Genomic DNA, 144,179 nt, shown 5'->3' on the forward strand with positions numbered 1-144,179 from the left:
TTAAAAGCATGTGATGAATTCATGTTTATCAGATGATCTGCCTCAAACACAGCTAGAAACAGCTAACTCAATTAGCAAATAAAATGCTCTTTGCAGTTTGGACTCGATGGTGTCATTTTAAATCATAAGCTCCACCAACCAGACTGTTTATGCCCCAGGATTTCAAGTAGCCAAGGTCAATGTGTTCTCTTCCACTTCAGACTGTCTTAAATGAATATAACTGAATTTTAAATAGCAAATGCAATTAAAATCTGCCACTTAGTTAGGTGAAACGTTCAATAAAGGAAGCATCTGACTGTATTTAATGAAAGGACACACCATGGGAAGGATGGCGATCCAATTCTTGGAACATATGGTGACTTCAAATTGCTTTAGTCTCCTGCTCAATTTCTCAAGTATCTCAACTCAAGCCAAAGTCACTATAGGGCTAAATATTTTCAGTGCTCTTGTTTTAAATATCAATTTTTAGTTTCAAGTCCTAAGCAGGGTTGTTGATGACAGGATGTTTTGGAAGACTCGCATACATAAGTCAAAGGCAACTTGACAACAATTAACAACAAAAAGATGTATTCTTTCTTGAACTAGGGATCCATTTATATGCTTTATGGCAGCTGTCCTAAAATAATTTGAACTGGAGAGAATTTGTCCACATGGATTGGCTTTCATTGCACCAAAGAGAGAATTCACTGTTCATCTGGATACAATTTGCACTAATTAAGGTTTTTTTTCTTATAAGACTTGTCTTGTGACCACTTTGTTAACTTCTCCCCTCATGAATGTTATGACATCAAATTAATGCTAGAAAGCTCTATATATTGTGGCTCTTCAGATGTTGAACAACCAGCTTTATCATGAAACGTCACAATTGTCATGCTGCTGCAGAAAACATGGGGATGAATCTGCCTATGGGGATGAGGTGGATTGGCTGCTAATCTAGATAATTCTTAAAAGGATGTAATACACATTTCTGGGGGGATTATGCTATTGATGACTACAAGTCATTATGACTTTTATATTCTTACATTCTAGAATGGTTCCTAAATTCTTATGGCAGCAGCTCAATTCACTTCTCACAAAGTTGCACGTCAGGTGAATCTCATATTCACCACATCACAGCATTGTCAAGCTTTTCTGATTAGGAAAATGAAGTAATAGCAAAAATGTATGACAACTGGAGGTTTCTAGTTTCTCAGTGAATTTTATTACATTATCACAGAGCTTGGAGATCTCACCTTTTTTACACTATTGCTGGCAAGGGGGATTCTGTAGTCCCAAAAAAATAATTTCCCAAAATTCTGTTGTACTGTATTTAATGCAAATCCATTTGCAGAAATGAGGCACATGTGACTTGAACTCAAGCACTGAAACCAGAATAACTATTTTATTTATTTATTTAATACATTTATATCCCGGCCTTCTCACCCCGAAGGGGACTCAGAGCAGCTTACAAATTAAATTTACATACATTATATTATTAGCATAGCACAATACTGGCAATAAATTACTATATTGTACTATATAAACGGAGCCCCCAGTGGCGAAGTGTGTTAAAGCACTGAGTTGGTGACTGAAAGATCCCAGGTTCAAACCCCGGGAGCGGCGTGAGCGGCTGCTGTTAGCTCCAGCTCCTGCCAACCTAGCAGTTCGAAAACATGCCAATGTGAGTAGATCAATAGGTACCACTCCGGCGGGAAAGTAACGGCGCTCCATGCAGTCATGCCGGCCACATGACCTTGGAGGTGTCTACGGACAATGCTGGCTCTTTGGCTTAGAAATGGAGATGAACACCAACCCTCAGTCAGACATGAGTGGACTTAATGTCAGGGGAAACCTTTACCTTACTACTATATAAACATATTGTAATATTATTAGTACAGTAATATTACATTTAATATATAATATATAATTAATATTATTATATTGCATTGTTAGTATTATATTGTATTACAAAATAATATTAATATTATATGCATATACAATATAATATTATATATTATTGTAAATTATATTGTATATATGTATACATGCATATATGTATGTGTGTGTGTGTGTGTGTGTGTGTATATATATATACACACACACACACACATACATAAAGATTGGGTTGGGGAAACATGTCAGGTAAGATTGTGGAAGAGATGTTCTTGCTTAACCTATGGTACTGTGCAGTCTCAGAACTCAAAATCTGTTCTTAAGCACTTAAATCAGCCTAATTGAGAGACGTTATCCACTTTCTGCATCTCTCAAGTTTGTGTGATACTGTATAGTGCATTCTGACAATTTCACCTCATCCAAATTACAAAAGTATACAATGGAGTGATTTCTACCCAATACTACATGAGTGCTGTACCATAGTTCTTTTAACCTGGCAGAAATATACAAAAGTGCAAAAAATGAAACATTCAAAGGCTACACATGTGGAAGGAAAGGTCTCCAAGCTCTTCAGGGCCAAAGTATGATGGAGTTGTACTTCCCTGTTCTTCTCTCCCTCAGAGGTCGCGGCATTAGCAGTTAGGATGAAGAGAGTGCTTTCATCAGCTGCTGGGCCTTAGGTCAATACATCCAGAGGTCTTTTTGCTCCACATGAATGATCTTGACTATGAAGAACTGTTCTCATCCGAACAATATAAAGTACAAGCAGGATGTAGGGACATACAGTCAAACAATATCTATGTATACCTAATTCATTTTGTTCAGTGTTGTAGTAGCGTGTTAAGCACTGGACGACAATGTCCAAGACCTGGGTTCAAACCACTGCTCGGCTATGCAAACCCACTGGGTGACTTGGGGCAAGTCACATTTTGTGTCAGCATCAGATGAAAGCAAAAGTAAATCCCTTCTGAACAAACCTTGCCAAGAAAACCCTATGGTAGGTTCACCTTGGAGCCACCATAAGTTGAAAACTTGGAGGGAAGAGTGTGTGTGCCAAAATGTCTGGAATAAAAGAAGACCAAAGGACTACACTAAGCTTTGAGTCTAAGCTCTCTTCTTAGCCTGTCAGCAGCACCAGAAGCCTTGCTCAGGTGTTTTCTAATGTGAGGAAAGATGTGCCAGCCGACCCAACAATATTCCCAGCAGTCAGGCATCCCTGTGCCCATTCCTCCATTTACCAATCTTTGCATCAAAAATAGTTAATCAGTCCCTGAAGACTCCAGGAGTGCCCCGTTAGCCATTTTGCCCAATGTTCTTTTGTCATCTTTAGGACTGTACAGGTCTTCCCTCTTCCCTAAAGAGAAAGTACTTGATTGCCAGATCTAAATGGGGTGTGGAGAGAACAAAATTAGGGTAAAATGGCAGAGATCACCAGTGCTAGCTTTATGGAATTTTTCCAAAATGATTTTGCCTTTAAAATTAGCTTACATTTGTTTTTAACCCTTTTTGAAAAGAAAAAAAAATATGTATTTTATGGCACACATTTGGGAGCAAAGTACTGCAGTGATAATGTAGCATTCTGCAGTTCAGATTGAAACCTGATCTACTGGCTTTGCAATTTATTAATCCAGGACATGTGGCTGTTCTGGGTGGCTGTAGCTAAGAATTTTCTTTTGACTGTGCTAGAAACATTTGCAAAGAAGCTACAAAACTCAATCAAGAATCCTGTAAAAATAAAAAAAATGTTTCTCAAGATGCAGAAAATGTTATATTTCAGCATGACTCAGACCCTAGTAAAATCAAAATTTAAGTCTTTAACAATATGCATGGGAAAGGGATCTATACTTGATTTTTAATGTATTTTGCATATGATGCCAGCAAAGTTTGTGTTGGAAGAAAGCTGCTTTTTATTATTAAGCAAGTATTTATCTAAAAATGCATGAAACTGTTTGCAAAATTTTTGCCTCTAAATATTGAGTACTGTGGGAAAACAAAACTCTGTATTATGAGTGTGTATGGATCAAACATGATGTAACATAGCGCCTCTATGGAACCTGTTTAATGTAGGTTAACATACTCTAAAGGCACCACTGCTGATCTTGGAAGCTAAACAGAATCAGATCTGGTTAGGATTAGGATGGGAGACCATCAAGGAAAACCAGGTGCTGCAGGCTATATTTTGAAAGTAAAAACTGGCAATGGTACCACCTCTATGTATTTTTTGTCTAAGAAACCTTAAGAAATTCATGGAGGCACTAGAAGTGACTTGAAGGCACATCTGCAAACCTACCAGTCATTTCCTCTTTCTGAGGAGCTCTTGTTGTGTAAGAAGGGGCATAGTTCTTTTTCAGTTCTCAGCATCCTCTCCCTGAATAGTTTGGAAAAAAATAATATCAGTAAAATAAGTGTAAATTGGAGTTGCTTCAAGATAGTGTTAGTACTTCCCACTTCCAAGTGTAACTGACAGTTCCCGTTAGATGAATCAAAGTCCAGAACAATACAGTAACAAGGTTCTTCTTAAAGTTTAGTTGCAATCTTTTTTTCCTGCAATTTGAATCCATTGCTTGTGTCTGGAGACCAGGACACCAATTAATGAATACAAATTACAGGGAAAAAAGTTTCTACCTAATTATTAGGAAGAACTTTCTGATGCCAACAGCTGTTCGGCAGTGAAATACACTACCTTGGAGGGTGGTGGAGTCTCCTTCTCAAGAGGATTTCTAAGCAGGACTGGATGGCCATCTGCCAGGGCTACTTTGATTGTGTGTTCCTGCATGGCAGGGGAATGGACTGCCATGGTCCTTGGGGCCTTTTCCAACTCTATGTTCTATGAAATACTAGCATGCAAAGGCTGAGAAGTCTGGCTGGTTAAGCTTTTTGCACTGAGCTTTTAAATGCAGTGGCAAAGTTTTATGGTTCACAGGGTGCACAGAAGTTCAAAATACCTCTTAACAGAAATATTAGGTGAACCTTTTTTCCTCTATAATTATTATAGAACACACAATTGTGTTTCTTGAAAATTTTATTTCAATTTAAATTATGGGGCCAGCCAGATTTTCTAATAAGAAATGCATTCATTTAAAAGAATGAGATGCTTCTGTGGAAGAAGAATTACAATTGCATACATCATTTTAAAAAACTCACATTAAATAACTTTTAGTTATATCTGTAAGCCTTTCACGCAGATAAGAAACCACTTCCAGTACAATAGTTTTTTAATATGAATAGCACATCAAATGGTCTTAAATACAACTTTTTTAATGCCAACAATCCAAGGATTAATGTTTTTAAAAAGTTTGAGCCACTTTCCCCATGCCAAAGAGCAGAGAAGCAAAACCAATATCCAACCCCATCTTTTAACTTCTTTATATACACACATACAGAACGTTTAGCATTTCTACTTTCCCCCCCTAAAATGGAAGCCTTACACATAATGGAGAATAACTTGCCAAGGAATATTTTCCTCCTCTTAACTACGATAAACCAAAATATAAAAAAGGACAGAGTACTGAACTACAATATCTCATGGCCAGTTTTATGGTCTATGTGAATGATTTAAGAGGTTTGCGATTACAGATTCTTCTTTCAATAGACATTTGAATCACTTTGCAAAGGACAGGTTATGTATGATTTCCAAGAAAGCATGACAATGCTGAGATATCCATTATTACCAGAATCACATTTGCTGGAGATATTTTCTTACTTCCTTCATGAAGACTTTAAAAATTAGCTAAAATGTCAATCAGAAGATTAGTTTAATTATTGGTGAAATAATTTAACAAGAAAGAAGCTAGAAAGCAATAAATAATTCTATAGCATTCTCAGTCAGGTTCAATCATGCAGAATCTGAACTTTCATACTCCTTATCTGTAAGGTTGATTGGTTGTGATTTCAGAACTACTATTTAGATTAATAGATACAATTTTGATAACATAGTTTAGATACACTTAGCATTTTTGTTATGATCACAGTAACAAAAGTGGTGCAAAATCAGTCTTTTAAAAAATAAATACTGACAGTTTGCAGCATTAAGGAATAAGATATTGACATAAAGATAGTTATGAAATTATGGGTTCTGATGTAAAGGGCAATTGTATGTTACTTACTGTCACAACTATCATACTGAATATTAGCTATATGAACAGAAGAGAGGTTCTCTATATACCCACAAGAAAAACAAACTGATATTAATTTAGCATAATCTTCATAATTTGTAATTGGCTGAATACAGCACTAATATAAATGGATAAGGCCAACACTGAAGAATATAGGTTAGTGGGTTCCAGCACTATGTATTAGTCTATCCTAAGGGATGGCACCCGATTAGACCAGAGAATGCAGGAAAAAGGGGGTTCTCTTCCTTTTGATGCTGCAGTATTTAAGAAATGTGAAATCAGCATTTTCATGTGATCCATTATAATGAGCTTTCATTTTGCAAAACTCAGTATCAGGTAAAAGTTACAGACTAATACATTAACATTCCTCTGCTGTACAAATTAAATCATGTTTAAAAGAAATGAGCAGCCTAGGAGTTATATACAAAAGAAATCAACAAGCGTTGTTGAAATGAAATGCGAAGTGTCACTGCTAAGTTCTACTGCCTGAAACGCCTTTGAAGTAAGATGAACAAAAACCCTTATAACATATTTCCAAGTCTACAACTCAGTTCTCAGAAAAATCACTCTTTCCAAAACAAAAACAAAAAACCCTATAAAGCAGTGAAAGGCATATATACATTTTCCTTATGAACTTGGAGATTTAACTCTTTGAGAAATTGCTATGTTTCTGTATCAGTTTTATTTGCAAGACAACTGTTCATCCCAGTAAGCTCACATCTTAAGATACATATCCCCTTTGATTACAAATAAAGCACTGCACATTTTTTAAAAAAATCAAGGCATACAATCTTATACTATGGTGCCAAATATGCACAGATCACATTGTGCTCGCATCTCATACAAGGTTAAGTGCAAACGTACGGATTGAATCAGATTTGCAAGCATGCACCCCATCACTTAAACTACTCTAACACCTTCTCTCCTATCCCAAACTACCATCTATAGGTTTGCTTTCATGAGCCAATCATCTCCCCCTCCCCCCGGACTTCTAAAAACAAGCAGTGTGCTTGAATTCAGACACAAATACCAAGAAAAGTCCACATTGTGCAAGAAAGCAGCAGCTAGGTTTGTCAACTTGGACTAAAAAATAAAGAGAGAAAAACAAACACTGTTCACTGAACAGCAGATTAGCAGTAATGTTCCTCATGAATTGATAAGAGTGCCTGATGCTGAATATCTAACAGCAAATGCTGAATTTGGATTTAATATTTTAGGGATTTATAGGAGATTAAGCTTCTTGCTGTGCTGGTCTTTTCAAATCCCTGATCTGTTTAACTAAATAGGTCTTCTCATCATTAAATTGTTCATCCTCGGTCCTGTCGTTCTGAAACTTGCTGAGGAACTCAATAAGTTTGGTCTGGTTCTTTAGAAGAATATCTAAGATGGGCTGCGTCTTGTTTGGGTTGGCTACAAACACCTGCAAAAAGGAGGAGAATGAACGCAAGAAATATTCAGTTAATGTACTGGGCACCATTAACAGCGGAATACAGATTTATACTTAACATAAAATTACAAGACAAGCCTATAATGTAGTAAAATGCCACAAGCAATACATGCATAATTATTGGCATGTGATTTCATAGTAGGTAAAGGTAAAGATTTCCCCTGACATTAAGTCCAGTCGTGACTGACTCTGGGGGTTGGTGCTCATCTCCATTTCTAAGCCGAAGAGCCGGCGTTGTCCATAGACACCGCCAAGGTCATGTGGCCGGCATGATTGCATGGAGCGCCGTTACCTTCCCGCCGGAGTGGTACCTATTGATCTACTCACATTTACATGTTTTCAAACTGCTAGGTTGGCAGGAGCTGGGGCTAACAGCAGGCGCTCATTCCGCTCTCGGAATTTGAACCTGGGACCTTTCGGTCTGCAAGTTCAGCAGCTCGGCGCTTTAACACAGTGCCACCAGGGGCCTGTAATTTCATAGTGCGTAGGGTCAAATCCACTTAAATTACATAATGGATTATTATTTTCAGGAATGTCATGTATTAATGGAATAAATGTCTGCCAAAAGTCTACTACAATTTATAAAATTGTGTAGATTTTTGAAAATATGTATTTGCATCCATTAAAAAATTTTAACTATTAGAAAGACACAGTGTCTTTACTGCGTAAATTGTACTATGTGTTCAAGCAGTCATTATTATAATCAAAGAACAAATGCACGCAGAAAGGTGGGCGTATTATCTGACATTACAAAACCTTAAGGAATTGTTAAGTGATCCAGGTTACTCGGACTTCAACAAAAAACATTATCCTCAAAACAAGACTAGCTGCAAAAGAGTAACCAAGCTAATAGAGAAACTATTTGTATTACAAAATTGCCTCTCCATTGCTTTTGAATTAGCAAATTAATTATTGCATTCTGAAGTGTAAGTAGGCTAGTGCTAGTAGACATCCTTAAAAGTTTGAACATCATTATGAATACAGTTTAAAAGATTTTTTTTACCTTAAAGACATGAAAGGCCTCAAACTGAATGTTGCGACTCTTGTCTCGTAAAAGGTTCATCATGAGCTTGAGATTTTCAGGTTTACTGATGTATTTTGTCATAATTGTAAAGTTGTGCCTATCCAACAACAATTCACCAAGCAGCTATAGAAATAAAAATGGTGTGAGGCTTTTTGGTTCATAAAGATTTGCATAACCCAACACACCACCAGCAACCGTTAACAAAAGCAAAAGTTACATTCAGAAACGTATTAGACTACAGTTATTTTTTGTTTTGCATGAGCTAGACACTGCCATTATGTGATGTCATTATAATAAAGTTCCCTCTCTGTGCTATCTATATGACCAGTGGAGGGCAGTTTGGTTCATTTTGATGATTTTAAGGAAGATCTGGGTATAGGTGTGCAAGTTTCTTTTAAGATTAGACAAGAAAGAGCATAGTGTGTGTGTGTGGGGGGGGGGGGGGTTGGTGGTTGTAGATAAAGGTAATGGAGACTTCTCTATTTACATCATTATAAACAATAAAGTTCTGATCATCTACAAAATTTAAGTGAGTTGTAGCATGCTACACAAATCTGTTGCAGGTTGATCTGTGATACCTGGGTTGGCTCCTCTGCATAGCGGTTTTCACACCTTGAATTTAGTGATCATAATATTTGCTCTTACAGATGAATTGGCACAAAAATTGGGTGTGCAGTTCAAAAAGATGATGGGCATGTACATGTTATTTAAAAAGTGCTTTTAAACACAAACCACGCTTTTGACAAAGCTGTTAACAACTAAAGATAAGAGTTATTAATAAACAGAACTTAATAATTTGGAAGGATCTGTATACTGAAATTCTCTTTAATAAGGAACTTTCCATGGCAGCTGTACAATATCATCACTAGTAGAAATCTGTGGAATATTTTTGGTGTAAAAACTGTACTAAAAGCTAAATGGGGTTTAACATACTGGTTTCCTAAAGCATGAATTCTTCAAATTCTTGTAAGCAGAGGCAAACAAATGGCTAGCACCACCCAATGAAAAGAATCATTCCAAGAACAGTGCTAAAGTTAGGCTAATACCAGCAGGGAGTATCTTTTTACCTTAAGAGACTGTCGTTTTGTCACATAGTTTTCTGAGTGAAGCAACTTCTCATATTCACTGAAGAACTGAACGGAGAAAGGAAATAAAAATCAGGACTTTCCCACCTATCCAATAGTCTGATCCAAATGATTTCACTGACCTGGAAACACAACTATGAAACCCAGAAATAAAAAGAAATGAAGACTTAAAAATTAAATTATTTTGCTTTTTAAAATGTTATATATATATATATGTTTTTCATTTTAATTGCATTTTTGTTTCGGGGGGACCTTTCTGTTTCATGCCATCCGAATGGACGGTACAAAATGGAAATACAAATAAATAAATGCAACAAATACCGTGCACATTTCTAGTAGACAGACACAACTGTAGCCTCCCATGATTTCACCAATCTTCAGGCTCTCTCCAGCACTCAGTGGAGTTGTTTTAATTTTATATATGGGATGCCATTTTACCACTCCATTGTATACAATGGGACTTAAGTACCCAAAGATTTTGTATCCATGAATAAATGAATGAATGAATGAATGAAAAATACATTCACTTTACTGGTATTCAAGGCAGAAAATCTATGACGTTTTAGAAAGAATGGTTCAGAGGCTAGAACAGAGGTAGGCAAAGTGCAGCCTAAAAACCCTGTTTCCCACTCTGTATCCTTTGTTATTGATGAATTCTTTAAAAAAAAAAAAGCTTGCATTTACAATTTGCCATCAACATTCAATGGAAAACTAATGTACTACAGTGAATGGAGAAAAGGAACTAATGCCACCTCAGGGGGCCAGATGCTCAAAAAAAATCACAATATTCCTTTCCCTCTAAATGTACACTGGATGAATGAAAAGATTTATGATTTTTATTTCTGTTCAACTGGCAGAAAGGGAAATGTGATATAGGTGAATGGGGCAGATCATACAATGGCAGAGATGCCAACAGTTTAATATCCAGTATTTTCCAAGGAAGCACACATTTAAGTAAAGGACAGGTTTTGGGGTCAAAATTATGGATTTTGACATGACCTATAGATAAGTTGAATGTCATTCTATGGAGAGGGGAAAAGCCCCAATGTTGCCTCAGGAGACTAGACGTCCCTGGCTACCGCCATTTCCCCACTCAGGTTCAAAAAGAGCAAAGCAGCAATGCAGTGGAGAAAGTAGAGGGTCTAGGTCCTTGTTTTAGGTTCTTCTGGAACAGTCTAAGTTCTTGGCTTTTGCTAATCTACTCAGTGGAAGGGATGGCTCCTTTTTTGATAAGTGGTAAGGTGCAGTACTCACACTGATTTTTAGACTTAGACATGATGATATAGGGTGAATGTTCCACAGACTTTACAAAACATTCATTTGTGCTTAGGGAAAGGAGAAATAGCAAAGAGCACCAAACACTAGATCATCCCTACAACTTTGAAGTCTCTTCTAAAACATGCGGATTGTGGTGGTCGCACTGAAGAAAACACATACACACATTACTGTGACTAGCTACCAGTTTCATAACTAAACAATCTGCCCTTAAGTTCTCTGCATGACTCCATGCCCCTCAATCCAACAAATACATCTTTTGAAGTGTTCTGATTCAGTCCACCTTGGAGCAGCACCATGTCATCTAAGACATCTTGGAAATCAGCTTCAATTTGGACTTCACTTCAGGATTTCATCAAATGGAAGAATATTCATAAAAGGAAATATTTTATTAGTATATCATTAATACCAACACTTCTGATACATTATGTCAGAAACAGAAATACATACCCTATCATAATGCTGTTCCAAGAACTCTGCACTCAGCAACTTGTGCCTTGTAAGTAAATCCTGCAAACAAAAGATTTTACTGTTATTTAAAAATATACTATTGTTACAGTTTTTCCCTTTCTCGTGGAAATAATGTTTTTCCATATTAGGCATATGGAAAAAATATGTTTTCCATATTTTAGGATCCAATACATGTATTTACCTTTCAAAGTATGACAAATATAATTATGATCTCACGAATATTTAGTGAGTATCTGTAGATCACATAATGCTTTTAGTTCTTATTCAGTTGATCTAAATGTTCCACTGTGGGTTACAATGTGACAACAAAATATATAATCCTGCCCCACCATTGAGAAAGGGTTAAGTTAAAGCAATGGACTGATAACTGAGGCTAAACTTTGTTTCTACTACCAAATTAGGGCTGACTTGGAAATGGGAGAGAATACTTGTAAGAAACATTTTGAGTGTTTGTCCTTTCACTGTATTAGGTGAACAAGTAAGTGGAGATGACATTTCAACCATCCAATAAGCACAGCTCTTTGTCTGCATTTGCTTCTTTTATCTCTAGTGATATTAACAGAACTAGTTAGTTAAGGGTTGGGGCTGGTGGGAGGGCGGGAAGGGTGTTAATGGACTATGCCGATGCACTTGAGCACTTATGGACATTGCGGCATAATTAATATTCTTCTGCACTTTGACTATAAGCCATTACTACCTCTGACCCCAATGAAATCCCCTTTTACTCCAAGGATGAATTAGCTCCCCGCTCTAGCACGTGTCACTTTACAACCTTTAAGGTGAGAAGGGAGGGAGTCCCAGAACACATTATAACTCCCAAAGTGGGGGAGAGGAGAGAACTATCTTTATCTTTAAAGGGGAGAGAGCAGGTAGCAATAAATTAGATCACTGCTTAGGCTAATAGCTAGTGTTACCACAATGACAGACCATGTAATGGGGGTGGTGGTCAACCAATGGCTGAGGGGCCCCCATCGAAGTAATCCAGGGGAGGGGGAGATACGGGAAAGGGAGGCATAAACCAATTCGGCCTAGGGAAAGAAGGAGAGTGCTTGTAGATTTAAAACGGCCTCCTGATATAGTAAATTTGGGTGCCCAGGTTGGCGGTCCCTCCAGTTTGAGGGTGGTGATGTTGAACGCCAGGTCTGTCAACGGAAAAACAGCGATCATCCAGGATCTTATCCTGGATGAGCGGGCAGACCTGGCGTGCATAACGGAGACCTGGTTGGACGAGGCTGGGGGGGCCAATCTCACCCAGCTTTGTCCACCAGGCTATACCGTGCAGCACCAACCAAGATCTGGAGGAAGGGGAGGAGGGGTTGCAGTGGTCTACAAGGAGTCCATCCCCCTGACCAGGTGCCCCATCCCGCAGTCAACCTTGTTTGAATGTGCTCATCTGAGGGTAGGGGGCCGGGGCAGTCTAGGGATTCTGTTAGTGTACCGACCACCCCGCTGCACTACAGTCTCCCTGCCTGAGCTAGCTGGGGTGGTCTCGGGCCTGGCGTTGGAGTCCCAATGGCTCATTGTGCTGGGGGACTTCAATGTCCATGCCGAGACCACTCTTTCCGGGGCGGCTCAGGACTTCATGGCCGCCATGGCAACCATGGGGCTGTCCCAATTAGTATCTGGCCCTACCCACAGAGCGGGGCACACACTTGACTTGGTTTTCTGCCAGGGATGGGAGGAAGGTGGCGGTGTGGAGGAGCTCACCATCGCTCCGTTGCCATGGACCGACCATCACCTGGTCAGGTTTAGACTTACTGCGCCCCCCCAACCTCCGCAGGGGTGGAGGACCTACAAAAATGGTCCGCCCCAGGAGGCTTATGGATCCGGATGGATTCCTGACGGCTCTTGGGGAGTTTCCCGCCACCTTGGCTGGTGATTCTGTCGATGCTCTGGTCGCCCTCTGGAACAAGGAGGCGACTAGGGCAATAGACACAATTGCTCCGGAACGTCCCCTCTCGAGTACCCGAGCTAAACCATCTCCTTGGTTCACTGAGGAGCTGGCAGCGATGAAGCGAAAGAAGAGGGAACTAGAGGGCGTGTGGCGCTCTGAGCCGAGCGAGTCAAACCAAACACAGCTATGTTCCTATCTTAGGACATATGCTGCGGCAACAGACGCTGCAAAGAATTCTTTCTTTGCAGCTAATATTGCGTCCGCAAAGAACCGTCCGGCGGAGCTGTTCCGAGTTGTCAGAGGTTTGTTATATCCCGTCTCCCAAGACGGGATCCCTGACAACTTGGCAGCCCGCTGTGAAGCATTTGCTCGGTTCTTTGCGGACAAAGTTGCTTTGATCCGCTCTGGCTTTGACACCATATTAACGGCAGCTTCCGAGGATGTAACACGAGCACCTGCTTGTCCCATTTTGATGGATTCTTTTCAATTGGTTGAGCTCGAGGATGTGGACAAGGTGCTTGGAGAGGTGAGGGCTACCACATGCATCCTAGACCCCTGCCCATCCTGGCTAGTGAGAGAAGCCAGAGGGGGGTTGACCGAGTGTGTGAAGGTGGTGGTGAATGCCTCCCTTCGGGAAGGCATTTTTCCAGCGAGCCTCAAATTGGCTGTGATCAAACCGCTGTTGAAGAAGCCATCACTGGACCCCACTCAATTGGAGAACTTTCGGCCTATTTCCAATCTCCCCTTTTTGGGCAAGGTCGTGGAACGTGTGGTGGCCGCACAACTCCAGGCATTCTTGGTTGACACTGATTTTCTAGATCCGGCGCAGTCTGGTTTCAGGTCGGGGCATGGTACCGAGAAAGCCTTGGTCGCCTTAGTCAATGATCTACGCCGGGAACTGGACAGGGGGAGTGTGTCCCTGCTGGTTCTGCTGGACCTCTCAGCGGCCTTCGATACCGTCGATCACGGTCTCCTTCTGGGGCGCCTTGCCGGGATGGGTCTCGGAGGTACTGTTTTGCAGTGGCTCCGGTCCTTCCTGGAGGGTCGTACCCAGATGGTGTCATTGGGGGACACCTGCTCGACCCCACAACCATTGTCTTGTGGGGTCCCGCAGGGTTCAGTAGTGTCCCCCATGTTGTTCAACATCTACATGAAGCCGCTGGGAGAGATCATCCGGAGTTTCGGGGTGAGGTGTCATCTGTACGCAGATGATGTCCAGCTCTGTCACTCCTTCCCATCTGTCACTAAGGAGGCTGTTCAGGTCCTGAACCGGTGTCTGGCCACTGTGTCGGACTGGATGAGGGCCAACAAATTGAAATTGAATCCAGACAAGACGGAGGTCCTCCTGGTCAGTCGTAAGGCTGAACAGGGAATAGGGTTACAGCCTGTGCTGGATGGGGTCGCACTCCCCCTGAAGACACAGGTTCGCAGTCTGGGGGTCCTCCTGGACTCATCGCTGAGCCTGGAGCCCCAGGTCTCGGCGGTGGCCAGGGGAGCCTTTGCACAACTAAGACTTGTGCGCCAGCTGCGCCCGTTCCTTGGGAGGTCTGACTTGGCCACGGTGGTCCATGCTCTGGTTACAGCTCGTTTGGATTACTGCAACGCTCTCTACGTGGGGTTGCCTTTGAAGACGGCCCGGAAGCTCCAACTAGTACAACGGGCGGCAGCCAGATTAATAACTGGGGCGGCATACAGGGAGCGTACCACCCCCCTGCTAAGCCAGCTCCACTGGCTGCCGATATGCTACCGAGCCCAATTCAAAGTGCTGGTCTTGACCTATAAAGCCCTAAACGGTTCTGGCCCAATTTACTTATCCGAACATATCTCCTCATATGAGCCAGCTAGATCCCTAAGATCATCTGGAGAGGCCCTGCTCTCGGTCCCACCTGCCTCGCAGGCGCGGCTGGTGGGAACGAGGGACAGGGCCTTCTCGGTGGTGGCTCCCCGGCTGTGGAACACCCTCCCCACAAATATCCGACAAGCCCCAACTCTTCTGGGTTTCAGAAAGGCTGTAAAAACATGGCTGTGTGCACAAGCTTTTAACGAGTCATACGATAACGTCGACATGGTCCGATTGAAGGCTGAAGCATGAGGTTTTTAGACAAATGGAGCTAATTTACATATTTACATATTTAATTTTTATAATGTATTTTAATGATGTATTTTTATAGTTTTAATTGATTGTGTGTACTGTTTTTGTTTCATTGTTGTGTTCTTGGCATTGAATGTTGCCAACTGTGTAAGCCGCCCTGAGTCCCCCCGGGTGAGAAGGGCGGGGTATAAATTCTGGAAATAATAATAAATAATAACTAAGTCTGGCTGGCTATGTAACATCCTTATATTATCTCATCCACTATGTACAAGTCCAAATTATCTGGCATCACCTATGGTATATGGCTACATGTGAATATTTAAAGAAATTACTAATGCCAGTTTGTTTTTGTTTGCTTAGCTCGTGTGCTACAATAACCTTTTATGTTCATTCACAACGTTGGTATCTTGTGTACATCAAGTGGTAACATTGCCAATTAAATCCATTTCAATTTTAGGTTATGACACAACATAATGTAGAAAAATCAAATGCTGGGGCTGAATACTTTTGCAAAGCATTGTGTCTTCTGGACAAGAAATCCATGTTCTGACAAGCTTTTCTGGTTAAAAAAAATCCCTCCTAATGTTATTACTATAATTTTATTAATACTAGTCTATAGCTGTTATCTTTGCTGGCATAAAATGGCTAGTGTTATGCAATTTCCATATTTTTAATCTGTTGTAGTCTTTCTGGAGGTTAGTGGACGAAGCTTAATACGTAATAAGAAGTTATTTTTAAAAAGACCACACTACCTTAAAAGTGGCAAATGCATCTGAAGCAATGTCAAATGTTGACATTTCCACGTATCTGAAGAAGTCATAAAACTGTTCTGACCACAAGATTATTTTTGCCAGTGGTTCATGTCTGATGCACTCTCTTAACATGATTCCACAATTCAAAGCAATTTCTGGAGACTCATATCTGTGAAATGATAAATCAACATAAATACATGACATGCAATCATAGCAAGATATCATATAGATTTCCTTTACCTGTTTTTAGTGACCTCAGAATTTAGTAGACTCTTATCAGTACTGACCTTCTGGGATAAGTGGAGTAAAGAGTTCGAACAGATAAGTAACATTTCATATATTTCGTGCTCATGTTGATCTTACAATTGTGCTTTGGGATACAGCAGCATCCTAGTCAGGAAATGAAGGCTTTTACTCTAAAAAAGAGTGACTTTCCCAGAATAAGAACTATTATAAAAATTAAGGGAATCACAAAATTATGTCCTATGACTTTCCTTAAAGATAAAAGAAAGGAGATGATGGATAATTATTATTATTCTGTTTATTATTATTCTGTTATTTATATCCTGCTTTTTCTCTCCTTAAGGAGACTCAAAGTAGTTAATATCAAAAGCATTACAATACAATTTAAAATATACAAATATTTATTGTAACTCTGATCACTGTGGTGACAAAAAACAGTCAAGGAAAATAATTGGTTTCCATTTCATAAAAAGCTTCCAAAGTGTTTTTAAACTGACAAATGCTTATAATTATGTGATTTCTCGCATTAATAAACTGACTTTATAGATTTTTAAAAGAGACATCAAGATTTCATATCCTTTTGGAACGAAACAAAGGCAAACATCTGTTTTCCAAACAGACCTAAAACACTGAAGCTTCACTTTTGTTTCATTGTGAAAGGATGCAAAACAAAAATGTCAAGCATAATGCTCTGATGGAACAATGCAGATGATATAAGGAGAGGAAAACAGCAATCTGGCAGGGAGTATACACAATGAATTGCCATTTATTTAGGCAAGCTTGGAGAAATGGTGTTATCATAACTATGGGGATATGAGTTGTATTAAAAAACCATGGGGTGAAATTGTGGCATAAGATTCTATTCCTAAATCCTGCTTGGTGAACAAAAGACAAATGGCCATTGTTTAAAGGCCAAGTTGTGCAGCAAACTATACAAACAACTCTGGATGTGACATTTCCAAAGACAAGCTTCTGCAACAGTAACTCCATCCACAAAGACAATTCAGGAAATTTCATACAAAGGTATATTTCAGCTATATCTTTTTTTTATTTCTGAATGGTATAGTGAACTGTCTTAAATAGAGAACACAAGCAAAAACTTCCAGACTCCTCTTTGTGGCTGTTTTGATGCATGGTTACGTATATATATGCACCAGGAGTTATGTTTAGCATTAATTTTGGATGTTACTGTGTAGTTCACTGTGTATTTTAGGTCTATTCCTCTTTTGTTTCTCCCAATCAGCTATAGGCAATGCACATCATACAGTAGGCATGTGCCTCTTGGTCAACTTTTAAGAGCCCCAGTGGCCCATCCTACCACAGATTTTTCCACCAAACACTTAGTGGTGCAAGAGTGAGAAGAGTAGCATTTTAATTGTTTCTTTTAATCAAGAGGATTTACAAGGGGATTCAGAAAGAAATGTCCCCGCCACCAGACTTGAAGCAGTTTATCCCTGCTCTGCATAAAGACAGACAACGATAATTCATCATCACGATCTGTTTGTTTGTTTTTCCTTACAAGCACAGTCACAAGCACAGTTAATGTATTAGTAAAGGCTAGATGTACAGATATAAGCAGATTGTATCAATTTTTACAATTCTAGGCGATGTAGAGGACTGCAGATTAGGTATCAAGATGCACTTGTAGAACACAGCCACTGTCTGAACTACAGTAGTCTCACTTATCCAACACTCGCTTATCCAACATTCTGGATTATCCAACGCATTTTTGTAGTCAATGTTTTCAATATATCGTGATATTTTGGTGCTAAATTCGTAAATGCAATAATTACTACATAGCATTACTGCGTATTGAACTACTTTTTCTGTCAAATTTGTTGTATAACATGATGTTTTGGTGCTTAATTTGTAAAATCATAACCTAATTTGATGTTTAATAGGCATTTCCTTAATGCCTCCTTATTATCCAACATATTGGCTTATCCAACATTCTGCCGGCCCGTTTATGTTGGATAAGTGAGATTCTACTGTAACCTTATATAGAAACCACAGCAGTTACTACCTTAGTTATACAATATATCATACATACCCTTTCAACAGCATGAACAGTATATTTTGCTGAGTGCAGATATATTCAACTGTGGGTGTTCTTGTACCAATCTGTCTTCTCAGAATGTTGTTGAATATCTGAGCCACGTCTTTTTTACCCTATCAAAATGCAAGTAATACAGCATTTTAACATTTGGACACCTATAAGGAGTAACATCAGAATCAGGTAACATCATGCCTTTAAAGCAGGAAACTGAATTAACTCAGTACAATGCCTTGCACTTGCCAGTTCCCAAGAAAACTCCAAGCATGTGCTAAAGTGATAGCCATTTTAACATTATGTAAGCTTACAATTAAATCAATGATATGCTTTCAGCCTACAGGATTTTATCTTCTAGGATAAACATTACTATAATAGTAACTGAAGCTTTCATTCTGCAGCTATGAAAAAATGTTTCTGGCTGTTACTGAGAAAATCCTCCTTTTTCAGCATGATTGAATCATGTCTAAAAGAAAACAAACTTGTTATGGTTCAAGATTTTATCCCATGACTTGCCATGGGTTGTTTTCTATTTATAATGCAAACTTTGTGTTCTATGGTTATTTATATCAAAATGCAACATTTACCATCTCCATGAGACAATTACTAACAACTATTTGATTTTCTTTTTACCTGGACACAATCCAGTCCACTGCAGGCACATCTGTATTAGCTGGACTTTATTGATTCAGGTTTGTTTAGTATTTCTCCCTGTTTCCAAACCCAAAACCATAGATGTACAAGTGATAGTAGAAACCATTTTTGTCACACCCAGAATATAAATTCATTTTTTCCCGTAATGCCCTTCAGAGAGCATGGGGCATTTTACTATGTTTTTTTGTCCCCTGGAACAATTTGAGTTCAAAGAGAGCCTTTTGATAAAACATGAAGGGACTTCCTGTGGTTTAAAAACAATTATCTTGGGCCTTTAAACGTGATGAAAATATATCCCACACTCCTGAGGGGACATATATTTTTATCATTCTTTTGTGGAGGCGTGCACTGGGGAATGTGGCCCTCAGTCTGCCACAGTCAGTGTAAACTATGGGACTAGCACCTTGCAAAATAATACTGAAACAATGGCATTGCTCCTCACAAGGCAGCAGTTAAAGTATCACCCAGCCAAAGGAGCTAAGCTTTTGACTAAGGTCAACATGCTCAGTCTTTGCTGACCAGGCTGTTTTTAAAATTTTAATTCCATTAAGCAGCACCAAAATTCTTTGTTCTACCAATGAGTCCGGCAGTGTTTCTGAAAATTCCTCACCCAAACCCCACATATCACAACAATCCTCCGTCATTCAGAAACTCGGCCAACTTTTCTCAGAGTCCCATTATTTGTCCTGGACTTGCCACTAGCAACAGCATTTCCTTGTTAGTTACATAATGAACTTTGTGACAGTTCACAATAATAAACAATTCATTATTTGTATGAACTAGTTACTACTTCTGAGTGATGTAACTATGGTCATGATGATAAACATACCGTACTAGGAGAGGTGAAGAGTAAAAGTTATATGAACTGATCTAAGCAGCAGAAGATGTTTTAACAAATAATTTCCAGAGGAACCCATGAAAGATCATAACAGTAACTGAAACAGTACACATGGTAATTTATTTTCAATAGAGATAAAAGGCTTTCCTCTCATTTATATACTGCATTCATGGAAGAAGACTGAATATACACTTCAAATTGAAGCCATTTAACACTACAAAAGGAAATTAAACTAAACCTTTCTTTCAACAGTGGGCTGCAATGAAGTAGAAACACCCAATTCAAAACAATTCAAACAAAAGCCAGAGAGTTCTAAAACTTTTGCAAGACCAAGACCAGGCAGTAAAAAACTACCCAACTATGTTTCATTATTTGCTAGGATCTCATATTGAAATTGGAGCAAGCTTGTTTCTGCTGTTCTAAAGGCTAGGACATGGAGCAATGGATTCAAACGGCAGGAAAAGAGGTTCTATCTGAATATTAGGAAAAACTGCTTCAAAGTGTGATGAAGTCTACTCTCTTGACGTTTTTAAGCAGAGGGTGGAAGGCCATCTGTCAGAGTGCTTTGACTGATGGCCAAGGGTTGTACTGGATGGCCCTTGTGGTCTTTTCCAACTCTGAGTCTATGATTCTGTGATTCTAATTAATATACATGTACCATATATGAAGGAGCCAGAGCCTGAATCTGAGACAGTAGAAAAACGAGGAGTTGGAGCTGAAGGTTTGATGAACTGATCCAAAAACCCTGCATAAGACACTAATAATTAAAACGAATGGTTCACTTCCTTATTAATCTATTCTGGAATGTACTTCCAAGAGAAAAATGAAATGTCATTCATAATGATATCAAGTATAAAAAAGACCAGAGAGACCTGACATTCTAAATTAAATCCATCATTCCAAGGTCCATTTAAAAGGGAAACACAGAGAGTTGAAGCAATACTATTTCTCAGGTCACCAGGATGTTTATGAAATTTCTCATGAGTACTTTTTGAAGCATTGTAGTAATAAAAAATACAGTACATTGTGACAGTGAATCTAAACTACAGAGTTGACACCACCTCATCAAAAGAAAAAGTCTGATGACCACCAAAAAGCACAACAAATGTGTTTGTCACATTCCCTTCAAGGCACAAACATTCCAGCATATACTTGAGCTACCTAACCTTTAAGGCTTTTCTTTTAATTTAATTTAAACAAATGATTTTGCTCACATTAAGAGGCCCCGCCCCTAGCCCCACCCTTTAGTCCTAAAAGGCCTGTCAGGAGAGATATAGAGGCTCAGCCCTGTCTCGGGCTCTTGGGGAGAGGCCCCGCCCCAGCCCCGACCTTTAGTCCTAAAAGGCCTCTCAGGAGAAATATAGAGGCTCAGCCCTGTCTCAGGCTCTTGGGGAGAGGCCCCGTCCCTAGCCCCGCCCTTTAGTCCTAAAAGGCCTCTCAGGAGAGGTATAGAGGCTCAGCCCTGTCTCGGGCTCTTGGAAGGAGGCCCCGCCCCCTTCCCTAGCTCTGCCCTCTGTGTCCCAACAAGCGCCTCTGGAGAGGTATAGATTCTCAGCCCTGTCTCGGGCTCTTGGGAAGAAGCCACGCCCACTCCTCTAGCTCCATCCCCTGTGTCCTAACAGGCGCCTGAGGTGCTCAGCCCTGTCTCCGGCACTTGGGAAGAGGCCCCGCCCCCATGTCCTAATAGGTGCCATCACCACCCCCCTGGATTGCTCCAGCGCCCACCAGGGGGTGGTAGCACCCACTTTGGGAATCACTGCTTAAGAATGATCACAAAAATCTAATCAATGGCAACTAGTGCTAGAAAAACAAATAGACAGGATTCAGGTGGCAAGACCTATTGAACAATATGTTGGGGAAAACTTAACACAAGTATACAAAACCCCAACATATGCATCAACATCTTAGTAAATTTTAATTCCAATCTTTGTGGATTTTGGATGACACATCTTTCCAGTACAAGATGTTAAATTGCAAGGGGACTTAATAAAATGTAAAACAATTCAATTTCTTGGCTGTGACAGACGCAAATTTTGAAATGATGCATATTTGGTGTTTACAATTCTTAAGATTATATATCTTCATCTGTATTTTCCCATTAACAGAGATTAGGAAACATTACCTGGAACTGCTTTAAGGACACGATAATATTTTCTTACCTCGAAATCAATCAGTTGTAGATCAGCGACAAGGGTGCTAAGAAGACCACTGTTGTATAGTTCCTGAGCTAGCTGGGCCACAGCTTCTGTCTGAGGCTCCTTTTCATTCGTGCCATATAAGATTTCTTTCATGGCAACTAGATTTTTTGAAACTTCTTCAGTAGCCTAAATAAAATGGAAAAAAAAAACAGAAATAAGTATTTCTAAATCTAGCAATCATTATGCTGATTAGCATGTACTTTCCACTGAATTTTTAGCAGCATTGTGCAATAGATATCACTCTGAGAACTGAGACAATAGCCAGAATGCTGTCTGGATAATAGATCAACATAAAAATATTTGCGCAAAGAGGTAACACTTTCTCGAAGATTATGCAAGTGGAGTCCCTAGAAGAGTCAATAACATTCACAGTCCTCTTTCACCTTTGATTTAATGGGTGGGAACCCACATGATTGATTATGGATGCAAAAGCACTAATTGTCATATGAGTACCCGTACATTCTAACAGAGGAACAAAGAATGGCAGACTTTAGTTGAAAGACAGAACAATGCAGACTGGTACAAGGTCAGAGAGAAAGAGGAGACAGAATGCTAGCAAAGCCTGGTTTATGACTAAGTAAATATTTACAGCACCAAGAGCAATTAAGTATACCACAGACCAGCACATTGGGAGCATAAAAATAAATGCTGAGGTAAACCAAGAAGATGGGAATAGATCAACATACATTTAAAAAGCAGGCTAAAATCTACCCTAACTGTTGTTGTTTTTTTTTCTTTTAAAAAAATTCTACTATTGCATCCTGTTAATGTCTGTGACAACCGACATAAAATGCCATCTCATGGGATGAAAAAAAAAAGACTGTCAGCATTGGCTGAACTGATGCAAGAACTTCAAATTCAAGTATTTTTGCCATTCTATGCAGAGCAAGTATTTAAAAATGCAAGATTAGGACCTGAGAGCAGCAATTTTTCAACTAATTCCGTAAGGCGACAGTCTTTTCTACTCAACAAAGTGTCAACTCCACACCTTATCTGCAACCAGGGTCAGATAGTAATGAGCAAATACCTCTTTCCCCTTGTCCCATCAGCTTGTATCTGCCACCCCCTCCTCAGTTATTTGTGGCAAATTCACCACTCACAAGACAAACCAATCCATCTATCTTTCTGCATAGGGAGACTTATTTGTAACAATCACATAAAAGCAATATGGATCTGACATGAAATACTAAATTCTGTTTTGTTATTTTCATTGTTTATTTGATTTATACCACACTTTTCTCCCCAATAAGATTCAAAGTGGCTTACAATATTGTAAGACCCCTGTAACTATGGAACCCATATTCGTTGTTTGCACCTGTGAAAAATAGTCCAAGAATTTGCTAGATCTTTCTATTGATTCAATGGTATACCACAGGTTGCCGCAGAGTTATATTGGAGGACCTAGCAAATGCTGTTTCATCGTATTTAGTTTCATATAACTGCAATACAGCTGGGAAAGTATTTCCTGTGAATACAGGAGTTGTACTGTACTTTACTGTACTAACATCAGATACCCCCTCACACACACATAAACATATGCACAAAACCTCACTCTTTTTAGGCATGGAAGATTGCTATCTCTCCACAAATATGAACAAGTTGACTTAGAATTCCAAAAAAATGCTTTCTGAGCACTTGACATTCTCTCTGCTCAGCAGCAGTTTATCTGGCCAATCAAGGTTTTGATAACCATAACAGAGAACAATAACAAACAGAAAGAGGAAGTACTAACTTCCTTTTAAAAGACGTAGCACTCCCTTAACCAATTTGTAACCAAAAATGTTTGCGATTATAGGACTAATAATCTGATATTCAAAATATCATTTTGTACAACATGAAGAACAGCTGTAAAAGACCACGGCCAATACTAGATTTAGTAAAGAAAACAGGCTGCTTAAAAGAACACCCCAATCAGTATACATAAACATTCTGAAACAGGGCCTCAAAATGGTCTTATCTCCTTTGGGATTCCTGCTTTCTAATCTTCAAATAACAACTAGCTCCCCCGCCACAGCAATTTCAAGTAACTGCATTTCATTTATAGCCACAGTTGTAATAATCTTTTAATTTGATTGCATATTACAAGACATTTCTTACCTAGTCTAAATCATATATATGATGCTGGAGTGCTATGCTTGTATTAAACAAAATAGGCTGTAACTTGTACAATTACACAGTATGTATTTGCACTGTATATATTTGTGGGTCTATCAAAGAACCTGTTGCTTGAGCAGAAGAGACTGAAAGACTTGAGACTCCAGTATTGCAAAAAGTTCAGTACTTGTAACATTACAGGCACTGCAGTGAGGCTATTTATTCCTGTTAATGGAAAATTGCTCTGTTGGCTTACAGAAGAGCTGTTCAGTCTTGCCAGTAGTTCAGGGATCAGCATAATTCCATGTACAGTAGTTCAGTTGCATAATTTGTCAACAGGCAGGTTTATTCACAGAAAATATGTTAAATATTAGATCCCAGGCCTTCCTCTGCCAATCTGATTCCACTGTTCTCCCAGTGAAAGTCACCCACTGAATAGCACCCAGTATTCCAGGTAGTGCTTGGGTCACTTAACAAGAATGTATTATACAGACATTTAATTCACAGTTCAATTAATGAGTATCGGTTTAGCAAGAACCTTTTAAAATGGTCACTCTTCCTTCAGGCAACGTAGGGTGCTATATCTGCATCACTTAGTACTCTGCGTTACATCCCATGCTTGAAGAAAGGTGAGATATAAATTAAACAGTATCTTTTCAAAGCAGAAGCAATATTTGTCAATTAGGAAGAAAGAAAACTCAGTAATAGTTTTAATAGAAATAGGTAGTTATTATTCTTATGGTTCCCTCCCCTTTTTCCAATTTGGGCTTCTGTTATTCAGGTAAATAAGGAAGAACTTTAGATTGTGCTTCTGTTTCCCAAGATTGGATACTAGAATGATTAACATCTTAGTAGCCAGAAATTATTATTATTATGAGATCCAAATGAAATGAGAGATAGCTTACTGAGTGCAACATAAAACTCACTACACACATCTCTTTTTAAATCTGTAATTCCATGTGTGATTTTTAGATCTGGTTGTAGGAACAGGTGATTTCAACTCCAAGGCAATTTAATTTAGCTTTCCAAGACACAACTGGGATCAACAATTAGTAGCCACTAGGATAGTAACCGCCATTCAAATGCTTCATTGAATGCATCTCTAACAAACAAGAGCCCAGAGACAGTTCCTCATTCTATAGGGGAATATTGTTCGTTTCCTCCCTCCCTCTCCCCCCACCCCCCCACACACCATGAATGCCTGTTTTGCAGTATTTGTGTACACCTGAAACATTTCCTGGTTACTGCCAAACAGTTATTGGTGAACATTTAAGATGAAATACATGGCTGGTTTTGCCTGTTTGTTTGTTTTTAGTCTTATTATTTTACTTTTCAGGTACAAGGAACTACGTAATTCCAGCTACCTAATTCCATGTACAGTATTTTTTTTCTGCAGTCACAATTCAATGCAGATTTGGGTGGAAGACCGCAATGAGGTGCAGAGAAGGCAATGTGTTACTCTTCCAAATTGTAATGACCGGTTAAGTGAAAATTTATCTTTACACATATCATAGTGTAAATATTTTCCTCTTTAATCAACTGGGACACATTTTAAACCCTTTCCAAACAAGCAAAACAAAGTGAGAGAATTGCAATTCTTTGGAATGCTGTTTTTTTTTGGTAGCTCTTGTTATTTCTTTTATTCAAAAATGATTTTTGGACTATTTTCTTTGTGTTTCCACTAATTTAAAAATGTTTCTGAGTCAAAGGACCAGAAGGAGAAACTCTGAACACAACTCAAACTTGTTTAGGATATGTCATCACTACTAAAAATGATGCAAATTAAGCAACAAACTTTGCCCTCAGTAGTGAGCCTGGCTTATGCTTTGAAGGGAAAACTAATAAGTTTAGAAAGCTATTATGATGGCAATGGCCTTCTCTGTTAAATGCTATTCTAATTTTTGTCACCTTAAATCCCACCTTTTGGAGGGGAACTGAAAACAATTTCAAAGGAAGAAACCCCTTTCACTGAATGCATCTCTCTGGGCCTCAAACTTCCTGTGGTACTCCTTTTCAAACAGCTCCTACATTCCCTTCTCTCAGTCTCACCACCATCACAAGCCAGTTGGTGAGGACACAAGAGAAGGCCTTCTCAGTGGCTCCCTCTGTACTCCCTTCCCAGAGACCAGAATGGTCCCCTCTCTGCTGTCCTTCTGGCAGCAGGCTAACATCCTAACATCCTTTCATCCAGGCAGGCTTTAAAAACAGAAAGCTTTTAAAGAACAAGCTGGGGGTGGTAATATATGCATTGTTGTAATGAAACAGCTTTTTATATACTTATTTTAATTTAACTGAATTGTTGTAACAAATTTAGTTGTATTTTAATATTAACCTTCTGTATGTTTTTAATTGTATTGCTTTTAAAGTTGTGAAACACTTTCGGTCTCAAAGTCTGAAAAAAAGGCATGATGATGATAACTGAATAGGAAACAAGGTGGGTCCTTGGTATCAAAATCTATAGATGCTGAAGTCCCATTATATATACAAGGGCGTAGTAAATGGCATACCTTATACAAAATGGCATAATTAAAAAAATTGACTTTTGTATTTTTAAAAGAACATATTAACAGGTCCTGGGTGGTTGAATTCATGGGTTTGTAGTCCTGATTGCATTAATCCTGTTGGATATTTCAAACTTCATCCCCCAAAGTGCCAAGTCCAAAGCTGTCCAGGGTTTCTAGTACTCTACTATTCCCTTTCAATGATCCCAGTGCATTTATAAAACCATACTTCAGGAAACAAACATTGGTCTCAATTTTAAAAATGTTTTGTTCGCATCTGAACCCTGTACTTAGCTGATATCATGACCTTGTCCCCAAACTGCTGTGTTTTGAAGCTGACTTTAACTCACACTTTCTCTAGTTCAGCAATCCAACATGGGCATATTTAAAATATGTGCAGCTGTTTCAAAAATATATGCAGCCTCTTTTTAAGGGCAGCAAGTGGTAGTGATGATACTGAAAATTTAATACAGGCTGAATATTTGGTGGGAAATTTTAAGGGCTCAGGCTATATGAATAGTACAATTCCTGGGAATTAGTGGCTGAGCATGACAATTCACAAACCACCTTGTAAGACTGTGTTCCAAAGTAGTTCCTTGAATCATTTTCTACACAGTTTGATGCATTTAAGCTTTAAGCAGAATACAGTGTACTATATTTAGCTTAAGAGAACTATTTTTAATAAATACAAGCCCTAGAACCCCAAGCTGAAAGAAATGCTTCTCTGAACAAATGGCTAGAGAAAACAGTGCTATCCAAAGCTGAAAAGACACTTGAACTCGCATCTCAAAATGGTGAGCAAATTCCATTCATTGACTAAGGGGAAGAATTCTGAGAAATAGGAGAATCAGGCAACAATCAACATACATAAGGCTAAGGAAAGGTTTTACAGAAGAGCAGGTTTTAATGTATTTATAAAAGTCCCAAATGGAAAACAGCACTGTAGAAATTGTGAAGATAGTGCTGATAGCAAGTAAGTGTGGGTTGGGAAGAACATCAGCATGAGATTGTAATCACTTAGTTGCCAAGGTCAACAAGCAGATATGCTGTGAGTAGACAGAAATTTTACTCTTAAAAGAGGAAAGGAGACATATGTACATATAAAACAATTAAGCAACCCTGCACTTCCCCTTCACATCAAGAGCAACACCCAAATAACAAAATTAAAAAATATATACCTTTTCTACCTTCTTATCAGAAATATCTTGTTTTTCTAGTACCGCCATACTCTCCTTCAGATTCTTCACTATGTCTGCAGGAGACTTGTGTGATTTGCCAAAGGGAAATGGCATGGTTGTAAGCTGCTTGTGTCTTTTCTTCTAGAATTCCTCCTTCACCTGCACAAATGTTTTAAAAAGTATGTTAGGAATAATAAGATACAGTTCAGAATTGTTGAGCAAATAATAGACATTTTAATTTAACTCAATTTTTCAGGGGGAAAAAAACAAACATTTCTAGTTCTAAAAGACATAGCACATACGCAGTCATACTTTGAATGTCTATTTTTTCAGCATGAAATTTTGCAATTATACCCAGAATTTGGTGAAAGAGATAAATTCTGCATTATATGGAAAAAGAATGAATGTCTTATGCTGCCTATATCAATTTATTTATTTATTTCGTGTCAAAAGCATTGCATAATAAATAAGTTTAAAAGTGATAAAATACAGGAATCACAAACAGTTTTGGACCAAAAGCGGGCAACAGCAATCGCATTGTCCGTAGCTTTAAACAACTCCTCCTCCGTGCATGAGGCAGGGCATTGTGGGCAAGCATACATATGAGGAATTGTTTGTTCAGCTCCACAGTCACACAAGGTGGAAGAGTCCTCCAGCATTGCATTGCTTTTAAACATCAATTAATTAGATGTTATCACAATGAAAACTACTAAATGTAGGTTCATTAAGTTCACATAATGTAATTACACTGATTATAAGTGGTCTTCATTCCAGAAAAAGACTTTAAGCCTTTGAAAGAAACATTTGCTTTTCCCTTGGTCCCATCACTAAAGGAAATATGGAATATTGTATTCATGTGGGATTTCAATGCATAAGAGTGCTCCACAAGGATAGGATCAGTTCATTTACATGAAATCATATTCCAACACTTTTATTATTAATATACTATGTCTTTTTAAAAAGGGGGCTACTTTTATTACTATTTTGGACAAAAAAACTAATCTGAGTCACAAAAGACACCTGTATCTCAACTGCCTGAAATTTACATCACAGGCATCTCAAACATGTAAAGTATTCAAAACCTCAAGGCAATGTGCACAGTCTGCTTATTTCAGTACATCAAGGATAATTAAAAAAATGCTTTAGCTGTCCCACTGTTAAATGTGTCTGTCCTAATTAATAAATAGCACATTCCCTTAGACTACTTAATGACTGGACCTCTAGAATTCTCGATGGGATATAAAGGAACAGAAAAGCCTGCTCTTCAAAAATGCTGATGGGCTGTTACTCCTGCAGCAAACAAAAGGATGGTTGAAGCTGACAGAGCAGAGGTCACAGTGTCATTACAAAGAATGGCTGTCCCCACCTGACACAAATGAAAATAGCCCACAGTCTGGGTCAGGAAGCAAATCGCTATTGCCCAGTTTACAAATAAACAAAGATCTTCAGTAAAACAAAGAGGACAATGAAGAAACTTGGCAGAATTATCTGCACTTTATGAATTCCCAATTTCAAGCCTCAGTATATCCATGATTTACCCACTGAATGTTTTGAAATGCTAATTTGTAAATACAATAAATGGGCACAAATGAGACAGCAGAGTCACAGGTAGAGCCATTATATTTATGGAAGTCTCAAAAATTATCTTTACCCAGCTTTTTTATATTAAAATGTCGACTGATTGAGCTTTTACTTCCACCACTTTGAATATTTGCTCCCACATTTCAACATGAGGCAAAAGAGAGGTGCATAAAATAAAGTCTTACAGTGCTTTAAAAACTAACACAATATTTCTGGAACATGGCCATACAGCCCGGAAGAGACACAACAACCCTGTGATCGCGGCCATGAAAGCCTTCGACAACACATTAACACAATACTATAACATGTTGTGGAAAATGGGGGAGGATCACTCAGCTCCCCACTACGTGTTGTTACTTGCAGCAAGGGAATGTGCACATCACACCTTGCAACGCAATGAACATCCCTAGCATTTTTGGAACGTACAGCTCTAGCTTTGGGACAATATACATGTTGCTCTTTCAGAAGTACAAAATACATGTCTGTAATTTACAGATTCCTTTAAAGTTGGATGTGAATTCAAAAGAAAACAAACCAACCACAAAGACAAATTGGGAGGGAGGGAAACCTTTTATACTTACTCTCTAATATTGGCCAAGAATCCAACAGCTCACAGGTTCATGCAAGAAGCTTACACATTAGCTTGGATATTGTAAAGACCTTCTTTGAACAACAGCCTACCAGATGATTATATCGTCAACTGTTTCTCAAAGGCACTGCAGTCTCTGAAGCAGTTTGTTTTGATATAGGATGTTGATGTTCAAGAAAAACAAGTGCAACACTCTTCAGCTCAACAAACTGATGCTGGGATTCTCTAGATATGGGCCACCGCCTACAAGTAAGACACAGATTTGGGACTATGTTTTGTTTCTCCAGCCCGGTCTACAAAAATCAAGAATATTTAATTCTCAACCGTAAAATCTCAACCTGTACGTATTACAGTAGAATCTCACTTATCCAACACTCGCTTATCCAACGTTCTCGATTATCCAACGCATTTTTGTAGTCAATGTTTTCAATATATCGTGATATTTTGGTGCTAAATTCATAAATACAGTAATTACTACATAGCATTACTGCATATTGAACTACTTTTTCTGTCAAATTTGTTGTATAACATGATGTTTTGGTGCTTAATTTGTAAAATCATAAACTAATTTGATGTTTAATAGGCTTTTCCTTAATGCCTCCTTATTATCCAACATATTCGCTTATCCAACGTTCTGCCAGCCCATTTATGTTGGATAAGTGAGACTCTACTGTATAATTTCTGTCCTAATAGCAGTGTCATGTGTCATGGGTGGCACTACCATTCTATCACCGAATGCCCACACCTATTCAAATCAAAATTCATAAATAAGCTGCAGCCACTGAACACAATTTATAATCCAAATGAAAATATATTTATCCACTCAAATTATCTTGCATATGCCTGTAGTGGATAGCTTCCTATAGCAGACAAAACCAGGAAGGGAATCATTCCATATATAACATTAAGGCTACTGCATATAACCGTACATATAAGAAGCACATGCAACAAAGACAGCTAAAGAAGAGATTATAATAAGTTTAAGGACTGGTTCTCTTGCCTCTCAGAATAGTAAGCAATTCCAAATCCTAATTAAAACAACATTTTTTTTAAAGCTGGAGAAATGCCTCTTTTCCAAAACAGCTGTCAATTGGTATTATGCATATAATACGCATATTACACAGCACTATGTGCACTATATTGGGATATGTGTATGAATGTTTTCTGAGTGACAATTAAGCGACTGAATAGACTTATGTCCCAAATGTCTGCTTATTTCTATGTATGCAGAATGGAATACTGAAAGGGAGGGAAAGTAATACATATTTAGAAGATACCTATTACTCTTTCTGGAGAAGGTGAAAAGTACCAAGTCATGATGTACAGAGTGAATTATGGCAACATTTGAGGTTGGGAAAGAATACAATCCCCAAATCAATCTGACAGGAAGAATAGGATAGCACAGCATCAGGATCAATTTGCTATTTCATGGAAAACACCAAAACAAATCACACCAAAGTGATATTTTGTCAAACTTAGCTCCCAAATCTTTAAGACTAACTAACAGGAAGAAATCAAATTTATCAAAACATCACCATGTGCAGACATGTGCTTCTCTATTTACCATAATGCAAGGATGTCACAAACCTAATGCTGAAAATATTAGAGTCTAATGTAACAAACTGTTGGTTTAAAAACCAACATATGAGTTTATACCACAGATACTCTGACAAATACACACAAAACTGTGACAATTTTTTAGAGATCAATTTCTTCTTTTCAGCTTCTAAGGATATACATCTACCACACTTAAGAGCTAGGAGGCATGTTCCTTTTGCAACAGCTCTTAAGCATGGCTTGTAATGTCTCCTTGAGCACATCCACTTAAGAAACAATACAGTAAAAACATCCTTTCCCTTCAGCAATTATCAGTTCTCCAATAAAAAAAAATCACTTCCAGTAATGAAGAGTAGTATACTTTTTTGGGACTTTAGGCAGTCTATAGTATACACAAACTTGTGTAAAAAGTGACTCAGAAATCCATGTAAATTCAAACCACAAACATTGATCCTTCTTTCTGCAATTCAATTTTGTTAACTTTAATAAATGAAATGGAAGCATAATATGATTTCAGTCCCATTGCACTACATTCATAGTACAGGATTCAAGGAATGAAAAAGCTATAAGAAAATCTGAAAGTGTGTGCTTGTGTATATTACTACTCAAGAGAAGAGAAGGTAGTAAGGGCTTGGGTTAGGAACAGCCTCTATCTTTTCCATGCCAAACATAAAACAGTTTAAGGATAACATGATTCTATTCATGAGTACCAATATGTGTGTGTTTTTTTATTACTGAGCATAGTAGCTCAGATCTGGTGAAATAAGAATTCACTATCCATAAAAACACTCACCATCACAAAGTACAATTTTTACCCTGGAGAGTAAATGATGGACTTTGGTTTGTAGAAAATAACAGTTGGTTCCCAAGCCCAGTGGCTACTGGGAAATCTCTAAAAATGGCAAGTATCCCTGATGGAAAGACACAAATGTAGGATGATCAAAATTGGTTTGACTTTAAACTTTCTTTTAGAGGGTCAGGGTACAGTATAGGAATGTTTATTCTTCCATCATTATCATTAGTGGCTGAATTAATCTCTGTACCCCGAAGAACCTTTTATCAGTTTCAGCTTATATGTTAGCTATCACCTTACTTGTATGGAGATTATGTGGGCTGTATTATTCGAGCTCTGGTAAATAAAGTCAGTAGTTTGCATGAAAATTTATGTAAGCATTTAATGTATTTAACAATTTTAATGGTTTTTACAATTTAGAGATCTATATTGTATTTACTGCTGCAATCATGAACCACCCAGAAAAAACTATTTTGTTATGGTGCAGATAAATACCAAAACAAATAAGGATAAAGCACGGTCAAGTCTGGAAGTGCACAGAGATGTTACTCTGTGGTTTTGATACGGACAGTGTCATTTGTATGACCAGGGCTCTCTACATGGGAGCCAGGCTGAGGAGAATGGTGTTCTACCATGAGGTACAAACTCAGAAAGTCTTTTTCTAGGCTGTTGTAATTGAATGAACAAAAGCTGTCGTGCAACCAGTGCCCACAACGCAACACATAAAAATTGAACTCGAGACAAATATCAGACAAATGAGCAGAAGCAATGATTGATCCAATGTACAAATAAATATTTAAATGTGCACACACTTGTGCAAAAAGTAACTCGACATAATCACAAAATGTTATTCATTTTAAAGCCATAGACATATAATGAACTAATAAGTGTATGTTTATAAAGTGAATTTAAACAGTTACAATCAATATACAGTAGAGTCTCGCTTATCCAACACTCGCTTATCCAACATTCTGGATTATCCAACGCATTTTTTTAGTCAATGTTTTCAATACATTGTGATATTTTGGTGCTAAATTCGTAAATACAGTAATTACTACGTAGCATTACTGCGCATTGAACTACTTTTTCTGTCAAATTTGTTGTATAACATGATGTTTTTGGTGCTAAATTAGTAAAATCATAACCTCATTTGGTGTTTAATAGGCTTTCCTTAATCTCTCCTTGTTATCCAACATATTCGCCTATCCAACGTTCTGCCAGCCCGTTTATGTTGGATAAGTGAGACTCTACTGTAAAACATTTAAAGACAAAAGACACTCAAGCACCAAAGAAAGGTCAAAACATACCCTGATAGCCTGACTTTTATGGCATTCATCTGATGGACTATAGAATCACAGAGCTGAAAGGGGCCACAAGGACTATCTAGTCCAATACCCAGGAGACAGACCACTTATCACTTTTCAAAGAATGTTAACTAATAAATGGATCCAATGAACGGAAAACAGACACATTCCTTGGTATTATCTCTTTACCAGGACATTTAGCATTTCATTCGGACAGAAATAACATGGAAAGAATATGGAAAGGTTCCCATACCACAAACATGAAAAGCAGTCCAACAGCACGTTTCAGCAAACTTTTAATTGGGGGGGGGGGGTGTCAGAGTCATGTAGGAGTTGGAGATCTATCACCCAATGAGAGTGATCAGTGGGCAACTCTTCCAGATTCTTCAGAAGTTATATAAACCTCAAAGAACCATGAGGCTGGTGAGAGGACAAATCCCTGGAGGGTCCTGTGTCTCACCTGTTCCTAGATGTTCCTAGACTGAGCAGACTATGCCTAGGCTCTCAAGAACTTCTCAGATCCACAGGAGCAGCTGTAGTTGTGTCACGCCAGGGAAATTATCATTCTCTCAACCTCTGGCTGGATATGATTGAGATTGTTTTGCAACTTTGTAATTTCTAAGTATTCCTGAAGTAATACCTTTCTTTGGCAATTAAAAGCTTCCCTTTCAAATTCCCAATCTCTCATATTCACCTTGCCTGTGCCTTTTTTGCTCAGTGGCATATGGGATCTTTCCTTACATAGTAATTTACCACTGGATTAGTAATCAAGAAGCTTATTGATTTTTTTTTATGTTAAATGGCATCGAATTGTTGCCGACTGTTGGCCGCATTGAGTCCCTCAATGATGGAGAGATGGCGGGGCATGTAACAAAATAAAGAAATGAATAAAAAGTTTTAAATCAATGGCTGCTGACAGCTAACATACAGGAAGTCCCCGAGTTACAAACATCTGACTTACAAAACACTCATAGTTAAGAATGGGGTTGACAGAACAGTAAGTGAGAGATATCTACCCCTAGGAAGGGAAATTAACTCTTGAAAAAGTTATCATTAGGAAAATGTGTCTCCATTGAAGCTTTATCACCAATCCTTGTTTCCACAACAAGCCAATTTTTTCAAAATCCAACTCTCACAGGAACAGAAAGTGAAGTGAAAGAGAGCAAAACTAGAACCACAGGTGTGTTAACCATTCTCTGTGCTATCCAAAGCTAATATATACATATTTTGTTCATAACTTGGAGACTGCCTATATATGGTCTCATGTGATCTCAAATTTCTATTCGAGAATAGAAATAAAAACCCATACATGGTTTTGAGCTGCAATTTCCACAATCTACTACTGGCTAATGAAAAGTATATTTCAATAGCCGTAATTGCCAACCCTAAGTATTGAGGTGGCTGCAGCCCTTCGGATGTTTTTTGACAATAACATTGAACAGCTCTAGTCAGCATAGCAAATGTTGAAGATGGATGGGTCTCATAGGCCAAGAACATCAAGAGGGGCACATATTCCCCACCCCTTCTTGTTTCTGGTTAGAAGCCAAGTAGTGAACTTTCAAAGGGCAACTGTTCTCCTTCACCAAGCACAAGTTCTATTTCACCATTAAAGGACTTGTATTTCGATGAATTTCCTTCATCTAATTCATCCTCTCTTTCTCTGTAGAATTTTCAAAGGACTCAAGTCTTTACATGTATTTATAATGACATCACAAAAATTGAGGTAGCCATTCCCCGTGTATTAAGCATAGAATGTATCATATTGTACATACATACTATATCTTACATATCTTGTAATAAAGTGCAGGAAAGAAGGAACCATTTTCCTTTCTTCTTTCTGTTAAAAAAATCTTAGGATGAAGCTTCAGAATTGCTTCAAATTATATCAAGATGAACATTCCTCAACCACATCACAGGGGAATGGAATACCGCCTGGATCAGGATTCTTGTTTGTCATCTAAATCCCTGATTTAGTAAACCAACTTGAAATGACTTCTTGTGCCTCTTTTCTTATTTAAGTATTCCCTTCACATAATCTTATTTCTGCCCAAGGGGCTGTTCACATAAACCATCGCTGTTATCCAGGAGAAGCATGTGTATTTCTGAAATAATTTAGTATGCAGGTCACGAACCCACTAAAGGAAGGGGATTAAAATGTTATTATTTGAGCATCAAATCTTTACCATGGATTATTTTTTCTGTTAAAGGTCACACTGGGAAACAATATCTCTTGAACATTATATTTTTTCTTAAATATGACTTAAGGTGAGCTGTCAGTGACTAGTCATTTTGAAAATTTACTTATCTCTTATTTTTATTACATCCTACTCCTTTTCTCTTCTCCACACCAAGCATATACTTAATACATATTTAGTAGGCTTTAAATCTGCATTTCATCGATGACAGAAGTCATGATAGCACTCATGAGTTACTAGATGGTCCAGGCCTGCTTAGTTTCACCAAGACCTCAGACACTAACGTATGCCTATTTGTATACAATATATCACTTGTATCTTCATTATTTATAAGTGGATCACTATCATTCTGGCAGTGTTTATAAGCTTAGCTGTGCAATATTAGTAAGCGTAACCACCAATACCTTCTGATACATGGAAAAACCAGTCTTCTATCAAAGACTTAAATAGAAGGGCTTAGATGTTAAGCTATGTTAGTTTAAGAAAGTTTGCCATTTCCTTCTTCTGCCAGCAACCCATTGTTCCCCTGAAAAAAAGATTCTTCAGAAGCCCAGGGGACTCTGCTATTCCAAAAGGAATTGGGTTAGGAAAAGGGATGGAAAATTTTCTGTATACAAGAACTAAAGCTTCACTGAGAGTAAATCCTGTTAAACACAGTAGTACTTCCATTTAATAAACATATACCCGTATCCAGTTAAGCATCCCTTATGAGAATTCTGAAATCCAAAATGGATGGCTGAGACAGTGAGACCTTTGCTTTCTGATGGTTCAATGTAAACAAATTTTGTTTTATGGGCAAAAGTATTAAGAATATTGTATAAAGTTACCTTCAGGCTATCTGTATAAGGTATATATGAAGCATCTATGAACTCATGTTTAGACCTGGGTCCCATCTTCAAGATATCTCATTATTTTCCTACTTTCTTAAGAAGGCTCGCACCAGCTTTGCTACCTATTCAGTGAATAAAACTGAAATGAATGGGGAATGGTGAATGGGCAAACAAAATCCTTATCTCTCCAAAATATACTACAACCTACCTAAGTTGACTCTGATACTGAGACAATGTATCTATAAAACGAATAAGCTGCTGATTGAGGTGAACAAACTTTGGATTCACGTGTCATATTTTACTTCATCCAGTAAATTCACATATCTTTGTTACTTCCTTTTGAGCATCTCAATGTATCCACAAGAGACTGGGTGGTGTTAGATAACAGATGTTCTGAATTTGTTGGGGAAGTAGGTAAAATTACAGAAAATTCAATACCAATGGGAATGGCACAAAAATAAGCAACTGAAGCAGAAACTGACGGAAAACAGAACTCTGGGTCATTATGAAGTGAAGGAAGAGCAGATCTGCAGTGCTACTCAAAGAGCAATTTCTGTACTTTTGCTATTTAGATATTACAAAACGAGTTTCCAATTCAAATATCTTTGTATCTATTTTCTCAATTGTAATTAAGTATGTTATCAGTGTACTTTGTACACCATTAAAAACTCACGATAAACTAAATGCAAACAATCATCATTATCACTATTAGTTTAGGGTGTGTACTGACATTTAAGAAGAAAAGTGGTGTATTGCTACACTGGAGTTGATTTACCTGGACACTGCAAGCCACAAAGTTACTTAATATAGATATTCCAAATTACCTCCAAGGATACAATTTCAAAATGATATTTTAGATTACGGCATGACTACCCGAGGTCAATAATATGGCACTCAAGGAAAATCAAGAAAACAAACAAATTGGGAATTAATTAAAACTATCTAAAAAACGAAAAATGCAAGATAATATGAAAATGGGTCAGAGAAGAATGAACGAACAAAGGATCGTCCCAGATTAAGTAATAAAGAGAAATAAGCAGATAAGGGAAACAAAGGTGCATTGTGCATAAAAAGAATAGTTTTTAAAGTTCCACACAATAGAAGGAAGTCAATTTTAGTGTGATTGTATTGTTTATGTATAGATGTTAAGTCCGTAGGGATAATTTAGGCCTTGATTTTTTTAGATTTCATTTTCTTTTATTCTTTATTTTTTTCTCCTCACTCTTTACCTTTTTCATGGTTTTTTTCTCTTTATTTTTTCTTTAGATACATACATATATATATATATATATATATATTCTTATGTTATTGCTCTATACTTTTCGCACAGTGGTATGTATGTGTGTTTATCACTTATGTTATATGTTTTTCAATAAAATTTTAAAAAATTAAAATTAAAAAAAAATAATATGGCACCATCTAGTTGTTTTAAACTACAACGTTCATTGGCTGTGCTGACGGGAGTTGGCATTTATACTCCAAAATATATGGAGAACACAGGCTGCCAAATCCTGTATGGCACATTGCTAGACAAGATGAGTAAATAAGCTACAAAACATATTGATGATAAAAATGCATTTTCTGGTGTATATTATTACACAATGAGTTTTAGTTGTGCTTTAAAAGACTGAAAAAACCAGTAGAGTCTTAGGACTATTTATGTGTAGTATTGTAAAAGAAAGTAAACATATACCATATATAACTGTTCTCCTCCAAAGATCTTCTTTAATTTGTGGAATATATCAGTGTAGTTTGGACATAATAAAAAAGCATACAGCTTCATCAGTATAGCTTTACTGCAAGGCATGATAAAATATCTGTAAGGGGAAAAAGCACTGACCAAACTACAACTTTTTTAAGCTTACTAAATTTTCAGTTTAGCAATCGCAACAATCCTTAGTTATTTCTTTATCCTATGTCCCAGCTCAACAAATTAACACATCCATTAAATTAAACTGACTCAGAACTATCAAATAAGAAAGATTCAGTGTGAACACATACAACAGATCACAGACACAAAGGAAAAGGCCATTAAAAAGAAAAAAAATGTGTGTAAGTGAACATCAATTTACCAAGAGAAAATCTGAGTCCTTAGGTAATGGCAGTTTTATAGAACTGGACAAGATGTCACTACTAATCACTCAAAATATTGTGGTTTCCCACAACAAACTAGCTCAACACATATAATTATAGCTTACGATTCTAAACTAAGTAATTTTGACAGAGATGAAAGCTCATCATTGACAAAATAATTCCATGCTTGCCATCTACCTTCTTGAGAGCCACTCCCAAAATTCTGTTTGTGGGAGACTTGTAACTACCGTTAAATAAACACTGCACATTTATGTTTACTACATAATAAAAGTGGTCCATCCAAGATTTTAGCACTCTTGCATACACACAATACAGATTTTAAAACAAAATAAAAAAGTTCTTTTTCAATCTTTAGTTAAATATTAAGTCAGTACTACTAAATTAAATCAGGGATACAGAAATGGTATAGCTAATAATATAGCCAGAAACTAAAAAGGAGCCCATATAGTCATCATGGCACAGAGTTTTAGAGTTATTCTAACAGCAATAAAGCTTGGTCTTTTCTACATTCATTCCCCTTCACTTGATCACCCATTTAGACAGCAACTTTTATGCTATGTCAGCAGATAGAAATGCAAAGGTAAACAAGTGCTGAGACACTGGAAATTTAAAAAGTGTTCAACCACTAACTTTAATGCTTAGCATAGATTAGTCAGACACAAGGTTTGTGCAGCTGTTTCTTTTGTGCTGGTAGAATTTAAACAATGTTATATTTTTATCCACTAGCCCATCTTCATCACCCTCAACTGTTAGGCATGGCTTTTCTGCAATGATTGCAGATGGCTAGCCACTGCTTGACATGTTAAATATAATAGCAGTTGTCTAGAACTAAACTCACTGCTACTTTTAAGAGGTTAGGTAATGCAAAATGCTTGAGAGCAGAAGTTTCTGGATAGTTGATTTTTAATTTTTCTTTTGGAATACTTGTATTCTATTTACTGGTAAAGGTAAAGATTTCCCCTTGACATTAAGTCCGACTCTGGGGTGTGGTGCTCATCTCCATTTCTAAGCCGAAGAGCCCGTGTTGTCCGTAGATGTCTCCAAGGTCATGTGGCCGACATGACTGCATGTCGCGCCACTACCTTCCCGCAGAAGCATTACCTATTGATCGACTCACATTTGCATGTTTTCGCACTGCTTGGTTCGCAGAAGCTGGGACTAACAGCAGGAGTTCACCCAGTTCCCCGGATTCAAACCGTCGACCTTTTGGTCAGCAAGTTCAGCAGCTCATATTTCCAGTGTCTGTAGAGCTCTTCTTCAAAGAACCCTGATTTTTTTGGGGGGGGGGGGGTGAGTGTCTGCTGTATGGACTCTAAAAAGCAGACATCATAGATGCTTCCCCAACTGCCTGTACACTTTCCACCCTTTTAGGAAAGTAGCCAGGAAGGGAGGGGGAACTCCTGCCCTTTTCATCTTCCCTGGGATTAATTCGAGTTTAATTTTTTATGGAGTGTTTTTGTTTTAGCACAAAATACCAACATATGTACCAAGATTTATATTTATAACAGTCCAAAAATGACTATTGTATTCATTGTTCCAAAGAGGGATGAGTCTAGAAATTTAGACCTCAACAACAGAAACTTATCAACTACAGTTTCTGCCTTTGCTCCACCACTGCTTGCTTTTGTACAAAGATGACATATAGGCGCTTATATAAGGTCAAAATAACCTTTTTGCAATACCTCAGGATTGAACTGATATAAATCTGAAATATCTTCTTTGCATTCAAAATCCTGAAAGATAATGCTATCCCAGACCCCGTCCCCCAAATTTATGACTAATTACTCAAATGAGAAAGTTCTCAGATAAGCATGGATTTTGAGTTTGTGCTGCACTTTAAAAACACTGTGTGAATACTTACTCATTTCAGTGTGATCCAAAAAAACACCTTCCTTCTCCATGTTATACAATAGGCCATGATAACAAAAGACTGGTAGTATTAGGGCCATCTAAAATCTGTGAAGCACAACTGAGCATGGAGCTTTAATTAAAAAACATTACCGAGCAAGCCTTTAAGCAGTACAGTACCAGTGCTGTCCATGCCTTTAAAAAAGTCCTCTCAAAATCTGCTCAAGGATGTTACCAACTCTCGGTGGCATTCAGTACTTTTTTCAGGGATGATCTGACCAGTAATTAAGCCTGAACTGATGTGATGAGAGCTAAGCATCTGCTTTGAACAATCACGTTTACTACAATAGATGATAACAATTCTACTAAGACAAGTAATGTATTTTTTTCTCAACTGAAAAAGCAACCGGGGGAAGGGGTGTCATGGTATTTTGTTAAAGAGAAATCATTCCTGAAACACAATTTTGATCTCAACTTTGTTGCTTACTGTATCCATGGGATAATATCTGTTCAAAATGGTCTGCTAAAAGCCTATATAATTTAAACGAGAATGTAGTGAAACGTAACAAAACCTGTTTTAGCATTATTTGCTTTCATGTTTTCAATATTTAGCAGCTTTACATCTGAATTTTGGGCTCGATTACTGGGCTAAATTTTACAAGCAATATGAATTCAACTTTTTCTTTCCAAAACTCATTATTGCATTCTCTCATTCCAAAACTCATAATAGTATTTTTTTTCAAGGCCAACAAAAAGCTAAGATACATTTGTTATAAAGTTGAAACTTGGCATAGAAGTACCAATACTGAACTAAAAATCTATATATGTTCCAAGGGAATTTCAAGTAATGTGACCATTACTCTGGAACAACAAAAATGTATTTAAGATACAGGCAGTCCCCAAGTTACGAATACAGCAGCTTCTGTAGGTTTGTTTTTAAGTTGACTTTGTTAGTAGGTAGTAATATGTACATTTCTTAAGTGTAACTCCACACACACACACACACACACACACACACACAAGCTTTGAGTAGCATAGGAAAGGGTTAACACCCCTGTGGTGTTTGTTTTGCTGTCTGGATTTCCCCTCATTTTCTGTTTCTGTGATAATTGGATTTTGAAAAATTTGGCTTGTTGTGGAAACAAGGATTGGTGATAAAGCTTCATTGGAGACACCTCTTCCCCATGATAACAATTCCAGGAGATAATTTCCTTTCCGATGAGTAGATTTGCCTCACCTCCATTTGCCTCACCTCCATTCTTAACTATGAATCATTTGTAAGTCTGATTTTTGTACCTCGGGGACTGCCTGTATAGGATAATAACGAACTAATCCCCTCAAAACAGTATTAACTAAAAAAGGAGTCCACTCTATGATGTGTGATAGAAGGCAATTACTGCAACCATGCAGCTACCCAACCAATGTCCTCAAGAGCCCCACCCCAGCCAGGAAAGCAATGACATGGCATCAGCCCATTTGAAATGGACTTGATTTTGAGCCAGAAGGTCCTTTCGGGCCATTCATAGGCAAGATGGATAACCAATGTTACCCACTTTGAGAACTGCTGCAGTGAAACAGGTAGCTTATTTTTTTGTTGAGGAGGCAGAGGCTCTCTTTCCAAAATATAGCTGGCTCTTTATATATGTGGATTCAGCCATCCACAGCTTGAAAATATTTTTTCAGTATTCCAAAAGGAAAACCTTGATTTTGCAATTTTCCTATTTTCCTACATCATTATAAATCATCGGAGCTGGGCACCCACAAATGTTAGTATACAAGGCACTAATTTAACCAAACCCCAAGGGCCCACTGTACCTTATTTTTTATGTTTTATGCAGAAAAGGGTAAAGACACAACAGGGAAATGGCTGCCATGGGCCATCACACATACATCAATTATAGGAAATATGAAAAAAGTGAAGATTTCTGTTCATGTCTAATGGCCTCAAAGAAACTGAGGAGAGAACACCAAGTTGATTAGTCTACTCCAATCACAACCAGTCACCTGCAAAATTTCAGTTCAAATCTCTTTTACCTAACTTTAAGACTTCATAGAAAGGAAACTAGAAGAAATATCAAAAATGGAAGAACGGAGAGTAAAAATAGCTGAAATAATGGAAATTGACATTTTGACAGGATATCTTCAGATAAAAGACCCTTCAATATTCAAGGAAGTCTGGGAACCTTTCAAAAATTTTCTGGAAGAAAAGAAAATTCCAACATGGGGATTTCATGCTTATAATGTTAATCTATTGCATTATATTTCACACGATGAACTAGGAAATATGGAAACAACAAAATTCTTATGAATATGAAAGAGGATATGTAAAATTTTACAATATATTTCAACTTAAAAAAGAAAAGAAAATAGACTTCATATAAAACAATAATGGATGCTAATAAAGTAGAGTCTCACTTATCCAAGCCTCACTTATCCAAGCTTCTGGATTATCCAAGCCATTTTTGTAGTCAATGTTTTCAATATATCGTGATATTTTGGTGCTAAATTCGTAAATACAGTAATTACTACATAACATTACTGCATATTGAACTACTTTTTCTGTCAAATTTGTTGTATAACATGATGTTCTAGTGCTTAATTTGTAAAATCATAACCTAATTTGATGTTTAATAGGCTTTTCCTTAATCCCTCCTTATAATCCAAGATATTTGCTTATCCAAGCTTCTGCTGGCCCGTTTAGTTTGGATAAGTGAGACTCTACTGTATTCTAATTCACTTAGTTGTCGGAATGAACCAATAGCTTAGAGATAGCAATAAGGAAACATAAACTGCAAGACAAATGTGGCATCATCACCTTATCATGCATAAGAAGCATCATAAGCTTCTGTGTTTCCAGCAGCAAAATACTTACCAAGATCACGTATGAAGTAAGAAGTAGCAAAACTGTCAAGGTATGCCACAGGAGGCTTACTTATAAAGATGTCTGACCAGTAGTATACATTCAGGGAACCAAACATGCTTGTTAATAGGCACATTTTTACATTGGCTGATTTACCCAGCTATTCTTCAGGCACAAAGAGCACAAGGAAGTTTCTCCCGGTCTTCATATTGACTTCACAATTGATCTGAAAAAGGCTGGTCTGAATCCTGGCCTGTTGCTTGGCAGGACAAGGTGAAGCCTCTCACCAACCAGCTTAGGACTGGTTTCTCCACAATTCTCGTGGACTGTGGAGGCAATGTAACCGTCTCCAAAGCTAAATATGACATCATAATCAAAGACATACTGCTCTGGCTTTGGCCAAACAAAATGTGTAGATTTCCATATATATTAGTAATAAATACCTAGATGAAGAATATGGTCTGACAGCAATGGTGTGATCTACCATATTATGACTGATCAGTGGCGCAGTGATCAGAGGTAAAATCTGGTGGCACTGATGGGAAGAAATGTATGTTACATCATAGAACAAGCAGTAATAACAGCCACTCATCCAAGCTTTAAATGTTAAGCTGGCAGATGGCAATGCTGACACAATGATAGCATTCAGTGCCTTTGAGATTGCTGGTCATGGTCATCATGTGGCCACTGTTGGCAAGGATACAGATTCACTTTCTATTGTTTTGCATGCAGATTCAAAACAAGTAACCTTCCTGTTGAGGTCTGAAATAAACAGGCCAGAATACCTCTATAACTCACAAACGATAGCAGAAAAACTATCATGTCCTTTGTGTTCATACTGTTACTGAGTGTCTTAGAACACCGACACTGTTCAACCAATGCAAGAAGGAAGCAACCGCTCCTGCACAAAGTCCTAGAGCTATGTGTTTTAGTTGTCTGTACCTAGTGATGCTCAACCTTCATACCACACAAGGATACAGAAACTGCAGAAGTTTCCTTAAATTTTTCTGCATACAAAACACAACATGATGCAGATACTAGGTGACAAGTAACACCCTACTTATATCATGCCTATCTTGACATGTGAATCCTACCATAACTTTTGCAACTATAGAAGACATATGGAGGATTTGGCTTCTATGGGCATCTGTGGAACCAATGCAGTGAAGTCAGGCTCACCAATGGCTAGTTAATACGATTACAGTAGAGTCTCACTTATCCAACATAAATGGGCCGGCAGAATGTTGGATAAGCGAATATGTTGCATAATAAGGAGGCATTAAGGAAAAGCCTATTAAACATCAAATTAGGTTATGATTTTACAAATGAAGCACCAAAACATGTTAGACAACAAATTTGGCAGAAAAAGTAGTTCAATACGCAGTAATGCTATGTAGTAATTACTGTATTTACGAATTTAGCACCAAAATATCACGATATATTGAAAACATTGACTACAAAAATGCGTTGGATAATCCAGAATGTTGGATAAGTGAGTGTTGGATAAGTGAGACTGTACTGTATTAACATTAGAACTGTTAACTCCAAGAAACATCTTAAACTATCTGTGATTGTAGAGTACATCTTCAATGCATAATTGATATTCCATCAATGGGTATGAACTATTCTGAGAGATTGTAGAGACAATTCATGGCTGCATTGGATAACTAATTATTTTTTTTCCGTGTCAGAAGCAACTTGAGAAACTGCAAGTCGCCTCTGGTGTGAGAGAATTGGCTGTCTGCAAGGACACTGCCCAGGGGACGCCCAGATGTTTTGATGTTTTTACCATCCTTGTGGGAGGCATCTCTCATGTCCCCGCATGGAGCTGGAACTGATAGAGGGAGCTCATCCGCGCTCTCCCCAGGTTGGATGCGAACCTGGCAGCCTTCCGGTCAGCAACCCAACCTTCAAGTCACAAGGCTTTAACCCACTGTGCCACCAGGGGCTCCAACTAATTAATTAACAAACAGTAAATACCATGATGACACCCAGAGTGATATAGTGGCTTGAGCGCGGGGCTATGATTCTGAAGTCTATGTTTCAAATCCCTGCTTAGCCTGGGTGGCATTGTGCAATTCACACTCTCTCAGCCTTAGAGGAAAGCAAAAACAAACTCCTTCTGAACAAATCTTGGCACAAAAACTCCATGATAAGAACTGCTCAAAAGGACATTATTTAGGGTTGCTGTAAGTCAGAAAGGACTTTAAGACACACAGTATACATAACATGGTGATACCAATATCAGTTTTCTTGAAACTCCATTAGTGTTCCCTCACTTATCGTGGGGGTTAGGTTCTAGGACCACCCGCAGTAAATGAAAATCCGCGAAGTAGGGACACTATATTTATTTTAATATTTATACATTATTTTAGTAGTTATACACTATTTTAAGTCTTTATCAACCAATCATGTGTTGATAAATCGCTTCCTTCTCCTGTTGCCGCTTGGGCTCCTTTTCTCTCCCTTTGGCTTCTCCTTCCTCCCTTCCTTAGGCTGTAAATTGTCATTTTTTATGATTTATAATAGTCTTTTAGACTTTATTGAAAAACCGCGAAACAGCAAATCCGCAAAAAGTGAACCGCGAAATAGTGAGGGAACACTGTACTAGTTTTCGGCATCAAATGATAACTTGAGCCTTACTCAATGCTATACAGTTTATGTTTATTGTAGACAGTGAAAACTAGCTCTTTCTGCAACATATACTCAAGTACCAATAATTTACTTATGGTATGTAAGTTGACATTTGTGACTCTCATGGTCTATCAATTTTTCCCTTGTATTTGAAGTTAGATCAATGTTTAGCCTACTTAAACAATGAATTTTAAATTGTGGAACAAAAGCAGATGTATGAATCAAATTAATAATGAATAGATGACATATGAGCAATGTGATGGATATAATGGCAGAAACACAATTGATATTTTAATATGAACCTAAGACCATCTGTAACAACTGGCTATGCAATTTATCCCCATGTTATGACTCAATGTATTTTCATTCTATTGAGACTTCCCTCATATTTTCCAAGCTTTCATACTAGAATTCACGAAGTATGACAATGAAATTCTATACATAATTAAGAAATATTAACAAGTCATCCATTCAAATATCTAATTTACTTAACAGCACACTGCACATCTTTAGAGTATAGAATATAACGTAACACAAAACATTATAATAACTTGACTAACAACCTTTTCAACTGAAATATGCAACAGACCAATTAAAAGGCTGATAAATCTTAGTATGACCAAGAGCAATAAAGGGCACTAGAAGATTCCACACAGGATGTAAAGCTTAATAATAAAAAGAATCCTGATAATCTTCCGGTAAAACATGTGAATGGAAAACAGTTTGAGTAGTACAGGTTTATTCTACTGTTAAGCAATTTTCCTTCTTTTATGGGTACCATTCCAACAAGCCAAAGAAACAACAGTATAGCTAAGCTCCATCATTTTTAGCTGCTGCTTCAGACAAAAATGACTTAGCAGCAAGCTGGTACACACTGCTCATTCAGAATAAGCCAAGGTTCTTGGTAAACCCTGGCTTGTTGTGCAATGCAAATGAACCTAATGAGGAACTGAAGACTATGGAGTCATCATCCTGGCTCAAAGTACGAATGACTAACTTTTAACACTTGAAACAGCATTGCCAGCTTTAGTGTCAAACATACCCGAAGCCTCAGTACTTTCTGCAGAGGGACATCTACATGTTCCCTCTCTTCTGGACATATGTGCAGCAGAGTAGGCCATTGGATTGTGTGGCCCTTATGGTTTCTTCCAACACCATGATTCTATGAGCTGACCAAGAAAGATATTGAGGAATTCCACTGTGTCCACCTCAACTGAGATTTTGAAAACTAGTAAATCAGAATTCTTCAATATTAACACTAACATATCTGAGTAAATTAGCAGATCACATATTTTACACCTATATATATATAAAGAGGAAGGTGTACAATATTTTTAAAAACCTTTAAAATATTTTAAAAACTGTTTGGTGTTTGGATCTGTATTATGTTGCATTAATATTGGAGTGGCAAATTGCAGTCCACCAATGCTTTTTTTGCCACCCACAACTACCTTATATTCAAACATGTCTATTCTCTTTCCAACACCATGGTCAAAGAGTTCTCCTAAAGAAATACATATTATTAATGGAAGCAGTTCAAATTATGTTTAAGACATGGTTATATTAAGGGATGCATCAATATTGTAGAATACAGTATGACACCGCTTCAACTGCCATGGCTCAATACAATGAGAACATGAGATTTGTAGTTTGGTGAGGCACTAACACTCTTTGGCAGCAAAGCCTAAAAACTTTGCAAAGCTACAATTCTCATGATTCCATAGCAGTGAACTGCCTGTCTAGCGCAATGAAAACACATTAGAGCTAAACATTCACTAATATTTATTCTGATCAGGTACAAATATGAGCAACATACAGATGTTTATCAATACTCTGCTAATTCTTTTAGTTATGCAATATGTACAACAAGGCTAAAAGTAATTAGGTAGGAGAACAGAGATCAATGGTAATATGAGAGAATCTGGAATATGTAGCCCAAATTGGTAAAGCTGGAGGGCAGTATGAATACCTATCTATAAACAAAACTTAGAACTATGATTACTATGCTGGCCTATTTTCTTCATGTTTCCTCTTCCCTAACCTTGCTTTTATCACATGGAATGCAGCTTTCTCTCCAAGCAGTTCTCACTTTGGAAGCCTGTACTTCTTGTCACAGAGCATGATGTGAATCTTTTGATACAATCAAGCATAGAATACTAGTAAACGTGATACACCAAACAAATTACTCCAACATATAGGTCTGTGATTTCACAGAAAATGAACCACAATCTAAAGAATTATGTATAAAATAAATATGTCGGTTTTTTGTGATCCACAGCAGCTGCTTTGCCTTTTTTTAATTCTAGGTATTAGGAAAGGATGTCTATTGAAGTTCCTTAGCTCCATGCCCTCATGCCCTCAGAAATTCAATGTGTTTTAAATTGGGGTGTCCTCCAGGTCCATTCGGAAGCTTTGACTTGTGTAAGGTGAAGGTTTATAACTCAACTCAAGCTTGTGACTAGTTATTTGCTTAAGTTGCTTGGAGCAAATAAAAATGATCCTTAGACAATTCTGGATTTTTTTGTAAATGAGTTGCTTTTCTTCACACAGCCATGTTTGAAATATAAATGAATAAAGCAGGCAGACATAGGCAGCAAGCTAGCAACATTATACGGGAGCAGGTAATAATATGTGAGTTGATAGCTTTTATGAGCTTGCCTGAAATGACGCTTTCAAGACACGTTATGGCAGCTATGTGGTCTTTCTATTTGATCCTAAAGCTGAATTAAAATGGTACATGGCATGTGCCTTTATTAAGCCTCCTTTAGTAGAAACAGCTGGATGGGCCTCACTTAGAATATTTCTTATGTAGAATATCTAGTTTGCGATGAAGGGTTTGTTCTGTGGTGTGTGGTAACATATTTACACTGAGTTCTCAAGTAGTTATATGAGCAATTTCATATATTTTGCTAAATATACTTGTTTTATGTCTACCATCCTAGACACTTACAATTTTAGTAACCACTAGCAATTAAACAACTTCATGCAAACATTTCCACATGAGCACTTGCATTTTTGATATTACATTCACGCAGTCCTAAAATAATGCTATATATTATGTTTTTTTATTTGATTCATTTCAAGAAAACAAAGTTTTAACAAAAAAATTATGAAGACTAAGTCAATATTCATCACTATTTGTTCATTTTTTTTTTCACTTGGAAACATTTATAAATATTTTGACCCATAAAATTTTAAAAAATTTCAAAAGGTGGACTTTGAGACACTTTCTTAATTTCCTTTTACAAGTTATAGAAGAAAGTTTCTAATTGTACTGAGGAATTTTGCAGGTGCCTGTTTATTTATTTGCCATATTTATATCCTGCCATTCTCACCCCGAAGGTGACTCAGAGCAGCGCACAGAGGCACAATATGATGCCATACAACACATATTGGCAAATAAAACATATACATTAAAACAACTGCTACAAACATGTCAACATTAAAATTATTAAAATCACATAATCCAATACCGTAGTCCAGGTCGTTCCAGTTATCATTGCACCATTCCACATTCATATATTGCACTAATAATTAACCAAAGGATTGGTCCCACATCCACATCTTAAGTTTTTTCCTAAAGGTCAGGAGGGATCTAATGTCACTGAGGAGGGAGTTCCACAACCAAGGAGCCACCACTGAGAAGTCCTTGTCTCTCTTCCCCACCAACCGCATCTGCAAAGGAGGTGGGACTGAGAGCAAGGCCTCTCCAGATGATCTTAATCTGTGAGATGGTTCATAAAGGGAGATACATTAGGATAGGTAAGCTGGGCTGGAACTGTTTAGGGCTTTATAGGCTAAATCCAGCATTCTGAATTGTGCTTGGTAGCAGACTGGCTGCCAGTGGAGCTGATGTAACAGGGGAGTTGTATGCTCCCTGTATGGTTGCTCTGGTGAGAAATATGGCTGCCGTCCATTGGACCACTTGAAGCTTCCAAACAGTCTTCAAAGGCAACTCCAAATAGAGTGCATTGCAGTAATTTATTTGGGATGTAGCAAGAGCATGAACTACCATGGCCAAGTCTGGCTTCCCAAGGTCTCCGCAACTGATGAACAAGGTTTAATTGTGCAAATGCTCCCCTAGCCACTGCCAAAACCTGGGGTTCGAGGCTAAGCAATGGAACTCCCAGACTGCAAACCTATATCTTCAGGGAGAGTAACCCTAAAGCCTGTTCGCCCTTCCAACTGACCAGGAATACCTCTGTCTTGTCGGGATTCAATTTAAATTCGTTCTTCCTCATCCAGATCGTCACAGCTGCCAGGCACCAGTTCAGGACCAGAACAGCCTCCTTAGAAGCAGGTGGAAAGGAGTGATAATGTTGGACATCATCTGAGTACAGATGGCATCGAGCTTCAAAACTCTGGATGATCTCTCCCAGTGGTTTCATATACAGTAGAGTCCCGGTTAATCGAGTCGTATTATCTGAGGTGCTGCTGGGGGTGCCCCTCCCTCTCCTTCTCTCAAGCGAAGGGAGCTTGAGAGAAGGAGAGGGAAAGGGAGGAGGAAGCACTCCGGAAGTGCCCCGCGATCGCTGCTGCAGCAGCGCTCGTGGGGTGCTTCCCTGGGCTGAGCCCTTGCCCTTTGGGAAGCACCCCACGAGCGCTGCTGATTGCAGTGCTTGTGGGGTGCTTCCCAAGGGGCGAGGGCTTGCCAAGGGAAGTCTCCCTGGATCTCCCTCGGCCAGGCCATTGCTGGAGGAAACTTTCCTCCAGCAAGGGCCTGGCTGAGGGAGATCCGGGGCACGCTCGGCGTTTCTCGGAGGGACAGGCCCGTGCTCCAGCAAGAAGCATGTTGCGGGTTTTCCTCGGCCAGGCCATTGCTGAAGGAAATTCGCCCGCCCCTTTATCTCGGATAACCGGGACTCTACTGTAGATGTTAAACAACATGGGGGGGGGGACAATAGTGAACCCTGCAGGACCCCACAGGACAAAGGCTGTGGGGCCGAGCAGGTGTCCCCCAACAACACCTTCTGAGAACGACCTTTTAGGAAGGACCAAAACCACTGTAAAACAATGCCCCCAAGCCCCATTCCCACAAGGTATCTCAGAAGGACATTGTGGTCTGCAGCAGGGGTCCCCAAACTTTTTAAACAGAGGGCCAGTTCACAATCCTTTGGACCATTGGAGGGCCGGACTATAGTTGGCCACCAAGAAATAATAATAATAATAATAATAATAATAAGTATTAATAATAATAAAAAAACCAGTACAGGTGGTCCCGGTGGTGATCGGCACATTGGGTGCCGTGCCAAAAGATCTCAGCCGGCATTTGGAAACAATAAACATTCACAAAATTACGATCTGCCAACTGCAAAAGGTCACCCTACTGGGATCTGCGCGCATGTGATGACCCATGGGCCTTGTAGTCCTGCTCAGGACATTGTAATCCCTGATGAAGATGAAAACTTGGGTTTTTTACCTTCCCAGTCTGAACTGGATTCCTCTCAGCCAGATCTTTCCCAGGCAGATCTGGGAACCTTGCACCTGCAAGAAAGTTGTCTCCCAGAAGTATGTCAAACAAGCCCAGAGCCTACTTCTCCCGTATTCTTGCGCCGGGAGTTTTGTAAACAACAGAGAAGTTTGGATTCAGCTTCGCGCAGGAGTGCGAGGATTGCAGCTAAGAATGTGGCCAATTAAGACTGCTTCTCGTGAGAATCTTTGGGGAGTCTCACATCTGGTCTCAGAGTTAGCTTTCGGTTCTGATTCCCAGAGAACTGCTTCGGCGGGAAAGCTAGACTCTATTTAGGTGTTTTACCCGCGTAGTAACTTCGCGGAGTCAATTCGTCAGCCTTCGGAGCGAGTTGTGTCTGGACAGCGCGCTCCGATTCAAGCCTCGCTCCTGCTCAAGCCTTGCCTTGCTATCCAGCCTTCGCCTTGCTTCCCAGCCTTGTTTATCTACGGACTTTGCCTTGTTTCCCAGGATCAATCCTTGCCTTGTTCCACGGATTTATCAAGTTATTCCACGGACCTTGTTCTTGTTCTTAGTTACCTTGTTTCACGTTCAAGCCTTGTTTCAAGTATCAAGTTATTTCCTAGCCTCGCTCAAGTTTCATGGACTAAAGGACCTTGTCATCTCCCCTCACTTTGCTTGGCAAAGTGAGTGTTTCGGTTATTGGATTACAACTTTGGACCTTAATATTTCTTATTGGACATTGCTTTTTTGGACTAATTCTGACCTTTCCTGAAAGGTCTAATTCTGAACTATTTTCTACACTTGTTTTTATTAACTTTATATATTCCTTCAATAAAGATATTAGATAGATTCTGGCCTCTGTGTATGGTTATTGGTGCTCTGTAGCCTGGGTCGTGACAGTTTGACTCCGCCACCCTAAGCACCAATTAACCTCGGCCAGAATGTCTACCGGAGTCGTACCTGGGCCGAGCGGCCAGCCGATTACCTACACCATCGACAAGGAAGAGGTGGACCGAATCCGTGATAAGCTCAATGCACAGGATGGAGAAATAAGGGGTTTGAAGGAACGCGGAGTTCGTCTTCCGGCCATGGCGTTGCCAACCAAGTTTACTGGAGAAGCTTCTAAGGTTCATGTCTTCCGTCGCCAATGTCAAGCTTATCTGGAGGCCCGTGCTGCCGAGTTCCCCCAAGAAGACATCAAAGTGGCATGGGTTTACAGTCTTCTAGACGGGCCAGCGGCCAGCTGGGCGACGGCACTGTTCGACCAAGTCTCTCCACACCTAAGATCAGCGCAACACTTCTTGGACCACCTCAAGGAGACTTGGGGAATCGAGGACAATTTGGAGGCAGCCGGTCACAAACTCCGTCGCCTTTTCCAAGGAGACAGACCTATGTCTCAGTATATAGCCGAGTTCCGAGTGCTGGCCCACAACACCGGCTGGAACGATGTAGCCCTCAGGGGACAATTCCGGGAGGGTCTCAACATTGAAATGCTGGAAGAAATCTCCAAGGTGGATCCTCCCCAGACCCTCGAGGCACTCATTGATCAATGTTTACGGGCTGAAGTCATGATTGCCAACAGGAAACAGTGGGTTCGAGGCCAGGGCAGTAGAGCCGGGGCAAAACCCCCCGCTCCCGCCAGCGTTCAGCCACGTCCGGTGTGGAGACCCCCACCGCCAACCCCATACCCCAGAGGAGGCGAGGAGGTGCCGATGCAGTTGGGCAATGTGCGTCCCAGACTAGATGCCGCCGAGAAGGCCCGTCGTCAACGCTTAAACCTCTGCTGGTACTGCGGGAACGGGGGCCACTTCGCCAGAGAGTGCCCAGCCAAAGGGAAGCCTGCCGCCCGTCTTGCGGCGGCGTCCTCCACGGAGACGAAGGCGTCTGAGCCGACTGGCACACAGCCGGCGGGGGAAGCCAACGACCGGGTGTAGAGAGGCTCGCCAACCCGGTCAAAAAATCCATCCAAGAGCCGCCAACCGGGGTCCTGTTCCTTCTCGTGGTCACATTATGGTCAGCAAAAAGGGGACCCGTCATGATCCACGCCATGATAGACTCTGGAGCTACCAACAATTTCATCGATAGAGAGTATGCCGACTCTCTGGGATTACAATATCATGATTTCAAGAATGCCCGTGTGGTGCAAGCCATAGACGGCCGTCCCCTCAAGACGGGCCCCGTAAGTCAGTGGTCGGAACCCACCAGGATGTGGATAAGGGAACATATGGAAGAGATTTCCTTCTTTGTTACCGAGGTCCCCCATTTCCCTGTGATTTTGGGAATTCCATGGCTGACTCTCCACGACCCTAACATCTCCTGGTCCAACAGAGAACTGCAGTTTGCTTCACCGTATTGCCAAAACCATTGCCTCGTAGCCAAGGTATGCCATGCCACAGACACCGAGCCCATCATCACCTTGCCAAAGAAGTACTCCGAGTATTGGGATGTATTCAATGAGAAAGAAGCCGAAAAATTACCCCCACATAGACCTTATGACTGTGCCATTGACTTGGTGGAGGGGGCCCCGATCCCGCGAGGGCATCTCTACTCCCTGACTGAACCAGAGCAAGAAGCTCTCAGGGAATTCCTAGAGACAAACCTCCGCAAGGGATTCATCAGACCCTCTCAATCCCCAGCCGCCTCCCCAGTGATGTTTGTGAAGAAGAAGTCAGGGGAACTACGCTTGGTGGTGGACTACAGAGCATTGAACAATATCACCAAGCGGAACAGCTATCCCCTGCCCTTAATCTCGGATCTACTGGATCGGCTTCGAGGAGCCAAGGTTTACACCAAGTTGGATCTTCGGGGGGCTTACAACTTAGTTCGCATCAGGGAAGGGGACGAGTGGAAGACCGCCTTCCAGACCAAATTCGGATTATTTGAGTCCCGAGTTATGAATTTCGGTTTATGCGGAGCCCCCGCAACGTTCCAGCATTTTGTCAATGACATTTTTCAGGACTATCTAGACAGGTTCTTGATAATCTACCTGGACGATTTTTTGGTGTTTTCCAGATCACAATCAGAACATGAGAACCACGTCAAAATGGTGTTACAACGATTGCGGGATCATGGACTTTATGCCAAGCTGGAAAAATGCGCTTTTGATCTACAAGAGGTAGATTTCCTTGGTTACCGCATCTCGCCTCTAGGGCTTTCCATGGATCCAGCCAAAGTTTCAGCAGTATTGGAATGGCGGGCGCCAACTAACAAGAAAGAGGTGCAGCGTTTCTTGGGGTTCGCGAACTACTACCGCAAGTTCATTCCAGATTTTGCCCGCTGGTCCGACCCCATCACTAGCTGCATCCGTGGAAAGCAGCCTTTCCGCTGGACTGATCAAGCAGAGAAAGGGTTCCAGCAACTAAAGAAACTATTCACCTCCCAGCCAATTCTACAGCACCCAAATCCTGGAACCCCTTTTGTGGTGCAAGCGGACGCCTCTGATGTGGCAATTGGGGCTGTACTCTTACAACCGGTGGGAGATCACCTCCACCCCTGTGCCTTTTATTCTCGTCAACTAACCACACCAGAGAGGAATTACACCATTTGGGAAAAAGAACTACTGGCCATAAAGGCAGCCTTTGAAACTTGGAGACATTGGCTAGAAGGGGCCAAATTTCCCATTGAAGTCCACACTGATCATCGTAATCTAGAACATCTAAGAACTGCCCGCAAACTAAATCAGAGGCAGCAACGTTGGGCTTTATTCTTTGAACGTTTCAACTTCCAGATCCATTATGTGACCCCAGCCCAAACCAAGCAAGCAGACGCCCTGTCACGTAAACCGGAATACGCTGCAGGACGCAAGGAGACCTTGGAATCCCAACTGCTACAACCTGAGAACTTTGCCACGCTCACGGTGGGGAACACCAAATCCATTCCCATTGGTTCAACTTCCCCTACTCCAGGACCCATCTGTGCTCAAGAAATCAGGGCTAGTCAGCAAGCAGATGCCTGGGCGCAGGATCAACTTCGCCAAGGTCTGCATTTCCCCTTTTCGCTTAAAGATGGGCTGCTCTGCTATAGAAATCATGTTTATATCCCACCCGGACCGGGCAGGGAAAAAGCGCTTCGTCTGTGTCATGACTGCAAACCAGCAGGACACTTCGGACTATTTAAAACCATGCATTTGATCCTAAGGGATTTTTGGTGGCCCAAGATCCGCAAGGATGTGGAAAAATATGTCAACACCTGCCCAGTATGCCAGCGCTCCAAGATACGAAGGGAGAAGCCCTCAGGGCTTTTACACCCCCTTCCTACCCCATCTCGCCCATGGGAAATAATTTCCGCGGATTTCATCACTGACCTACCACCTTCCTGTGGATTCACCACGATCTTAGTGGTGGTGGACCTATTCACCAAGTTAGCCCATTTCATTCCCTGCGAAGGCCTCCCCACGGCCAAGGAAACTGCGGATCTATTTCTTCAACATGTTTTCAGACTACATGGATTGCCCAAGAGTTTAGTCACAGACCGTGGATCTCAATTCACCTCTCGTTTTTGGAAGGCACTACAAAAACTATTGGGCATAGACTCTCGCTTATCTTCAGCTCATCATCCCCAAACAGATGGGCAAACGGAGCGCACCAATGCCACTTTGGAGCAGTATCTTCGCTGTTATGTAAACTATCAACAGGACAATTGGGCTTCTCTGTTACCACTGTCTGAGTTTGCCTACAACAATGGAGTTCAAGCTTCTACAAAAGAAACGCCGTTCTTTGCAAACTACGGCTTCCATCCACGTTTCTTCCCCCCTGTCATTGAAACTTCAGAGGTTCCCGCAGCAGAGGATTGGCTGCAGGAACTCACAGCGGTGCAACAACTTTTGCTCCAGCAACTGGATCAAGCCAAGGAGGACTATAAACGCCACGCTGACAAACATCGCCAGCCGGGCCCCGAAATCAAGGTAGGAGATCGGGTTTTCCTGTCCACTCGCTTTCTGCCCTCCCACCGCCCTTGCCGGAAGTTAGATGCCCGTTTCATTGGTCCCTATCCAGTGGTGGCGCAATTAAACCCCGTGACTTTCAAACTCCAACTTCCGCGTTCAATGCGCATTCACCCAGTGTTTCACCGTTCCCTGCTCCTTCCGGCGGATGGTGTGCGACCTGATACAGACCAACCGGCCCCCCCTCCTGTTTTGATGAATGGGGAGGAGGAGTTCGAGGTTGAGGACATTTTGGATTCTCGCTTTCACCGCCGCCGCCTACAATATCTCATTGACTGGGTGGGTTTTGGCCCTGAGGAACGCTCTTGGGAAGACGCCTCCACAGTCCATGCTCCTGATCTAACCCGTCGCTTTCATCAGACCTATCCCACCAAACCACGACCTCGCGCCTCGGGGAGAGGGCCCCAGTTTGGGAGGGGCCTTGAGGAGGGGGATAGTGTGATGACCCATGGGCCTTGTAGTCCTGCTCAGGACATTGTAATCCCTGATGAAGATGAAAACTTGGGTTTTTTACCTTCCCAGTCTGAACTGGATTCCTCTCAGCCAGATCTTTCCCAGGCAGATCTGGGAACCTTGCACCTGCAAGAAAGTTGTCTCCCAGAAGTATGTCAAACAAGCCCAGAGCCTACTTCTCCCGTATTCTTGCGCCGGGAGTTTTGTAAACAACAGAGAAGTTTGGATTCAGCTTCGCGCAGGAGTGCGAGGATTGCAGCTAAGAATGTGGCCAATTAAGACTGCTTCTCGTGAGAATCTTTGGGGAGTCTCACATCTGGTCTCAGAGTTAGCTTTCGGTTCTGATTCCCAGAGAACTGCTTCGGCGGGAAAGCTAGACTCTATTTAGGTGTTTTACCCGCGTAGTAACTTCGCGGAGTCAATTCGTCAGCCTTCGGAGCGAGTTGTGTCTGGACAGCGCGCTCCGATTCAAGCCTCGCTCCTGCTCAAGCCTTGCCTTGCTATCCAGCCTTCGCCTTGCTTCCCAGCCTTGTTTATCTACGGACTTTGCCTTGTTTCCCAGGATCAATCCTTGCCTTGTTCCACGGATTTATCAAGTTATTCCACGGACCTTGTTCTTGTTCTTAGTTACCTTGTTTCACGTTCAAGCCTTGTTTCAAGTATCAAGTTATTTCCTAGCCTCGCTCAAGTTTCATGGACTAAAGGACCTTGTCATCTCCCCTCACTTTGCTTGGCAAAGTGAGTGTTTCGGTTATTGGATTACAACTTTGGACCTTAATATTTCTTATTGGACATTGCTTTTTTGGACTAATTCTGACCTTTCCTGAAAGGTCTAATTCTGAACTATTTTCTACACTTGTTTTTATTAACTTTATATATTCCTTCAATAAAGATATTAGATAGATTCTGGCCTCTGTGTATGGTTATTGGTGCTCTGTAGCCTGGGTCGTGACAGCGCATCATCCGAAAATACATCACACAGTCCTAAACGCTTGGGAAGTGTTCAACTTGTGATTTTGTGATACAAAATCCAGCATATCTATCTTGTTTGCTGTGTCATACAATGTTGTTGTGTCAATAATAAATAATAATAATAATAAAGGGGGTTGGAAGAGACCCTTTGGGTCATTGAGTCCAACCACCTTCTGCCTTTGTGCACCAAAAGCACAAGCAAAGCACCCCTGACAGATGCCCCCCCCGTCAATGTTAATAATAATAATAATAACAACAACAACAACAACCGTAATAAAGAAGGTTGGAAGAGACCCCTTGGGCCATTTAGTCCAACCCCCTTCTGCCTTTGTTCACCAAAAGCACAAGCAAAGCACCCCTGACAGATGGCCTCCCAGCCTCAATGTTAATAATAATAATAATAATAATAATAATAATAATAATAATAATAATAATGAGAAGAGGAAAACCCTTGGGTCATTTAGCCCAACCCCCTTCTGCCTTTGTGCCGTGGGGGCCGGATAAATGGCTTCGATGGGCTGCATGTGGCTCCCAGGCCTTAGTTTGGGGACCCCTGGTCTACAGTATCGAAGGCCACTGAGAGGTCCAGGAGAATCAACAGGGACACACTCCCCCCTCAAGTTCTCTGCATAGATCATCCACTGACCAAGGCTTTTTCAGTTCCATGACCCGATCTGAATCCAGACTGCAATGGATCCAGATAATCAGTTTCTTCCAAGAACATCTGGAGTTGTGAGGCCACCACACGTCCCAAGACGTTGCCCCAAAAGGGGAGATTGGAAACTGGCCGAAAGTTGATCAATTGAGTGGGGTCAAATGATGGTTTTTGCAACACTATTTTTATGACAGCCTCCTTTAGGCCTGCTGGAATCTTGCCTTCTTGTAAGCAAACCATCTGCTAAACCCTCTCTGGCTTCCTTTATCAGCCAAGATGGGCATGGGTTCAGGATGCATGTGGTCGCCCTTGCTTCTCCAAGGATCTTGTCCACATTCTCAGATTGAACTAAATGAAATGAATCAAATAAAACCGGACAAGCAGGTGCTCACGTTACATCCTCAGAGATTGCCGTTAACATGGTGTCCACGTTGGAACGGATCAGAGCGACTTTGTCTGCAAAGAGTCGAGCAAATGTTTCTGAGTGGTCAGGGATCCCATCATGAGGGACGGGATTTAACAGCCCTCTGACCACTTGAAACAGCGACACTGGACGATTCCTCACGGGTGTTGTAGATCAGCCATCATGGCCTGTATTCCATCAAAAGATGGAGTTGGACACAGATGATGCTGCGGATTTTGCAGACCTTTCTGCCCCGGACCGAGGCTCCATGGCCTTGCAGCTGCCTGATATAGTTGTTTCAGAAGAACCTCTAATTGGCAAACATTCCGAAGTCTCCTCATCGTTACCCACACCAGATGGTTTTGACCTGGGTGAAGATGAGACTTTTAATCGGAAGGAATTTGTTACAAAAGATAGAAGCAGGAAAGAGGGAGTGAAACGGAGTCGAAGATTAGCTCTCAAGTCGGATGGCTAACTTTCCCATGGGAAGTTTTTGTGGGTCCTGTACTCCTTAATTTTACAAACTTGGGTTTCATATATAAAGCCCTAAACGGTTTGGGACCCACCTACCTTCGTGACCGTATCTCCTACCATAAACCTGCCCGATCTCTTCGATCGTCAGGGGAGGCCCTCCTGTCGCCACTGCCTTTATCCCAGACCCGCCTTGTAGGAACAAGGGAGAGGGCCTTTTCCGCTGTGGCCCCCCGTTTGTGGAACTCATTGCCCATTGAAATCAGGCAAGCCTCCACTCTTTTAGACTTTAGGAAAGATCTAAAAACATGGCTCTTCCGATGTGCTTTCGGAGAGTAACTGTTACACACTTTTTTGTTACTCCCCCCATCATCTATCCTCCAGACTGTTTGCTATTTTATGTCTCTGCTCCCCGTGGTTTTATTCTTATCTTTTTCTCACCCCAGGTTTTAACTGAGTGTTCATGCGGCCCGCCCTGTTATATTGCTTTTTTGATTTTGTGTTGTACTGTACATGATTATTTTTGTATTGTTGTAATTGTATTATGATATGTTTTTATATTTTGCTATATTGTATTGTTCTGGGCATGGCCCCATGTAAGCCGCCCCGAGTCCCCGTTGGGGAGATGGTGGCGGGATATAAATAAAGTTTTATTATATTATTATTATTATTTCCTTAAAAGTGCCCCTCACTGTATTCTCGTTGCGGTGTCAAACTCTGCCTTTCCTCGGAAGAGGTTCCAGTTTCCAGCTCCTTGCCTTGTCTCCTGACTCCGTGCCAAGTTCCCAGTTCCAGGCGAGCCGTGCTGTGACTCTCAAGTAGACCTTGTTTTTGCACCAAGTTTCCTTGTTCCTGAATCGAGATTGACTCTGCCTTGTTTACCTTGCTTTCTTGCTCCTGCTACGAGACCATTCGAGTGGATTTAAAGTTTGCAGATTTACAGTTCCTGCTAATGTTTCATGGGCAAACTTTGATTTCTTGGAGGAAGCTATCGAGTTTTCACTTGTGAATTACAATTTAGACATTGCTGAACTCTTTCTGAACTGCAATTGACTATATATTAAGGACTATTTCTTACTCTGACCTTCCACCTTAAATGCGAATAGATATATATATATAAACAGCTTGTGTGTTATATTGGCTCCGGTCTGATTTTCAAGTGCTTGCGCTGCCTTGGGGTGCAACAACGGGCACACTGTTGGCCGCAATGAAAGGTTACTTTGCGGCTTCCATTGCCATGGAATACGCACCCATGTTTGATCTGACTCGTTACGGGTTTTTCACCACATGCGCTCTAGTCTCCGTTTCACAGGCTTCATCATTGCCAACTCCTTGTTGAACCAGGAAATTGATTTAGCTCCGCGATGTGAAATGGGATGTCCTGGAGCAATCATGTCTATTGCCATAGTAATCTCCTTATTCCAAAGAGTGACCGGAATATTGACAGGATCACCTACCGAGGTGGTGGGAAATTCCCCAAGAGCCATCAAAAACCCTTCCAGATCCATAAGCCTCTTGGGGCGGACTATTCTAATTGGTCCGTCACCCCTGCAGAGGTTGGGGTGTGTGGTAAGTCTAAACTTGACCAGATTATGGTCAGTCCATGGCAACAGAGCAATGGTCAGCTCTTCTACACAGTCACTTTCTTCCCATTCCTGATAGAAAACCAAGTCCAATTTAAGTTCAGCTCTGTGGGTAGGGCCAAATACCACTTGGGACAGCCCCATGGTTGCCATGGTGGCCATGAAGTCCTGAGCCACTCCCGACAGGGTGGTCTTTGCATGAATACTGAAGTCCCCAGCACTATAAGCCACTGGGACTCCAACGTCAAGCCTGAGAAAACCCTGGCTAGCTCAGGTAGGGAGACTGTAGTCTCCATTAGAAACTCAATTCCTTCTAGATTGGGGGAAAAAATCAAATATTGGACAAATCTACAGCTCAATGGACCACTTCTGATATTTCTCCATCCCTCAACTAGAAATAACAGTCTGTATCCCACTTGAATAATTGACATCATAAAGACTGCATAAATGAAGTCTTTTAATGATCTGAATTATCCACAGGAGTAAATTCCAAATGAAATTGAATTTAATGTAGATTAATAATGAAGCAGCTTCTTCTTTCAGGCTGCAGAGATGTTACGAACAACTAACATGTATATTTAGAAAAGAGGCGGAGGGGAAGGAGGGAAGGGAAGACAAGTTTGCTTATAGTTGCTGAGGTCAAAAACTCACTACTGCACAGGTAAGTACAAATGTAACTGGCAGTCTGTGTTTAGGAAGTGAAAGGGCCACTTGGGAGTCTTTGGTGTTAGAGAGGATACCACAAATTCCACATTGTTTCAGTATTTGTTATTTTTAAAGTGCATATGCCAAAATTAGACAAATTGCTTCAAAAGCACCCCCTGTAGTTGAACTACACAGTACATCTCTCTAGCTGTGGATATGAGGCACAACTTTTCAGCTTTCCTAGACATCCTGGAGCCAGATGTCCAAGTTGCAAATAGTACAAGTTTCAAAGCAAAAACAGTACATCTTGCTCTGCCGCACAAAATAATATCAGTGGAGTTATACAGCCCTGTATAATTTGGCATTTGCAATTACAATTCAGTATTTTTGATTGCCTAAGGTGAATAAATCTCCTCTAGGCAACAACTGCATCTTTACTTCATACTGCTGACACCATAAATGGAGCCAATAAATTGCCCTAGCATAGCTAGATTGGTAAAGCCATTCTCACTGTAGCCCAACTGCCAATCTGTGCTTGAAAGACCCCATGAATAACCTTAAAGGAGGAAGATGGACTAAACAGCAGCAGAAAAAGAATGGACACAGGGAAACAAAGGAGCAGGTGGCAAATCGTCCCTGAGTTTTATATAAAGCTGTGCAAATATACACTTTATTCAGAGACCTTGGTCTTTGGTATTCATAAGAACTATGTGTTAATCAGCTTCCAAACATACATTCACAGGTGGCTAACTCTTTGGGTTATTTATTTGAATAAGATGGGGTCCACATGAGGAATCAAATGGTATAAACTACTCATGATCAGATCAGAACCAGGTCACAGGAGGGAACATCCCAAGTTACTAGCCTGAGCATCTTTTCCAAATAAATATTTGGTTTCCCTCACTCCCTCAGGAGTTCTTTATTAACAGATTCCTGCAGACATGAGTTGGACTAAATGGCTCATACAGATCAACTTTTTAATTCCTAGTTGGATACACTCAAAATACACTGACGATTGTAGATGCTTTAGAAGCTTTTAGCTCCAAAGATCTACGGTGAAATTCTCGGAACATTTACTCAGAAGTAAGTCCCGGTGGAGAAGTGTGTTAGAGCACTGAGCTGCTGAACTTGCAGACCGAAAGGCATGAGACCGGGAGTGGCATGAGCAGCCGCTGTTAGCTCCAGCTTCTGCCAACCTAGCAGTTCGAAAACATGCCAATGTGAGTAGATCAATAGGTACCACTCCGGCGGGAAGGTAACGGCGCTCCATGCAGTCACGCCGGCCACATGACCTTGGAGGTGTTTACGGACAACGCCGGCTCTTCGGCTTAGAAATGGAGATGAGCACCAACCCCCAGAGTCAGACATGACTGGACTTAACGTCAGGGGAAACCTTTAACTTTACTAAGTGCCAGTTCAATGAGACCTAACCTAATGAGTGCATAGGACTGTAGCCTTAGATGTGTTAAACTTTGAATCAATCCCAAACTTGAGGAAACTTCTGTTCTGACAACTCAGTTTTTCATGCTTCATTTAAAAGTTAGTTTACTGCCTATCACCAGTACGATGCTATGATTTAGGAGCAGCAGTATTTGAATGTACTTCATGTAATGTAAGGCATGAATGGCCAAGCAGAAAAACAAGTATTACAGGCAGAACAAGTTTCTGACTTTCGCAGATAGGTATAGAAGGCCTGTGTGCCTGGCTAGTATGCTAGTGCCTGTTCTACAGCTGAAACAGGAGAAAAACCACCTGTGGCTCGGAAAATTGCCAACTTGTAATCATTGTATTGAGAAGACATTTGACTAGGTTATGTTTAGGTGCAAGATGACTTGACTGTCATTTCCAAGAAAATTCATCTACAACTCAGAAATGTAAGCTTCTCTCTGCACACAGAGTACTTTTAAAATGTAAGTTTATTTCTAAGTGCAGGATTCCAACTTAAGATAGAACAGGTGTCAAGGATGAATACAGTATTTCCATGTATATTCCTGGGAGATATTCCTGTCCTGTACAGTTTTAAAACTGTACACATTAAAACCTCAGTGTAACTCAGCAGTTCCCCTGAAATGTATGTCAATTCAATTTGAACTTTTCTTTATTTTAAGGCTTTTAATAAAAACGCTTCAATTAAAAATAGCTTCAAATCTCATCCGTAAATGGATTGCACTCCAAAATATCCTTAATATCCATTATTAATATTAAAACAGTGAGTCTGATCCAGAGTAATAAACACTTCAAACCTCACTGAAACCAATAGCACAAGATTATAATTACTAAAGCCTATAAAAACAGCTATGGTGAATCTACGATTATTTGGATTAAGTTAATATTGCTTAAACTTTAAAGCAACTAAAAAGGTACACTGAGTAACGGATCAGTTTGTTTTAATGTATTGGTTCTCCTGAGTCAATCTGTTGTTGCTGTGTGTCTCCAAGTTGTTTGATATAGCAATTCTAAAGTGAAGTTATCATGGTGTTTTCTTGACAAGATTTGTTCAAAGTTGGTTTGCTTTTTCCTTCCCTCCTAGGTTTGAAAGTGTGACTTGTCCAGGTCACCCAATGGGTTTGAATGGCTCAGTAAAAAGTTCAAAAACTGCAAAAAAAAAAGTGCTAATTCACTAGAAAACCAATTCCTAATTGTGGGTCTACAGATTGGCCTACAGGATCCTGTTAATGATGGCTGAGGCATCTGGAACCTAAACCATAACAAAATTAATTTACAACGGTTTTAGTACCCTCTATCGAAAATGCTTGGGATAAAAAGTGTTTTGGATTTTGGATAAGGGATACTCAATCTATATATATAAAATGATAAAGTTGTTTGCGCAGTGACTATAACAACAAAACTAAACATCCCAGAAATACGAAATTTGGCAACACAATGCAAAAGGCTTGCCTCCAGGTTACAACAACACAACCACACCACAAAACCACAATCCAGACCCACAAAACTCACAACAACGCATCATGCGATAACAACACAACTAAACGCCCCAGAAATACAAAACTTGGCAACACAATGCAAAAGCCTTGCCTCCCAGTTGTAACAACACAACCACACCACAAAACCACACAGGACCCACAAAACTCACAACAACGCATCATGACTATAACAACACAACTAAACGCCCCAGAAATACGAAACTTGACAACACAACGCAAAAGCCTTCCCTCCAGGTTGTAACAACACAACCACACCACAAAACCACAATCCGGACCCATAAAACTCACAACAATGCATCGTGACTATAACAACACAACTAAACGCCCCAGAAATACGAAACTTGGCACACAACTAAATGCCCCAGAAATATAAAACTTGACAACACAATGCAAAAACCTTGCCTCCCGGTTGTAACAACACAACCACACCACAAAACCACAATCCGGACCCACAAAACTCACAACAACGCATTGTGACTATAACAAATACAAAATTTGACAACACAACTCATCCACCTCCCCAATCCCTACATTCACACTTGGCCTCCAAAAAAACTATTACAATAATAACAATGACAACAACAACAACAATAAGAATCAACACCATCACAGGCAAGAAACAGCCAGGCACTGAGGCTGAGAGGCCAGTCAGTGCTACACTGGGCCTCCAAAAAACAATACAGTAGCATCTAACTTATCCAACCTTCATAATCACTACAACAACAATAATAATAAACACTTTCACAGGCAAAACAAAAAAAAGACTATTGTACCACAATAAAAATATAAACCGCACTCAGCAGAATCAGACATTACAACTAACAACAAACCAAAGACAACAGGGATCTCAAGCAATTATCAATCAACACAAAAATTGAAGAAGGTAACAGACTTCAAATACTACTACTAATGTGAGCATAAAGAAGGGTGGAGCTCACAGCATAAATACAACCTAATGCAGACTGACCAACACCACCAGACTAAGACACAGCAACGCGTGGCCGGGCACAGCTAGTCTATATATATAAAATGATAAAGTTGTTTGCGCAGTGACTATAACAACAAAACTAAACATCCCAGAAATACGAAATTTGGCAACACAATACAAAAGGCTTGCCTCCAGGTTACAACAACACAACCACACCACAAAACCACAATCCAGACCCACAAAACTCACAACAACGCATCATGCGATAACAACACAACTAAACGCCCCAGAAATACAAAATTTGGCAACACAATGCAAAAGCCTTGCCTCCCAGTTGTAACGACACAACCACACCACAAAACCACACAGGACCCACAAAACTCACAACAACGCATCGTGACTATAACAACACAACTAAATGCCCCGTAAATACGAAACTTGGCAACACAAGGCAAAAGCCTTCCCTCCAGGTTGTAACAACACAACCACACCACAAAACCACAATCCGGACCCATAAAACTCACAACAACGCATCGTGACTATATCAACACAACTAAACGCCCCAGAAATACAAAACTTGGCACACAACTAAACGCCCCAGAAATATAAAACTTGACAACACAACGCAAAAGCCTTGCCTCCCGGTTGTAACAACACAACCACACCACAAAACCACAATCTGGACCCACAAAACTCACAACAATGCATTGTGACTATAACAACACAACTAAACGCCCCAGAAATACGAAACTTGGCACACAACTAAACACCCCAGAAATACAAAACTTGACAACACAACACAAAAGCCTTTTCTCCCGGTTGTAACAACACAACTACACCACAAAACCACAATCCGGACCCACAAAACTCACAACAACGCATTGTGACTATAACACAACAAAACACCCCAGAAATACAAAATTTGACAACACAACGCAAAAGCCTTGCCTCCCAATTGTAAGAACACAACCACACCACAAAACCACAATCCGGACCCACAAAACTCACAACAACGCATCATGACTATAACAACACAACTAAACGCCCCAGAAATACGAAACTTGGCAACACAACACAAAAGCATTCCCTCCCGATTGTAACAACACAACCACAACACAAAACCACAATCCGGACCCACAAAACTCACAACAATGCATCGTGACTATAACAACACAACTAAACGCCCCAGAAATACAAAACTTGGCACACAACTAAACGACCCAGAAATACAAAACTTCGCAACACAACACAAAAGCCTTGCCTCTCAGTTGTAACAACACAACCACACCACAAAACCACAATCCAGACCCACAAAACTCACAACAACGCATTGTGACTATAACAAATACAACATTTGACAACACAACTCATCCACCTCCCCAATCCCTACATTCACACTTGGCCTCCAAAAAAACAATTACAATAATAACAATGACAACAACAACAACAACAATAAGAATCAACACCATCACAGGCAAGAAACAGCCAGTCACTGAGGCTGAGAGGCCAGTCAGTGCTACACTGAGCCTCCAAAAAACAATACAGTAGCATCTAACTTATCCAACCTTCATGACCACTACAACAACAATAATAATAAACACCTACACAGGCAAAACAAAAAAAGGACTATTGTACCACAATAAAAATATAAACCGCACTCAGCAGAATCAGACATTACAATTAACAACAAACCAAAGACAACAGGGATCTCAAGCAATTATCAATCAACACAAAAATTGAAGAAGGTAACAGACTTCAAATACTACTACTAATGTGAGTATAAAGAAGGGTGGAGGTCACAGCATAAATACAACCTAATGTAGACTGACCAACACCACCAGACTAAGCCACAGCAACGCGTGGCCGGGCACAGCTAGTATGTATATAAGCAAAGGCAATTCACTTTGATGCATAATGTATATTATGGACAAAAGTGTGTGTGTGGGGGGGGGGGGCTGATATGATGAGAATGAGTGATGACTGAAGGAATGTCTGGGAGGATTTGAGTAAGGATGGTGAATGGCCAGGTGGATGTCCCTAGGCAGTAGGTGTAGTTAGAAAAAAGTGAGGGAATCAGTATTTATATGTTATAGTGTCCGTGGTGACAATAGTGAATAAAGAGGGGTGGTGACTGTTGGGGATAGAAATTTAATAATATCTCACACAGGTGCCTTTAGGTGGTGGCCACAGCAACAGGACAGGAGGAGGTTCTTACACTGGTAGCAGAAATGTAGACATGGGAAAGTACAGTCAATATGGTATGTGGAAGATTTACATTTGGTAGCTGTAAAGGTTTAAACAGAAAAGTGGTAAACCCCTACAGCTGCCCTAGAAACTATGTTTAGTATAACAGATAAAGCCTTCAATCTAAAAGCTTTTAGTGTGACATATTTATAAAATCGACAAATGATTCTCCATATCCATGATTCAACAACCCACCGCTTGAAAATATTCTTTTAAAATTCCAAAATGCAAATATAGATTTTACTTAAGTAACACCATTTTACTACACCACTGCATTTAATGGGACTTGGGCATCAATGGATTTTAGCATTGACAGAGGGTCCTGGAATCAAACCCCAGCAGATACCAAGGAATCACTGTATGCAGTTTTGAGGCACACTCGGCTACCTGTTTGTAAAAGTACATAGAACTGGGCACAACACGATTATCTCCTCTGCCCTAAATAGATCTCACATGTTTGAGAAACTGCTACAGTAATTTCTGCATAAATTAAGAGGCTCTCCCCTTTTGGCTTAATTCTGAATCTGTCCATTTACACACTATAAAGGGGCTGATTTAAACTAGGAACATAAATCATAAAGCACAAATCCTCAGCTTAAAATACAAGTCCCATTTTCTATTTATACTTCTTTAATAATAATAAATAACATTGATTTACAAGTTAAATAGTACCTCTGCACTATATTTTTCATGTATTCATTAACTAGGAGTGCTTATCTACTACATCTATTTGAGCAATGTTTCATTAATCATGCTCCTCTCCTTCAGCTCCCAGGCTAATAGTGGAGCTGCTACTAGGGGGCACTGCCATTGCCAGTCCAGAAGCCCACCATAACTATCCTGCTGACCAAAGGAAATGCGCCACTGCCAGTGTCGGAATAGGAGCCTCCGCACAGGGCCTTACCAACTGAAAAGACAGCAGCAGCAAGGGGTGAGATGGAAGGCAATCTGGACAAAGGGAAGCAGGGAAACATGCCTTTTATTTGCTTGCTCGTGAGTAAACTTCATAGTTCTGAGCAACCCAGAAGTGAAGATTCAGCAAAGTGATTGTGGTACAAAGAGAGGTTCATATGAATGAAACCTACCCTAATGACACAGCGGCCTTTTGCCACACTACTCAGAGAAGTGAGTGGTTCCTTCTTTTTGATAAATTTATACTGCATATACTTTCCCTCTATCAAAAAAGGAACCATTGTCTTCTAATAGAGGCAAGAACTTAATCCCAATAGTAGCTGATTTTGTCCTGGGGGAAAGCACCAACTCCCTCTACCCTTTCTGGTATGGTAACTAAGTGCTTAAGAGCCATCGCCACCATCATTTTCATCACCCAAGTTTATACTGTACGTTACACTGAGTCATGAATACAATGACCCAAATTTTGAGGTTGCTTTTTTGTCTAAAATTATTCAACTTAATTCACCTACACTCACATTCATTCTGGTGAAACCATGAGATTATACAAAACCAAACACCAAGTCTGAGATCTCTTTAGAGATGAACTTTTCAAAATAGGTTTGGAGTATATGCTTCAAGGAATTCAGAGGCAACGTAAATTTTTGCATGCATGCATGTGTTTTCCAGTTATGAACCAGAGAGTGACAAGAGTACAATATATTTAGAATCAGCCAAATATTTACAATTGAGAGAGTGCACTGCCAAATGTTAAAAAGCTCCTTATAGGAAGGCTCTGTATAGGATACTGATAGAAACAAGTTTATTTGAACTATATTAGTGAATGTTTATGATTTATAGTAAGCTGCTTTACAATGACCCAAGTTTAGTTAAGGAAACTGTCAACATGATTCTATATATTCTATATATGTGCCTGCCAGAAGTGAACCAGAATGGTTTAGGAATCTGAGCATTGGACTAGGACCCCAGGAGACCGCTGTTTAAATCCACTGTTGGCCACAGGAACTCATCAGGTTAACTTGGGCAAGTTACATTTGCTTAACCTCGGCAGAAAGGAATGGAAAATCCAATCTGAACAAATCTTGACAAGAAAACTGTAATATTATTACTACAGTTGCTAGACTAGCAACTGGAAATGGACCCTAAACCTTGAATTGTAAGGTAAGACAAGGAAGTTTGACAGGTGTTGCTTGTCATATAACGAGGAATCAAGCAACATCTGCTGGAATGCTCTCGTTTACAGAACAACTGAAGGTGTAAGAGCTCTTTTCAGTTTTCACCCTGGCAATCTTATGAGTAACATTAAGGAGAATCTCAATTGGAAAGGAGGGCACCAATAACCTCATACTTTGTGGCCTTGTGCTAGAATAACAATTGTGTATTCAAGGCACTTATTTATAGATGTAGGAAGTGTTGCTGATTTTAAGATCCATAGGCAAATGAAGAAAGAGGTCTTCCTTCACATCCTTATTGGTTATTGTATTTTATTGTTAAAAGGGTTATGTGATTATTCTGTATTATAGTAAGTGCACTGAGCTTTTAACAAAACAGGGTAAGAATAAAAACTTTTTAAGTAATATAATACAACCATCAATAAGCATGTGAAGGCCTCTTTCTTCTTTTGCCTAATACATGCTTTCCAACACCTGACTGTGATCTCAATGTTCAGAAGTCTACTGTCCTTAGTTATGAAAAATAGCTTTAAGGAGTGAATTCATTGTAAACGCTTTGAAAGTAATTTCTTTATTCGTAACCATTTTCTGAATTTAAAAAAGGATGTTGCTATTAAATTAAGTTTTAACTGTCACTATACTTATCTCAATGTTCTTTTTAATGCTAGATTCATTCCTTTAAAAGACAAATTAATTACTGCACAGCAGTTGGTTACATCTGGCTCTTCTGCAATTATTAATCTTGTTTTGACACTAATAAGTCAGGTCATAACCAAAGAAGTAGAAAAAATAGCACATACAACATTCAGGACAACTATTTTCTGGGAAAATTCCTTTAGGGCGTAAGTGTCAGGCTGCTGCTGAAAAAAGAGTCTTCTGACAATAAAGCCTCTGAGGAAGCAGGGTTTAGTCCTTGAAACCCTATGATGTATCATCGTTTTGAAGTAATTTAGTTATATAACCTTAAGCATATTGGTGATTCCCACCACTACCCTTTTATTACGGGAAAGTGCCATTATGTATACCTACCATTATATAAAATCAGAAGTACTGAACAATTATTGCAGGCCTGCAACTGCAATGTGAACACTCACAGAAATCATTGAGATATAGTTTCAAGTGTGACTTGAAACTCAAATCTGATAAGTCACAAGATCTCCATCTCCCAAAGAGACCTTGAAAACGTTTGTAAAATTAAACTATCCAGAACCAGATCTTCTCTTGTATTAAATAACTGACATATTACATTCATTTAACAATCTACAGGAACTAGTTTTTGAATCATTGGTAAACACAGAATTCTTAAAGAACAATAGATACAAACATCACAAAACAAATTTCAAGGAAAAACAATAGTATAGTTAGTACAATTTGGTGATATTTTAGCATTAAAAACAGCTACCATTTTAGAATATAAAAAATAGAAATCCTTCCCTGCCCAAACAAATATTCTATATTAGGAATCTAGACATTTTAGGGAGGGGGGCATTTTTGACATAACTTCATAGAAATAGGCATAGCTTCATGTCTGTAAGTCTTAAGAAAACAACATTTTCATATAACACTTGAATAGCTGATGAATAAATAGGCTGAACTTCCTTTATACAAAGGAGTATACTGCATAGGAATTTAAGGGTTGTAAGTTCTCCAATCTAAATGTATCTGCTTAACAAATATTTACAGAATCACTACAAATATCACAGACCTAAAAAAACACATCAAATAACCTTTTGGTGAGCCCCATAAGTGCAGGTATTCAGACACACCCTGAGAAACCACCCCGTGGATCGATCTATAGCAATGTTCAATGAGGCACTAGAAGAGTAAACTCTGTTTCTTGGCTGTTACATGAAAACACATGATGTATTAATGAAGTAGAGACAATGAACACATTCTGTGTTAAACAGAACACAGTTGCTAATTATGAATTCTGCCATCATCAAGACAAAAATCCAGACATATCCATCTATACCTTTGATCACACTTATCAAGGTAATAATACACCTCAAATAACGAAGTACTGTTTTATTTGAAATGTTACAATACTGTGTTAGACACTAGGCTGACTTATTACACAACCTGTTAACTCTAAAGCAAACTTCTACATTTTTCTTCTTCTTCCAGAAAGCAAAACTTCAACAATTCTAATAAGTTGGGAGCATCATATGAACACTGACAATCTTGTCATCTTACTATCTTGTCACCTTCAGCAACAATTGTGATGTGGCAAATACAATAAATAAAAGGCTATGCCTCCTAAGTCTGAATCCCACCTAGATTTGTGGACTAAATCCAACTCTTGGTTCCAAGCAGAACGGATTCACTGGAACAACATGATTTTAATAGTTCTTATATTCAAGTTTCCTCTTCCTGAACTTTAAATAATTTAGTCTGAAGAATTTCAAATCATGTTTACATTCACATGCTTTATCTGGAGTTATATAAAAGACACATTTCCATAACCACAGGGGACCTACTAGAAGACATGAGAAGTTGACAATTGTGCTTTAGAGTGTCCATTATTTAATCAGAATTTTATAATATGACAATCTAGAACATTCCTGTGTAGTAGTAAAACAGTTGTATTCAAAAAGTATAAGCCACTTTGCTTTGGTACTCTAGAAACGTATCAGTTAAAAAGATCAGCCCCATATTTATAAACAATATACACTTTCTGCTATTTAGTACATTACCTTGGAACAAATGATTCGACAAGCAAATCCTGTATAACATTTTGAACTTCAATTTATTTAGGAATATATTTTCATGAACTATTAGGGCTTCAGATTTAGAAACTCTAAGTAAGGCTTAAAATGAACAAAATATATTCTTAATACAGCACTATTATTCTTAGTGCAATTTCACAAGAGTTAAAGAAGTATCTTTTAGTGATCATCACACACTATTTTTACAGAGCATCCAGTATCATTTCCCCCCAAAGGTTACAGTGGGATGCTACCAAATAAACCAAGCCAATTAAAAAAAGGAAACAAACATTGTCCAAGAGATTTTGGGAATTACTTTCACTCTTGATTTCCTACGGTGATGCAATGATTGGAAAAAAATGTACAGGCCTAAGTATTCTTAATACATATGGAAATATCCTAGCACTTCAGAAGTGTGTAGTGATATTAACTCAAACTGGGCCTCTTCCTGGACAACACAATATTGCAAAAGCAAAGCAAAGCAAATAGGCTTTCATTTTTCTTTGCTGTTGGGTGTCTGAAAGGCCACGTTTAAAGAAAGAAAAAGAAAGAGGTTACTATTATTGGACTAATCGTCTCGCCACCTCCCTTCCTCCTTCAATACTGACATGTTTCAGCAAAGAAAGTTTTTTTAATGGAGGCCACTTGCAATGACAACAATGCTGAGGAGACACCAAGGAGACGCTGGGTGCTCTGCACCACAAAAAGGCTTGTCTACACTGTAGAATGAATACAGTCTGGCAGCGATTTAACTGCCATGCCTCAATGTAGTGGGAGTTGTAGTTTTGTAGGGTCCTTAGCCCTCGCTGCCAAAGAGTGCTGGTGCCTAACTACAAAAGGCAAGATTCCAGAGCCTTGACAGTCAAAGTGGTGCCAAACTAATTAGACATCTAAAGTTGGCCCCCATATTAATTGAGCTCCATTATTAATCAATGCAATAAGATTGACAAGACACACACACACACATATATATATATAGTTTTAAAATGCTATTTATGGTTTTTTAATTGCTTATTATAATTTATCTTCTCAAGTGTGGTTGGTGGGAACAGAAGACGCCTTCTCTGTAGTAGCACCCTGGCTCTGGAATACCCCCGGAAGGAAATTTGATTAGCCCCTACCCTCCAATCCTTTTGATCCATTTTAAAAACATGGATATTTAAACAGGTTTTTGAGGTTGACACTTTAGAACTTTAGTTATGAATTGATGGTAGCTAGTTTCCTTGGATGTTCTGTGTTTTAAAATTATGCCATTTTCATTTTATGTGATATGTGTTGATTGTGGTTGTTATAATTTTTAATTAATAATTTCTATAATGTTTATATGATACTGTTTTATATTCATGTACCATTTTATATTGTATGCTGCACCTCGTGGCGCTTTTGTAAGCCGCCCCAAGTCCCTTTGGGGAAATGGTGGTGGGATACAAATAACGTTTATTACTATTATTATTATATTTGTGTCTTTGATTGTTGATTATTTTGTTTTGTATTTTATTGCATTTTAATATGTTGGGAGCCGCTTTGGGTCCCATCACGGGAGGAACGCTGGATATAAATAAAGATTTATTATTATCAATCCCCTCAGCTCCAGGGAGGATGCGAAGCCATAGCGACTAGGCAAGAGGGAAGAGGAAGGCCTGTTGTTTAATACATGTAGACCAGGCATGGGCCAACTTGGGCCCTCCAGGTGTTTTGGACTTCAACTACTGGCTGTTAGGAATTGTGGGAGTTCAAGTCCAAAACACCTGGAGGGCCCAAGTTGGCCCATGCCTGATCTATAACATGCATTTTCAAATGGCGTTATGTGGCAGTCAGTGCTGAGACTGTGGGCCATGTAACCCAGAATATCAAGACAGAAAATCCCACACTATCTGCTTTCAACTGGGTTATCTGGGTCCACACTGCCTTATAAAGAAGACCTCAATGGCGCTGTGGGTTAAACCCTTGTGCTGGCACGACTGATGACTTGAAGATTGGGTTGCTGACCTGAAGGTTGCCAGTTCGAAACCAACGCAGGGACAGCGCGGATGAGCTCCCTCTGTTAGCTCCAGCTCAATGCGGAAACATGAGAGAACCCTCCCACAAGGATGGCAAAAACATCAAAACATCCGGGCGTCCCCTGGTTAACGTCCTTGCAGACGGCCAATTCTCTCACACTTGCAGTTTCTCATAAAAAAAAACTGCCGTATTTCCCAGCAGGAAATATGGGGTTTTATTCAGCTGTGTGGAAGAGACAAGGTTACCTAATGGAGGAGGAGGGGTGACGACACCGAACGCGCGTCAAGTTCCCGTGAGGACACACCCTGTGCTTTCCCTCAGACAAGGGGCCTCCGCTGTTGCTGCTCTCGAAGGAAGGGAGGGAGTGAGGGCGAGAGAGGCGCTCCCTTTTCTTCCGAGGCCAGACTAGGCCTCGCCTCGGCCAACAGAGCCCTCAGAGCGAACGCCACCCACAAGGCCCGAAGCCAGGACGGTTACCTTCGCTGGCGGCGAGGAGACGTCCAAAGGCGCCCTCTCCCTCCCCTTCCTCCTCCTCGTCGTCGTCGTCCTTTGCTGCTGCGTCGTCGCCGTCTGTGGGCCCTCTCGCGACGCCTGGGCCGCCCTCCTCTGCCGGGCTGCTGGTGTCTGTCTCTCGGCCTGCCTGCCCGCCTGGCCCCGCCTTCCCTCCCTTCCTTCCCCGCCCCGCGCGCCTCCGCTCTTCCCTTCCCACTTCCCAGCCCGCCGGCGGATACCAGCCGATGAGGCAGCGGGCGACGAGCGGCGGCCAGGCAAGAGAGAGCCCGCCTGCTCTCTCCGCGCCCTCGCTGCTGCCCTCTGCGGCCGGGAGGGACAACTACAGCCAAGGTTTCCCGCACGGAGCTGGATTCCATGGTCCTTCTAGACCAGGTTTGGACCAACTTGGGCCCTCCAGGAGTTTTGGACTTCAACTCTCACACTTCCTCACAGCCGGTAAACGAAATAACATTGATTAGCATTTCATGGTCTTGCAGGTTTCAAGGCTGGCTGCTTTCCTGCCTGGGGGAATCCTTTGTTGGAAGGTGTTATTTATTTATCGTGTCAGAATCCAAATTGTAATGTCTTTGAAAACACAAAGGTGTTTTGGGCCTCAACTCCCATAATTTCTAACACCTGTAAACAAAATAACCTTGATTATAACCTTGATTGTAAAATGACAAGGAGCCCCGGTGGCGAAGTGCGTTAAAGCACTGAGCTGGAGACCGAAAGGTCCCAGGTTCAAACCCCGGGAGCGGCGTGAGCGCCAACCTAGCAGTTCGAAAACATGCCAATGTGAGTAGATCAATAGGTACCGCTCTGGCGGGAAGGTAACGGCGCTCCGTGCAGTCATGCCGGCCACATGACCTTGGAGGTGTCTACGGACAACGCCGGCTCTTCGGCTTAGAAATGGAGATGAGCACCAACCCCCAGAGTCAGACATGACTGGACTTAACGTCAGGGGAAACCTTTACCTTTATCATTTAAAGGCCTTGCAGGTTTCAAGGCCTGGCTGCTTTCCTGCCTGGGGGAATCCTTTATTGGGTAAAAAGGTAAAGGTTTTCCTCAGATATTAAGTCGAGTCGTGTCCAACTCTGGGGGTTGGTGCTCATCTTCTTTTCTAAGCCAAAGAGCCGCCATTGTCCGTAGACACCTCCAAGGTCATGTGGCCAGCATGACTGCATGGAGCGCCGTTACCTTCCCGCCGGAGCGGTACCTATGGATCTATTCACATTTGCATGTTTTGGAACTGCTAGGTTGGCAGAAGCAGGGCTAACAGTGGGCGCTCACTCTGCTCCTTGGATTCGAACCTGCGACCTTTCGGTCAACAAGTTCAGCAGCTCAGAGCTTTAGCACGCTGTGCCACCGGGGGCTCCTCCTTTATTGGGAGTTGTTACTTATTTATCATATCATGTCAGAAGCCAACTGAGGGTACAAGTTGTATTGTTTTTGAAAACACAAAGTTTAAAAAAAAAACTTGCCGTGATACTAAATTTCCTTTGACCAGTAGCTGGCCACTTGGAGTGCCTCTGGTGTCACTGTGAGAAGGTCCTCCACTGTGCATGTGGCAGGGCTCAGGCTGTAGTGTAGTAGGTGGTCTGTGGTTTGCTCTTCTTCACACTTGCATGTTGCAGACTCCACTTTGAGGCCCCATTTCTTAAGGTTGGCTCTGAATCTCGTGGTGTCAGAGCACAGTCTGTTCAGCGCCTTCCAAGTCGCCCAGTCTTCTGTGTGCCCAGGAGGAAGTCTCTCATTTGCTATCAGCCATGGGTTGAGTTTACAGGTTTTAGCCTGCCACTTTTGGACTCTCGCTTGCTGAAGTATTTCAGCGAGTATCTTTATAGATCTTAGAAAGCTATTTCTTGATTTAGGGCATTAGCGTGCTGGTTGACATCTGAACAGGGGTTGGGCCGGAGGTCCCACTGCCTTGGTCCTTTCATTATTGGCTTTAGTTTAGACCAGTGGTTCCCAACTCTTTTTGGCCAAAGACCACTTTGACCAGGGACAACTCTCCAACGTTAGTACCAAAAGGGTTACAAATCAGTTTTTGGCCAACTTTAGATTCAGTTTGGTTATTTGGGGTGCTGATTCAGAAAATTGCATTGGATAGACCACATCAGCTGTAGTTTCTGATAGAAAACACATGCCATTCAGTTGTCACCATCTGCTCACCCACAGAAAACCATATTTAATAATATAGAGCTGATGTGGTCCATCCAGTGTAATTTTCTGAATCAGCATCCCAAATAACCCCAAGAACAGGCCTAAAAACGAAGACATCAAGACACCCCTGATTCCAGGCACCACATGGAACAGCTCTGCTCAGGTGGAGGGAGGAGAAGAAGAAAGTGCCTTTTATGGGTAGTCAGACTCGCCCCTCCTGACATCCCCTTTGCCGGGTTTCGTGAGACCAATCACTCTCATTGTAACGGAGAGGCCACAGACCATATTTTATTTCTTGGATACCACTGGTGGTCCACAGACCAGAGGTTAGGAACCACTGTTCTAGACCATGGCTGTTAGGAATTGTGGGAGTTGAAGTCTAAAACACTTGGAGGGCCAAAGTTTACTGAAGCGTGTTCTTGACCAAGCAAGGGCCAACTTTTGGGCTTCAACTCCCACAGTTCCTAACAGCCTGTCCAAAACACCGGGAGGGCCCAAGTTGGCCCATGCCTGGTCTAGACCCATATATTGCAGTTCAAACTTCATTATAGGCTGCCCCCGAGTTACTAATACTACAACTACTAATAATAATAATCAACTCTATTTTTATTCTGCCCCATCTCCCCAGAGGGATTTGGGGTGGCTTACAAGGCAACAACAATGCAAACCAAGAACAACATAACATGCAAGGGTTGAATGAAAAGTAATGCCTCCACCTTTGTAACTCCTCAACAGATGGCAGTACTGGTATGTGGCAGGTACTGGCTTGTACAGTAGACTCTCCTCTACAGTTTCATTTTGTAGGAAGCCTTAGCATCGAACGGTTGTGTTGTTAAAGTGTGCAGTATGGAACCCTGCGCAGACTGTCGGTCAATGCGACTTAAGCAATATGCAGTCACTGAATTCTTGACAGCAGAAGGTGTCACCCTAAAGAAGATTCATCAGAGAATGCAAGCTGTTTATGGTGATTGTGTTGATGTATGTACTGTGCGTTGTTGGGCGAGTAAGTTTAAAGATGTTGAGGTGGGAACATCTGACTTGTGTGACAAACAAAGAGTTGGACGTCCTGTGACAGCAACCACTGAGTTTCACAAACAAAAGGTTGACAAATTGATTCAAGATGATTGTCGTATCACTCAGAGAGAAATTTCAAGCATAATTGGCATTTCACAAGAACTTTTGGGTCACATTATTGCTTTGCTTGGCTATCGGAAGATCTGTGCATGATGGGTACTGTGAGACGCTGGTTGTGTCGACTTCTTCCATGACGGCTTCAAAAAACTTGTTAATCGTTGGCAAAAATGTATTCAATTGTCTGGTGATTATGTAGAAAAATGAATAGTGATAGTTAAAGAGCACATTCTAAGGATTATTTCTGCGTTTGATTTATTAAAATATTCCCATCCAAACCCAAGTAACAAAGGTGGATGCATTACTTTTCATTCATCCCTCGTATACAGCAAGTAATCTAAATCAGTACAAGTGAGCACCAAAAGGAGTAAGGATAAAACATAACACATGAAATTTGTCATAAAACACATCAAAACAAAATAATATAAACAATAACAATAGGTCATAAAATTAAAAGCCGTAGTATATCAGCCAGTTGGGCATCCCGGCCATGAATCAAATTAAAATATCAGACTAAAATATCAACATCACTTACAATGCTATGGAAACAAGGGAATTTAGTTTTGCAAAGATTTTGAGCCTTCTCTGTCAGAGAGTGTTAGTGTCTCACCAAGCTACAACCTCCATTAGCATTAAGTCACGGCAGTTGAAGTGGTATCAAACTGCGTTCATTCTACAGTTCAGATGCACCCTTTGAGGGATCCAAAAATTACACCAGATGACACAATGGGTACACTCTACACTGTAGAATGAGAATGTAGGTTGCAATTATTTACTTAATGATCTGGGGAGAAACACCATTGAATTCAATTGTTCATATTGTTACAAGTAGACAGGTTCCAAGTAGATTGCAGTTTCCACTGAAATAAAACGTTTCCGAAAACTGTTTCATTTTGTTTGGATTATACCCATTGTTTTTACCGACTCCTTTACAAAAAGAAAAGGTAGTTGGATAATTCACTTTCTGTGGCCTCCAAAAAATACTGATAACGACATTTTCACCTCTATTGAGGGCGTTCCTCTGCAGGTGTGTTTCCCTCTCCTGGGACTCAGGCTGTTGTTTTCAATCTTTCTCCACTGTATATGTGAGAGGGAGGCAAACGCTTTCAAAGGCAATGTTGCAAGGGTGTGTATGCATGATTTAAAACTTCATTACGTTGTCATTATGGTAAAACTTTCAAGTTTAAACAAATACTGTATCTGGAGTTGAATGGGAAGTGTGCAGTAAAGTCAAGAAGAAAAGATGATTTATTTATTTTCAAACAGTAACTTTCAAACTTAAAGCTAGGTTTTCTTCTTTCATAATTTTTCAGAAAGTCAAACGAATTGCATTTCATGGAAGACTTTCTTCTAGTTGTACATGTCTCCAAAATCTGAGAGCAACTTTTCTCTTTTGCTTCCATACCTACAGCATGGCCCCAGATACGTTCCTGAACTCACAGTGGAAACCAGAAACCGTGGGTAATTGCAAACCCTACTGAAATTAATATCTTTCAGAGGTTATCGTAGAGTCACCTGGAGGTTGCAGAATCCATAACAACTAGGCTCCAGTATAGGCACAGACAGCATCTCTTAGACGGTTGAAAACAGTCTGCCCAAATATGTAGCTTGTTTTTTTCCAGAGAAAATAATGGAATCAGACCAACAAAAAAAACCTCCCCCAAATGTTTTGATTCATGCCATTGGGAGAATTTTCTTGGCCTAGCCAATGTGACGTATTGGGCTGCAGGGGAATGTCCCGTGTTGTTTTTCAGTAAACTGTAATGCACCCAAACAGAAGTAATATGCTTTTGTTGTCAGCAGGTTATCAGCATTCAGGGAATTCAGCATTTCTTCCATGGAGGAATCACTGGAATTTATTAGAGCCAGGAAATATATCACAATACAAGGAGAATATGTTTTGCTTTACTATTATTCTACCTTGAGTTTTAAAGCTCTAAATACTGTATTTGTATGGAATGCATTTGATTCTGCCATGTAAACACTCCTTTTGTCATGGCAGATTGCAAGTTGGTGTTTCATCCTATTGCAGGAAGGTTAATAAAAGTTACAGAAAGGCACTAACCAAATTTCCAAAATATTTCCAAATATCTTGCTGGTATAGTGGGTCAAGACCCTAACCAAGATAAAGGCTTAAAGTCTTGATGCCACTTTTTGATGAAAACAATCTGATTGGCACCACCTGGCATTACAAGACAGCAGCTGGGTCTCATCCTCACTCATCCTCCAACTGTCCCAATTGGGCACTTTAGTTCTGTCTGGTGACACTTCCAGATCTTCCTAAAATATCCAGTTTCTCCCAATTTCTTCCATTATTTTCATCTTACCATACTTCAGTGGTTGTAATTTGATTTTCCTGGTAAACTCAGGCAAAAGCAAACCGCTATAGCTTCTCCTAGGACCCAGGTCATGTGTACTTCCTCATTAGTAACTGTTTCCGTGTTGACTACACTGATGCTGCTTGGCATACATGCCCTGGCTTTCATTTGTGTAATATTAAAGGGCATGAAGTCATCACTACTAGAGCCTACACAACATGCAATTGGCTCTATAAAGGTTGGTGTTGTGTGCCTTCAAGCTGTCTCTGAATTTGGGTGACCGTATCTTGGGTTTTTCTTATCAAGATCTATTCAGAAGAGGTTTTTAATTTGCTTCCTCTTAGACTAAGAGAGTACAAGCTACTCCAGGTCCACCACTGGTTTTTGAATGGAGATTCAATCTCTAATGTCCCAGAGTCCTATGATCTCATCACATGGGGTTTCAGCCCTGTCCTAGGATGCTGCTGAGACATAGGCAGGACAGACCCCGATGGACCTCATCATATCAAATGTCCCCACAAATGTCCCTGCTGTCCCCTGGCTTAAAGATCTCCATGTGATGAAGTCTCTTATCCAGCACACAAACTACTATACCACACTGGCTGTCTATCACCACTACCATCAAATTAATCTGAAGATTTGGAACATAAGGAGTCCTACTAGACTAGAGTAACTAACTAGAGGGCACATAGATTTTGTATAGCTGGCCCTAAATACAAACACTGCTGTGCCATGCACCATGTACCCAATATATGAGCTGCATTTGAAAGCTGCAGCAAGTAACAGTGCAGATGAAGCTTTCTTACACTGAATCAGACCCATGCCTCAAGCCAGCCTCATACATTGTGTATTTTAGACTAACCACTGTGCTCAAATCAAAATGTTTGGGGTTCAGAGCTAACCCAAGTCATTTTCCAAGGCATGAATCAAGCTCTCCCCTTTCAACCAACACATAACATGCTAGCCTAAAGGTCACAGGACTGACAAGATTCTCATGCTTCCCACAATCTATACCCCCCCCCCCCAACTGTTCTGATTTGGCAAAGACTGGCCACTTCATCACATTTACTAAATTCCACCGAGTCCTACACTTAAGATCCAGTAACCCATTGTGTTCATCACATTAGGTTGGGTTCAAGTGTAGGCTATAGCATTCTTTCCGTATTTTTTTTCTTTTCAAACGTGTCAGGAGAAGGTGGTGGAGAAGTGTATTTTTGGGGGGAATGATCTGGTTGAATGGCCAATTTAGTAATGTGATAGCATTTGTTGCTCTTAGGATTAAAATGAGACGTTTCCCCAATTGGTGCAAAGGGAAATTGTGGGAGGAGCCAAGATACCATTGTTAGGGAAAGTTAAGGAAAGTTTATTATGCCATGTCTCCATGCTGTGCAGTCCTGAGAGTTATAGTTTCCTAAGGTCCATACCCTGTTCTGCGTGCATTTACACAATTGAATGAATGCTTTTGAACCCCACTTTAAATATCATAGCTCCATAATATGTGTTCCTGGGAGTTATAGATTCTCAAGGTCCATGCCCTTCTCTGGGTGCATCTACACTGAAATGAATGCAGCTGGACCTTACTTTAAATACCATAGCTCCATACTATGCAGTCCTGGAAGTTATAGTTTCCCAAGCTCCACACCCTTTTCTGTGGAACAGCCCAGAGAGAGGGAGAGTGCACCACCACTTTCCCTTCCTCCCTCCCTCCCTCTTTTCTTCCTTCCCAGGTGGGTTAGTGAAGAGAGAGGCTAAACTGAAAGTTCAGGGAATTGAGGAGGCGTAACAACTGGCATTTCAAAGAGAGGAGATTTTTTTTCAACAAAAAACAGCAGGGAGAGATGGTGGCCTGGCCAAATCCTTACAATGTGGTGGCAAATGAACTGAAAGAATACTGACAACTGATAGATTTAACAGTGTGATGGAAGTAGGGAAATCATCTGTTTCATTTCAAACCAGAGTATCACTGAGCTCTATGATAAACCTACTCTTCCAAACACTTCCCTGCTTCAATGTGATGAAGTCCAGGGTGCATTTACACTGTATAATGAATGCAGTTTGACACTACTTTAACTGCCATGGCTCAGTGCTATGGAATCATGGGAACTATAGTTTTACAAGGCTTCAGTTTTCTCTGCCAGAGAGTATTGGTGTCCACAGATCCCAGGATTCCATAGCATCGAGCCTAGTCCTGATTAAACCTCTGTAGTCCCGCTTTTTAAGACGCTTTAAATAATGTCCCAATTTCTGTTTCCCCTTCTCACTTTTCTACTTTGTCCTCAGCTCATTTCATTTATTGCAAATTGAGCTCAAGATGCAAAACTACTTTGTACTCAATTATCTTATTTAACTCAGCAAGGGTTAACTCAGCAGTATGTACAGCCAAGGTTTTTTGCTCAAAATAGCAATTCTGTTTGTTCATCATTCATAACTTTATCCCTCTTGCTTGGCCCTGCTCTTTTGATTGCACTTTGATGTGGTTTGTCTATGTGAACTGGTTTTCATCTGTGAAATGTTAGGGGGTATTGCAATCTGCTGCTTTACTTGCAAAACTGGGTCCAGTGGCATTGCCATTTCACAATGCAGTCCTCCCTCCATGTTCACTGGGATTAGGAGTGCAGAGTTCCTGCAAAAGTGGAAAAAAACACATTTAAAAAGACACATTTTTTTACATGAGACAATACTTCCCGAGTAATTTTTACATCTTCCAATGTTCAAATTCTGCTGGACGTTGACCTTAAAATCACTCTGGGGGACCTAGTAATTTCTAGAGAGACTATATTAATCAAATCTACAAATGTGAACATCCAAAAATGTGAAGAGCTCACTGAACACAATTATAGCTCCAGTAGAGTCTTGCTTATCCAACATAAATGGGCCAGCAGAACGTTGGATAAGCGAAAATGTAGGATAATAAGGAGGGATTAAGGAAAAACCTATGAAACGTCAAATTACATTGTGATGTTACAAATTAAGCACCAAAACATCATGTTTTATAACAAGTCTGCCACTTGTTTGGGAGTGTGGCTGCACTTGTGTTGTTGTGGGGCATGTTGGCCCATGCGCATTGCTGCCTACAGAAACAGCTGTGGATATGGGTGGGAGGCAGACTGCGTTGGATAATACAGAACGTTGGATAAGTGAACGCTGTATAAGCAAGACTCTATATAGTTCTAGTAAATGGAATGGTAACATCCTGTGCAATTTTGGGATTTGCAGTTTAGAGAGGAGTGTTACAATTCTTGTTCAGAGAGATCTAGTACTTCACCAGACTACAAATCCCAGGATTGCATATGGTTCACCCATATCAGTGAAAATGAAACCATAATTCAGGAGTTCTCAACCTTTGGGTCCCCAGGGGTTTTGGCCTACAACTCCCAGAAATCCCAGCCAATTTACCAGTTGTTAGGATTTCTGGGAGTTGAAGGCCAAAACATCTGGGGACCCACAGGTTGAGAACCACTGCCATAGTGCAGTAACTGTGCACTTGGAAAAGGCCCATAACTATAGCATCCTGTAACATTCGTAAACTTGGAAAGGTATACCGGTATATAGCATTCCTGCTGATTTCAGTGATATGTCAATTAAATCCAGAATCCATCTGGAAATAGTGGATCGGAATGGTTCTTTCTGTTCTTCCTTTTCTTGCCAAGATGGAATATCACAATATCACCTGGGGGATCATTCATAAGGACACTACCTCTGTCACATGCTGTTTTTAATTAAATTATATTTTAGCCATAATGCAATGTGTACATTACAGTGATTGTGTTAAGCTGAAATGCTTGCTTTCTGAAACTGAATAAATTGTGCACTGTTTAAAGTAAGATTTGAAGCTCAAATTTAAAGCACACTAAAGTATTATTACCAGCATGTGAAACCTGTTCAAAAGAGAAAATTAAATTCTATCTGAGTGATGAAATCTTTCAGCGATTTAATTTATTGCATAGCAACAATCTTCTCATTTTCATTCTTTGTGTGTGAAAAAACTCAAAAACAGGAACGATGAAACCCATGATATTAATGTTTAAAGAGGCTTTAAAACATATCTTTAGAAGTCAAAGAATGGCGCAACATGCTAAAAAAAAAACTGTGATCTTGTATTTCAGTTTAATCAAAAGAGGATTACCTGAGTGAATTATTTCAGACAGGTAAATATCAATATCCAGAATCCATTACTGAGCATGTTGAACAGTGGGACAAAACAGCAAAGTAGAGAACATTATTTGGCCACCAAAGAGAAATCATAAAGAAAAGGTCTGGAGAACAATCCCTATGAGGAGTGGCTTAAAGAGCTGGGCATGTTTAGCCTACAGAAGAGAAAACTGAGAGGAGACATGATGGCCATGTATAAATATGTGAGAGGAAGTCATAGGGAGGAGGGAGCAAGCTTGTGTTCTGCTGCCCTGGAGACTAGGACGTGGAACAATGGCTTCAAACTACAGGAGAGGACGAAGTTCCTAACTGAGAACTGTTCGGCAGTGGAATTCTCTGTCCCGAAGTGTGGTGGAGGCTCCTTCTTTGGAGGCTTTTAAGCAGAGGCTGGATGGCCATCTGTCGAGGGTGCTTTGAATATGATTTTTCTGCTTCTTGGCAGGGGGTTGGACTGGATGGCCCATGAGGTCGCCTCCAATTCTATGATTCTATGAAAGTGGAGGCTGCTGAAACAAAAATAGTAATCTCTGGATGTACTTTGAAAGGGGTTTTCAAGTGGTCTGTAGAAAAACAAAAACATGTTTTTGTCCACTTTTACAAGGCTTACCTGCGTTGGTTGTTTCATTTCAAATGTCCATATTGTTAGTATTGAAGAAAAAGCTTGCTGAAACATGTTGAAATATTTTTTCTGATGGAGGACTGTCTTCTTTCCATGTTATTTCTGCCTCTGATACCAAATTTGCTGTTAAAGAAGTAATTCCCTATTAACAAATATGTGTATTAGAATCTTCTGTGATTTTAAAACCCTTGCATAAAGCCCAGTTAGTGCAATATAATAGAGGAGAGAAGGTATTGCATTGCTTAAAATAGCAGTTGGGCAAATTTGGAAGACAAAGGGTTTACATTATCTCTCCAGAAGACCTTGGAGACTAACACTGGCTCCTGCAAGAAAGAAAAAAGGTTCAACATACCCTGAAACACCCTCACTAGTGGACACTGAGATGTGTTTTTTGGGCCTTCCTCGCAGGAATTCTGAGGCACGGGGGGGCTCCAAAGAGAGTGGAAATTGACATTTGGTACCAATAAATGTTGACATTTCAGAGAATACATGTGGTCCACAGATCGTAATTTGCCTACCCCGGCTTAAATCAAACCCACCAACAGGAAAACACTGTTTGGTTACAATCATTATCCACACTTAACCTAAAGGCAAGTCTCATTGAGCTCAGTTCAATTGATGAAGGCTGCTCAGCTTGCTAATTTCTACTGGAAGCATGCCCTATAAAGCCAAATGAAAGTCAAATGTCTTGCCCTTGAAATGTGAACTCCCTTAAGAGAGCCAAGCATAACAAAAGTGTTCCCAGACTATGCCTTAGAAAACCTTTGCAGGATAATTAAGTATGTCCCATAATTCTGTTTTAAAAAAATAAAAACTGCATAAAATGCTCAAGGGTTTTAAAAAATAGCACATTGCTTACAAGCTGAAAGACATTAGTTTTTCAAGAAGAAATAAAAGCTAGGTCTTTGTTTATTTCTGATTGTATTATGTTTTCAATAACAAGAAAGCCCTTTGCAGGTGCCCAGAAATTGTCTTTTGAATGTACCCCCCCCCCCAAGTGTCTTAATTTTCAAGGGGTAGAAATGTCCAATCCCAGCCTCTGGAAGAGAAGGATATAAAATACCCCCCCAAAAAATCCATTTAGCACGTATTTTCCCAGTTAACATTGAATTACCACATACATGACAGTGAGATCATCATAACTTACCACACATTTCCTTCTGCTGAACTCATGTCACTGCTAAGAGGTGGTCTGCATTTACAATCTTTCACATTCTTTTTGGCCAAATGGCAGGTGACACTCAATGTTTCTTTTGTTCCATCATGCAAGTGGCACGGAAGCAGCATATCAGTATATTACTGATACACTGATATGCAAGTATCAACACGCAAATATTCTTTAAAGCAAAAACTAAAATTCAACATGAGAAAGAATCCAGGGGCAACTGCTGCTCATAGTTAAATTTCATTTGCAACAAGTGAGGCTACACTGAAAGGAGTAGAGTAGAAGGAGGAGAAAAAAACTGGGCTTTTAAAGGCATCTGAAAAAGTAGAGTGAGAGAAGATTAACAGGGGCCATCTCTGCAGCCCCCGGTGGCGCAGCAAGTTAAACCGCTGAGCTGCTGAACTTGCTGACCGAAAGGTTGGCGGTTCAAATCCGAGGAGCAGAGTGAGCTCCAGCTGTTAGCTCCAGCTAACCAGAACTATTGGAGAATACAATAGATGGATGTGGGCAGACATTTTCATTGATTGATCACTTCCCTCTGTGGCCTCCTGAGTCACCTTTCACACTATTGCAAATAATCTTTTAGCCCGCTAGAGCAGAATTTTAGAAAGCAATAGGACAGTGATATGAGTATGCTTGGTCATGAAATCCCATTGGGTGACCCTGGGCAGGTCACTGACTTTTAGCACCAGAAAACTCTGTGATAGGGTCACCATACATCAGAAATGACTTGAAGGTAAACAACCACAACAACAACAACAACAACAACAGAAGAGATGCTTCCCATGTGTTGGTGAGGAGAAGATATCCACCCATAAGACCTGGGAACCAACTTAGTCACAATTTGACACCTCTTAAGTCTGGAAAATGTGCCACTGAATGCAGGTTTCTGTAAAGCAATGGCTGGAGATGGATTACTGTGGTCTTCCCAGAGGCATCATTTTTTATGGCAACAGGATGCTGGGTTAGCAAAGTCTTTGGCCTGATCTAGCCAGGGTCTTTGTATAAAAACTAGTGGGAAGCTGAACTTGTGATTTCACATAAAGGACTCGTTTTGCTTAGTCAAAAATACCACAGTTCCACATTTAAAGAAGTGGTAAAGTTTTAATAAATATACACTGACATAGTATTTATCCTGAAGTAGTAGGTGGTGTCATGGGGATAACTATGACATCTCTGAGTACCCAGACTCCAGAGGAAATTATGTGTGATGTTCATTATTGTTCCAAGATAGTATACAGGTCTGATGTGCTATTTAACCTCATATATGCTGCATACTACATGATTTGTCGCAGACCTGAGATTCATTGTTCTTGGTGTTGCTTATGGGGAAGTTTATTGTTGCAATGCCTAGCAACCAGCTGAAGTGCCGAAGTACTATTATACTCGCCACTCCAGAGAAATAGGGAATAAGACAATCCAAACTCTAAACTACATGGAAAAAGAACTGCAAAAGACAGACCCAAGAGGGATAATGCAATGCAAATATATGCTAATTCCTCAGGGTTGTTGCAGAAGAAAGAAAAGGAGGGCTCCCTCCTTCTTGTATAGGTTGCACAGGAATTTGTTACCCAGCAGAAAAATAACTTGGGAGAAGGGAGAGTATATGTAAGGAATAATGAAGAGAAAGCATAATAAAGAGAAGACTTTTCTTTTGAATTGTACCACCTGGGGTTTCTTTGAAACACAAACAAATTTCATATTTTATTTCACCTTATAACCTGGTACAGTATTAATAATATATTGAAAGAAGGGGCTTTAAAATAAATCAGATTAACAGAGGTAAAATCAAGGGACTTTGTGCAGAGAAAGGCTTGAAGTATAACTACAGTGTTGCAGTTCATCGAAACTCATCTCACGTTCCCATCTTACAATTTCTTTTGCTTTTCCAGGTCTTGGGACTAACTAGGACCCCTGGCCTTCTCACATCTTGCATGCTGTTCCATTGTTTTAAAGAGAGTCGTGTCTGAGCCAGTGGCACGAGATGCCTCCTTTTATCCCAGGGAAAGCTTGTGGACTCAAAACATAATTCTGCCCACGTACCCACCCCCTCCAAATCTTCCCATTTCCACTGACCCTGAAGTGAATGGGGCAGATTGTGTGTTGGAACTGGAAACAATGGGCCAGTACATGGGGGTAAAGGGAAGTCATCGCTTATGATCAGGGGAATAATTAAACCAGTTTCCAAGGTCTGCAAAGCAATGTATGGGAAATGTAAAGAAGGCTTCAGTATCTAAAAGACAATAGAACCATAGGATTTGGAATGTCAAATCTCCAGCTCTGGATTCTCTGAGGAGTGTCCCTACCACCTTTTCTGAAAAAAGAAAAGAAAGTTCATCACCTATGTTGTCGACCGCGTTTCTGGGGGATCGGGCCCCTTAAGGAGGGAGCCGATCCGGTCCTGAGGGAACGGACCTTGGCGAAGCCAAAAGAAGAATATAAGCCGCAATACAACCTGAAGCCTGAAATGAAGAAGGTCCGCCAAGTTGAAGGAAAATCCGCCAAGGAGTTTTTATTGAGCAATTCAGCTGAAAAGGACGCTAATAGCGATCATTCAATCTACTAGCGTAACATATGTTTCAAATAAAGTCATATTTATACAATGTTTCGGTCTGACAGCCCTTTGAATTTCCCGCCCCGCTTCCCTGCCCATCTGATCGCGGATAGGCTGAGAGTTGGAACGAGGCGGGCTTTCGTTTCCCGCCTTGCTCTGCTGGCCCAATGGGGAGCCGTTTTTTGTCCTCCCTCGGGCCAATCAGAGAGGAGGAGGCGGGAGCTATTGGAACAATGAGGTGACCGGACGGGAAATATCAGATTAATTCTGGCCCAGCCGATTTCTAAAGGGATTAATGGCACCCATCAAGGGTGTCCGGGGTCCTGTCACGTTTCACAGATTTTAGATATGCCTTGGGGTGTCAGACGGGAAGTGGTGATGGGTGGTGATGAGCCGCCATTGACGGGCCCCACAGGGTGCCTTCCAGCGGCGTCCTGGCCTGGGATATGACAATGTTTGCCTTGGGGCGAGTCACCTTTAGGAATTTGGTGACTCTAAACCCTATATTGTCCATGCGATCGGAATGAGATTGGATTAAACTGTGGCAGATTATCCTTTTGTTTTTTTGGGAAGGGGAGGTCTGTGTCATGGGACTAAGGTTCACGTTGGGGTCATAATATTTCCCATTTGATTTCATGATTTGACAATTATATGGGATAATATGAAAATAAAAATAAAGTTGGAACATAAACCCAGCTGGGAAGGATACATATTTTCCAGGGATCCCAAAGAGTATAAATACATATAGGCAGATAGATCTCGAGGAAATAAAGGGGAATCCATAAAGGGGGGGGGGGTGACATTGCATAAAGGGGAATCATGAATGGTATAAGCAATAGAAAACATTTGATAAGGACGAAGTTCACAACATCTGGGGAACCCGATATGGAGATTCATAAGAGTGGAGTTCTAGCAGCATACTTTCATAATCCATGAAGTTAGCCCAACGATTAGAAATTCATACAACAGTGAGTTAGGAGAGGGTCCAAATACATAGAATATGAAAATTCACAAATACATGAGGGAAAAGAGTTCATCTGTGATGGGAGGAATTCGTAGAGGTGGCATAGGGAAAAGGCACATGTGGGTTGCAGTCTTTGGAAGTATAGGATTTCATAAGTCCAGGGGTAGGTTTGGGGAAGAGTGTTCTTCTCCTTCATAAAATCATGAAAAATATGAATGAAGCGTGGAGGGCACCCGTCCGGGCACCCCTTGGCAGCTGTAGAGGGTGAGGGTCCTTGGAGAACTATGTCTCCCCCACGAGAGAGCGATCCCCCCATCCCCAACTCACAGAAAGGGGCTAGGGATCTCTTAGAAACCATTCCGCGAGTCGCGGGGAGAGGAAAACCCGGGATAAAGCAGCAGCTTGGCTTGAAAGGAGCCGTCGGTCCCGTTTGACAGTCAGCTGTTGAGGTGTCGAAAACTGGACCGATTCCGGTTCTGCTGGTTGTCTTCGAGTCAGGAGCCTTAGAAAGGGTTAGGTCTAAAAGAGGAGCGTTCTAGGGGTAATTTTGATAGAGATATGAGCCAATTTATATCGACCGCCATGTTAATCTATGGCAGAGAAATCTCAACCGGAGTTAAAGGGACGGGAGAGAGAGAGAGAGATTTCATGCGAAGGAAGGAGTCAGGGAAAGATACAAAATAACCAGATAGAGAGTGTTACTGTTAAAATAAATGTTACTTTTATTGGGGGGATTTGTTACTGTCACGACCCAGGCAGCAGAGGCACCAATAACCATACACAGAGGCCAGAATCTAACTAATATCTTTATTGAAGGAATATATAAAGTTAATAAAAACAAGTGTAGAAAATAGTCCAGAATTAGACCTTTCAGGAAAGGTCAGAATTAGTCCAAAAAAGCAATGTCCAATAAGAAATATTAAGGTCCAAAGTTGTAATCCAATAACCGAAACACTCACTTTGCCAAGCAAAGTGAGGGGAGATGACAAGGTCCTTTAGTCCATAAAACTTGAGCGTGGCTAGGAAATAACTTGATACTTGAAACAAGGCTTGAACGTGGAACAAGGTAACTAAGAACAAGAACAAGGTCCGTGGAATAACTTGGTAAAATCCGTGAAACAAGGCAAGGATTAGTCCTGGGAAACAAGGCAAAGTCCGTAGGTAAACAAGGCTGGGAAGCAAGGCGAAGGCTGGATAGCAAGGCAAGGCTTGAGCTGAAGCGAGGCTTGAATCGGAGCGCGCTGTCCAAACACAACTCGCTCCGTAGGCTGACGAATTGACTCCGCGAAGTTGCTACGCGGGCAAAACACCTATATAGAGTCCAACTTTCTCACCAGAGCGGTTCTCTGGGAATCAGAAACGAAAGCTAAACTCTGAGACCAGATGTTAAACTCCTTAAAGATTCTCACGAGAACCAATGTTAATTGGCAACATTCTTAGCTGCTATCCTCGCACTCCTGCGCGAAGCTGAATCCAAACTTCTCTGTTGTTTACAAAACTCCCGGCGCAAGAACACGGGAGAAGTAGGCTCTGGGGTTGTTTGACATACTTCTGGGGCACAACTTTCTTGCAGGTGCAAGGTTTCCAGATCTGCCTGGGAAAGATCTGGCTGAGAGGAATCCAGTTCAGACTGGGAAGGTAAAAAACCCAAGTTTTCATCTTCATCAGGGATTACAATGTCCTGAGCAGGACTACAAGGCCCATGGTTCATCACACTATCCCCCTCCTCAGGGCCCCTCCCAAACTGGGGTCCTCTCCCCGAGGCGCGAGGTCGCGGTTTGGTGGGATAGGTCAGATGGAAGCGACGGGTTAGATCAGGAGCATGAACTGTGGAGGCGTCTTCCCAAGAGCGTTCCTCAGGCCCAAAACCCACCCAGTCAATGAGATATTGTAGGCGGCGGCGATGAAAGCGAGAATCCAAAATGTCCTCAACCTCGAACTCCTCCTCCCCATTCATCAAAACAGGAGGGGGGGCTGGTTGGTCTGTATCAGGACGCACACCATCCGCCGGAAGGAGCAGGGAACGGTGAAACACTGGGTGAATGCGCATTGAACGCGGAAGTTGGAGTTTGAAAGTCACGGGGTTTAATTGCGCCACCACTGGATAGGGGCCAATGAAGCGGGCATCTAACTTCCGGCATGGGCGGTGGGAGGGCAGAAAGCGAGTGGACAGGAAAACCCGATCTCCTACCTTGATTTCGGGGCCCGGCTGGCGGTGTTTGTCAGCGTGGCGTTTATAGTCCTCCTTGGCTTGGTCCAGTTGCTGGAGCAAAAGTTGTTGCACCGCTGTGAGTTCCTGCAGCCAATCCTCTGCTGCGGGAACTTCTGAAGTTTCAATGACAGGGGGAAAGAAACGTGGATGGAAACCGTAGTTTGCAAAGAACGGCGTTTCTTTTGTAGAAGCTTGAACTCCATTATTGTAGGCAAACTCAGACAGTGGTAACAGAGAAGCCCAATTGTCCTGTTGGTAGTTTACATAACAGCGAAGATACTGCTCTAAAGTGGCATTGGTGCGTTCCGTTTGCCCATCTGTTTGGGGATGATGAGCTGAAGATAAGCGAGAGTCTATGCCCAATAGTTTTTGTAGTGCCTTCCAAAAACGAGAGGTGAATTGAGATCCACGGTCTGTGACTAAACTCTTGGGCAATCCATGTAGTCTGAAAACATGCTGAAGAAATAGATCCGCAGTTTCTTTGGCCGTGGGGAGGCCTTCGCAGGGAATGAAATGGGCTAACTTGGTGAATAGGTCCACCACCACTAAGATCGTGGTGAATCCACAGGAAGGTGGTAGGTCAGTGATGAAATCCGCGGAAATTATTTCCCATGGGCGAGATGGGGTAGGAAGGGGGTGCAAAAGCCCTGAGGGCTTCTCCCTTCGTATCTTGGAGCGCTGGCATACTGGGCAGGTGTTGACATATTTTTCCACATCCTTGCGGATCTTGGGCCACCAAAAATCTCTTAGGATCAAATGCATGGTTTTAAATAGTCCGAAGTGTCCTGCTGGTTTGCAGTCATGACACAGACGAAGCGCTTTTTCCCTGCCCGGTCCGGGTGGGATATAAACATGATTTCTATAGCAGAGCAGCCCATCTTTAAGCGAAAAGGGAAAATGCAGACCTTGGCGAAGTTGGTCCTGCGCCCAGGCATCTGCCTGCTGACTAGCCCTGATTTCTTGAGCACAGATGGGTCCTGGAGTAGGGGAAGTTGAACCAATGGGACTGGATTTGGTGTTCCCCACTGTGAGCGTGGCAAAGTTCTCAGGTTGTAGCAGTTGGGATTCAAAGGTCTCCTTGCGTCCTGCAGCGTATTCCGGTTTACGTGACAGGGCGTCTGCTTGCTTGGTTTGAGCTGGGGTCACATAATGAATCTGGAAGTTGAAACGTTCAAAGAATAAAGCCCAACGTTGCTGCCTCTGATTTAGTTTGCGGGCAGTTCTTAGATGTTCTAGATTACGATGATCAGTGTGGACTTCAATGGGGAATTTGGCTCCTTCTAGCCAATGTCTCCAAGTTTCAAAGGCTGCCTTTATGGCCAGTAGTTCTTTTTCCCAAATGGTGTAATTCCTCTCTGGTGTGGTTAGTTGACGAGAATAAAAGGCACAGGGGTGGAGGTGATCTCCCACCGGTTGTAAGAGTACAGCCCCAATTGCCACATCAGAGGCGTCCGCTTGCACCACAAAAGGGGTTCCAGGATTTGGGTGCTGTAGAATTGGCTGGGAGGTGAATAGTTTCTTCAGTTGCTGGAACCCTTTCTCTGCTTGATCAGTCCAGCGGAAAGGCTGCTTTCCACGGATGCAGCTAGTGATGGGGTCGGACCAGCGGGCAAAATCTGGAATGAACTTGCGGTAGTAGTTCGCGAACCCCAAGAAACGCTGCACCTCTTTCTTGTTAGTTGGCGCCCGCCATTCCAATACTGCTGAAACTTTGGCTGGATCCATGGAAAGCCCTAGAGGCGAGATGCGGTAGCCAAGGAAATCTACCTCTTGTAGATCAAAAGCGCATTTTTCTAGCTTGGCATAAAGGCCATGATCCCGCAGTCGTTGCAACACCATTTTGACGTGGTTCTCATGTTCTGATTGTGATCTGGAAAACACCAAAAAATCGTCCAAGTAGATTATCAAGAATCTGTCTAGATAGTCCTGAAAAATATCGTTGACAAAATGCTGGAACGTTGCGGGAGCTCCGCATAAACCGAAATTCATAACTCGGGACTCGAATAATCCGAATTTAGTCTGGAAGGCGGTCTTCCACTCGTCCCCTTCTCTGATGCGAACTAGATTATAAGCCCCCCGAAGATCCAGCTTGGTGTAGACCTTGGCTCCTCGAAGTCGGTCCAGTAGATCCGAGATTAAGGGCAGGGGATAGCTGTTCCGCTTGGTGATATTGTTCAATGCTCTGTAGTCCACCACCAAGCGTAATTCCCCTGACTTCTTCTTCACAAACATCACTGGGGAGGCGGCTGGGGATTGAGAGGGTCTGATGAACCCCTTGCGAAGGTTTGTCTCTAAGAATTCCCTGAGAGCTTCTTGCTCTGGTTCAGTCAGGGAGTAGAGATGCCCTCGCGGGATCGGGGCCCCCTCCACCAAGTCAATGGCACAGTCATAAGGTCTATGTGGGGGTAATTTTTCGGCTTCTTTCTCATTGAATACATCCCAATACTCGGAGTACTTCTTTGGCAAGGTGATGATGGGCTCGGAGTCTGTGGCATGGCATACCTTGGCTACGAGGCAATGGTTTTGGCAGTACGGTGAAGCAAACTGCAGTTCTCTGTTGGACCAGGAGATGTTAGGGTCGTGGAGTGTCAGCCATGGAATTCCCAAAATCACAGGGAAATGGGGAACCTCGGTAACAAAGAAGGAAATCTCTTCCATATGTTCCCTTATCCACATCCTGGTGGGTTCCGACCACTGGCTTACGGGGCCCGTCTTGAGGGGACGGCCGTCTATGGCTTGCACCACACGGGCATTCTTGAAATCATGATATTGTAATCCCAGAGAGTCGGCATACTCTCTATCGATGAAATTGTTGGTAGCTCCAGAGTCTATCATGGCGTGGATCATGACGGGTCCCCTTTTTGCTGACCATAATGTGACCACGAGAAGGAACAGGACCCCGGTTGGCGGCTCTTGGATGGATTTTTTGACCGGGTTGGCGAGCCTCTCTACACCCGGTCGTTGGCTTCCCCCGCCGGCTGTGTGCCAGTCGGCTCAGACGCCTTCGACTCCGTGGAGGACGCCGCCGCAAGACGGGCGGCAGGCTTCCCTTTGGCTGGGCACTCTCTGGCGAAGTGGCCCCCGTTCCCGCAGTACCAGCAGAGGTTCAAGCGTTGACGACGGGCCTTCTCGGCGGCATCTAGTCTGGGACGCACATTGCCCAACTGCATCGGCACCTCCTCGCCTCCTCTAGGGTATGGGGTTGGCGGTGGGGGTCTCCACACCGGACGTGGCTGAACACTGGCGGGAGCGGGGGGTTTTGCCCCGGCTCTACCGCCCTGGCCTCGAACCCATTGTTTCCTGTTGGCAATCATGACTTCAGCCCGTAAACATTGATCAATGAGTGCCTCGAGGGTCTGGGGAGGATCCACCTTGGAGATTTCTTCCAGCATTTCAATGTTGAGACCCTCCCGAAATTGTCCTCTGAGGGCTACATCGTTCCAGCCGGTGTTGTGGGCCAGCACGCGGAACTCGGCTATGTACTGAGACATGGGTCTGTCTCCTTGAAGGAGGCGCCGGAGTTTGTGACCGGCTGCCTCCAAATTGTCCTCGATTCCCCAGGTCTCCTTAAGGTGATCCAAGAAGCGTTGTGCTGAACTTAGGTGGGGGGAGGCTTGATCAAACAGGGCCGTCGCCCAGCTAGCCGCTGGTCCGTCTAGAAGACTGTAGACCCACGCCACCTTGATGTCTTCTTGGGGAAACTCGGCATCACGGGCCTCTAGATAAGCTTGACATTGGCGGCGGAAAACATGAACCTTAGCAGCTTCTCCAGAAAACTTGGTAGGCAACGCCATGGCCGGGAGGCGAACTCCGCGCTCCCTCAACCCTTTTATTTCTCCATCCTGCGCGTTGAGTCTGTCACGGATGCGGTCCACTTCGTCCTTGCTGATGGTGTAGCTGAGCGGCTGTCCAGCCGGCGCGGCTCCGGTAGACATCCTGGCCTCGGTTAGTTGGTGCTTATGGGTGGCGGAGTCAAACTGTCACGACCCAGGCAGCAGAGGCACCAATAACCATACACAGAGGCCAGAATCTAACTAATATCTTTATTGAAGGAATATATAAAGTTAATAAAAACAAGTGTAGAAAATAGTCCAGAATTAGACCTTTCAGGAAAGGTCAGAATTAGTCCAAAAAAGCAATGTCCAATAAGAAATATTAAGGTCCAAAGTTGTAATCCAATAACCGAAACACTCACTTTGCCAAGCAAAGTGAGGGGAGATGACAAGGTCCTTTAGTCCATAAAACTTGAGCGTGGCTAGGAAATAACTTGATACTTGAAACAAGGCTTGAACGTGGAACAAGGTAACTAAGAACAAGAACAAGGTCCGTGGAATAACTTGGTAAAATCCGTGAAACAAGGCAAGGATTAGTCCTGGGAAACAAGGCAAAGTCCGTAGGTAAACAAGGCTGGGAAGCAAGGCGAAGGCTGGATAGCAAGGCAAGGCTTGAGCTGAAGCGAGGCTTGAATCGGAGCGCGCTGTCCAAACACAACTCGCTCCGTAGGCTGACGAATTGACTCCGCGAAGTTGCTACGCGGGCAAAACACCTATATAGAGTCCAACTTTCTCACCAGAGCGGTTCTCTGGGAATCAGAAACGAAAGCTAAACTCTGAGACCAGATGTTAAACTCCTTAAAGATTCTCACGAGAACCAATGTTAATTGGCAACATTCTTAGCTGCTATCCTCGCACTCCTGCGCGAAGCTGAATCCAAACTTCTCTGTTGTTTACAAAACTCCCGGCGCAAGAACACGGGAGAAGTAGGCTCTGGGGTTGTTTGACATACTTCTGGGGCACAACTTTCTTGCAGGTGCAAGGTTTCCAGATCTGCCTGGGAAAGATCTGGCTGAGAGGAATCCAGTTCAGACTGGGAAGGTAAAAAACCCAAGTTTTCATCTTCATCAGGGATTACAATGTCCTGAGCAGGACTACAAGGCCCATGGTTCATCACAGTTACATAGTTCAGGGAAGAGGAAAATGAAGGGAAAAAAAGGTCTTTTAATAATAGTCTGTTGCGGTCCCGCTCCGTTCCTTTTGTGGGTGACCGGCGGAACTCTCTGCTGCGTTTTCAAATCAATTTGAAGGCCGGGGTGACGGTTATCATACCCCCACTCGGGAGGGCGGGGCGAGATGGGCGGAGCCTATTTCGCCCCTGCCCTACCGCATAAGCATTATAACCTCTTAGCGGCAGCATGGCCATCTGCTGAGAGGGGTTCGAATGGTTCTTTTTGCGACAAATTTGGAACAGAGCGGGCAAATGCGACCAGCAGCAGCTTATTATTAGAAGGAAAAGGATTACAGCTAGAAAGAGGAGAAAACCTTTCCTCAACCAGTCTAAAGAAGGGAGCCAGTCAGTCAGAAAACTAAGGTCGAATCCAGTCGTCTCCTTAATTCCTGAGGCCAAATCATTCAAACCCTCGATGGATTTATGAATCATAGGAGTCTGGTCTGTCAAATTAAAACAGCACATGTGCCTTACACTCTCACAGCCATAGTGGTTTTTCAATAGGAGGAAATCAATAGCTGCCCTGTTATCTAATACAGCCTCCCGCAGCTCATGCATTTCCTTTGCCACTGATGCCAAGGCTTGAGAGGTATAATTGATGTTTTTGACCAGAGCGCAGGCCAGATGCTTTATGGCCCTATAATTCATGGCTGAGGCCACTCCAGGAGTGAACAATGCAGCCGCCACAAACTGTGGGATGCCTTTTAGTACTACTGAGGGGTCACAATTCGGATCCAAGTTTTGAATGGATCTTGCCTTCCGACCCAAAGAGTGTGCCAATTCTAAGTCGTTCTTGGAGGGCATAAAAAGAGACAGCCTACCCAAGGCACAATTCCCCATGGAGGTATTGGCAGGTAGATAACCATAGGCTGTCTGTCCACACAGGAAAAACCATCCTGGGGGCAGGACCAAATGGGCATTCAGATGAGACAGTTTTTCTATATGGGTGCAATTTAGAGAGTTGTCAATGGGAAGCTGATGGCACTCACCGATGCAGGTGGGTATTTGAAAACAATTTTCTGCTTGAGGAACATGAGCAAGGCGGATGGTAGCCATGCCAGGCAACTTGTCCATGGAGACTCTTCCCCAGTTAGAGAGATCTCTGTAAGACATATCCTTTGGGATGTCTTGGAACATGGTATAATTTCTAAAAATTTCCAGAGGTTCTGGAATGCCAATTAAACAGGTGGAAAACAGGTCTGTGGCTGAGGCTCCACTGGACAGGCAAAAATCTGAGACATTTAAGGCTTTTGTGGCCAACTGTTGCCAGAAGTTTACTTTGGAAGAAAGCCATTCATACAACACCGGGCTAGAGCTGGCAGGGAGAGTCAGAGAAAAAATGAGAATTAGGGTTAGCATTTTTAGGGTTAGTACCCTGGACAGCTCCCAGTGGGGAAAGATAGGGAAAGAGCAGAGAGAAAAATAGAGGGGAAATTAGAACTCACGGCTCCTGATTCAGCACGCCGGACAGCTCCCAGTGGAATCGTGGTGTTAGTTCTTCCGAGCGGGGGGGGGGGGGGGTTGAAGTGAGGGCCGATTTGACAGCTGTCAAAGCGAGCTGTCAAACGTTTGTAGGTCCAAATGGGGGTGTTCCCGTGGTGCTAGAGGGATGGGATTTGGAGGGGTCCTCGGAGGGGGTCTTGTGCTTCCGTCTCTGGCGTTTGGTCTTTCTCCGGACCTCGGGAGGGTGTGGGTCAGGACAGCTTGCGGGCGGCGGGCCCTGAGGAGGTGTTTTCCGGAACAACACCTTCAGGTCGTCTCCCAGCTCAGCTGTCCACAAATCTTTGTCTTCCTCACCGCTGGTGGGGGCTGGCTCAGGTTCAGGAGCGCTCTTGAGCCTGGTGTGATGGATCCAGGCGCGGATTCCAGCAACCTTGCAAGCGGTGTAGGAGGTCAGGAGGACTTGGTGAGGTCCGACCCACTTCTCAGTCAGAGGCTCCGGTCGCCACGTCCGCACGAAGACCCAATCTCCAATGGAAAAGTCGTGGACTGGAGCATCCAAGGGGACAGGAAGGTGGGAGAGTAGGTACCTGTTTAGAGAAGAGAGGACAGAGGTAAGAGAAGACAGCCTAGCTCTAAGGCTTTCGGAGCCCACCTCATGTAGGTGTTCAGCCTTCAAGGGAACCTGGGAAGAAGGAAAAGGTCTACCATAAAGAATCTCAAAAGGACTTAATTTTAACTTGCCCCTAGGGGCAGCCCTGACTCGAGTGAGAGCGAGTGGAAGAGCCTCTGGCCAAGGTAGGTTAGCTTGCTGACAGATTTTCGCCACTTGTCTCTTAAGGGTTTGGTTCATCCTTTCAACCTTGCCGCTTGCTTCTGGGTGCCAGCTGGAATGCAAGTCCCACCGGATCTGGAGGACCCGAGAGACCTGTTGGGTGACCTTGGAGATGAAAGAACTCCCGTTGTCCGAAGAAATGCAGAGGGGCAGGCCGAAACGTGGGATGATGTCGTGGAGGAGGGCTTGAGTGACCTCTTTGGCAGTACAAGTATAGCAGGCGAAAGCTTCAGGCCACCCGCTGTAGCAATCCACAAACACCAACAGGTATTTGTACTTCTTACTGGAGGGCAATTCAGCAAAATCCACCTGCCATACCTGTCCTGGCTGCAGTCCTGCCCTGAGATGCCCCACTTCTGGCTTCTTCTGGATCTTGGGGTTGTTCTTTAGGCAGAGGAGGCATCGCTTACAGGCCCAGATAGACTGTTGGGCCATGCGTGGTCCAATGAAGAAGGATCTGAGGTGTTCCAGCATGGCATCATGACCCCAGTGGGTGCTTTTGTGAAGGCGGAGGGCCACTTCACGCATCAGGGGATCTGTGAGGAGCAGACGGCCTTGGCTGTCCTTCCACCAACCCTCATCCTGTGTCAGTCCTTCCTTCCTAGCAAACTCATCGTCCACAGTTCCATACAGAGGGAGGCTGGTGATGGTGGTGTCCGGGATGAGGGCTCCCTGGAAGGTGGGCGTTTTGTTGGCGGCCCCCTTAGCCGCGGCATCTGCTCTCCTGTTTCCCCTGGCAGCGTCCTGGTCTCCTGCCTGGTGTCCCCGACAGTGGATGACAGCAACGGCAGTGGGCTTGCAGACAGCATCCAGCAGCCTCAGGATTTCTGCCTGGTGCTTGACTGGGCTGCCTGCAGTGGTCAGCAGTCCCCTCTCCTTCCAGATGGCTCCGTGGGCATGCAGGACATTGAAGGCAAACTTAGAGTCTGTGTAGATGTTGACAGTCCTTCCTGCTGCCAGCTCCAGAGCTCTGGTGAGGGCGATGAGTTCTGCTTTTTGGGCGGAGGTACCGGCTGGCAATGGCTCTGCCTCTATGGTGTCCCACAGAGTAACAACTGCATAGCCCGCCTTCCTCACGCCCTGATGGACACTGCTCGACCCATCAGTGTAGTATTCCAAGTCTGCCTGGGGAAGTGGTTGGTCCTTGAGGTCCGGCCGGCTGGAGTAGACTTCTTCAATGGTGGCGATGCAATCATGTGGCTCCTGGTCGTCCCCTTCGGCTGATTCGATGGGCATCAGGGTGGCTGGGTTGAGGCAGTTGGTGGTGGCCAGGGTGAGGTCTCCCTGGTCGATGAGCAAAGCCTGGTAGCGAGTGAGCCGTCCTGCTGACAGCCAGTTGGTCCCCTTAGCATCCAGGACTGCCAGGACGCTATGGGGCACATAGACAGTCATTGGTTGGCCCAGTGTCAGCTTCCGGGCTTCCTCAGCCAGCATAGCGGTGGCAGCCACGGCACGAAGACAGGCTGGCCACCCAAGGCTGGTGGGGTCCAGTCGCTTGGAGAAGTAGGCGACTGGCCTTTTGGTGTTGCCCAGGGGTTGGGTCAACACCCCCGCTGCCACCCCCCGGCGTTCGTGAACATAAAGGAAGAAGGGCTTGGTCATGTCAGGGAGTCCCAAGGCTGGTGCAGACATGAGGGCTTTTTTGATGGCATCGAAGGCTGTCCTGCATTCTGCGGTCCAGGTGAGGAAAGTCTCCGGTCCGGTGGTTGCCTCGTAAAGAGGCCTGGCAAGCAGTCCGAAGTTAGGCACCCAGATTCTGCAGAAGCCAGCCATGCCCAAAAAACCCCGCAGTTGCTTCTTGGTCTTGGGCTCTCGGACCTTACAGATGGCTTCCTTCCGCTCCGGTCCCAAAGCCCGTTGTCCTTGAGAGACATCAAACCCCAAGTAGCGCACAGTGTCCCTACAGATTTGAGCTTTCTTTTTGGAGACCTTGAAGCCAGCCCCTCCCAGGAAGTTGAGGAGACTGATGGTAAGTCTTTCGCCGGTAGGTACATCCTCACAACAAAGCAGAAGATCGTCAATGTATTGGAGAAGGACTCCCTGGTCCCGATCCGGCCACCTGTCCAGCTCCGAAGCGAGGCTTTGGCTGAAGATCGTAGGAGAACAGGTGAAACCTTGCGGAAGAACCTGCCAGCAGAGCTGCACCTTCCTGGCCGAGTCCACATGCTCCCACTCAAAGGCAAATATTTCTTGGCTATCTACGTGTAGAGGGATAGAAAAAAATGCATCTTTTAAGTCCAGAACAGTAAAGCAAGAGCAGGAAGGAGGGATAGTGGAAAGAAGAGTATAGGGGTTAGGCACCACGGGATGAATGTCCACCACAACGGCATTGATGGCTCTGAGGTCCTGCACAAAGCGGTATTCATCTGAGTTGGGCTTCTTGACTGGCAGCACAGGTGTGTTGTAAGGGGAGGCGCACTCTCTCAGCAGAGAGTGCTTCAGGAAATTTTCAACGATGGGCTGGAGGCCCTTTTTGGCTTCGAGGGGGATGCGGTATTGGGGAATCCTAGGAGGCCTGATGTCAGGTTTTAGGGCAATTTTGACTGGGGCGACGTTCTTGGCCCTCCCTGGAATCCCATCGGCCCACACAACAGGGTCAACTTGTTCCAGAATGGCCAAAGGGATCAAGTCAGCCTCTGGGCTGGGCTGATGAAGCAGGAGAGCCTGTATCCTCCACCCCTCCTCCTCTGGGACAGCCAAGATGATCTTCTCTGGCCCAAAGGTGACCTGCGCCCTGATTTTACAAAGGATGTCTCGGCCCAGAAGGGGAACTGGACACTCAGGCATGTACAGGAACTCATGAGACAGAGTCTTCCCTCCCACCTCACACTCCATGGGCTTGAGAAAAGACCTCTCTGCCTCTTTCCCTGAGACCCCCACTACCTGAGTCTTCCTAGCTCCCATGTCTGTTCCCCGAAACCCTTCGGTGACCACTGAATGGGTGGCCCCACTATCTAGAAGGAAATCCACAGTTCTTTTCCCTAACTTCAATGGCACCATCGGGTCACTGGGAGCCAAGACAATCCGCTGCCCTAGTCACATGACCCGGCTCTCTGCCCCCTTATCCTTAAGATCGGGGCATTCTCTCCTGTAGTGCCCCCTCTGCTGGCAGTAGTAACAACGGAGTTCCCTTGGTGGTTCTCTTCCTTGCCCCCTGTCCCTCCAAACTGGCCTTTCTCTGTTCTCCCCAACTCCTCGTCCCCTGTCACGTTCTGCCAGTGCAGCCACCATACTGGCTGCTTGGACCTGTGCTTGAGCCTCTCGGTCATCTTCTTCCTTCTGGGCTGCTGCATCCTCCCGGTTGTGGAACACCTTAAAAGCAATGTTGATTAACTGGGAGATGGGCATGCCTGCTCCCCCCTCCAGTTTCTGGAGTTTTAGCCGAATGTCCCTGCAAGACCTGCCAATGAACAGGGAATTTAAAGAGGATGCATTTCGGGGGTCAGAGGGGTCAATGTGTGTCCACTGTTTTGCAGTGCGACATAACCGATCATAAAAATCAGAGGGGCTTTCCTCCGGAGTCTGTTTTATGTCATAGTATTTAGAAAGGTTTATGGGGCGAGGATAGACCAACGGCAGGCCAGCCAAGATGGCACGATGGAAGGCCTTTAGAGACATCATACCAGCGTTGGTATTGTAGTCCCAGCTGGGGTCTTCCTTTGTTGGAAAAATAATTTCAGAGTCTCTACCGTCATCTACATCTGCCTTCATGATTTCAGCCTGAGCTGCGGCCAGTAGGCGGCGCTTCTCCTCTTGAGTAAGGAGAGAGCCCAAGAGAGTCATAACATCTGCCCAGGAGGGGCGATGAGTTAGAAATATAGTTCTAAAAAGTTCGGTCATTTCTGAGGGGTCTTGGGAAAGTGGTGCGGTTGTCTTCTTCCAGGTAATGAGGTCTGTGGTGCTGAAAGGGACATGAATTAGGACCGGGTCTCCCCTTGCCCCGACCACCTCCCGTAGGGGGGGCCATTACAGTGGCGGGGCGGGTCCGCAGGCTATTTTTGGTGATGAGGGGCTCAAAGGGATCCTCTGACGCTTGGGAAACCCTTCGAGGGGGGAGGGATGAAGTTTCTGACGAAGGAGTAGAAGGGGGACAGTTGGGGCTGGGTCTTTTGGGCGCTAGGGGGACTGGTGGGGTGGTCTGAGAAGCTGGGGGTGCTGAAGAGATAGGGGGGGTCCCTGCAGGAGGCGCAGATGGGAGTAATAGAGGGTGGAAAGTCTGAGAGGCGAGAGGGTCTGGGACCGGGAAGGGTGATCCTCTGGGAAATGTATACGGAAAATAGCCATTAAAGAATGGGAAGGGAAATTGAGAAGGAGAGGGAGAAGAGGATTGGAGAATGGGTGGGTTGGGAGGAGGAGAGAGAAGAGAGGATTGGGGGGGCTGAGGGGAAATAGGAGGTTGGGAAACGGAGGGCGGACGGGGGGAAATGGCAGGAGGTTGGGAAAGTGAGTCTGGGAGAGTGGGAATCCCGGGAAGCAGAGGTTCCCTAGAAGGGTCACTTTGGGGGTTCTGGGTCGGTACAGGACTCAAAACAGGGGGATAAAGCGAGGGAGGAGGTGGGGCAAGGGATGAGGGTCGGGGATGGTAAGGTGGGGGGCAAGCGAATGTCTCCAGAAGTTCCTCTTCCGGTGGAGGTGGGAGGGGAAGTAGGTCTAGAGAGGAGCTTTTGAGGAGGGTAGGCTTGGAGCCCACGTCCCTGCATGGGAAGACTTGAACCCCCTCCCCCCTTCCACTCTCCCTCTGGCTTAAGGCCATGAACATTGCAGCATAAGCAAGTTGGGTCCACTTGCCCTCCCCATGGCAATGGCTCTGGAGTTTCAAAATGAGACTCTCATCCTCACTGCCGTGTGGAGGCCAAGCGACTCCTCCTTCAAGGGCCACGAGGGGCCACTTACGCTTGCTTAGTTGGACCAACCTGGCCTGCACCATGTTTTTCGATGCAAACCCACCCCAATCGGCCAGGATCTTGCCCAAAGGAGAATCCTTGGGGATGTCTGCTGGGGTGGGACACCCTAGGCGTGTTGAACAAACACCCATCCTTGGCTCAGCCCCTGCCCAGTACCTGACAGTTAATGGAGTAACGACTCACCCACCGGCTGGATGCAACTCGTCCTTTCAAGAGTTCTCCCTACACCAAGGCTGAATGGCTGGCGTTCGTGGGATCCGCAGGTGCCCCGGGAACACAATCGTTCCCCTACCCCACGATCCTAGAACCTGTAATCTTACAAGCCAGGCTGTTCTCACACACCACTGGGTGCCAGATGTTCCCGCGTTTCACCAGGAATTTGTTACCGAGCCCTGATCCGAAGTGCAATACCTCCAGAACTCCGCCCACCTGGGTCTTAACAACGGGGCCGGTTCCCTTTTATTTTTACAGGGCGTCCCCTGTTTCACGTTGGCGCCTTTCCTTCGAGGAGCTAAAAATCTGCTTCCTCCTATCTGGCTCCTTTGTTCAGTACCCTGAATCAGATCTAGAGAGAGAAAGGGGCTGCCAGAGAAATTTGGATGTGAAATGAGGTCAAATTGTTGGTCGGAGGGCCCTCCTTGCAGCCGTTTCTCTCCCCAACCTGTCCCAGAATATCTGGACCAAGGTCGCCGCTTGGAATTTTAGCCTAGAAATTGATCTTTGGAACTTCCAAGCAAGTCCCTTCGTGGTAAAGCCAAATTATGTTGTCGACCGCGTTTCTGGGGGATCGGGCCCCTTAAGGAGGGAGCCGATCCGGTCCTGAGGGAACGGACCTTGGCGAAGCCAAAAGAAGAATATAAGCCGCAATACAACCTGAAGCCTGAAATGAAGAAGGTCCGCCAAGTTGAAGGAAAATCCGCCAAGGAGTTTTTATTGAGCAATTCAGCTGAAAAGGACGCTAATAGCGATCATTCAATCTACTAGCGTAACATATGTTTCAAATAAAGTCATATTTATACAATGTTTCGGTCTGACAGCCCTTTGAATTTCCCGCCCCGCTTCCCTGCCCATCTGATCGCGGATAGGCTGAGAGTTGGAACGAGGCGGGCTTTCGTTTCCCGCCTTGCTCTGCTGGCCCAATGGGGAGCCGTTTTTTGTCCTCCCTCGGGCCAATCAGAGAGGAGGAGGCGGGAGCTATTGGAACAATGAGGTGACCGGACGGGAAATATCAGATTAATTCTGGCCCAGCCGATTTCTAAAGGGATTAATGGCACCCATCAAGGGTGTCCGGGGTCCTGTCACGTTTCACAGATTTTAGATATGCCTTGGGGTGTCAGACGGGAAGTGGTGATGGGTGGTGATGAGCCGCCATTGACGGGCCCCACAGGGTGCCTTCCAGCGGCGTCCTGGCCTGGGATATGACAATGTTTGCCTTGGGGCGAGTCACCTTTAGGAATTTGGTGACTCTAAACCCTATATTGTCCATGCGATCGGAATGAGATTGGATTAAACTGTGGCAGATTATCCTTTTGTTTTTTTGGGAAGGGGAGGTCTGGGTCATGGGACTAAGGTTCACGTTGGGGTCATAATATTTCCCATTTGATTTCATGATTTGACAATTATATGGGATAATATGAAAATAAAAATAAAGTTGGAACATAAACCCAGCTGGGAAGGATACATATTTTCCAGGGATCCCAAAGAGTATAAATACATATAGGCAGATAGATCTCGAGGAAATAAAGGGGAATCCATAAAGGGGGGGGGGGTGACATTGCATAAAGGGGAATCATGAATGGTATAAGCAATAGAAAACATTTGATAAGGACGAAGTTCACAACATCTGGGGAACCCGATATGGAGATTCATAAGAGTGGAGTTCTAGCAGCATACTTTCATAATCCATGAAGTTAGCCCAACGATTAGAAATTCATACAACAGTGAGTTAGGAGAGGGTCCAAATACATAGAATATGAAAATTCACAAATACATGAGGGAAAAGAGTTCATCTGTGATGGGAGGAATTCGTAGAGGTGGCATAGGGAAAAGGCACATGTGGGTTGCAGTCTTTGGAAGTATAGGATTTCATAAGTCCAGGGGTAGGTTTGGGGAAGAGTGTTCTTCTCCTTCATAAAATCATGAAAAATATGAATGAAGCGTGGAGGGCACCCGTCCGGGCACCCCTTGGCAGCTGTAGAGGGTGAGGGTCCTTGGAGAACTATGTCTCCCCCACGAGAGAGCGATCCCCCCATCCCCAACTCACAGAAAGGGGCTAGGGATCTCTTAGAAACCATTCCGCGAGTCGCGGGGAGAGGAAAACCCGGGATAAAGCAGCAGCTTGGCTTGAAAGGAGCCGTCGGTCCCGTTTGACAGTCAGCTGTTGAGGTGTCGAAAACTGGACCGATTCCGGTTCTGCTGGTTGTCTTCGAGTCAGGAGCCTTAGAAAGGGTTAGGTCTAAAAGAGGAGCGTTCTAGGGGTAATTTTGATAGAGATATGAGCCAATTTATATCGACCGCCATGTTAATCTATGGCAGAGAAATCTCAACCGGAGTTAAAGGGACGGGAGAGAGAGAGAGAGATTTCATGCGAAGGAAGGAGTCAGGGAAAGATACAAAATAACCAGATAGAGAGTGTTACTGTTAAAATAAATGTTACTTTTATTGGGGGGATTTGTTACATAGTTCAGGGAAGAGGAAAATGAAGGAAAAAAAAGGTCTTTTAATAATAGTCTGTTGCGGTCCCGCTCCGTTCCTTTTGTGGGTGACCGGCGGAACTCTCTGCTGCGTTTTCAAATCAATTTGAAGGCCGGGGTGACGGTTATCACCTTCAGAGGCAGCCTTTGTTTTTGTTTCCTTCAAGTCATCTCCACCTTTTGTGACCATATCATGAGGTTTTCTGGGACTGAGAGTGTGTGATTATCACAAGGTTAATCACTGGGTATCAATGGCTGAGTGGGGAATTGAACCCTGGTTTCCAGACCTCTGCACACACTATGCCGCTTCAGCAGCAGCTGCCCTGCGCACCCTCCCTCCTTCTCCCATCATATGGTAGGGATTGAACAAGGCGCGTTGGGGCCCTGTCTCTGTCCCCATCAGATGGCCAAAAGGGTGGCAATGTGCATTGCCCTTTCCCTCATCATATGGGGAAAGGGAGAGGAAAATGCGGGCAGCCTCATTCCTCTCAGTCGTGGCCAAGCCAGTGTCGTTTGAAGGTGCTTGGCAGGCCCCATCCCAAAGAGGGAAAAGGACCATAAAACCCCAATGTGAAGAGGTTCATAGTCCAGCATTCAAACCATTACACCACACTGTCTCTAGTCTATACAATCAGAAATCCTCCCTAATGTTCAATTCCAATTCATATCCGATCTGAACGTTTTGATTCTGGAGCAGCAGAAAACAAATGTGTGCCATTCTCTAGCCAAGACCTGTTTTCAAGAAAAATCTGCCTCCATTCTGGTTTAAACCTACTCCCTTCACTGCACTTTCTTCCTTCTCTGTGGAATTGTATGTTCTGTATTTCCTTCTGGAAGTTATTCCTGCTCTGTGTCTTCAGTCTCCCTGATCAATCCCCTGCCTATATTTCAGCTTGTTACATCTCTATTTGCTGGCACCTGTTCCCTTCAGAGCAGTGCTCCATTATGTCCTCTGTGAGATGTTAGGAATTGCTATTTTAAAAAATAGAATGGGAATAAGGTGGCAGCCCATACCAAACAAACAAACTAGAGTAAGACGAATTCAAATCAGAGTTTGAGGAGAAGAAAGTAGTTTTTGGATTGCAGTTTCTAGAGTCCTCTGACCATGCTGATCGAAGATTTTCATACTGTTATACTTAAAAAATAATTTTTCCATGATCGGGTTGCATTGCTTCGCGCATACTTTTGCTCAAACATATTGCAAAGCAAAATAAATGAATAAATACGATGGCTAATCAAGGAAGGCTGTTATATGGTGTGCATCATCCAGCTTTCGAAACTGAGATGTGGTATTGGCACACACACTTCTGGTCCAGGCTCAAGCCAAGATGTTGAAGGAAGTTGCCTCATAGCCACAGAAGAGATATATTTGTCTCAGGCAGTGTGTAGAATGTACACAATGACTTACTCAGCCAATAAACAGTTCATACTTTGTCATCAAAACCAGTTTTCCAGGAACTTGAAAAATCAAGAGGAAAGTATCTGCCCTTGAAAAGACGAGTTATGTATACACTGAGTCGGTCCAAAAGACACTTCTTTCAACTCTTGCAATATTACATGAGAAGTATGAGACATATTCTTGGGGGAAAGTAGGCACCCTTCCCCCACTCAGAACATCATTTATCAAAAGGGAATAAAACAACCTTGCAACACATGTTAATCTTTCACAGTTCCTGATATTTGCACTGAATGAGAGAACTGTGCAACCAGATCATGACACATAGAGAAGGAATACTCTGCAGTAAACCACATGCTATGTATTCAAATAACCCCACATTTAATCCTTGGTATCTCCAGATAAGGTACACAAGATAGCCTGTCACGAGCCACTGCCAGGAGTTAGTATAGTCCAGGTTTTACATCTATATGTCATCCAGATTCTCTAGATGACAACTCCCAGAATTGTTGAGAACTGGCCATGCTGGCTGGGGCTGCTTAGAGAGACACCCAAATGTCTTGAATTATGAGTGATTAATCCAGACAGAGCAATCTTTGGGGGAACATTTAATGTCATGAAATAATAGGCAATTTTATGCAAAAGGAACTCTCCTGTTGTTTTCAATACAGATGTTCATCATAGTTTATAAAACACAAACATATCAAACTATTCAGGGCATACGTCACATTTGAAAGGCATGTTGAAAAAATCTTGTAAACTGGGACTACGTTTATGGGCACAACATGCTGGACTCATGTATAGATTATCCCAGCTAAATTTCTTATTGTTGTTAATCTTATAAGAAACCTTTAGGAGAGACCTGGAAGACACCCTGTTTTTAGCAGCCTGGATCAGGTCTTATAAACTCAGGAGTCCAAGTGATTCCTTTATTGAGTTCATCCACCTATAATGCAATTGTCTTCTTTTCTGACTGTCTTCAACTTTTTCTGCCATTATTGCCTTTTTCCAATGAGTGATGTATTTTTCACAATGTGTCATAAGATAGCATCAGGATGCAATAAAACCAGCATTTCTACACATTTAAGAAATGGCTATCGACGGAGCTCATCACATGATGTATACTCGTACCATGGGTTCCAGGTATTAAACAACAACTTTAACAACAGCTTTAAAATTGACATTGGTATGATCAGAGTGTTTTGTTTCTACATCTGTAAGATCATTCAGTTGAAGAGATAATAATACAATTCCTATAAAACGGACACTGATATAGTGTCGACATTTTGCTTCTACAGCTTCCAATGCATTGGCCTAAAATTATCATCACCTTCAGAGAACATGGCCAGATAGGGCTCACCAGAGTGGGGAAGTCTGTTGTGTTGGAAAATCCTGCTCAATGAAGCGTTCATGTAAATCCACCCCTTTCTCCCACTCTGGCGGGAAGGTAATGGCGATCCATGCAGTCATGCCAGCCACGTGACCTAAGAGGTGTCTATGGACAATGCTGGCTCTTCAGCTTAGACATGGAGATGAGCACCAACCCCCAGAGTAGAACACGACTAGACTTAACGTCAGTGGAAAACCTGTACCTTTACCTAATTCAAGAAGATCCAATGAATCCATAAAATGTACATAAGTAATGACTTATGAAATTGCCATTAATTCAATGTCTCTTCTTTAGTTGAGACTCACCATAGAATTTAATTCCTATTGAGATCTCCTGCTATTCTGAGATTGAAATTGGAAAGGTTATCTTTTGAACAAACAGGCAAATCCTCCCTGAGCTCTACTATTCTATTCAACCTATTGCAGGAAACATGGTAGCAGACAAGGTTTTTCCACTCATTATCTGCCTCTCCTGTCATAACATTTCGCTTCATTAGTCCCAAGGAGAAATTGTGATTAATGTAAGCAACATGATGCCTAATGCCTTGAGGAAGAATATTCCACAGAGCTTCCTCTCTTTCATTCAATTTAACTGGCCCTTGGGGCTCTAATGTCACAACCATGAACCTCCTGACAAAGAAGGCATGGATGGGACTTCCTGATAGTTAACTTGTAAGACAGGTTGCCATTGAGCAACATCAACACCATCACGCTATTTACCTTCAAGGGCAGAGGGTTGTATGCTGTTGATTCACAAATGCATGTGCCATGAGGCATGTCATGTGAGTGGCCTAGAATAATGTTGTGGTGTACTTCTCTTACAAAACATTGATTTTTAAATTGAATGTTTATTTATTTATTTACTGTATATCCCGCCCTTATCACCGTGAAGGGGACTCAGAGCGGCCTTACAATAAGCAATAATTCAATTTCACATAAAGCAGACATATAATAAAAATAAACATGTAGTACATTAAAAACATAAAATTAAAAACCAAACATTTTGGTTTAGAACCCAAAATGGGTCACAGTCCAAATTATGGTGAGTGGGTTGTACATGAACATCACGATCATTTTATTTTGTTTCATTAGGCTTTAGTCTGAAAAGAAACAGAAAAAATACATTCTCAGGTCCTGAGCATTAAAATCATACATAGAAAGAAAAGGGTGCATCTCTACCTTTTATAACTGTGAAAAAGAATGAAATTGATCACCTATAGTTTTTCTTACTGCTGCATGTCAAGTAATACATATCAAAGGATCAGATAGGTGTTTGAAAAGGTTGAGGGAGGGTTACTGCTCTGTACATCAAAAGGAGGATTTATTCAAACATTTTTGTGTGGTGTTATGATTTGTTGATGTTGAGGGAGGTTTTGCTTCCCTGCCATGATTTGCTTTGGTTTTTGATGGATGACTTAATTATACCGTTACTATGTAGAAACACAATATACACATAAATATGAGCCTCTTTATTTGAACAGGTTTTAGAAATTAAATTGTTGTCATAAAAGAGGGTATTAATCCAAGTCAGTACAGTTGTCACACCTGTGGCTGACCAAGAAGTGAACCAGAAACCATCAGAGCAACCAGTAATCAGAACTGAAAAACAAGTTACATTTGTCCTTGATGAAATTAAATTTGTTAGTTTTGGCTAACAAAATGAACAGAGTACTTCATCTGTTTTAGGATTAAGGATCATCACCTTGAACAGCTTCTTGAAACACTGGAATAAAACCCAGGAGTCCACAGGATGCTGCTATAGCAATTAAGGTTGAATAACAGCACTGCACTTGTGCGGTGTGAATAGACTGTTGGTTATCACATAGGCAGCTGCACCCAGCAGTACCCAGAAATGACATTATTACTTGGTAGGAATTTTGTTCTTCTCGCAAGCTGAATGGAGCAATTCTACTCTGTCCAGTCAGAGTAAGCATGGATAGTTGCTGCTAGTATCTGAAGTCTTCTCCTCTAAAAACAAATACTTAACCCAGCCTCTCCTAAAACTGGTGCCCTGAAGATGTCTTAGACTAATTCCTCATTGTCCAGGATGGGAAATAGAGACTAAAAGATCTGGATGTTACCAGCTTGTGGTAGACTAGTTAACAGTATATCTAGACTAAAGTATTATCACATAGCAGCAACATTGCCCTGAACAAATTTAAGAGGAACAGCAGGCTAGAAACATGACTGACTAATGAATAAACTAATCAGAGCATGACTTCTAATCTTGGTAGTGTCTCTTCTTGTATTAGAGTTTCATGCCGTGCCCACACCCAGCAAGGTTATTCCTGAACCCCTTGGCTTCCTAGCTGCATGTGTGTAAGTGTTTTAAAATCTCTACATGACACAGAGCAATGGTATATTTCAGGTACTAATCGCACATGGCTATCTTTGTTTGTATTCATTATTACTTACAAAGCACGTTGTTTTCAAAGCAGTTTGTAGTCTTTTAACATCTTTCTCCTCGTAACTCAGTTCTGGTTAGCTCAACACCAATCATTTCCATAATAAGGCGATGGAGAGAAGCTGCCCGAGGTAAAAGACAAGATGACACATCTTTCTACTGACAGAAGCCCAGAAACTTTCAATGATAGGGATGGAACAACATTCTCTATTGTACCTATATAATATGGGGTTGGGCCTCTGGTGGCACAGTGTGTTAGAGTGCTGAGCTGCTGAACTTGCGAACCAAAAGGTCCCAGGTTCAAATCCCGGGAGCATAATGAGCACTCGCTGTTAGCCCCAGCTCCTGCCAACCTAGCAGTTCAAAAACATGCAAATGTGATTAGATCAATAGATACCGCTCCAGCAGGAAGGTAATGGTGCGCCATGCAGTCATGCCGGCCACATGACCTTGGAGATGTCTATGGACAACGCCGGCTCTTCGGCTTAGAAATGGAGATGAGCACCAGCCCCCAGAGTCAGTCACTACTGGACTTAACATCAGGGAAAACCTTTACTCTAAGATGGGGTTACCAGAGCTTTAACTTGGGGTGGGGGCCAAAAGGAGAGAAGTACTCCCTCAACTAAAGAATTTGCCACCTACCATGGAATTTCTGTTCAACCTCCAAATTTCATGCATTGCAGAAAATGAGACATTGAAAGTCATTCTAATCTAGAGCTCTTCTATCTGCTGTGTTGCACTCCTGTTGGCAACTTTGCCCCCAGTCCCAGCTTTTTGGATACTTGAACTAAAGAGAAATCCTGACTGACAAATGTAGCTATGATGATGGAGATCCAGTATTATCTTCATCATCATAGTTACATTTTTGGAGGAAGGCATCTGATTATGATGCCTCCCTCCAAAAAGCCTACCCTTCCAGAAGGGTTTCTGGGGTATTGCAAATTGGGGTGCTGGGAAATAATATCTGCAGTGCTCTTCTGGTCATGAGTCCCTTTGGAAACAGGCCACAGGACAGACTATTTGGGCTCTTGCTATAAAAGTTTGGCTCAAGGCACCCTGTGACTGTAGATGTGATATTCTGGCACTTTGATATGTAGCATCTCAGGAATCTCTCAGCTGGTGAACTGGCAGGCTTAAAAATGTAGGATTGTTGTATGTTTTCCAGGCTGTATGGCCATGTTCCAGAAGTATTCTCTCCTGACGTTTCTCCCACATCTATGGCAGGCAACCTCTGAGGATGCCTGCCATAGATGTGGGTGAAACGTCAGGAAAGAATACTTCTGGAACATGGCCATACAGCCCGGAAAACATACAACAACCCTGTGATCCCCGGCCATGAAAGCCTTCGACAACACATTAAAAAAGGTAGTTTTGGGAGATATATCCAGTCATTGATGTCCATTGGTAATGGAACTGAGAAAAAGGATGCCATCTTATATTTCTAAATACTTAACTGAAGTTTTATGTTACAGCAAATCTGGAAATTTGTAGAATGAAGGAAATTTAATGGGAAACGTTGTCACCTGTGTGGCTACATTCTTGGGAGTTGTTCTGTGCCAGCAAAACAAATAAACAAGTAAGTAAATAATACTGAAGTAGAAGCAAAACCAGTGAGCATCATGTGAGCAGAATACTGTATGCTGGACATGAGGGAAATGTATGTGCCTGAACAGTGCCTATTGTTATCCCTGCAGTAGCTTACATGATTCTCAGTCAGGGTATTTTCTTAACAGGTGAGTGAAACAGAGAGTTCAGTTCAGCCCAGCTGGCCCTGCCGTGTCCCTGGTTCAAGATGAAGCCTATGTACCATAAAACTCCACCCGAGGCCAGAGCTTCATTCTACATAAGGTAGACTGGACTCTAAGGGCTCTTTCATATAATACAACCAAAGCACTTTTACTTTAATATTGAATTGCCCACATCCTGTTGTACCATTGTTTTTACAATTTGTTGAGGTGCTAGAGTTTCCTGGCTGTAAATACTAAATACTCTTCCCAACTCCAACTCCCCAGATTCCAAAGAATGGGGATATGACAGTTACAATGAAATCATATCTCTTTAGCTGAGTGATGTAGAAATTCCCTTAAGGGAGTAAGATATATGATTCCTACCCTTCCTATTCCAATAAAAGATTCAGAGCCTGAAAAATTTCCCTTATTGTATGACAATAACCGGAATTCCATGCTAGACATGCGAGCAGTGGGGAATTATTGGGAACTTCCACAAGCTTTTTGTGTCTCCACTATTTATAATCATTTTCAGCTCATGATAATCTCTGAACCAGTTTCACAATGGTCTTGTGAGAAATCTACTCATTTCTCATCACTGGGCATGGAGGTCTCATACAGCACCCAATCCTGCTGCACACCCAGTATTTCTTCTTGGAAAATCTACCAGTAAATTCCAATATGGTTAAGTAGCAGAGCCCCTTGTGGCACAGCAGATATACTGCTGAGCTGCTGAACTTGCTAACCAAAAGGTTGGTGGTTTGATTCAGGGGAGCGGGGTGAGCTCCCACTGCTAGCCCCAGCTTCTGCCAATCTAGCAGTTAAAAAACATGCAAATGTGAATAGATCAATAGGCACCGCTCTGGCGGGAAGGTAATGGCGCTCCATGCAGTCATGCCGGTGTTGTAGCTCAGCCTGAGCTGGAGTCAGAATCAGACTTTGATTATAGTCCAAGACTTTGATTATAGGCCTGCAATCCAGCTGCGGGCACCTGAATTAGTTTCAACAGAGGACTCTGAAACCAGAGATGAACATTCTGATGAGCAGTCAAGGCGAGTTCAGCCAGATGGGTTTGTTAGCCCGGAGGAGAAGATAGATGGTTTTGACAGAAGGGGGATGTTTACGCAAGGGCGAAGCGAAAGGGAGTTTTGGAGATGAAGTCAGCATTTGGTTCACAGATGTGTTAATGAGCAACTTTCTCATGAGACGAACAGTACTCCCTAGCCTTGAAATCTCCTTAAATATTCCTTGCTTCCTTTGTACTGCAGTGGTGTCAACTTTGCAATTCAAGTGAGAAAGATCTCTCTTCGTGCTCTTGCATTTGTGTATTTCAAGCCAAGATCCTGCCTTGTGGATTTCAAGTATCTCCTGTCTTGTCAATCTTGTTTCCAGTTGGACCTTCCTGATTCCTTGCCTTGTGGATTATAGTTTCTTGGAGTCTTGAGGTTGGTTCTTGCTCCTTGTAGCTTTCTGCTGTTTCCTGCTTGGAAAAAGAACTCTGTGTGGACTACCTTTGATACTTCTTGTGGGACTAAGCACAGTTCCAGTTTGGATTACATCCGTGATAGACTTTCTTGGACTTCTGTTTAAGGACAGTTAAGTATATTGCTGGGTGGTTCATCCACTCTATTGACTTTGATCTATACTTTCATCCACTTTATTGACTTTGAACTCTATTTGCTTGTGCTTACTTATATTCTACAATAAACAGCTTGATTGCTTATATTCTGGGCTCCAGTGTGGTTTTTAAGGTGCCTATGCAGCCTTGGGATGCAACAGTCGGCCACGTGACCTTGGAGGTGTCTACGGACAATGCTGGCTCTTCGGCTTAGAAATGGAGATGAGCATCAACCCCCTGAGTCAGACAAAACTAGACTTAATGTCAGGGGAAAACCTTTCCCTTCACCTAAGTAACGAAATGTTTGCCTACACTTGCCTTCTGTATGGCCTTTTATGACAAGATAGTTTCTATAGGTTTGTTGTTTCATACTACCAGATTGTGAATAAGCATAAAGAACCCACATATTACTAGAATGTGAATAATCACAATGAGATCTGCATCCAGATAAACCGAAGATTGTTGAGAGAGCTTGCATGGTGGAAAAGCTCTAGAAAGCTTAGCCCTATTTCCTTACAATGTGTGGGATGCGTGAAAGGTAAGGATCTGAACCTCATACAGCATCTGATGAATTTCATCCCCTGAATTCATTGAAATGTTGTGCTTTTAAAAAAAATATTTATTGAAGCATGGAAATTTAGAATAGATTGTTTCAGCCTAAAACTTCATGATGCCAGATGCTGGTAAACATATATGAGACTGATGAGATTTTTTAGTAGTGTTTCTACCTATTTTTTCCCCCATATTCATGATGCAGTTAATACATGTCACAAACATGATTTAATCTGCTTTGGTTAACAAAGGAGCTGATTAACTGACATAACACCAATTAAAACGAGCACATTTTAAGCAGGAAATTAATGTGTTTAAATCACTGCACCACCCTGGTTTCCATTTCCTGGCTGAGTCTGCATCTCTTAAATGAGATATTGTTCGGGCAAGATTAGACAAAATCATCTCCAGCAAGGAACCGTGCAAACTGTTGTATTTTTTAAAACACTGTGACTTATTTAAAACAGCCATTCTGGCTGGGGAATCAAATATTTTTTCAAAGATTGTTATTTCCCTCTTTTCTGATCATCTCCTCATATCTTTGGCTGCATGGTAATATTGCATTTGAGCCAGGATGGGAATGGGGAGGGCAGAAAAAAAAAAAACAATTACCTGGGGTCAGAGCCGTAGCCAGAAAAAAATTTCAGGAGGGGTTTTGAAAATTTCGGGGGGGGGGGGGGGGGTTGAACCCCTAGCACACACCTCTCCCCGCTACAAACCTGTCAATATCTGCTTGAAATAGTGCCTGGAGGGACTCTTAATGTTTTGCGTCTCATAGACTTAACATGGGGATTTGGTTAACCAGTTAAAATTCATGAGTAAACCAGGTTTTTTTTATAACCTGAAAAATATCGGGGGGGGGGTTTGAACCCCTAACCCCCCCCCTCGCTACAGGCCTGCCTGGGGTCCTTTTACACTATGACCTCAGTATGATTCTACTTTAGTGCCCATGACAAAATCCGATGGAACCTTGGGGTTTGTAGCTCAGAGAGGCACTAGAGTTCTTAGGCTGAAAATTCAAAATACTCCTCTCTAAACCGCACAAGAACTAATGTGGTATAGTGGTTTGAGCATCAGACTATGACTCTGGAGACCAGGGTTCGAATCTATGGTTAACCATAGAAACCCACAGGGTGAATTTGGGGGGCAAGTCACACTCTTTCACTCTCGGAGGAAAGCGAAGGAAATTTTCCTCTGAAAACCTTGCCAAGAAAACTCCATAACTTGAACGAACAGCAGTTTTCAAAGGAGATTGTCATGACAATTAAAGTGGAATCATTGCCCTATAACTGTGTATGAAAGGGCCCCTGGCATGAAGAGAGGAGCTTGCCCCAACTGAGAAGAAACAGCCAATTGTGTCTCCCCACATATCCGAGAAGGGGGAACAAGAATACAAAAACAGAGACTTGAGCTGTCTTAAAGGGACAGAGAATAGACAGCAACAGGCAAGGTCGAGATAGGAACAAGATTGGGCCAGATAGAATTAGAGAAAGGGCTAGATCAAAAATAGATAGGGATGGTGACTGTTGAGATAGCGACTTTGGTTTGGTGGGAACTGAGAGTGTGAGAAAGAGTTCAGGGGAAAATGTTAGTTTGTTTTAACAAATCCATTTTATTATGTATAGAGATAATTGAATGCTGGATGTTCAACTAACATGTTAGACTATAAATATTTACTGTGTTAGTTTTTATATTTCTAGATATATTTTCATTGAAGAATTAAAGAGGAAAATAATTTAAGATGTTTTGGGTGCTTTACCAAACTGATCCTACCCAGTCAATTTTAAACTGTGAATTTTAACCTGCGTTTTATTGATATTGGTGTCAGTCTTTGTTGTGTGTACTTTAATTATGCATTTTATGGTGTTGTATTTATCTGTCTGTTTTAACCATTTTGCATCCCACCTCGAGCCATAGGGAGAGGGGGTTAATTATTAAATTTGTCATCATCATCACAGCAATAAAGACATCTACTTCTCAAGTTCAGTAGTTATTTTGGAGTCCAGTACCAGATCCTAAGAGGAATCTTTGCATGATAGAAGCCCAAGGGCTGAAACTGTGGAGCCAGCCCAGAGAGGCAAACCCTCACAACTGACATCAAGGAGTATTTTCTTGGTGGCATTATACAAAGTGTTAGATTCCTTAAGTATAGTTAACTATGGTATTGTGTTTGTGCCAGGATGGAAGTGGTGAGGGCAACAGGCATTAGGGCAGGGGTATGAAGATGTTATGAGAAGATGTTTTGAAGTATAATTTCCACAATCCCTTAACATTGGTGGACCTAAGAGTGAAAAGTTCAAAACACTGGTGCAGAAATGATGTTTCTTGTTTAGAGAGGCGTTGCTCTACTAGTTTCAGAAGCCTGCTTAGTACAGAAACACATGCAGATGGCTTAAGAAGACATGTGGATGGCTCAAACAAGGAGTGGTACTCTGCTTATTTTAGTCATAGACCACAGGATTTGGAGTGGCCCTCGGGGCTTTATGACAACTCTCCTGATCCTCTGCAGATCATAGCTGCTCTTCCAAATGCTTTGTGTGAGTGCCTTGCGTGGCTGCCAAAACCTTCAGCACCTTGTCTGCAGCATCCTGTTGCTAGCTGTTCCCAAATTCTCATTCATCCTCAGTCAGTGTCAACACATCCTCCAGAACTCTGAACCCACAGCAAGACAGTACGTCTAATGCTTGCTCTAGGCCCCTTTTAAACAGATGTGTTCCATGTGGCTGGATCAGGGAGCTGCCACAATTTTGAGCTTCAAAAATGCTTCCACATCCGGCATCCTTCATTGCATTTTTGAGTCCCACTGCCTGCACTTGTATGGGATGTTCCATAAGTGGTTAAATAATAGCATTCAAAAACTGGAATGAACCCACATCTAGTCTAACCCTCTGCCATTGCAGGAATACACAGCTAAAACACTCCTGACAGATGGACCTCCAAGCTGTGTTTAAAAACTCAAGAGAAGGAGGGTTTACCATCTTTTCATGCATGTCATTCGAAAATATTGTTCTGGTGATACTTTCCAGAGAACTAGAAAACAAGCCTACTCACTACATCTTCAACAATTTTAAACTGAGCTGTCATATCACCTTTCAGTTTCATTTTCTGCAGACCAGTTGCACCCCAAAATATTCCTCAGTCTTCATTTGGATTCTGTTTCCAATTTTTTTTACCATATTAGTAAACCTTTAGTGTTCCAACTAATATTCTTGTTAAATTGTGGTGCCTATAGATAGTTTAGGGAGCCCCCGGTGGCACCATGGGTTAAACCACTGAGCTGCTGAACTTGCTGACCGAAAGGTTGGTGGTTCAAATCCGAGGAGCGGAGTGAGCTCCCGCTATTAGCCCTAGCTTCTGCCAACCTAGCAGTTTGAAAACATGCAAATGTGCGTAGATCAATAGGTACCGCTTCTGCGGGAAGTTAACGGCGTCCCATGCAGTCATGCTGGCCACATGAACTTGGAGGTGTCTACGGACAATGCCGGCGCTTCGACTTAGAAATGGAGATGAGCACCAACCCCCAGAGTCGGACACGACTAGTCTTAATATCAGGGGAAAACCTTTACCTTTATCTTATAGTTTGCTTGGTGAGATCTGAGCAAAGCAGAACAGAGTGATGCTGTTATTTCACTTATGGAATAAATGGGAACACTGTCAGATGAATCCATAGTTAATTGGGAAACTCTGGTTAAAGAGTCATAATCAACAGCTGCTCTTCAAACTGGAAGGAGGTTGTGAATGGAGTGCTTTGGGGTTCTGTCCCAGGGCCATTACTCTTCAGCATTTTTATCAGTGACTTAGATGACTGGGTTTAAAGGAACCTTATCAGTTTTTGGGCTGATACAAAAGTGGGGAGGGGGGTGACCAACACATTGGAAGATAAAATTCAACATGACCTAGGTTATAAGTAAGTTGGGCAGACAATAATAAAATGAAATTCAATAGGCATAAATGCAAAATTCTAGAATTTTTCTGCTGTCACCATCAAGTTGACTAGCCAGTAGTTGATCAGATCCCCCTCCCTTTTAAATGAAGATAACACTCATCCACATCCAGTTTGCATCGAATTCATCTGTTCACCAAGAATTATCAAAGATTACATACTGAATCTCTGAGATTATACCTGCAAGTTTAAAAAATATCTTTAGATGCAATTCATCTAATTTTAAGGACCTATGTGTTCCCATGCCACCTCTTCACCTGTCTTGGAATAAATGTAGCTAAATGCAGCCCCCTCGCTGAAGCATTTATTCTATTTTCACCATGTTGAGCTCTGTTTTACTTTTGGAAGACAGAAGTAAAGTAGGTGTTGAGCAATTCTGCCTTCTGTCTTGTGTAAATATGAGGTTACTGCTTCTTTGTTCTTCCTCTCACTCCAAACAGAACCATCCACCTTTAAAAAAAAAAACAACTTGATCCCATTTTGGACTTTAAGAATCATGACTTTCTCCATACAAATATTGGCTATGTGTTTGTATTCTTCCTTGGTGATTTACTCTTCCTTCATTTTCTTGTTCACAGCCCTTTGAATAAGTAATTCAACCAAGGCTCCTAGATGTCTCCTAGTTTGCTTTCTTGTTGGAACTGTTTGCAATTATTCATTCAAAATGTCATCTTTAACAAACTCCCATCCAGTAACTTTACTGACATTTCTCCTCAAATTCATGCCTGCTCTGGGTTAAAAACATACACAGGCATGATTTCCATGATTATAGGATGCAAAATTGTTTCCAGTGAGGCATGATATTCACTAGTGCTGAAGAAGGGCTATGTCTTATAGAACCAAAGTTCAAGAACTATTGGGTTAGCAGAGACAATCATATGCTTTTCCACCTTGTTCAGACTTCTTTGCTTCCTCTGAACTAAGGTGTAATCTTTACCTATATTTGTTGCAGTTGTTATGTCCCCCAAAGTCATTTCTAATTTATGGTAGCCTAAGGTGTATCTCTCACAAAGTTTTCTGTGACTAGGGACTTTATCAGACGGGCAGGGGAAAAGTGGGGGACAGCGGGGGGAAATCATGAGACAGGGGAGAGAACCATCAGGCTCTGTTCCCTACCATTGGGGTCTATGCTCTTTGTTCTCACATAGTTTCCCTATCTGCCCCTGGTTCCTTTTCGGCTCCTCTTCCCTTCTTCAATGGGGAGCCAGGTGTACATCCAACACCTCTGGCTCCACTGCTGCAATACTGGAGTCCAGAAATAACCCTGCGTCATGTGATGGGCTCCGTGGGACTCTGTGCCAGCAGCGCAGAGAAGCATCTGATAAACTCCTAAGAGTGTGTGACCTGCCCAAAGTCAGTGTGGGTTTTCATGTCTGAATATAAATTCAAACCCTACTCTCCAGAGTTGTTGCCCAATACTATGTCATGCTGGCTCCATACTATTGCAAACTGTATCACATTATTATTATCCCACATTATTGTAAGCTATTTATTCATCCATCCAGTAAAGTGTTGTGCAGGTATAATGCTCAAGAGGTTGGAAAATTTACCCTTTGGACTATAGCTTCTATTTGCAGTACAACCACAACTCCCTTTTGTTGAATTCTGAATTTTGCTGTTAAAAAGTAACCTTTTCAAGTAATGTTATTTGGACACAGTTCTAGGATTTGCATGTATGGCTTGACACATCAGCTAAACCATCCCAGTTAGAGACTCTTTGGGCGTGTGACTCTGGTATAATGAAGACCAGTGCTTGTATTTCTAAACTTATTGCTATGCCTCTGATGCTAATAATGTATTTGATGGAATCAAAACCAGGCATCTTGAGGTGGAGCAGCTCAGTAACGCCAGAACTGCCCAGTCAATGTAGAGTTTGACTCAGGATGAGTCATAGTATAAATGAGTACTGAAAGGAGGAGGTATTTATGAAAAAATGTCAGGAATGTAAACCAAAACCAGGACCAGATAAAAGTGGTCAAGACATGCTAAGGAAATCATTTCTAAAACATGAACAAAATGCATCTTCCCACTAGAGGGCAAGCTTGGCACATTTTGTTTTAAGGTGGAATGAGCAGTCTCTTTGGAACTAGCTATCTTTGCAAGGGTACACTTGCATGCCAGCTTCTTTACTGAAGATAATTCTAATCATGTATAGTCCATGTTCAGAGACAGTATGCATCTAGGGCTCAAGCCTATGGCCAAGCACTGGGGGTAGTTCTAAGGAACATATCATTGCCCTCTTGAAACAGCTTCACTGGCTATCAGGAGAAATTCAAAGTACTGATCATGAACTGGAAGTCTTAAAAGGCCTGGGTCCAGAAATAATTTATTTCCCTATTTAGCCCACCCCAACCTTAAGATCTTTGTGGGAGTCTTTTCCTTCTGTTCCACTGCATTACGTACATGATTGGAGCCTTCTTAGCAGCTCCTCCCAAGCAGTGGTTCTCACTTCCACAAGAGACTTGTTGGTCTCCTCTGATCTATTTTGCGAGCAAGCCTAATTCCTTTTCTAAATTTAAACAGCCCTTCAGTACTTAACTGGGTGTGGAAGAAAGGTGTTTTAATAAGATGCACCATGTCTTTATGTTAAGTGTTACATATGTCATATGGATTTTCAACTTTGAAATGTTTAATGGTTTCTAAACTTTTGAACTTAATGCTGGGGAAAACCTTTACCTTTACCTTAAACGTTTGAACTATGTATTATTTTAATAGCATTTTAGCCCTATATAAATGCTGCATTGGGTTCCATATTGGGACAGATTGCTTAATTGTTTTTCATTTATTTGCAAACTATCAAATCTGTACATAAATGTAGGATGAAATAGTGCTGCTATACAATGAATATGCACCAAATGCTCAATTTATGCAAGTTGAAAGCACCACTTATTCCTTCGTCATCTCACTTTTTCAGTAGTTTTTAAATTCTCCCAGGTTTTCTCTCCTCCTCTCCCTTTACTCCATTGTATTCAGCTTATTTCCACTGCTGTAAAGTGAATTCAAAGTGAAAAGGTAATTTGCACTCACTCAATTCAGCAGGAGGGAGAGAAAGGAGGAGGAATCTTGATCTTCAGGCAAAAGAAAACAGTTGTGGACTCTCTTAGTTTGTGTATTCTTCCTCATTAATGACTTTTGCCAGTGTGATAACACTCTGCTTGGATGAAAATGATTTGATTTCTATTTGTGATATGTTGGAGGCTTTGCACTTACACTTTCGTATCCATGGATTCAACTATACACAACATGAATATATATAGTGAGAGAGAGAGAGAGAGAGAGAGAGAGAGAGAGAGAGAGAGAGAAAGAGAGAGAGGGCCCAGTGGCTCAGTGGATTAAATTGCTGAATGCTGAATTTACCAACTGAAAGGTTGGCAATTTGAATCCAGGGAGCAGAGTAAGGTCCTGCTGTCAGCTCCAGCTTCTGCCATCCTAGCAGTTCAAAAACATGCAAATGTGAGTAAATAAATAGGTACCACTCCGACGGGAAGGTAACAGCGCTCCATGCAGTCATGCCAGCCACATGACCTTGGAGGTGTTTACAGACAATGCCGGCTCTTCGGTTTAGAAATGGAGATGAGCACCACATCCCAGAGTCAGACACGACTAGACTTAATGTCAGGGGAAAACCTTTACCATATATAACCATATATATATATATATATATATACACACAAACCTTTACTCTATATATATATAAACATTCAAGCTGTGAATGGTTGGATCTATGGATATGAAATATATATATTACATCCCAAAAGCAAATCATGATATAAAGAACACTATTTTCTTATGCCATTGTATATAATGGAATTTGAACATCCACGGATTTTGGCATCCAAAGGAGATTCTGGAATTAAACTCCAGTGGATACGAAGGGCCCACTGTATTTGTCATCAGCAACTCAATCTACACATTGAAGCAAGCACTAAGTAATTTTGTGTCCCTTTAAGGCTAAATGGTATTGAAGCTGTTGAGTCTAAATCTCCCAGACATAAAGACTAAGTCTGCCTTGTCTCTCCACCCCCCCCCCCCCCCCAAATCACGCTAGTCCTGCTGAAAATGTCCCCCACTCCCTCCTTTCTCTTTACTTAAACATGCTAGCTACCCGGAGATGATCTGCTGAAATGGGTTTGTGTCTGCCTCTAATTAAAACCCTGATTTACAATGTGTTTACTGCTCCCAAGGATTTGATTCATTCAGATACAGAATGGGCCTTGTCCTGGGCAGATGCAGGCAGACCACCTGTCCCTTGCCCAGGAGCCAGTCTTGGTGATTTAACCCTTTGCTAGCTGGCTGGCTGGCATTCAGTCCCTGGCATTTTGAGCTACACATTCTAGACAGATGCTGAATGTCTGAAGAGAGGCCCCCTGAAGAAGACTGGATTCATTGGCAAAGAATAAATTAAAGGCATTGTCTTGCCACCAATGAGACATAATTAGGGTACTGTAAATCCAAAGTACAGAATTGTGTGCTAGTGATGGCATAATATCCTGGAGAAGTACAATGTTTTTATTGTGGCACAAAGGTTCAGCAAAGAAAAACAAACATATTTTGCACTTCCACAATTCTGTGTATTTTGTGTACATCAGATGGTGATAATAGCAGTTACACCCATTTCAGTTCAAGGCTGTAATGCAACAAAAGTAGAACAGTGGAAAAGTAGAAGGCTGTGTGTGTGAATACTTCTGTAAGGCACTATATGTGCCTATCTATGGAAAGTACACAAATGTTACTTTTTTGGACTTCAATTGCCAGAATCCCCCAGCCAACATTGATTCAGGAAATTATAACTGTCTACATTGTTAAGTATACTTAACTAAGTAATTTCTCTTGTTCTTGGTCCTCCCCCCAAAATCCAATGCAAATGTCATTCAACTGTGCTCCAAAATCTGTGGAATGGGACTTCTCCCCAAGCAGCCGAAGCAGATTGAGAGAGAGGGTGTCAATCATGGCAATCGTGCCACAATTGTGAGTATGTGTAAAAACTGTGGAACAGTTATGGATGAGTAAATCTAGATAACAGTCTGTTCTGCCATTGACTGAATCATGTCTGAATGACATTTCCATCAGTTTGGGAGACGTAAGATCAAGAGAAGTTATTTAAGTTGTGGGTTAATTTGGGATTTATCTGCCCAGGATCCAGTATGTACCTACTGAACCTGGATGGAGACATGGAGACAAGGGGACATTCCAGCCATCATCATGCAATCACTGCTGCTCTTTGTTGGCCATGGACCTCCTGGCAACCACCTGGCTGTCACCTGTCGCATCAGCAAGGAGGCAGTAGAGCAGCAGTGTCCAGTTGGGCAGTGGAGTGGATCAAAACAAACCTAAATGTGTTGTCCAGAAAGCCGCAAAGCCCCATGATAGGGGAGCAAAGACAGGTTAAGTGCCAAAAAATTGAATATCCACTAGAAGTCCCTGTGCATCATGTAGACAGCTAGCGTTGGATTTGAGCTGAGTCCAGGTTTGTATTTCTTTTATTTTGTTTTGTAGACAAGTCCTTCATTAAGCATACTTTAGTATACTTTTCTAAGTACCTGATACAAGATTCTACCTACCTCTGTTAGCTCTTATACCTCTCTATCATGTTGTCTTCCGGGATCTGTTTCTTTTTTTAAAAAAAATGTACATAATTTAATTCTTCTTGTTCACTTTGTCTTGTACTATTGCATTCTTGCACATCTGGCAATAGCCAAATAACTAAATGCTCCTCAGCCACAGAGCTGTTACATGGGCATCAGAAGAGGGCAGGAGGGTTGTGAATTCTGTGTATTGGAGAAGACATTTTGCAGTTTTTCCATGGGTAAACTTTATGACTTTATTTCAGCAAAGATTAGAATGCCATTCAACCTTCACCCATGATAGAGAAGTCCTAACTCAAAGAAGCAGTGGAAGGAGATGGTTAGGATTAGATAGCAGTCTTCTATTCTGGCAGAAATCTCCTTATGCCAAGAGAAATGATCTTCTAGCAAAATAATCCATTTCTGCTAGATGAATTTAAGACCCTTCTACACAGCCATATAATCCAGATAATCAATGCAGATAATCTACATCATCTGCTTTGAACTGGATTATATTAGTCTACACTGTCATATAATCCAGTTCAAAGCAGATAATCTGGATTTTATATGGCAACATAGAAGGGACCGTAGGGCACTCAGCTCATAGATTTGCTCTGCTTGCTGACAACCGCCAAAGCACCAAAATGGAACAGAAAAGGAACAAGGGATCTGATGAGTTATGACAAGCATAATTTCATGATACAAGTACAGTGGTACCACAAAGTCAGATCAATGCAAAAAGAAGTCTAATATTTTCCGACATGGGAAGATGTCAGCTCAAATAGATGTGATGGTCAAGAGTGCTTATTATCAGTTTCAGCTGTGCCCCTTCCTAGAACTGGACGATGGCAGTACAGACACTGGTAAGGTCAAGATTGGACTTCTGTTTTGTGTGCTGTGCATTGGGCCCCGTTTGCACCAAGTTCAGAAACTCCAATTAGTTCAACACATGGCGGCCAGATTGGATGCTGGTACACTCAGAAGTGAGCATGTTGCACCTATATTAAAATCACTCCACTGGTTGCTAAGCAGTTTCTGAGCCAAGAACAAAGTGTTGGTTATTATCTTTAAAGACCTACATGATCTGGGTCCAGGTTGCCTGCAAGATCACCTCTTTCTGTACAATCTAATGTATACACTCACATCTTCGGAGGGACATTTACTTCAATTAACCAGGACTAGAGTGGCAACTGTCACCTAAAGGATTTTTTTTGTTGGCCAATGATCTGCTTTAAGAGGTTTGACAAATAAACATATCTGAATTTTGAAACACATTAAATAACTATGTCTTCCAGCAGGCCTACCCAGTTGATCTTATACTATTAATTTTAAATTGGGACAGGAGAGAAGCCTCCCACGGGATGGTAAAACATCAAACATTGCAGTTTCTCAAATTGCTCCTGACATGGAAAAAAAATAAATTCATATTTTTATAGGCATGAGTTATTTTAATGTGTAAAAGTCTGTATTTTAATCTCACATTTATGGGTTTTAATCAAATTTTAGTTGTCTATTACATTTTAATTTTATGTTTTACCCCACCTCAAGCCTTGGGATAAGGCAGGTAAGGAATAAAATCATTACTATGATATTATTACAATCATTCATGACATTGAGAAAGCAGTTTATCCCTCTTTGATATGTATTACTATCCAATATTGGTAAAATGCAAACAAAGACTATAAAAAGAGCCACAGAAGGCTTGATTTTGAGGCTTGTAGATCACAAAAGCACATGTTTTGTAAAAACAGGGGTTAATAAAATATTTATTGATTCACCTTTGGAAAAAATCATGAACCTCAATCTCAGGACACTGGTCAATACATTTTTGCAGCCTATAATAAAGTGAGATGCAGCGCTTGGAAAGGTTTTTTGAACTACAGTTCTCAGAATCCTTCAGTGGTTATGATAGCGTAGGATTCCATGAAATTATGTTCCAAAAAGTACATACATGATATACTAAATTTATTTTTGCATGGAAGTTATGGCACAATAGAGACATGGGCATCTTATGTCGACAAACGTTACACAGAAACTCTTTTTCCTCTGCTTATTTTGTTCAGGAAATGCAGAAAGGATTAATTTTCTCCCTTTGCCTCCCTTGTGAGCTTGCTGTCCATTTTCCTGCTGGTTATTAGATTCTTCACAGCTATTAGGCTTGTCTGAATAAGCTCTTTGTGGCATGGAGTTTTCCCACGTCCCTTCCTTTTCTGGCCAGTCGCGTGTCCCAAGTCAAAGAGAAGCCACGGCCCTTCAGTTCTTAAAGGGATTCATTTTTTTTTCAAAACCAGACATCTGCTTGGAGGGGATTCACTAACATCTGCCATACTTTTGTTTTGGTACCATTTTCAACATTGCTTTTCTTTCCATCTTAAAAAAAAGTACAGGAACAGATGTTTAAAGTCGCTTTCTTTTTAAAATAGTGTGAAATGTAGGCAAATACTGAGAAAGAGGAGGGAGGTTAATAAAAGCTGAAAGACAGAGCTTCTTGCTACAAGAGAACTCCAAAAGAAAAGTGTGGCTTTGTCCGTCAAGGGAAAGTACCTTTTCACTCAATTCTGGCACTACGCAATGAAAAAAGGAGGAGGGGGAGGAGAAAACAAATCAGAAACTACTTCCTTGAATAACACACTGACACATTTGCATATGCGGGCTTCTATTTCCCATTTGGGCACAAGCACAGATGTCATACTATGCCTAAATAAGAAGGCATCCTGCAGCCTTCCAAGTTGCTACAATATCCACAAATAAAAACAGAAAAAGAAAAATGTTTCTACTATAAAGCCAGTCACTGCCATTTTTGATGCTGTTATGCGAAAGAATCCTCACATGAATCTAATCACACAGGAAAACTTAGATCAGGCTGCCAAAGCTTTTGCATATTTGAGAAATGTAAAATACCTGATTAAAATTCTTATTAAAAGTGTATTAACATTACACTGTGACCTAGAAGCTAGTGAACAATTAGAGCCCGGAATCATACTGAAGCAGGGCATGGGAAGTTCATGGTCACATCTCCTATTCCTTTTCTTAATAGAAAACTGCTGGATGACCATTTTCCCACTCAATTTAAAGTGCCATTGTCACATTGGGGAAAGTGACTTTTCAAAATATATGTTACGCCTTTGCATTATGTAATTTTGTTGGAAAATATACTGAGTATGGGCATCGTTAAACTGTCGGTCCCGAACCCAAATGAACTCCTGTTATCTCAATACTGTATTGGAGTCCCCAAAATTTTGGCAACAGTAAAAGTTTTTTTAATGTCACTTACAACCTCATCAGATGGGCTATTTTCCCCGTCATACACCATTTGCTCTCCCCTTTCAGGATGGAGCCCATTACACGACACAGTGTACTTCTGGCCAGGCTCCATCTGGAAACAGGAAAGCAAGCAGCATACGCTGCCACCACAGCAACACAGGAATTTTCCTGTGTTGCCTTTAGGACAACGTTGGTAAGCCAGGGGACAACGCTTCCTCCCGTGGGATGGGGGTCGAGGTAAGTCTCACAATGTGGGGCATGAGGTGACTAGATCTCCACGCCCCCCCCACCGGGACCCCATGAATTTGCCACAATGCGTGGCGAATCCATGGGCCTTTGTGGTGAGTTCCCTAGTGGCTGTTAAGACATCTACACAATCTGTTATGCAGTCTTTTACAGTGGACTCTGCAGAAGATGACTCAACTGTACTTCATAAAAAGGAAACTCCTGTCTGTTTAGCATAGTGGTTCTCAACCTGTGGGCCATGGCCCATCAGTGCGCTGCTAAAACAAAAATCTGGTCCACGAACCTCCTTCCTCTTTATTTATCTATTTTGTCTTATTAATTTTATTTCGCTCCTTTCCGCAGACCTGACCATTGCATTGGATAGACCACATCAGTTCTAGATTATTAAATATGGTTTTCTGTGGGTGAGAAGATGGCGACTACTGGATGGCATATGTTCTGTATCAGAAATTAGAGTTGATGTAGTCTATCCAATGCAATTTTCTGAATCAGCACCCCAAATAACCAAACCGAATGTAACGTTGACCAAAATCTGATTTGTAATCCCTTTGGTACTAATGTTGGAGAGTGGTCCCTGGTTAAAGTGGTCTGTGGTCAAGTGGGCCCTGGTCAAGTGAACCTTGGTCAAAAAAGTCTTGCAAATGCTGGTTTGTTACCAGCAAAGTAAGGAGTAAGTAAAAGTTTATTTGTATACCGCACTCTCTCCCAAGAGGGACTCAGGGCGGTTTCCAATATAAAATCAGCATAAAACATTGTACAATAAAACACTGAAACACTATAAAATGCTATAAGAATACAAAAAAAAGAAAGAAAAAAACATAACAATTGACTAAAACAATCACATAAACAGAAACAATATAATCACTCAAATAACATGAATCACAGGGGGGAAAAGGACCACTGGGATGGAGAAGAGGATGGCCTGGAGGGGCCACTAGAACTAAAGTTGAATGTTATATTCTAAGATGCTTTGGGGCAGAGGAATAAAGTGCAGTGTTTCAAGTCAAAGAGATGGCCTGTGCAACTACTATAGCTATGGGCTCGGTTATCCAAAGGTGAGCAAAAGCAAATGTTTGATTCTTATACTATTTTATATATCTATATACCCAGGCAGGGCTGTAGCCAGAAAAAAATTCGGGAGGGGTTTTGAAAATTGGGGGGGGGGGGGTTAACCCCTAGCACACACCCCTCCCCGCTACAAACCTGTCAATATCTGCTTGAGATAGTGCCTGGAGGGACTCTTAATGTTTTGTGTCTCATAGACTTAGCATGGGGATTTGGTTAACCAGTTAAAATTCATGAGTAAACCAGGTTTTTTTTATAACCTGAAAAATTTCGGGGGGGGGGGGGTTGAACCCCTAAAACCGCCCCCTCGCTACAAGCCTGTACCCAGGGTCACTTAAACATTTCTTGGGCCAAAAGGTGTCCAAGTGGAAAAGTTTAAGAAGCCCTTGTTTAAGGAAAGGAAATTGTTTTGTGAGAATGATTATTTTTTGAAAATATGGAGTATAAATAAAGGAGGAAAGGAGGAGGAGGAGGAGAGGAAGAAGAAAAGGATGGTTGAAATCCTGCTGGGCCTTTACAAATGCACAACCTAGGCCCTATCTACACTGACCATTTAATGTTGCACACATGTATTGAAGAAAGTGGTTTCACTGTGCAGATAATTATATAGGAATTCTAGGAACCAGTTTGAAGCCCGGATGGTGATTAACAAACCACAGAGCACTGATGCAGATTAAGGGCTTTCTTTTGTGCACTTTTGAGGGTCCTTGCAGCAGTTTGAAGCTAGCTTCGAACTGCATTGAATAGTCAGTGTAGATAGAGCCCTAGAGTTATACATTCATGACTGTTTTGTATTCCTGACACCTAAATAGCCATTAGTTTAGCGGGTACATAGGGACTGTGAAAGTCCTCCATTTCCTATTGACTAGGCAAAGCGATGGTAATCAATGAAGATCAGTTCCCTTGTAAACTGGGGAGCAGCTGACTTTTTTGTGTGTGTCAGAAGTGACTTGAGAAACTACAAGTTGCTTTAGCAGCTTGCTGATGTTCCTACTCCCCATGGATAAGTGATCTCCAATGTGAGGGATTCTGTTTCTGCCTTTTTCACCTGAGATCACACATGGGATGTGGAAGGAGCATTAGTCAGCTGCTTCCCAATCAACAGGGGGGCAGGCCCCTATTGATTTCTGTGGCTGCTGCCTGGCAAGTAGGAATTGGGAATAGGGCAAGATTCATTGCATAACACCACAACTACAGTGTTTTTGTAAATCGTCAACAGAATTCTGGTCGAGGAGGAGGCAGAAAAAATCTATCATTGGGAAAATGCTGTTGATCTGTTATAGCTACAACATGTAACTATGTTCAAATGGATAAGCCAAGCCAAGTCTAACATGAGGTTGGCCATATAAAGAATTCTACCTGTGCTGAGTTGCTTTCTTCAATTCAAGGAGGAGAATAACTTTTGACTTTTGTAACACAAATGCAAATTTGGGTTCTTTCTTCTTAAAGTTGGCTCTGCTGATGACAGCTGAAGGTTACTCTATGACAGAAACGTATTGAATTCATCAACCTGTTCCATGGTGAACAGCTGAACATTGTGCATATTGCAATGTTAACACCCTCCTCATTCACTATCAATTATATGGCAAATTGGCATTTTGAAATAGTCCAAGTGCAATAACACACACCGGGGCAATTTTTTTGCTGTCATGTGGTACAAGTTAGAAATGTGTGGATATGAGAAAAATCAGTTCTAATGCTACAGGAAAGCATTCTTAATGACATTTAGAATGATATCAAAATAAAATAAAACATCAAGGAAAGAACTACCGGGAGGTGAAACTTTCCTTTCACTCTGCATTGATACCTACAGTACTTAACTGCATATTGAAAAATGATAGGAAAACAAGAAATTTTGGAAAACATGTTTTATAGAGGAAAGAGAATTAGTGATCTGTCTCCGCTTCAAAATATGCACTCCTGTGAAGGTTTATCTATCTTGAGGTGATATAACCTCCATCAACTGCATGAATATGTTCCAAAGATTGTGTATCCAATCAAGGCATAATGTTTACTTTGAAAGATATGCAAATCTAAACAAAAGTATGCTCTTCGGAGAGGAAATTTCTGGGAGGATCAGTTAGCAGGCTCTATTCTTTGTCGTTCTATGGGTCTCACTTCAAGCTCAGGGATCTGTGGGAATTCCCTACCCGCTGTGCACAAGAGTTCTTGGCCTCTGCCCTGGTTGTGACCTTCGGTTTGTTAGCTTCCTAATGCAAAAAGAGAGTAAGAAATTAGATTAGACAGAAAAATAAATGCAAGGAATTCCTGGTAGGCAATATTGAGAGCCGTGCTTTCAGAGCACTGTTCCTCTGCTATTTGTAAAAGCGCAATAGTTGTTCTGTCTCTGTACAAAAACAATTTTATGCTGTACATCATTTAGAGATGGCACAATTCCATACTACAACAGTGTTTTGATGTGGTACTTGAGGAGCAGGGGTTGCCTACTTGCCCTTCAAGGGCTAGTCTTAGACAGATCCCCCCTTTCAGATTGATGTATATGCACAAATATACAAACTACTACTTTTAAACCATATTTGTCAAACTCAAGGCCTGTGGGTTGAATCCAATCTAGTAGGTCATTTTAAGTGGCCTTCTAGATGTTAGACTACAACTCCTGTATTCCTTATTATTAGACATCATGACTATAGTTGATGGGAGTTGTGATACAGCAACATCTAGAAGACTCCAGGTTGTTCTCGTCAGGCAAGATAGTAAGGTCTGAATTTAGATATAAGGCTTGTGGATAGAATCATAGAGTTGGAAGAGACCTCATGGGCCATCCAGTCCAACCCCCTGCCAAGAAGCAGGAAAATCACATTCAAAGCACCCCTGACAGATGGCCATCCAGCCTCTGCTTAAAAGCTTCCAAAGAAGGAGCCTCCACCACACTTTGGTGCAGAGAATTCCACCGCTGAACAGCTCTCACAGTGAGGAAGTTCTTCCTAATGTTCAGGTGGAATCTCCTTTCCTGTAGCTATTGTTCTGCGTCCTAGTCTCCAGGGCAACAGAAAACAAGCTCGCTCCCTCATCCCTATAACTTCCCCTCACATATTTATACATGGTCCTCATATCATGAGTCCTCTCAGCCTTTTCTTCTGCAGGTTAAACATGGGGGTTAAACATGCAGGTTAAACATGCAGGTTAAACACGAGGACTCCAAGATCTTTTTCACACATACTGCTGTTGACCCAGGTGTCCGCCATTCTGCATTTCATTGATACAGATATGATGTCTGATGTGAAAATGTCATTTCACCTTCCCCTACCCTTACTTTAAACTAGAGTAACTATTTCTATATTTGCTTGTCTACATAAGAAATTAAAAAGGATTATGGAAATATTTTACAGTATTATCCATGAATTTTTGTTTGGTCAGTGAATATCCACTGTTAAAACTACTTCCTAAAATGTTGTAGCTGCATAAAATTAATATGAAAATTGACAGTTTCCTTAAATTCAAGCATCACTAGAAACTCAAACAAACCCATATTTAATGCAAATTGTAGCACAATGAAGATATTGCCAGTCAGTGTTCCTGAGATGTGAGTACTACAGCTGGGACATCACTACTGAAAAAGCCTTATGTTCTGTCCAAGGCTTGGAGAAGTTAATTTTTCAGACTACAGCTCAGTAGTCATGCTGTATGAGAGTTCTGAGAACTATAATCTATATACCAGAATACTGAAGTGTGCTTGGAAATAAACTGGAAGTTATATATGTTTGTCTAGAAAAGTGCACAGGGCAATGGTTAATAGCCACTGATACCATTATCTGGCATATCTTAGTATAATCAATTTTTAGGCATAGCATTCTATGATCCGGGGGAGTTCTACACAAGCCCTGGGATAGTTCTTATTGGGCCACTACAGAAGTAGGACACCAAACCCATTTTTTCACTGCTGCAAAGGCACCCTTATCTTCCCCCAGCTGTCTGTCCTGCTACTGGTCCTTGAAATAGCTGCTGGTCCTCCCTCAGTGATAGGCAGTGTAGTTTTAGCCTTCTCTGACAAATAGTTTGCGTGCCTTACCAAACTAAAACTCCCATGATTCCATAGCATTAAGCCATGGCAGCTAAAATAGTATCAAATTGCATTGATTCTACAGTGTGGATGCACCCTAGTTTGACCTATAACTGGATTTAACTCCTCCAGTCAGATTTGACAAGGGAGAGAAATGGAGAAGATGATGCTTCTTATATGCTTACAGATTTAGTCTCAGTCTTAGGAGTGGAAAAATGTAAAAGTTGCCAACTACCCCTAAAGGGTGCAACCACTTCGACATTGTTCAGATGTGACAGTATCGTGTGGTGGGTTGATCTCCACACTGTAAAAACTCTATGAATGGAGATCACACCATGGCTCCTTGTACCGTGTATAATATATTGACCCTAATATGCAGGTGACATACAATAGCGTATTGACCAATTGCAGCATGGAAGCAAGATGCTGCTTGTGAGTTACTGCAACCCAGAATTCCTATTTAGAAGACAGCCATTAGGTTCAATATATTATACTTTTTATTCCATAACCATTCTACTATGTTAATGATCCGCTGATGCCTTTGATAACTGAGCAGTAATATGAATGATTCTCTAGATCAGATCCTCATTCTGTTATGATTATTGCTCAGTTATGCATAACTATGACAGGCCATTGTATTCATTCTTTTTCCAAACAACTTTTCAGCTTTGTTGTTTTGTGGGGAGGATGAGGAGTGAGAGCCTTTGATCTTCCAGACCAAAAAAATGGGATCTCAGCACCAATAAAAACAAAACCTAGATACCAACCCAACTAGCCCAGGTGTATCTCAACCGGCTTCACCCTATTGTTTGTTTCTCCCTGGGAATGGGTGCCAATTGCTTAGGGAGCCATGTCGGATCTACTGAGTGCTCCCATTTTGTGTCTCCTCCCCAACAAAAGATTTCTGCCAAGCAAAGCTTTGTAGAGAAGCTGGACATCTGTCGCTCTTTGCCTCTTTGCAAGCTCTGTGTGTGTGTGCCTGTGATCTGGCCATTAGAAAAAAATCCTGACCTGTCAGCTTTGATTGATGGCCACAAACCTCTGGTCTCTGAACCCCTCCTGTGGGAAAAAGGGCCAGCCAAGCAATGCCCTCATTCACATGCTAATACCCAGACTATAAATGCAAGCGGACCACTGCGCTCATGTAAGAGAAAGCCCAAGAAGGCAAGGAGAGCAGAGCCAGGCACCAGAAGGGTTTCTCCCTTTTATTTCCCTCCTCCTCTAAGCTTTCCTTAGGGCAGGTGCAGTGGATTACAATGACTGCAACAACCCTGGCCAGTGGGGTGCCGAAACTTCCCAACCCCAAAGAGGAAAGGAAGGTAAGTGACATTTCATAAATGGTTTACTATGAAGCAATCACTGGCTGTGTCTATTCTGCGAATTTAAGCATATGCTATGTGTTTGTAGTTTTTATGTCTGGGTGGTGCTGTGTCTTTATGTGCTTTATTAAGAGTCCGTCTGCTATAGCACCTGTCTTTGATCTATAGGCACTGAGAAGAAATAAGCTTATAGCCACCTGCAGGGGAGGGAAACGGAATAAAAAAATTTAAGGGCACAAACCTTGAATGTGTGTGTGAATCTATACAGACTTTGGAAATGTTATGTTCTGGGATTACAAATGTCAGTATTCTACCAGACATAGCTAGTGGGTATCTTGACTTGAGGAACATGGGGATCACAGTCCACAATATATCATTTCCATGTTGTAAAATGCACATGCATTATATAATAGAGCTGGATGTTTTCCAGTCCAGAAACTCACATTGAATCCTATGGAAAGTCCTGTCTATGTAAAATAAACTATACTTATAGCACATCTAGATAATTTTTAATTTAGAGAACTACTTCTGACACATCTTTTCAGGAGCCCCAGTGGCACAGTGGGTTAAACTGTTGAGCTGCTGAACTTGTTGACCAAAAGGTTCAAACCTGGGGAGCGGGATGAGCTCTCGCTGTTAGCCCCAGCTTCTGCCAACCCAGCAATTCAAAAACATGAAAATGTGAGTAGATCAATAGGTACCACTCTGGTGGGAAGGTAATGGTGCTCCATGCAGTCATGCCAGCCACGACCTTGGAGGTGTCTATAGACAACACCGGCTCTTTGTCTTAGAAATGCAGATAAGCACTAACTCCCAGAGTCGGACACGACTAGGCTTAATGTCAGGGGAAACTTTTACCTCTACTACTCTTTATAGGAATGAATGATGTTGATGCTGACTGAATTTGATGATCTGGAGTGGGATGAGCTGGAGTGAAAAATCAGCTGCAAATAGTCTCTTAGAGTTTTGCCAATGTGTATAGAGCTCATGCTCTGGAGAGAAATACATACACAGTTTGTTGCTACTTTTTTGGTAGATTGTTAGATACAATGTATTCTGAAATGCTCATTAAAAACTTGCTTAAAAGCAATCTCCCAAAAATGTCAGCTATCATTCATTGGTTTAGGCTATCAGTGTGACTTGTCTGGATGTGGATAAGAGCAAACTAGAAGGCACAGGATCGCAGTCTGAAGGTGATCCTAGACTCATAGTCGAGCCTGGAGCCCCAGGTCTCAGCGGTGGCTAGGGGAGCCTTTGCAAAGTTAAAACTTGTGCATCAACTGCGCCCGTACCTTGGGAAGCTGGACTTGGCCATGGTAGTCCATGCTCTTGTTACATCCAGTTTAGACTACTGCAACGCACTCTACGTGGGGCTGCCTTTGAAGACTGTTCGGAAGCTTCAATTAGTCCAATGGGAGGCAGCCAGGTTGTTAACCGGAGCGGCATACAGGGAGCATACTACTCCTCTGTTACGCCCGCTCCACTGGCTGCCGATCAGCTACCGAGCACAATTCAAAGTACTGGCGTTAGCCTATAAAGCTCTAAATGGTTCTGGCCCAGCTTATCTATCTGAACGTGTCTCCCGCTACGACCCACCTCGAAGTTTAAGATACTTAGGTGAGGCCCTGCTCGTGGTCCCGCCAGCCTCATAGGTGCGGCTGGTGGGGACGAGAGACAGGGCCTTTTCAGCAGTGGCTCCCTGCCTATGGAATGCCCTCCCCTGTGAAGTCAGGCAGGCTCCCTCCCTCCTATCTTTCCCTAGAAAAGTTAAGACCTGGTTGTGGGACCAGGCCTTCAAACAATAGCAGTAGCATTAACTATTAGTTATGTGTGTTGGAACTCAATGACAGACCCAGTCTTTTAGACTCGAAATGTGCCTATCTGTACATTTATAAGTGTATTTTTATGAATGTTTGATGTATTTAATTTTAATTGATTCGCAATGTATTGCATTAATTTTTTACATATGTGCTTTTATGGTAAGCCACCCTGAGTCCCCTATTGGGTGAGAAGGGTGGGATACAAATACTGTAATAAATAAAAATAAATAAATAGATCAAAAGGAAACATAAGGAGGGTATCACAATTACAATGTTTAAATTCTGGTCTTTGAATTTCTGCCAGCCCTTGGTGTGTGTTGATTGATTGAATAAATAATTAATTAATTGCACTTCTCCCTTTTTTATTAATTTGTTACTTATCCTGATCTTCCACTGTGTATTCAAGGTAATTTACGTGGTTCATTATTTTTTTATCTTTGTAACAAGTCTATGTGAGTAGATCAGACTGAGGCCTCATGATTGGGTTGAAATAGGCAAGTTTGTGGCTCAGTGGAAACTTGAACATGGATCTCCCAAGTCCTGGTGCAACAGCAGTCCTATTGCTCATGAATAATTTGCTGAGAAATGAAAAAATGATCTGATTTTTAGAACTAAAACCTGTATCATTTTGTAGTGAACATTTATGGTTAGCTGTACTGATCAACAACTTCAGCCAAACATGTATGTGGTTTAGAGACATAAACTAGACTTCTAACTTTAGCCTCATTTATCATTTCAGTTAAGAAAACCTTTGATTGAAAGGAAGCGACGGGAGAGGATTAACAATTGCTTGGACCAGCTCAAGGAGACAGTCGTTGGGGCTTTTCATCTTGATGTAAGCAACTTTTTAAAAATTACTTCTCCCTTCTCCCTAGCCACAGAATTATGCTTCATTTTTCAGGAGCATGACTAATTCCTTGTTACCAATTCCCTTTCTCATTTTAATATAGCAATCTAAACTGGAGAAAGCAGACATCCTTGAAATGACAGTAAAGCATCTCCAGAATATCCAAACCAGCAAAAATGTGGGTAAGTAGATTTCTGAATTTACATGATTTAATGCAGTTATTGCAAAGGTTCACCAGCCTTCTAATACATCATCTAAAACCGTAGCCTAAACGTACAAGTCAGAATAATACCCATTACTGTGAAAAAGTGTCTATTGAATAAAATTCTTGGATTTGGGGCTGGTGTCTGGATGTTTTCCACATGATGAAGACACTGACATATTTAGGCAGTGTTGTTGTTTGAGTGCAGAAGTAGGACTCCAGGAATTCAAGATTCAAATCCTTGCTCAGCTACTAGGTGACCTTGGGCAAACTCAAAGCTCCATCTACATTGCCATATAATACATGGGAAGCCGGAGCTGGCAGGTGGGAGCTCATCCCGCTCCCCGGGTTCAAACTGCTGACCTTTTGGTCAGCAGTCCTGCCGGCACAAGGGTTTAACCCATTGTGTCACCGACAGCTCCATTGAAAATTTGTAAGAAAATGAAAAAATGATCTGTTTTTAGAACTAAAACTTGTATCATTTCATAGTGAAATGCTAGGTTGCTTTGAAGGCACATTACAATAGAAGCAAGACCCATTAAATTTTGAAGGAATCTTGTTTGTATGTATCTAATAAATAAAAGACTCTTCCGTTCTCACCCAGCAGATTCCACAACGGGCCTGGAAGCTCAGCAAAGATATAGCACTGGATATATCCAGTGTATGCACGAAGTTCACAACCTTCTCCTGACCTGTGAATGGATGGACAAGACCCTTGGAGCACGGTTACTGAATCACCTGCTGAAATCCTTGCCAAGATCTAGTGAGGAAACCTCCAAGGCTGATGTGAACCCTTCCACTACTAGAAGTGCCAAGGGGATGACAACAGAGCTGAACCCATCTCAGGATCCGTTCTACGCCACTGAAGACAGACAGGGGTTTAAAAAGCCCTTCCAGCCCCACATTGTAGGCACACACTGTAGCCAGCGCAAAACCTCACCTCCCAGTCAGACCTTGCAACCACATTTTGCACATAATGGCATCAGCATGGGGTCATTAGACATGTGGAGACCATGGTAAAAAAAAATGTCTTGGAAAAGCCTAATTTCTAATTTTAGACCTTCTGATATATGTATCTTATAGATATATCTCTTTAAAACACTTTTTGGAGCAGGTCTGCTCCTGTAGGTGTACTAAAGACCAGGGTACTTCAAGCCGAAGTTAACCTCTTTGTAGCCTGCATTGTAGAAGGCTGCTATTATTTATTTAATACATCTAAATTATTATATAGAATCTTATATTGGGCCCTTCTTAGAATCTCTGACTGATATAATGCTCCTTTTCACAGGCTATTAAAAGAATTAACACTTGATTAATAAAAATAGGATAAGAGACTCTCATTAACTCTAAGATTATGCAGCTATTTTTCTCAGTGTCTTTTTATATGTCAAAGTCTTTTGACCAAGTCAGGCTTAAATAACCTAAAAACATCAAATCCTATCTGATCTTGGAACAGGTTCAGCCTTGATTAGTACTTGGATGGGAGGCCACCAATGAATACCAGATACTTCAAGCCAGCTTTTCTATACCTTGGGGTTGGGACCCCTTGGGTGGGGGGTTGCGAGGGGACTTCAGAGGGGTCACTGAATACCATCAGGAAACACATATTTCTGGTGGTCTTAGGAATCCCTTTGGCAAGACTGAACATCTCTCTGCCTGTCCTTTGGCCCAATTCTATCGTTGGTGGGGTTCAAGGGGCTCTTTGATTGTAGGTGAACTATAAATCCTAGTAACTATAATGCTCTTATGTCAAACTCTATTTTCCCCAAGCTCCACCAGAGTTCAAAATTGGGCATATTGAGTATTTGTGCCAAGTTTGATCCAGATCCATCATTGTTTGACTCCACAGTGCTCTCTGGATGCAGGTAAACTGCAGCTCCCAAACTCAAGGTCAATGCCCACCAAAACCTTCCCTGTTGGTCATGGGAGTTCTGTGTGCTAGGTTTGGTTCAATTCCATCGTTGGTGGAGTTCAGAATGCTCTTTGATTGTTGGTGAACTATAAATCCCAGCAAACACAACTCCCAAATGACAAAATCAATTCCCCCCCACCCCAATCCCACCAGTATTCAAATTTGGGCATATCGGGTATTTGTGCCAAATTTAAATGAAAATACATCCTGCATATCAGATATTTACATTACAATTCATAACAGTAGCAAAATGACAGTTATGAAGTAGCAACAAAAATAATGTTACAGTTTGGGGTCACCACAACATGAGGAACTGTATTAAGGGGTTGCGGCATTAGGAAAGTTGAGAACCACTGCTTTTTTAGACTTTATTTCAGATGAGGTAACTGCCTGAACCTCCTCTGAGTATTTGTCACCTGAGAAAACCCTACAAAATTCATAGGGTTGCCATAAATTGATAGGCAGTGTGCTCTCTCTGTCTCTCTCTCACACCCATAGATTAGTATTCAAACAGTCTGCTGTATATGTCACCATAAGCGAACAAGAAAGAACTGATGCTATATGATACTGCTGATTTCAGGACATGGGTGAAGACTTGGTGAAGGCTTAATGCTGAATGGGCTGATATTATTTTCAGTGTAATAATAAAGTATTATCATTATACAGTTCATCTGTGTTTAAGTTTTATTATTTATTTATTTATTTATTTGTAATGTATTTATTTCAGTTATCCAGTAAGTACAGCAAACTTTTCATGTTTAGAGAAATGTAGATATTTCTTTTCCTTATTTCACTGCACCCCAATTTGTAGCCATAGATCAAAAACATCTATATAAAAAGCCCACTAACCCAAGTACTTAAAATCTACCAAACCTGCCTTAAATGCTGCATTGATATGAATGCACCATTCCTGTATCCACTTACATGGGAATCAAGCCACTGAATTCTATGGAATTTCTGGCTGAGTCAGCATGTATAAAAGCACCTTAGGCAAATTTCACAGGTGAAAACTGGGACACGTTTTGCTAAGCAACATGGGATTGTGAGAAGATGACAAAGGTCATCACTGAAGAAGAAAATTTCTGCTCCCTCCTTTCTTTTTGTACTTTGAAGGTTTTTCTTGGCAATATTTGTTCAGAACAGGCTTGCAATTGCTGAAGCTGGGAGAGAGTAACTTGCCCAAAGTTACCCAGTGGGTTTCACAGCTGAGTGGGGACTTGAACCCTGGTCTTGAGAGTCATAGCCCAACACTCAAGCCAAAACTCCTTCCCTTTTTGTCATCTCCTCTTTAAAAAGCCATTCATATTGACAAGCACCAAAATGACAGGATTAACACCTGCTTCTGTATCTTGTCTCCTAAGATCTTCATTGAAACTATTCAATGCTACTGTAGAAGCACTAAGCAGCAACCTGAATGTCTTCCTTGTTGGTTGGTATAAGGGATGTACAGTACATATGTCCACATTGTATGACCACAGACTGACACTTGTGAGAACCTCTCTAACTGTTCATTCCTGATTAGTACCCAGCTACAAGAATCCTCTTAAATCCAGGATAGTAATACAGTGTCCTGATGACATAAAGGAGAGTTCCTATTCTTTAATGTTTTAGAAGAAGGGGGAATTTCAGACCTCTTCCCTTATTTCATTTGGCACCCTAAGTCCAAATCAAGCATACAGTTGCAACTGCATAGAATGAACACATATATGTTTGTGTGAATTGATAGATTCTTTTTGACATTGGCAAAACTATTTGGCAAAGCATTGCATACAATCTTAAGGCTACTTGCACTTTAATAGCTTTATTCCTATCAGGTATTAAACTGTGAAAAATAACAATGCTGCATCTAGCAAAAGAAAACTGTTTCAGCCTCTCCTAACCTGTGTATCAATAACTTTTGCCAAAATCTGATGTTTCTTGGTTACCTCAGTCCCAATTTTCATTTGTGAAATGTTGGGTAGTATATGATGGGCTTTCTGCAGTTTACGTTTGCCTGAACCTTCTGAGGCCCCTTCTACACTGTCCTTATATCTCCAGATCTCTTCTCAGGTTATCTGCTTTGAACTGGATTAGTCTTCACTGCCATGTAATCTGGGATAATCAGATAATCTGGGATCATATCCTGGGATATAAGGACAGTGTAGAAGGAGCCTAAGAAAAGCAAGATTCTGCCCCCTCTTCTTCCCCATCCTAAGTACATTGGGTATAATCTATTTTTCTACTTTGAGTGCAGTTTGCTGCAACCAAAGAACAAAGGTGGAAAGTAGTAGGAGAAAAAAGTAACTAGGGCCTCTTCTGAAATAGGTCAGCATCTCTCTCTTCTAGATCAAGATGGGAAGGAAAGGCCTATTTATTCTGTCTGTCTGTCTGTCCATCCAACCATCCTGTCTGCCGGCTGGATCTATCTTTCTATCTGGCTTGCTGTGAGTTTTCCAGGCTGTATGGCCATGTTCCAGAAGCATTCTCTCCGGATGTTTTGCCTACATTTATGGCAAGCATCCTCAGAGGTTGTGAGGTCTGTTGGAAACTAGGCAAACTACAGGAAAGGAGAGTCCACCTGAACATTAGGAAGAACTTCCTCACTGTGAGAGCTGTTCAGGAGTGGAACTCTCTGCCCCGGAGTGTGGTAGAGGCTCCTTCTTTGGAGGCTTTTAAGCAGAGGCTGGATGGTCATCTGTAAGAGGTGCTTTGAATGAGATTTTCCTGCTCCTTGGCAGGGGGTTGGACTGGATGGCCTATGAGGTTTCTTTCAACTCTATGATTCTATGATTCCACATAGCTGAATAAAATCCAACATTTTCTGCTTTGAACTGGAATATATGGCATTGTGGACTCAGAAAACCCAATTCAAAGCAGATATTGTGGGATTTTCTGCCTTGATATTTTGGGTTATATGGCTGTGTGGAAGGCCCTAAGGCTCTAGAAGTATCTGAAAGTGGGACAGTGGAGGATTATTTATCTCAGACAAACTGGGACAGTTGAAGGGCATGGGCCTGCACAATCTGCTCAGAAAATCAATTCAAAAGATACATCCCAAATGAGGCACAAATGTTAGGCATTAATAATGGCTGCCCCCAGACAAACATGAAAAAGTAACCACTGTAGGTCTATCCATAAACCACCCTCCTACATGCCTGTGGTCACATTAGAATGCACTAGTTCTATATTCTCTCTGCCAGAAGAATGCAATCAAAACAAAAGGTGCATCTGATATAGAACTATGGGTCTCCATTCAAATATCACAGCCCAAGAGAGACTCATTGCACACTGAATTCTCTTTCTCTCTTGCTCAGATGCGCACATACACAAACTATATGCATAAAATCCAAGCACCTATTTTTCACATGTACTGGCTTGTAGCACTACTACAGATATTCCTACCTCCCAGAGAGAAGACAACCACACACAGGGTTGACTCCCCACAGTTGGGGAGTAAAGATGGAAACTGTAAAAGCAGTAAGAGTCAAAGGAGAGGGATGGTTAAGACAAACCTACTCCAAAAGAGAGTGAACTTTACACAAAGAGAACAATATCTTTGTGGACACCTACTAAAGTAACCTTCCATTGGACAGAGATGGGGGAAACCAATGGCCCACCTACAAACAGGTATTAATTGGGCAACAAAATGAAGCTCATCTAAAAAAAATCCAAGCCAACTAGAGGACATGCAAATTTCATGGTTTCAATATAAACAACTACAAGAAAGATACCAAATGGATAAGAAGATAGGCA

At 41.7% G+C, this 144,179-nt stretch overlaps 2 protein-coding genes across 5 annotated transcripts; one reads left to right on the forward strand and one right to left on the reverse strand.

The window, feature by feature from the left end:
- Window positions 1-5,069: 5,069 nt before the first annotated feature.
- Window positions 5,070-75,165, reverse strand: cab39 (calcium binding protein 39). 3 transcript variants are annotated; one of them, XM_008106305.3, is made up of 9 exons: window positions 74,990-75,165; window positions 27,784-27,942; window positions 21,972-22,136; window positions 18,321-18,439; window positions 16,028-16,196; window positions 11,269-11,328; window positions 9,526-9,591; window positions 8,438-8,581; window positions 5,070-7,407 (listed from the first exon to the last, which is right to left on the reverse strand). In XM_008106305.3, exons 2-9 carry the CDS (start codon window positions 27,895-27,897, stop codon window positions 7,219-7,221), a joined length of 1,026 nt encoding a protein of 341 aa, XP_008104512.1. In that variant the 5' UTR covers window positions 27,898-27,942; window positions 74,990-75,165; the 3' UTR covers window positions 5,070-7,218. The 3 variants fall into 3 exon arrangements, with proteins under 3 accessions (XP_008104512.1, XP_062832613.1, XP_062832614.1); XM_062976543.1 differs by lacking the exon at window positions 74,990-75,165 and adding an exon at window positions 74,758-74,894; XM_062976544.1 differs by lacking the exon at window positions 74,990-75,165 and adding an exon at window positions 43,447-43,680.
- A 59,300-nt stretch (window positions 75,166-134,465) lies between these two features.
- LOC100557089 (transcription cofactor HES-6) lies at window positions 134,466-141,115 on the forward strand. 2 transcript variants are annotated; one of them, XM_008106303.3, is made up of 4 exons: window positions 134,466-135,666; window positions 138,226-138,321; window positions 138,437-138,515; window positions 139,140-141,115. In XM_008106303.3, the coding sequence occupies exons 1-4, from the start codon at window positions 135,604-135,606 to the stop codon at window positions 139,553-139,555; spliced, it is 654 nt and encodes a 217-aa protein (XP_008104510.1). In that variant the 5' UTR covers window positions 134,466-135,603; the 3' UTR covers window positions 139,556-141,115. The 2 variants fall into 2 exon arrangements, with proteins under 2 accessions (XP_008104510.1, XP_008104511.1); XM_008106304.3 differs by having other exon boundaries at window positions 135,008-135,666; window positions 139,143-141,115.
- Window positions 141,116-144,179: the final 3,064 nt, after the last annotated feature.

This window comes from Anolis carolinensis, chromosome 3 (assembly GCF_035594765.1).
Source record: "Anolis carolinensis isolate JA03-04 chromosome 3, rAnoCar3.1.pri, whole genome shotgun sequence".
Classification (NCBI taxonomy): Eukaryota; Metazoa; Chordata; class Lepidosauria; order Squamata; family Dactyloidae; genus Anolis; species Anolis carolinensis.

Coding starts and splice junctions, on each gene's coding strand:
- cab39 (XM_008106305.3), bottom strand. CDS start 27,897: ATGCCATTTCCCTTTGGCAAATCACACAAGTCTCCTGCAGACATAGTG. Junction 18,440..21,971: donor TACAACTGATTGATTTCGAG/GTAAGAAAATAT, acceptor GCATTTTGATAG/GGTAAAAAAGACGTGGCTCA. Junction 16,197..18,320: donor CTGTTCATGCTGTTGAAAGG/GTATGTATGATA, acceptor ATCATTTCACAG/ATATGAGTCTCCAGAAATTG.
- LOC100557089 (XM_008106303.3), top strand. CDS start 135,604: ATGACTGCAACAACCCTGGCCAGTGGGGTGCCGAAACTTCCCAACCCC. Junction 135,667..138,225: donor ACCCCAAAGAGGAAAGGAAG/GTAAGTGACATT, acceptor TTATCATTTCAG/TTAAGAAAACCTTTGATTGA. Junction 138,322..138,436: donor TTGGGGCTTTTCATCTTGAT/GTAAGCAACTTT, acceptor ATTTTAATATAG/CAATCTAAACTGGAGAAAGC.